Source organism: Uloborus diversus, unplaced genomic scaffold (assembly GCF_026930045.1).
Source record: "Uloborus diversus isolate 005 unplaced genomic scaffold, Udiv.v.3.1 scaffold_720, whole genome shotgun sequence".
NCBI classification, from domain to species: domain Eukaryota; kingdom Metazoa; phylum Arthropoda; class Arachnida; order Araneae; family Uloboridae; genus Uloborus; species Uloborus diversus.
Window position 1 is genome coordinate 1 of NW_026558924.1, and position 103,980 is coordinate 103,980.

General features: G+C 38.5%; 1 protein-coding gene across 1 annotated transcript; it reads left to right on the forward strand.

The window, feature by feature from the left end:
* Positions 1–4,909: 4,909 nt before the first annotated feature.
* On the forward strand, positions 4,910–93,306 carry LOC129233786 (natural resistance-associated macrophage protein 2-like; the record flags this gene model as incomplete). The annotated part of the gene is given in 14 exon segments (XM_054867761.1): positions 4,910–5,010; positions 9,922–9,976; positions 13,611–13,726; positions 23,268–23,617; positions 34,155–34,293; positions 42,100–42,255; positions 43,861–44,019; positions 46,028–46,075; positions 46,192–46,230; positions 63,577–63,696; positions 68,157–68,380; positions 69,198–69,357; positions 85,603–85,653; positions 93,168–93,306. Coding segments are annotated over 13 exon segments (1,728 nt in total). The 3' UTR covers positions 93,291–93,306.
* Between the last annotated feature and the right edge of the window lie 10,674 nt (positions 93,307–103,980).

Here is a 103,980-nt window from a genome sequence, read left to right on the forward strand (position 1 = left end):
CGTTCTGGTTGAAATTTGGAATATATGTGAATCCATATGTAAACTGGCTTTGGTTCAATTTTGGCGCCAATCGCGCCAAGAGGTGCTGATTTATTTTTATTATCATTATTTTTTTGCGAATAAAAATATTTTTATTAATGCAACAATAAGAAAGATAAATCGTAATAGATTGTCGTCTGCGTATTTCTCGTGATTTTAATTGTATGAAAATGATAGGAAATATTATCTCAATGATTTAAAATTTTTAACTGTTGCCATCTTATGTTTGTTAACAAATAAAATATTTGTAATTAATTCAAGCAAGGCTTTTAAAATAACTTTCAATTTTCGCTCTTTGCTTTGCTTTTGCAATAATTCAGACATTGGGATGGTCGTCAAGTTTTTGCATGTGTAATTTCGTTTTTGTTGGGAATATTGCTTCCTCGTCAAGCATGGGGAGGGATCAGAAAAAAAAAGAAAAATATAGAAGAAAATTTCGTGATGGCCACAACATACTAGTTTTATTTGTTTTACAAAGAATTAACAGTGTAAAATTTAATAAAAGATTCTCACTATGTATGGCATGTTTTATGTTTAATTAGTATCGTATCAAAAACAAAAAAAATGTCGAAAAAACATTCATTCTACATTCCAACTTTTTAGTAAATAGTTCGTCACACAAAAGGGTTCCATTTAATTGATAGTGAATTTATTAACGATTCCAATGATATAAGATTCGTTATTTCGTTATTTTAAAAAATGAAATTTAATCTTACGTAATAATAAAGAGGAGAGGTTTGAAAAATCTTACGTACCCTTACATGGGGGAGGAAGGGGTCCAAATTGCCAAAATCATCCTTACGTAATTAATGAATGACCCCTAAGCGCGGCAGTTTTCTATGTTTGAACATTTCAGTTGACAAATCTGATGCGTGCAAAAAAGAGAGAGAAAGAGAGAGAGAGCGAGGGAGAAAGAACCCCTTTGGAACCGCCGGCTCAAGGAGTTCTCGTTAACGAATAATAACCGTTTTTATAACTTTTTTTTAAATCTATTTCTATAATGTTGTTACATTACCTTTTAAGATACAGTGGACTCTTTCTATTCTGAGCACTCATGGTGTTTGGTACTTTCTCCAAAAAATGTTTCCTCGTAAAAAGTTTAATTTTTTTAAATTGTTTTCTATGGCAACAGTTTTGATAAGTGTTGTGTTCCTTCTTCTTTCTTGCAAAAAAGTGTTGTTGCATCTAATGAAGTAGTGGCTTCATGCGTTGTTTATTTTGAAGTAGTGTCTTCATATGTATCATTAGAAGTTAACTAGGAGTAGTGGCTCCGACTAATAAAGTGTGTTGATTTAACTTTTATACAGTCCACATTGTGTTTTGTAAGTATGTTCATTTCGAACCAGAACGTACCACATGGGACCGTGTTCAGATTATGGGGGTGTTCATTAGGGATGCCCCCCTTTGAGCAAGGGCACACACCCCCTAAAATCGCGAGCCCCCCAAGTAAGAACCCCCTCCCTAATAAGAGAAAAATACCCCTCGAAACACTCCCCCCCCCCCCTAAAACTTTCAATGGCGCAGTCTGCGCCATAACCACTTCTAGGTGGGCACCCCTGTGTTCATTATAGAACATGGGCGCCCATATGCAAAATTTTAAGGGGGGTCCCAGATATTTTCCCCATAGAAATCGATTTTAGTACAGACTAGCTGCGTTGCCCGGCTTTGTCCGGTCCACCTTGAAAATACAAATTGTGCCAAGTGACGAATATTCAACAATCAGACTTAAATAAATGAATAAAAAAAACATCATGCAAAATTTCCCTCCCAAACAATGACGACAGATATTAAAATACTTTTAAGAAATTAAATCGAGAAAGATGGATTTAAAAAGCGTAACCATGGAAACGCAAAATAAAATCAGTTTAAGGAATTAAAATGCGAAAGAAAATGGTTAAAGTTTTAATGGAAATGCAATTTTTTAATCATAATTTAAAAAGGCTTGTAACTTTTTTTCTTTTGGAGATAGAAGCTTAATTTTTCGACCAAAAGTCGAGATAGATCTGGAGTAAAAAATGTCACTTTTTCCAATGGTATCAAAAAGAAAACTGTGGGACTATTCCTTGAGTTTAAGCTTTTAGCTGAAAGTAGTGCCTAAAAATTTGAGCTAAAAAAGCAAATAACTCCCGCCGTAAGTAGGTTAGAGCATTGAAACAAATTCCGTAGAAAGCAGACAATCCTACTCTTTCCAACGATATATAATTTTAATATTCGCAAGCAATTTTTCACTCCCATATTCGGGAATTTGCGTGAAAATTGGGCCTAAATTGGAATAAAAAAAGAACTAGTCATCGATTTTTTTTTTTTTCGAACTGGTCTGCAAACCTTCTCAGAGCTTAAAGGAACAAACTGTGAAAATTTCAGCGAAATCGGCCGTGTAATTCTCGAGTTTTGCGAGTTCAAACACACAGACGCTTTTTGGAGACTTCATTTTATACTATGTAGAGATTAGAGTTATTAAAATTTGACGTTTTAAACGTTTGACGTTTCTACGACATTTTACTACATAATACTGTGATGTTCTGTTTTCTTCAAGAATGGACTTTTCCACAAGATTGCCTTTTTTTCTATAAATCGTTTTTGCAACAGACTTAAACAAATTTCTATGACGCATACCATAAAAAACCATTTAATACACATATCCTCCAAATTTTTTGTTTCTACATTCATTCATTTGCAAATTAGACGCAAAAAAACCGGTTGTACCTTAAGCCTTTCAGACGTGGCGTCCGGTATACAGGACATGAACTTTAAACAGCTGCTAATCATTTATTAATTGAATAAATTACTCGATTTTTTTCGTAGTTGGCTCTTGACAGTCTGCTTATTATTATCTGCACAAGAATTTTCCATTTTGGGATTCACATCATCAAGAAATAGCGGTTGGGAGAGAGAGAATGGGACTGGCTCATTTTCCCAACCACGGATTCTCGTCGTAAAAGCGAGGTTTTTTTTTTTTTTTTGTTTTTTTTTTTAAATATATAATCTTATATTAATCATTTCAAATGCTTATATTATGCTTTATTATTGTTTAGCGAATATTTTACAAAGAAGTTTGTTTGAAGTTTCATCGTTTTACTATCTGAAATATGTATTTCAATAACATATGTCCGGATTATTGGACGTGTCATAACTCTTTTAATTTCTCACCTATAAATATCTATAAGATACTGTTTACCATGGTACACTGTCTACCAAATAAAAACACTTTTGGTTAAGTATTTCTAAATTCCGTCTGAAAGGGTTGACTTTTTGAGGTCAGTGTGGTTAGAACGCAGCCCCCATTAGAAAAACAAAAAAGAAACCATTCTTTACCAAGTGGCAAGGTGCACTGAAATGTTTTGGATGCCAAAGGTTTGTCTTTTGATATCAAACACTTGTGAATAGCTAGAAGCAGGCCGAACGTAAGGGAGGTAACTTACTGCTAATTACACAAGCTTTGCCTCCAATTCCCGAGTCGAACCGTACCATGTTGCGGGCACTCGCTGGTGAGATGAATTTAATTTATCAACCAGTTTGTTGGCGCTCTCAGCTTCAATGAAATGACATCTGGCTCCAGCTCGGTTATTCACTATTCCAGACTGACGAGTTCTAATAAGAACGAAACTGCAGTCTCTGGATACGATAACCGGGCTGTCTGGTATTTTTATGTTCCTTTGAATAGGACGTTTCATAGCTTTGTTGAAGTTTTCAACGTTTTCCTGAGCCATTTAAAAAAAAACTGTTCTTATCTTGGATCAAAGGTATCTGGCAGGTGTGCCACCTCCCGCCCTTCGAGCAAAAACGCACCCGCCCCCCCTAAAAACCGCAAAAAACCCCTTAAGAGAAGATCCTCCCCAAAAAAGAAAAATACCCCTTAAAACAATCCCCCCACCTAAAAGCTTCAATGGCGCAGTCTGCGCCATGATCGCCCCCCCCCCCTCAGGTGGGTACTCTTGTCTTTGGGCACCCTAATCAGTAGCGTAACCAGGGGTTGGCAGGAGTGGCTCTCGCCAGGGGCGCAGCAGCCAGGGGACGGCATTTCGACTGATTTAAAAAAAATGTAATTTTTTTTAATTATTTTTTTTAAATTTTTTATTTATTTTTATTTTTATTTTATTTATTTATTTAATTTTTTTTTTTTGATCATAGAATTTGAAAAATGCTTTAAATTGTTTTTAAAAAACTCGTAAGAAAAAGAACAAGGGTATATATATGTGTATATATGTGTATATATATATATATATATATATATATATATATGTGTGTGTGTATATATATATATATATATATATATATATATATATATATATATATATATATATATATATATATGCATAACATCTACCGAGAAGGAACATTGGGCATCATTGAAAACAATTCTAAAAAAGAAAGTAAGAAAAGAAATTACACTGCTGCCTTCTGTTTGTCAAATCAATTAATCAAAATTTCCAAAAAAAAAAAAATTTGGAGGTCACAATACTTCTGGTGACTTCCCATGTGGGCGACCCTGGGGGGGGGGGCGCAATTTCTTTCGATGGCCAGGGGCGCTAGACCCCATAGTTACGCTACTGACCCTAATCAATGATAATGAATACAAAAAAAGATCTCGTTTTATGAAGCAGCTCTAACAGGCAACAGAAAAAATATGGGTTTTATTCCTCACTGCTGCATAAATAACTACCGGTCATAAATAACTACTTCCATGCATTGTAAAGCCGCGAAGAATTTCGCAACATCTTCGCAAAATGTCATTCTTGTTCTTCAACCAAGAATTTGCAATCGATATTAACGAAAAATAAAAGTGTATTGTTTTTCCAAAATGATTCAATTTTCTAAGTTAGGCCTCAATGTCAAAAATATGATGAAATTGACTTCCGTTAGGAAATCGGGAAAATTTGAATGCGTCACACTGCAAGACTGAATCAAAGGTAGTTCAAAACAGAAGAAGAAAACTGGCTGAAGTTCTTTGGGAGCCTGTGGTCGGCGCAAGTAAGTTTATTAATTATTTATTTTAATTTTCCCAGTTGCCATTTTGATGCATTTTCTTAACTAGTATGTTGTGGCCATCACGAAACTTTCTTCTATATTTTTCCTTTTTCTGATCCCTCCCCATGCGTGACGAGGAAGCAATATTCCTAACAAGAACAAAATTACACATGCAAAAACTTGACGACCATCCCAATGTCTGAATTATTGTAAAAACAAAACAAAGAGCGAAAATTGAAAGTTATTTTAAAAGCCTTGCTTGAATGAATTACAAATATTTTATTTATTAACAAACATAAGATGGCAACAGTTAAAAATTTTAAATCATTGAGATAATATTTCCGATCATTTCCATACAATTAAAATCACGAGAAATACGCAGACGACAATCTATTACGATTTATCTTTCTTATTGTTGCATTAATAAAACGATTTTTATTCGCAAAAAAAAAAAAAAAAATCAACACCTCTTGGAGCGATTGGAGTCGAAATTGAACCAAAGCCTGTTTACATATGGATTCACATATATTCCAAATTTCAACCAGAACGTAGCATTACTTCTTGAGATAGGTCACTCACAATGGAAAAAAAGAACGGGCGATTGCGCTACCCCCTTTTTAGCTGTTGACTCCAAAATAAAATCAGCTCTTATACCCACTAACGGCTACTTGTCAAAAAATTTTTGTTTGATTCCGTTCGTTATTTCTTGAGATACAGCAGTCACAATTGACGACAGAAAACGTTCTTTAACTCAACCCCCGTTTGAGCTATTGACACCAAAATTGAATCAGCACCTGCTCCTGTTAGGGGCAACATATGGACCAAATTTTGTTTGATTCCGCCAGTTACTTCCTGAGGAATAGCAAGCACGCGTAACTCAAAAAAGTCCCATTGCTCCACCCCCCTTGGAGGAATTCGCGCCAAAAACCAATGGGCACAAGTTCACATAGGGGCACATATGTGTACTAAATTTCGTTCAATTTCATGCGGTAGTTTTTGCTGTAGAGCGGCCACAAAAAACTGGTCACACACAGACGTGACACACACACACACACACACACACACACACACACATGCACATACACACACACACACACACACACACAGACAGACATTTTCCAAAAATAGTCAAAATGGACTCAGCACACCTCAAAACGTTCGAATCCGTCAAAATTCGAAATTCGAAAATTTGCACGAATCCAATACTTTCTTCTATATATTAGATATAGAAGAAAGTAAAAATGTGATCAATTTTGTCAAAAATTGACAGTGTATATTTTTTCTGCACCATTACAGTTTGGTTAATTTTAAATATTTGGTTTTGCATGAAAATAGAGACTAATTATTTTAGAGTTTAAACTTGCAAGCAGGCCCTTCATTTAGGCGGGGGGGGGGGGCAAGCAAGCACGGATTTAAAAATGCTTTAAAGGGAGGGTTGAATTTTTAATTTTCTATTTACTAAATATCTGGGGGGGGGGGGGGTTGTTACAGCATTTTTATTTAAAACTACTAAAATATTGAGATTTTGCGAAGGAGGTGAACCTCAAACCTCTTCCTTTCTCTTTTCCGTTGAAAGAGAAATTCCAAAGTTGTGTTTTAGATCTTCAATTCCAAATAGTTCCGGGAAAATGTTTCGAATCTCCCTTTCCCTAACATCATCGAAAGTCGTCTAAAATTGCGCTTTTTCAGTTTTCCAGTTTCGAGAAACTTCCGGAGGAAAGTCACTGAGCCTATCCACCCTCCCCCCCCCACCCCCTAAAATCTTCTTGAGATATCTGCTGTTACGTTTTTAAGACTTAAATTTGGAGAAATATCCGAGTGAAGACCCCCAAAAGCCTCCTTCTAACATTGCGAAAGATAGTCTAGCATTGCGTTTTTGAAACTTTAATTCCGGAAAGTTCCCCAGGAGAGAGATTTGAAATCTATTCCTTTCCTTAACATCATCAAAAAAGGTCCTTGCGTTTTAGAGCTTCCAATTCGGAAACGTTGCCTTCGCAGGGTACCTCAAAGGAAGAACCATTGCTCCCATTTCCCCTCCCTTGTATCCGTCCTTGGGGTGATTAATTACCTCCCCCCCCCCTTCGGCTTTCAAAAATCAATATACAGTACAACCACCCTGGGATCAAAAAAATTTCGAATAAGCGAAAATCGTGCAATCCGGATCCGTGTAAAAAGCAAGACAAATCCTTAAATAAGTAGGCTTATCGAAAAGTTGGATTAAAAGATAAAAAAATTTAAAAAAAAAGAAAAAAAAAACATCTTTTTAATTTCTTTTCACAACATTTCTTGAAAATAATTAGTCCTTTGTTTCCTTTTAATAAGAATAGTATTTTAATGAATCAAAGTCATCCAAATGCTTTACCATTAACAGATCGAAATAAAAAGCGAATGTTAGGAATACTTTCTTGCAATTATAATTTAAAATTATTAAATATGTGATCGCAAATATAAAGCTAACGAAGGTTGCAAATATGTGATCCGTGAAATTCAGAGAGCGAGACGACTGCATTTGCATTTAAATGGGTGTTGCTTTTGTTGTCTTATGACAAAATTTGCATTGGCTATTATGCTCCCTTCCTATGGAAAAATTCGAAATGACAGGTCTGCTCAAGAATTTAACATTAAAGAAAAATTATCCCCTTGAGAAGCGAAATTTCTGGTAGGAAATCCTACGTGAGATGGTTCTTAAACAAATTTCTTGAAAAGCCAAAATCAGATGTAATTAAGCTAAACAGAAATATAATTTTCAATGCATAAGCTGAAATGTATTTTAAAAAGGGGATTAACCCTAGAGAAGTCGCGCTTCGGTCGATTCCCCGCCCGTTGTCAGATATTTCGCACAATCTCACCATCCCTTATTCTAATAATGGGGCCCATCATTGAAGCTGAAGCTCAGACTCTCCCCAGCCCACACACTAAGTTCTGAGAATTTTCTTCGGTATTTCAAGGTTGCATAGCTTTTGGAAATGTATGTTGGTCATTTAGACCAACAGCGCGCCATCATAGTCAGGTGTCATTTTATCCCCGGCACTTCCTTTCTTCTGCTTTCGTCTCACGGATCGCTACGGCGGGGAAAAGACCGAAGCGCGAGCACTAGCGTAACAAAAGGAAACGCGACTTCTCTAGAGTTAATTTTCAGAAACAAGTAGGGTAACCAGGGGTGCCCACCCCCTTGAGAGCAAGGGGGTATACTTAATATCGTAACCCACTTAAATATCGTAAAGAACCCCCCCCCCCTCAAAAAAAGCAAGAGCCCCCTCCCCACAAAAAAGTAAAAAATACTCCTTAAAACATCCCCTAAAAATTTTAATGGCGCAGTTTGCGCTATGACCCCAACCCCCCAGGTGGGCACCCCTGACGGTAACGGCAGCAGTAACAGACATGCTTAAGACACCTCTTCCAGGTTAACTCAATTTTCTAATCCTTTTAATGTATTCAGACTTTTTAAGCTATTTTTCTCTCATAAAATGACATCTCATCTAACGTTTGGCTGCTTCAAGATCCTCCAAATGAGTTAATTCTATTTTCATTTGCTCCATTTCGAAAAAAAGTCCGATCCCCCAGTAACAGACACCGAAAAATATGATGCGACACAGAAAAAGATAGGGATGAGGAAAGGATGAGCATTGGACAGAATTTCCCTTTTCTCTTCAAAATATGCAAAAGTTCTTTATTTTTTAGATCTAAAACCTTATTAAATTGAAATGAACATGAAACACCGGCAGACCACGTGGTAGCTGTTCATAACCTTCCTCCACTGCCTTGTGAACACCAACTGGCTCATGAAATTCCCTCTGATAACACTAGATGGTTGCACCGTAGTCATCTGTCGCAGCAACACCGGTTTTACCCGTCTAAAATTCTTATTATTTAAATCCAAACTGACGACTGTCTGTTATTAGACCCTTGCCTCTTACTGGTACCGTTACTTTATTATGTCAATTACGGTGCTGGCCAAATTATTAGACTAACACTGTTTTAAAAGCAAATTCTTTATTGATTACATAACTATAGACACATTAACGAACAGTGAAATAATTATCTAATATTTAGTATGCATTCCCTAGTTCTTGATGAGCTTTTTAAGTCTTTTTGGCATACTTTCACAAGGTTTACACCTTTTCTTATCTTTTTAAAAAAGGAGGTAAAAAATTGTTTATACTCACTATTATATATACTCACATGGACATACTCACTAATTAACTAAAACTAACTTTAAATATAACAGAACACACTAATAAAAAAAACTAGTGAACTGTTTAAGCTGATTGAGGTTATGTTCCTGGTAGATAGATAAACAAAGAACATAAACAAAGCACAGAGTGCTGCCACCTGCAAACATTACATTATGATAAAATAACGTAATAATTATTGTAAAGTATGTACTTTACTTTAACAGTAAAATAAATAGTATTTTAGTACAAATAGTGTACGAAAAACAAAAACAAAAAAACTCTTTCGTCTAATAATTTGGCCAGCACTGTATTCTTTTTCAAGTATTCATTTCTGGTCTTTCCTGCTATAAGCGCGAAGATAAAAGAGAGCAACCGACTTTTTTTTTAATAAACGCGCAGTTGCATTAAATTGTTGAACATCCACTTCACGAGAAATAAAATGAATGGTCACCTTTACGGTCATGTAAGAGGTGCGACAAGACAAAAGATGCATGCTGGCAAGCGAATGCAGACCTAACAGGCCCGATTTTTCCAGGGGTTTGGGAAAGGGTAAATTTACTCAAAAAGGATTAGCAAATTACTCGATGTAATTTTTTTTTTTTTTAAAGGGGAAAAACTACCAGACAATTGTTTTCCTGACTCCAACCCCCTGAATAACGAATCTAAGACTAATTAAATTATTAAAATGGTATAAAAATATTACATAATAACACATATTATTGTTGCTTTTTCTTTGCAGGTGATACCTGAAATGGTCTTCGAAGAAGCAAAAGATGATAGCCATTCAGGAACAGGTGAAAAATAATATTTTACAGTAACTGAATACTTCCCTCGTTCATCTTGAATTTATTTTATTTTCTTTTTTTTCGGGGGGAGGGGACAAAAACACCATGCCAGATGAATAGCAGAATTTATTGTACACCCAAACCTCTTTTTATGCAGTGGATAGGGTCCGCATTAAAGAAATCGCACAAGAAAAAAGTTGATTTAAACTTCACGAGTAGATTTAAAAAGTTGTTTTCGCAACAGTTTTTTTTTTTTTTTTTTTTTTTTGAGCAATCACGATTGCTTATTGTTCTCATTTGACTGTTTTTGGTGTTAAGCTGATTTTATTTTCCCGCCAGCACCATCGTCGCGTCGACCGGCCTCACGATGCTGCTCCTCTTGCGAAAACCGTCTCCAGGTTGCGTCCATATCCTACACACACACACGCATACATACACACACCTACACACACACACCTAGATACACACCTACACATACACACACAAACACACATGCCTACATACACACACACACGAATGCCTACACACACACACGAACGCCAACACACACAGCACTATATACACAACACTCACACACATGCATACAAACACTCACACGCACACACGCACCCACACACATGCGCCTACACAAACATATACACATAGCCTACACAAACACACACGTGCCTACACAAACACACACGCTCGTGATTGCGAAAAACATAATTTGAATTCAAGATGCCAAAAATTCATTTTTTTTTTTTTTTTTTTTTTTTGTGCGGTGGATAGGAGCCGCATAAAAAAGTCTCACGTAGAAAATAATCCAAAATGTTAATTTTGAACGAAATGAAAATAAACCAAGTGATGATCATTTTGCCGACTCCCGAAAAATTTCCCGAATAAAGAAATTTTTGATAGGCCACAATGACGTCCCATCGGGATGCCCCTGTTGTCACTTGAAAATACTACCTCGCACTCGTTTTATAAATAATTTTCATAAACCGCACACAAAAAAATTTCGCACAAAAAAATCGCACAAAAAAAGGTTTGAATGTGCATTGAAACCAGCATCGGTTAAGAAATACTTTCCTAGTGTGTAATTCTTCTTACTATAGTAACTATGCGATTTTCAACTGTCTTTTAAATTTTTCTATTTGATACATTTTAGAGCCGATTTGGAAAATGACTTTATTTTCTTTTCCCTATGTCAAGATTTTCTTTAAAAAATGCAAATTTCTACAGCTGTAAAAAATCCCAAATTGCCAGCTTCAAATATCGTTGGCCCCATATTAAACTAATGAATGTGAAAATTGGAACTTTTCAGGAGAGCCAAAACACTGAAAATATTTTTTTTCACCTGACTCGTTTAGCTATTTTCAATACTTTAATTTTTATTTTAAAAAAACATAATACTATCGTTTGAATTGGGGGAAAAAAACAGTAACCGTTTTTAAGTGCTACGGTAAGCATTGAATTAGAAAAACGCGATTTTCAAATTCGTTAGTTTAACATGGTGCCGACGATACATTTAAAACTAGCGAAAATACCCGGCGTTGCCTGGGTCAGTAATGATTGTGAAAAACAGTCGCTACTTTCTTTCGTTTTATGTTTTAACTGAAAGAACTCAAAACACACCGTTCTGACGTGATTAAAAATCGAGCTTCTTCCTCGCCCATTAAAGTAAAATAGCAATAAGTATGAAGAACGAACGAATATTCATTTAGAAACGAAAGTACGTATTGAAGCGTATAAAAAATTGAAGAATTTCCAAAATATGAACTAACAAAAACAAAGATCACTAAAAAAACTGTGTGCTTTATTTAATTAAATAGTACACACGCACAAAAGAAAAAGAAAAAAAGCTCTCTACTATGTTTCCCTAAGTGTGCAAAAAGTAGAGTTTCCAAATGTTTAAATGACTTTAAACTCATGTTTGCTCCGGAGAAGCCTTGATTCAAAACTTTCATTATGATTACTTTTAATATTGCTGTTGTTAGGCAGCGAGTTTTTGTAACAATGGGTTTTATATTTAATCACTTAATGGAGTAATTGCATGAAATTTACTGTTTTCCAACATAGCTTTTCTAGTAATAAATTATAGCCTAAGTTGCATCCTGGTAATGTAGCTATCTATGGTGAAAAAGTGATTAAAATCCGTCCAGTAGTTTTGAAGTTTACCCCGGACATACATACAGAAGTAGCCATTTATGTAATTCAAAGAGCAGAAATTCAGGAGCTGAGCTCCTGTGAGCTCCCATAAAAATGTAGCCGTGGGTATAAGAATGAAATAGTGTACTTTGATTTCAAAATTTAAGTTTTTAAATGTAAGATCTCAAATTATTAAAAACTAGCAAACATACACAGTGTTGCCTGGGTCAGTAATAACATATTGATAAATAATTTATACTTTCTTTTATTTATTTTTAGCTGTGCCCCGCAGTTTCACCCGCTTTAATAAGACAACAATGTTTTTAAAAACTATTTTAAGTACATCACGCTATGATATATATATATATATATATATATATATATATATATATATATATATATATATATATATATATATATATATATATATATATAGTATGAACAGAGTAAGAAATTACATACCCTTATCCACATCGATGTTTTCTGTTTAATAAGAAAATCGAAAAAAAAATCAATAAAAAATAATTGAAAACCCTTGATTTTTCATGTAATATAATTTTTACATGAGCCGGGTAATAGATGCTGAAAATCTTCCCGCCCTGCAGCCGGGTTCGAACCCGCGACCCTAGGATTGCTGGCCCAGAGCTTTACCGACTAAGCTATTTGGGCAACAAAAGTTCGAGCTATTGATGCATCAAAAAATGCATACTGATTAATATAGATTTAATTTCAATTTATTGTTGCTCCACTCCTATTAGTCATAGCGTGATGTTATATAGCCTTCCACAATAAATGGACTATTTCCAACAAAAGAATTCCCCTCCCCCCCAATTCGAACCAGTAATTCCTGAGATTAGAGCGTTCAAACAAACTCTTCAGCTTTATATTATTAGTATCGATAATAGTAGGAAAAAATCGTAACCTTTCTACTGAATGTCAATAAATATTGTAACGGATTCGGTGCGACTTTCACTTTCTTGAAATGAAGACACAGTTCTTGATAAAAACACAGGAAATTTATTTACACTATGTACAGGAGAAATCGTTAACAACTGCTAAATTAATCATCAGCAATTAAGCAAATATCACTCAACACCGTAAACTTAACGGTTACACACGTATTTACTTCCAAATACGAAAACAACCCAGCGAAATGCCTCGCTATAAACAGAGCAAATACGCTCTCCGTTCGAAATCTCAATCGAAACTCACTCTTTATCCAGCGTAACGGTTTATATACACACCGAAAGAAATCTCTCTAATATTCCAAAAGCTTCTGGAAAATAGTAGACCGTTATCAAATTTTATCAATGAACAAAAAAAAGAAATAGGGAGTCGTATACTTTAGCCATATGTTAAGGGGTTGTATATTCATTACGGGAAACTATTTACAGGTTACGTTACTACAATAATTACTATTTACAGGATTTGTAACAATATAAAAATTACTCTTGAAAGTTTTCCCAAAGATTTATCTTACAGTGGAATTCCTTCTTTTTTTTTTTCTCTTGTCAAGTAAATGGTGTCAACCATGCAACATCTTCAGCTGTTCCTGTATTAGCTTTTGAAACCAAGAGAGAAGTTCTCAATGAAGACTTTTCGGACCGAATCGAAGTTCCAGAAATTCAGGATGTAAGTAGTAGAATATTTTATGGTTTGAGAAATGTTGTTCTCCTTCTGATGGGGATTTTTAGGGACTGTTTTTCTCACCTTAATGAGGGTTTTAGAGGCTGTTGTTCTTACTAAAAAGTATAATTGAACAGTGTTCCGGCCAACTCTTTCGGGTTTTGCAGGTTTTCACAATTTTCCTGCTAAAGCCAAGTATCTTCGCGAAAAAGTTTTCTGAGTCGCCACGAGTTGCATGACTGAAAATTTCTCATTGTTGTAAAAAATATTTCTAACTAACAGTGTCAAAATATACTCAACCGTTTTTACAAAGTGATTCGCCTTCAGCTTTATTATGGTTCGTCCAGATTGACTGAGCCCCAAATGAGGGCAAAATGCAGTCTCTGGAAATGACACAGTATACTTGCAACCCTGAATTATCTTTGGCCACACTTGCTAAAATGCTTGTAGAACGTTCCTGGTAGACAAGGACGGATCCTGAAAATATTCAAGGAGGGGGTGATTGTTTTCAGGATACTTACCCTTTTATAAATTTCAAAAACTCCGCCTCCCTAACATCATGGAAGATCGTCTCAAATTAAGGGTTTTTTTTTTTTTTTTTTAAAGTTTCGAACGTCCATTTCTAAAAAATAAATCATCAAAGATGTCCTATAATTGCTCTTTTTGGACCCCAAATTAAAAAAACTCCCTAGGGGAGAGCCCCCAAAACCCATCATCTAAGATAATCAAAAATTGGGGTTTTGGAACTTCAAAAAAACTTCCTGCTCAAAGTTCCGATCCCTGTCACTAAAGTGTTAAGAGTACTGATGTTCCGGATATCCGTATCTGTATCCGCGGATATCCGAGGGAAAGTAAAGATCTGTATCCGTATCCGCTGCATTTTTGACGGAGCTCAAACGGATCTTTTCTATTCTAAATTTTTTTAAATATTTGAATAAAAAAGTCTTAAATTCCGTTTAAATTAGGTTTTATTCCCTATTTAAATTATAAGGTATCATTTCAGAAACCAATTTGTACCTCCCGTTCCAAAAAGAAACGGGTAATAAATTTTAAAAGTGTATCTGTGTTTTTTTTTTTTTTTTTTTGTGGCATCGTAGCTCCTAAACAAATGAACCGATTTTGATAGTTCTTTTTTCGTTCAAAGGGTGACTTGATCGAAAGTGTTCTTAGCTTGGTCTCGTTTTTGCAGAACTTGAACTACTGGAAATATTAATAAAAGCCAACTTAACGTATTTCAGAATTACGGCAGTAAAAACTTACCAGTACGTTAAAAATACTGGTCCCAAATTGAAAGAACTAAGTTTTCTACGTTTGATATTTGTTTGGAACTTCCAAGTTATATACGGTAAAAGCTATAATCGTATTAAGGAAATTTTAAATGCAATTCAAAGCCTTTATACGCGTGATCGGTAGCTATTTCATAGTCGGATAAGGAAAAAACCTCATTGATTTAAAATTTCTATCCGCTGTCAGTTCATATTTGTTAACAATGTGTGTTCTGACCCGCGAAATCCATCTCAATATCAGGTCGGTATGTTTTTTTTTTAGTTTAATATTAGTTTCTGTTATTGATTTGGGGTTTCTGTTATTCTTCACTTTGGTTTTTCTCGGCATTCTTCAAAAAAAGTGAGTCTAAATTCTCCATTTACTGTTTGTAAACGTGTTCCCGGCACTATTTCTTTGGTCGGAATAAGTTGGGTAGAATGGGTCAGCGCTGCATTTATGCTGTAATAAAATGTGAAAAATGATTTCTTGCCTGTCCAGTAGCAGCTTTAGATTCTTGCTCCTGTATCCTAGATCTACCGAGCAAGCTAGAAATAATGTTTCACATTCTATTTAAGCATTAATGCAGCGCTGACCCATTCCTTCCAACTCTCCCTCAATTTTAACGGAGATTTCTTTAAAGAGTAAATCATAGTCTTGATTATATTTTCGCAGCAGATGACATTTTTTGAAGAAGCAGTATTATTATTCTGACGGAAATGCCTTCCGTAACAAATTAAACACTTGGATAGTTGAATTGGGTAAAAAAAATTTTGAGATCCGTATCCGTATCCGTGGATCTTGACACTAATGATCCGGATCCGCGGATCTACTTTTTTTGACGATCCGACCCATCACTAGTTAAGAGATGTGCCACAATTAAGTTTTCAAGACTACAATTTTGTGTCCAAATTATTTCTTGTCACCCTGTGAATATAAGAGCCCAAAACTCCCCATTAGAAAAAGAAAACTCTTCCCAAAGCATCCATAATAGAAAAAGGCCACTCCGGCTCTTTAAAAACTAGAGGTAGAATAAAGGTTAATCGTTCTCAAATAACGTCAACCGTCCGTACTAAAAACTTCCATTTGGATGAGGACAATAGTTCCAAAAACACATTTTCAGAGTAAAAGAAACTTTCAAAAAATATATATTAAGTCGCTCTTAAAACCCCATTAGAAAAGGTAAATCTGTCCTAACGAAATCCCCTTTTGCATAAAGAAAATATTCCTCTATATACTCCCTATAAGGTCATCAGTCCTTCCCTCTAAAAATCGTCACATCCGGAAAAGGAAAATAATTCCGAAAAACTGCTTTCAGAAAAAGTTACTTTCAAAATAGCATCTACAGTCCCCCTTAAAGCGGTTTCGAGCCGTCTGACTTTCATCCAAACGCGATCTTAGTTAAACACAGCGTTCTTTATTTACAACACGGTGTCAAGATAATGATGCCACATGGTGTTTTTTAAGGGGAGGGGGGGCTTAAAAAGAATACCACCGTTCCATCATGTTCACAGTTAACTTATTGTTTTGCGGAAAATGGAGAGCGTATTCAAGTGATGTATAACCTCTATCATTGGAATAGGCAAAACAGCCCACTAAAGTTCCCTTTTAATTAAGGACAGACGTCACAAGTGCCCATCTTTTTATATTAATAGGCAAGCCGTTTTCTTTCGGTATCGATTTCTCCTCTGTTTGAGAACCGACTTCCTTAATTCTTTTTTTTTTCAGTAGCCATTGCCGAGTTTTACTGTCATAAATAAAAATTATTGAAATTGAACGCTAATTAACGGAGATATTAATTAAAAACGCATTTTCGTCCTAAATGGCTTTTTCTACGCGAACGGATGGTCCACTTTTTTTGAATTAGGTATGGTTGGAAAGATCTTTAAAAAATACTCCTAGCGAAGAAATTGTCAGAGCGCCCAAAGTCCAATAACCTAAATCCGCTGGAAAAAAAGTTATATGCGTTTTTAGTTAGCGAAACTCAAAATTTTTATTTTTATCTCTTTTCCATTGTTGAAATTCATTGTTGGAAGCGTGAAACATCAAGTTTTAATTAATTTTTAAGTCGCTTTTTCTACACGAAAAATGCGTTTTAATGATTCGAGCTTGGTATGGTTGGAAAGTTCGCGAAATATACTTTGAAACACGTTCTACCCGGTTTTACCGTGCGAAAATGGAAACCTGCTAAGATACAAATACAAATGTGACAACCAGCAACAGGCTCTTAGCCCAGCTAGGCTGGTCCTAGTTAGAATTAAGCCATCAGTCCTTTAAAATCCACATCAGCATTGACAATAAATAATGGTAACTATATCGCAAGAAGTCCTAATTAGATTCGAGCAAAATTCTCCATTGACATTATCGGTCGTCTATCTTCTTGCACTGAGAAACAGGTCCCGATTAAGATATCGAGGGGCTCTAGGCCAAATACTTTTTTGGAACCCCTTGTATTCAAACTTTATAACTTTAGCCGAAGACTAAAGAAATTTCAACCATTTGGAGGTCCCCTAAATATTAGGGCACTAGGTCACGGCCTAGTTGGCCTATTCAGTAATCAGGCCCCGCTGAGAAATAAATATCATTTCGCGTTTTTCGTAATCAAAAGGGGATGATTTTAAATCCCGTCATTATTGGAGAAGACTCAATGCAAAAACAGCTTTTATCTTTTAACATGCTAGAAAATATGGCAACAGATGAGGGAATTATGTAACGTGGCAAAAAATATAATGAAATCTCATTCATGGCCCCACTAGATCGCGCTGACGCTTTCGGGCCTTTACAGTTTATGACTTTTTTGTGTTAAACCGATACAAGGATCTGCTCTTGAAATAGAACGGAAACCTGTGCATCCGCCATTGAATGACAAGTTTCAAAGTTGGTTTATTTTTGATTGGACGTCGCCTATTTTGACCGCAAGAGGCGCTGAACGGAGCCCTGTCATCCACCAATCAATGGCAACGTAATGGAAAACAGGGATTCCCAGCAGCGCCCTCTTTGTTGCCATGAGTTTCAGTGATTGTCACGACCTATAAGCGTAAGTGAAATTTAGGGGGCCATGTCTCATTGCTTAAATAGCTGTTGCCATTTTTGCTCCCCATACATTATTTTAACGTTCTGACGGAAATTTTCACGATAGTTTATGGCGTTATGTTTTTGGAAGAATATTTTATTTTTAATGACTTGAAGTGTTTTTTTTTAAATCATTTTAGTGTAATATTACGTTTTGTTCATGGCTTGTTTTTGTAAGTTCCGCAACATCGACTTTGGCAACAGTTGGTAAGCAGATCAGCGCTTTGTTTTGATTAGTTTGGCGAAACATTTTGAAACCTCGCCATGTGTTCCACGCTATGGTAGTTTCCCTCAACAGCCAATATTTCGGATTTTGATGGAGACAGACACATTAGTCGACATTCCGAGCTAACTGCATTTTTCACTGCCCAATGTCTAACACGAGTGCTCCTTCTGGAGCCAACGATACTTCTATATCTGGAGTCCCGTTAGCTAATGTTGATAGTGGAAGCTCGGTGAGTACGAATATCCCTACTATTTTATGTATCTGGGAGAGAGAAAACAACCCATACTAAACTTGCTGAATGTCAGAACAACAAAACCTAAATGAATTAATGTTTTCTGAATTTTAATTCAATATTAGCCAATCAAATTGAAGATCTTAATAATTTTAATAAACACTTGAAAAGCCAGAGTTAATGAACTTGGAAAAGCAAGTGGCGGAACTACTTTGATATGCCCCCCCCCCCCCCCAAATCGGAAATTTGGAGACTTTTATTTCTCGCCAAGCAAAATACCTGTTTTTGACGTTGGCGCAAAATACCTGGTTTTCAACAACACTATATACAGTAGGCATATTGAAAGCTAAAAGATAAAAATATGTAATAGAAAAAAATATATAATTGGAAAATACAACCAGATTTGCGGTAAAACACAGCAAGTCAGAATCTGCTTGATCACTTCACAAAGAAATGGCGAATGAATGAAATGGCGCTAAAACATATATGAAATCCAAAAATTGTTGGCACAAAACTTTCAAAAAAAAAAAAAAAACTCAAAAAATGTTACAAAATACAAGAAAATACTAAATTTGGCAACAGCAAAAACCTAAAAGCTGAAAAAACCTAAATTGGCAACACCAAAATAAGAAACAGCAACCCTAAAAAGTCCGTAGGGAATGCCAGATTTGGCGCGTAATTTTGGGGGGTTATATCAAAGTTATACCCAAGTGGCGTTGATTTCATCCCAATTCCAAGAGCTGTTGCTCTTAATGGTTTACAAAAATATTAATGATCCCATTACTAAACTCATTACCTCAGTGTACCTAAAGGTAATAACTGTAGAAAATGAAAGGGTAACTGAAAATACGGTACTTACGTCTTAACGCCACCGCAGATAAATTGTGCTAATGCGCCAATAAAGAGCAATCATTTGGCGCGTTTGTTGTTCGTCCGCGCAAGCAATTATCTTTTGGATTCCTTCTTGAAGTGGCGGATTTACTAGGGGGCGGTGGGGGCGACCGCCCCCTCCGTGACCGTCATTTTCTAAAACCAATAATATAGAATTGAAGGAATTACCAGCAATCGCTATAAGTTTCAATCTATTACATTCCACAAATTTACTTTAAATTAAGTTTAGGCAGTTAATGTAGTCGAGGATGGACAACGTTACCCACTTTTTAATTTGAACCTAAGCTCGCCCCTCCCCCCCCTTTTTTGAACTTTAATAATTCTTTTATTTATATACGTGTCTTCCAACCTTTTTCTTCCATGGTCTACACTAAGCTAGTATTATAATACATTGCTATGACTTATAGAACAGTGGTTCCAACCGTAGGGGGGATAGCCCCCAAAGGTGAGATTTAACACTTCAAGGGGGCGATAAGTTTATGACAGGTGGTAGGGGACAATTAGTATTTAAAATACAGGATAGGGGGGATATTGACTCCATGCCCCCCTACATGACAGGTTTGCGGGGAGGAATGGCTTTTACGGTTTTCAACCGCCACCCCCTTGAATAGACTGTAAATCCACCCCGGCCTTCTTGTCTTGTTTTGGCAGCAATGGAAAACGGCCAAATATTATAAATAGTAGTACCTGCACGGCTTTGCCCGTAATAGAAAAATTAAAAGGTCTTTTGGTTCGCCTGTATATTTACAAATAATGTATGGTGAATTTTCTCGCCAGCTGGCTTGTACCCATGTTACGGTATCACGTTATGATAATTTCGTATCTCGCCAATCGGCTTATGCCTATGTTACGGTTCCACGTTATGATAATTTCCGTCCATCTTATGATATTTTTGTTCTTAAAATTGGAGTAGAAAAAGAAACACATCGAATTTTCAAAAAATCGCTTCGAGGTGCACACCCCCATGCTACATACTAACTTTTTGCCAAATTTCATGAAAATCGGTCTAGGAGCTATGCGCGTCACAGAGATCCAGACATCCAGAAATCCTCCGGACAAAGAGACTTTCAGCTTTAATATTAGTAAAGAAGTTGTATTAGTAACTCTACTGATAAAGACAAAAGACCAAAAGTGAGCAAAACTAAAATTCCTACTGTAAATGCAGTAGAATCGTGAAAACTCAGTCCTCGACAACCCGGCAGAATCCAGAAAACTCGGAAACGTTCTAGCAGGCTCAAAATATCTCGTTGTTCGCGCATTACCAATAATCTGGCATTTTCACAAACTCGGCCACTTTTCAGTCCATATTAGACAGAATTTTCGTGACTTTACTATCTATATATACGTCATTAACATTAGTACTACTGCGTAAATAGTCGTACTAATGTCAATGATGGTGAACCAGCTGCAAATAATAATGTTAATGATAATTCTAACTTAGATAATACCATTGATAATAAGTCTGTCAACGTTAATCGCAGCAGCATGGACTGCGAATGGCATTTCTCTGATTATTCAAATGTTGAACTGAATATTGACATTATTCCCCCATTATTTTGGCTGACTTGCCAAGAGATAACTTGAGAACTTTACTCAGGTCAATTATTAATGGGAGTGAAAAGTACTAAGGCTAATGTGGGAGGGCGGGACTAATGTAATGCTGGGAGTAGAAGTAAATGGGAATCCCCCCCCCCCGTATTTGAGTAGATGTTGTCTTAATGTAACAGATAAAGTCAACAGATTAAAGCACTATAGATTGTGGGTAAGAATGTCACCTCCAAACTTCTTCTAAACGGAAAACTCGTGAGCAAAGTGATATTCATAAATGCTCATAGTTTTAATGCTTTTTAAATGTGCCAAAAAAGTTCAAGAAAAATTTTCGTCATTGGCGTTTACAACATCAAGAAGGAACAATATTGAAATCGTTCGGAAAAATGAGATTAAAATTTTCATTTTCATTAACGATAATTTAAAACTAATTTTATGATTCTAAAATCTTGTTGAAATAAATTGTAAAGATGAATGGAAGAGAAAGTGTAATTTAAAAATTGTTCACATTCAAAATTTACACTTCCACAAAATAGCACCATTTGCATGATCATCCCAAATAAAAACAAATGCCACATAACCCCTTCTTCCACCAATATCCCATAAAATATTACAACTTTCGCGAGCTCATTGTAGTTGCGAAAATTTAAGCCTCCCGAAAATTTCTTCGCACCAGATTTTTCAACTTTCGTTTCTGTTCATATACACTACTGGCCATTAAAATTGCTACACCAGGAAGAAATGCAGATAACCAAATGATACTTACTGGACACGTATATTATATTAGAAACAACAAATGATTAAATTTTCAAGCAATTTGGGTGAATAGATCCCGAGAAATTAGTACCGAGAACTACCACCTCTGGCAGCAATAACAGCGCTTATACGCCTGGGCATCGAGTCATACATAGATTGGATGGCATGTACAGGTACAGACACCCATGCAGCTTCAACACGATGCCACGGTTCATCGACCGTAGTAGTTGGCGTTAGCTGACGAGACAGTTGTTCAGCAACGATGGACCAGACGTTTTCTATTGGTGAGAGATCTGGAGAACGTGCTGGCCAGGGCATCAGTCGAACATTTTCCGTAACAAGGAAAGTCTGCATAATACCGACCACATGCGGTCGTGCATTATCCTGCTGAAACATGAAGTTTCGCAGGGCTCGAATAAAGGGTAGTGCCACTATTCGTAGCACATCAGAAATGTAACAACGACTGTTCATAGTGCCGTCAATGTGAACAGGAGGTGACCGAGATGTGTATCCAATGGCACCCCATACCATCACGCCAAGGGATGGGCCAGTATGACGATGGCGAATGCACGCTGCCAGTGTGCGTTCACCACGATGTCGTTAAACACGGATGCGACCATCAATGTGTTGTAAGCAAAACCTAGATTCATCAGAAAAAATTACGTCTCGCCATTAGTACATTTAAGTTCGTCGCTGATCACACCATCGAAGGCGCTCCCGTCTGTGATGCAGCGTCAATGGTAGCCGCAGCCATGCTCTCCAGGCTGACAGTCCATGCTGCTGTTAACGTCGTTGAACTGTTTGTGCAGATACTTGTTGTCTTGAAAATGACCCCATTTCTTGACTCAGGGCTCGATACGTGGCTGTACGATCCATTAAGGTCATGCGGATAACATGCCAGTCATCTCCGCTGCTAGTGATTACTGGCCGTTGAGAATCAGCACGGCGATCTGTATTACCATCCTGAACCTATCGAATCCATATTCTGCTGACTGTCATTGAATTTCAACCGACGGCGAGCAGAAATACTGCGATAGAATAAACCGTAATCCCTGTAGACTACAATTCGACCTCTATCAAAGGCAGAAACGTGCTGGTACGCATTTTTTTTTCTTGCACGAGGCATCACAGCAATTCTCCACCACGCAACAACGTTCAAGTTGAATTTGCACGTGGAAAAATTGGCTGCACAAATGCCTCATTTCAACACATTGTAAGTGTCGCTGCGAGTGCCTGCGTTGTCTGAATGCGCTGAAAAGCTAATCATTTGCATATCACATCATCTTCTTCCTGTCGTTTAAATTTCCTATCTGCATTATGTCGCCTTCTTGGTGTAGCAATTTTAATGGCCAGTAGTGTAAATTCGCGAAATTTTCTGCTCACGAAATCACCAACCATAACTTTTGCGAAAATTATGGCTCACGAAAATAAGTGCTTTTATAGTAGCTAGCTCCCTACTTGATCTCTTTGTTCTTTCGAACATCACATTCTACTTTCTCCTTCAATTACGAGTACTTTTCAAAAGAAAACCCTAATGAGCTTGTTCCATCCCTCTTCAGCACAAGTTCAGCTTCAGGAAACTATGGGCCTTCAGTGGACCAGGCTTCTTGATGAGCATCGCCTACCTGGATCCGGGCAACATCGAAGCGGATCTGAAGAACGGAATCGAGGGCAAGTACTCTCTCCTCTGGATCCTGCTGTGGGCCACCATCGCCGGACTGTTCATCCAGAGGCTCGCAGCCAGACTGGGGTCCGTGACAGGCCTGGATCTGGCTGAGACCTGCAGGAAGAGGTTCGCGCCTTTTCCGAGGTACGTGCTGTGGATCATGTTGGAGATTACCATCATCGGGGCTGACATGCAGGAAGTGATTGGGACGGCCATTGCCTTCTACCTGCTCTCTGACAGGAGGTGAGTTGGGTTTCAATCCTTTGACATGCCTCGATCTGGAGATAACCTCTTACAGTTACCGCAATTTTGCAATAACTGTAAGCTCTTGATACCAAGGGCGCCCATATAGGGAGGCAAAGGGGGGGGGGGCTCCTGCTCCCTTTGAGATTAGAACTTCCTTGCTTTTGGTACTTGTTTTCTTTGAAAATATATAAAAACATTTCTTTTCTAGCCATTAATAACTAAGTTATTAAAAATGTTAAATTTTAATAACTGTAATTTGTGCTGAAATCGGTTTCCATGGGGAAAATATCCTGCTAAACCATGGGGAAAATATCTGAGCACCCCCCCTTAAATGGGGGGAGGCAAGGGGGGGCTCCTGCTCCCTTTGAGATTAGAACTTCCTTGCTTTTAGTACTTGTTTTCTTTGAAAATATATAAAAACATTTCTTTTCTAGCCATTAATAACTAAGTTATTAAAAAATGTTAAATTTTAATAACTCTAATTTGTGCTGAAATCGGTTTCCATGGGGAAAATATCCTGCTAAACCATGGGGAAAATATCTGAGCCTCCCCTTAAAATTTTGCATATGGGCGCCCATGCTTGATACACAATGATGTTTCGGAGATGTTGTTTACTTCATTTAACATTGTTGTCTTCGAGGCATCACTCATTTCAACTGCTGTTGTGGACTGGTGTCTCCAACACGTGATTCATTTGAAAGTTCCAAGTGCTGTCAAGGGCGCCCATATGCAAAATTGTCAGGGGGGCTCAGATACTTTCCCCATAGTTTAGCTGGATATTTTCCCCATGGAAACCGATTTCAGGACAGATTAGAGTCATTAAAAATTGAAATTTTTAATAACTGAAACATTAATGACTGGAGAAGAAATGTTTTTACATTTTAAAAATGAAAAAAAGTACTAAAAGCAAGGAAGTTCTAATTTCTAAGGGGGAGGGGGCTTGGGCCCCCTTACCCCCCTATATGGGCGCCCTTGACTGCTGTTGCAGCTGAGACATGTTTCCGAGACATCGCTCAGTTCATCTGCCATGACGTTGACATCTTTAACAAGTCATTCATTATATTATTCAGTGAGAAGCAAAGGGATGTAAGTGGCAAAATTAAAAATTTGGAGATAACCAGCACACATGGTTGGTGAACCTCTCCTGTGTCTAGGGGCAAGAGATGGTACTAGTAGCCCTGGTAGTTGATGCTATACAGCATGATTTAGAAAAACATTTCAATGAGAGCCTACCTAGGATGTTATCCTTAAACGCGTTTTACTGAAAATATCCACTTACATCCCTTTGCTTCTCACGGCCTCCAGTCTTTTTGACCTCTAGGAAACTTTATTCTTTTCATCAAAGACGGATTTACCCTGTTGCAAATGTCGCAACTGCTATGAGTCCTCGAGATATAGGGGCCCAGAAGAGGATCCAAAAAAGCAGATGAAAAATATTTTACGCAGCTCTGTTTGTCTCTAAGGGGCTCCTAGAAATACATTGCGTTATGCCCCTAATTTAAATATCTCCCACAGCATTTCACGTGTCACTGAAGACTGATGTCTCCGAGTCGTCACTCATTTCAAACGCAAACGTAAACTGATGTCTCCGAAACGTCATTCATGCGTCACTGGCTCTTTGACGTCTTCTGGAGGTCGTTTATTTTACGCACCATTTACAGAATGTTTGACGTCACCAAAACGTCACTCATTTCATCCGCCATTCAAGACTCTTTGAGGTCTCCAAGACTTCATTTCGTGTGATGTTGCAAATTTTTTGCCTTCTACGGGACGTAGTTCATTGCATATGACATCACAGGCTCTTTGATGCCTGCACGACATCATTCATGAGCCGCTACACACTCTTTCACGTCTCCGAGATGACATTTATTTCATTTGCCAATACACTGATATCTTTGAGTACTTTTCGTATGTCAATGTCAGTAAGGTATGTCCGTTGAAAAGTTTCTTTCTTTGACAACTGGACGATTAAAAAAAAACTTTTTCCCTGGTATCAGTTTTGATTTACATGTATGTTTGCTTTAACCTTCCAGCATGCCAGAGTTGGGCAAATTTTAATTGCATTGACAATTAAAGATTAACAATTGATTAATTGGTAAAAGTAACCACAACAACAATTGATCAATTGTAATTGTGGAAAATTACAATTAACAATTAATTGTTAGTTCTAGTTTGCCACAGTTAACAATTAATTAATTGTTAATTGTAAATTACTACAAGATGCAACAAATGCTACGAAGTAATTGAATCCTAAATACAAAATCGGGAATCTCCCCCCCCCCCTTCCAAAGAAGGAGAAAATATCCTTTAAAACATCCCCCTTGAATTTCAATGGCGCAGTTTGTGCCATGACATACCCTTTGGTGGGCATTCCTGCAGTAAACAAAAAATTACCATGGAAAAACAACGCTGGCTGTAAAAATATTTGTGTTTCACAAAAGTGGTCCCAAAGTAACTTAATAACATTCCGAATTGATCTTTTAAGCTATATTATAACAAAATTTTGAACAATTGAGAAGATTATTGTCTCGCGCGCTATTGGAAAGGTACAAAAAGTTTTGAATTAATTTTCATTTACTTTTCGTATATTTCAGTGAACCAAAGTTTAGTTTAGCTGTTTTTGCAATACGCTAACCATAAAAATATTCATACATCCCATTGTTAAATGTGATTACTGTTACTCAAATCTAGGGCACTACGATCCATTGGTAGTTAGAATTTGGCACAAAGTTAGTTTGTACCATGGGGGTGTGCACCTCGAAGCGATTTTTCGAAAATTCGATGTGGTTCTTTTTCCAATCCAATTTTAAGAACAAAACTATCATACGATGGACGAGTAAATTACGAAATTATCACAACGTGGAACCGTAACATGGGTACAGTGCCCGCCACTAATAAAATCACTGGATTATAAAATCAGCCGCTTTATAGAATCAAATCGGGAAGAACAGAATCATTTCTATATCAAAACATGTTAGGTTTATCCTTTAATAAAATCATCCTCGCCGTTTTATAAAATCAAACTTTTGGAGAGCATATGTTAATTCTTCTTTGCATAGAACCAGGATTTTATTTTTTCTTTCAAGGATTTAAAACATTGCAGCTCTAATAAAATAACAAATTTCACATAAACAAAAACAAAAAAAATAAGGTGAAGGTTGTACGTTTTCTTCTTTCTTGGGGAATTGAAAAAAAAAAAAAGAAGAATGAAGCAGTCTCAAGAGAATTGTTTCAGAGCCATATATTTAGTTGGTGCTGCCTGTTTCCACTTCGCAGAACTGTTTCGACATGCAGCCCTGCTCACTCACCAATGAGTCAATCAGTTCGTGCTCATTCAGCTATCTACAGGAGTTGACAGTTCATTTTTACAACTGAGTTAAAATTGTTAGCTAGCAAGTCGTGACGACTTGAGGGTGAAAGATTAATTCGAAATTTTGAATTAGTACGACAAGCTTCCTAAATGTAGTTAGTGTGATGCTGCAATTAAATTAGGAATTTCTCAATCTTTACTTTCAAATTCTCTTACTTAAACAACAATAAGTCAATATTTAAGATTTTATTTAAAATGTACCTTATGTAAGTTAAAATGTCAACTGTATTTTGCAACTGAACTAAAATAATACAATACAACTAGACTAAAAATAAAATACAACAAATCCTAATTTATTTCTTTTTTAGAGTATTTATACTTAAAAACCTTTTTTTTTTTAAGTGTAGGTATGCCGGTTTATAAAATCAGCCGCTTTATAAAATCAAATGTCCTCCGAACGAATGTGATTTTAATAAGCGTCGGGCCTGTACAAGCCAATTGCGAGAAAATTCACCATACATTATTTGTAAATATACAGGCGAACCAAAAGCCCTTTTAATTTTCTATTACGGGCAAAGCCGTGCGGTTACCACTAGTTACTAATAATAAAGCTGGAAGTCTCTCTGTCTGGATCTCTCGCTGTCCGGATCTCTGTCTGTCTGTCAGGATCTCTGTGACGCGCATAGCGCCTAGACCATTCGGCCACTTTTCATGAAATTTGGCACAGAATTAGTTTGTAGCATGGGGGTGTGCACCTCGAAGCTATTTTTCAAAAATTGTATTTTGTTCTTGTTCTATTCCAATTTGAAGAACATTTTCCCGAGAAAAATTATCATAAGATGGACGAGTAAATGACCAAGTTATCACAACATGGAACCGTAACATGGGCAAGCCAATTGGCGAAAAATTCATCATACATTATTTGCAAATATACAGACGAACCAAAAGACCTTTTAATTTTCTACTACGGGCAAAGCTGTGTGGGTGCCACTAGTAGTTGAATAAAATTACTTTTGTTTCTACAAACAAAGAAACTGGATTATCTAGCATCTGATGCCACAGGCCTTACGTTGAAATCAGAAGTCAGTCGGATGTCAGTAGTAAACATGGGCGCCCATATGCAAAATTGTAAGGGGGGTGGGCTCAGATATTTTAACCATGGTTTAGAAGGATATTTTCCCCATGTAAGCAGATTTCAGGACAGATTAGAGTCATTAAAATTTGACATTTTTAATAGCTTATTCATTAATGGCTGGAGAAGAAATGTTTTTACATTTTTGCAAAGAAAAAAGTACTAAAAGCAAGGAAGTTCTCATTTCTAAGGGGGGCTCGATCCCCCCTTCACCCCCCTTTATGGGCGCCCTTAGAGTAAAGAAATACATACCTAAATAAAACACGAATGTACTATGAGTTTCTTAATTACATAATGTTTTATAATCTACTAAATCCGAGATAACACCCAAAGCGAAGAGAAAGGGATAGTAACTCTTTCCTAAATGGGAAAATATTGACAAATTTATGAAACCTTAACATAAAGTTATGGGTATGTTTATTGTTATAATCATCATGAGTATTTCTCTAGTCAATACCGCAGATTTTAATAACATTTTGCAGAAAGTGCAGCTTAGTGCTTAATTGATTTAAAGTATTGTAAAATAAAATAATAGTTTAAAAAACTAAAAAAACACGCTTTCGTAGCAAATGAACTAAAAAGTTAAAAAATAATCTTTGGATGATAGTAATTGACCAATCACTTAATTTTAATGTAATACAAAAAAGCGTGGGGTGCTGTCTATTTACATTTTTGCTTGGACAACAAATGGAAGAAATTCAAGACAACTGATAAGAAGACCCCCCCCGCTTTTTTGTATTACATTAAAATTAAGTGATTGGTCAACTACTATCATCCGAAGATTATTTTTCACTTTTTAGTTCATTTTGCTACGAAAGCGTGTTTTTTTTTTTTGTTTTGTTTTTTAAACTATTATTTTATATTTCTGTTTTTTAGTCTTATGTTGGAGAATTATCAAGCGACGAAATTATTTATAAAACGAGTGCGAGGTAATATCTTCAAGTTAAGACAAGGGCACCCCGATGGGAAGCTACTGTGAGTCATCGATGTATGTTTGCGGAAATCATATCTACATTACTTTGAAAATTTGAGATGCATTTGAATAAAAGTTCTGTTAACAATGGTCTGATCAGCAATGAATTTCCAATTAAAGGCTCACCTTAATTTTGGCATGAAATTAGTCAAAAACAATTATATTTCATGCTCTAATTACCTTGGAACAAATTTTGTTTGATGCAGAAAAATTAAAGGTTTTTGTGGATATTTTTAAATAATTTTTGAGAGCATTTTTTAATGTATTTTTTAAATTTTTTTCCTTTATCACACTGTTGGATTTATGCCAAAATATTGATTAAAATTGGAGGAAACTAACAAGTAAAAGAGTTAATCAATTAATTTGAGTATAGAATATTGCATTGTCATCGGGTCTGAGGTCGCGTGCCAAATTTCAAAAGAATCCGATCGCAGGAAGTGGGCGAAGTTTGAGCTGCAAGATTCCGTTACAAAATACATACATACATACATACAGGTGAAGCTAATAAAAGCGTGTTAATAAAAAATAAAAAGATATTTTACTTTCTGATCAGAAGTAAATTTACACAGTAGACCCTCTTTACTTTAAACTAATTAGGACCGGAGGGGGAGGAGAGAGTCCGACTGGTCAAATCGCTCGAATAACAGAACATCTCATACTTTTCACATATCATACTTTTCCCATGTTCTGTACATAACACAACAGCTAGAATAACGTTGCTACGACGGATCATACGTGTTACAGAAAAGAGAGAACTGCATTGCAATGTATATTTATTTAATAATTAACACAATGTAAGCATTATTACCGCAAAAAATTGTTTAAAAAAAAAACTTTATTTACGTCACCTTGGTGGTGTCGGGTTAATGGACGTTCGGATTACCGAGATTCGGGTTAAAGAGGTCTACCGCTTTCCTGCACTTTACAATAGACTAATTGGCATAAACTGATGAAAAAACAATTTAAAAAAAATTAAAACTTCCTTATAGAACAATTTGCCAGAGAAAACCAGGTTTGACTCCTCCGGTGCCCCCCCCCCCCTCTAAAAACTATTTAAGTATCTTCCCTGTTCCATGGCACAGATTTATTATTGAAAATAAACAAAAAAGCTGAAATGAAAATTTCAAATAAAGAAAACAACTTGGAATACTTGACTTACCTCTATGTGCAGTTCAAATTAGATGCGGACGACTTGGAAAAAAGAAACTCTTTGTTTAACGGACAAAGTTTACACGCAATTCAAAAAATGTACCGACCAGGGCAGATCAAAGCTACCCTCATGAAATTTTAAAGTAGCTCCAATATTTATGAAAATAGGATCACGCATCTCGGGGAAATCTACTTGCACGTGTAAATTATTCATTTATTTTTTATTTATTTATTGACAACATATATTTCGAGTTCGTGCACTTGGTCGCTCAGGACCCGTATACGTGTAATTTCGACTACGAGATTCCCAGAAAAAAACAATAACACTAACATGTGCTGCCAAATCTTAATGAAAAAACTTGCAGCTCTGGAGCACCAGCAGATGTATTAACATTTTTAAAACGTTCGATTGGAGGGACATTCGGGTTGCGTTCGCGGAAGATAGGCAATAACCAGATTTGAAAAACTAGATCATTTGAAACTTGCTTCTTTACTAAACTAGCGTTAAAAGCAAGTTCTAGAAATCTATTCAGATTTCTTTTTGTTTTATTATACTACTTCGATTTCGATTCCGAGTCACAACTGACTTCAACTGTATTTATGTCGAGGACTGCATACTAAGTGCCTTGCCTCCATTATTTTATATACCGATAGAGGCAGCACCATCACCGGATCGAACAGTTAAGGACAATTTAGAACTAGTCCAGGAGCTAATAGCTACCTAGTGCTTGCACCCCCAGAGGTATCGTTTCACTTGGAGGACATTGAGACCACGAGCCTATTTAACGTCGCCCAGTCCCCTTTAATGACGACAGTGGGTCTTCGACCATCGAGGTTCGAACTCGGGACCCTCCGGCCCCGAATCCGACACTCTACCGATCGGGCTACCACGGCCCCAGCAGATGTATTAATTAACATTTTTAAAACATTCGATTGGAGGGAAATTCAGGTTGCGTTCGCAGAAGATGGGTAACAATCAGATTTGAAAAACTAGATGCATTTGAAACTTGCTTCTTTACTAAACTAGCGTTAAAAGCAAGTTCCAGAAATCTATTCAGATTTCTTTTTGTTTCATTATACTACTTGCTACATTACTTTTTAAATAGAAATAGGAGGAATAATAGGATATAATAGGATATAATTTTAGTAAGAAAAAGGTAAGAAAGAAACGCGCGCGCGTATTACACGACAAACTACAAGAAAAAAAGTGCCAACTACTAGACAAGATGCTAAACAGCTTTATATATTACATCAGAGAGTTGCGAAATCGCAAAGAGAAGGAAATAACATCGACAGCATCGGTGGGAACAGAACCCACGACCTCCTTTACTGTACTCAGTCAGCTGTCAGAGCAAGCGCATTCCGCCGCTCCGCCAAAGAGCCCCCCCATTGCAACTACAATTGCGTTGCTTGTAATGCGCTAGTTCCAGCTTCTTCACTCCACACTCAAGGCCTACCACTAAACGTGGTTTTACCACTGAAAAGAGATAAAATGGAGGGAAAGAAGACTTTCTTACGTGAAACCAAGAGCCCAAGTCACGTGATAGATTTCAAAGCAAAGCATTGGAAGAAATCAGGTTTCTTTCGCTAGTTTCACGCAAAACGTCTCAACCATTCGTCGTTGTTGAATCACGTGACTGAGAGTCGTAGCCTCAGCTTTTACTCAGCCAATGATTGGACTAGTTCCCTCTATTTCTATTCCTGCTCTAAGGGTTTTACCGGTTGGACAAGGTACTGTAGACATCTCCTTTCTCTCTCTATTTCTGTCCGGACAGTAGCAACCATTGATCCAGCAACTTTTAAGATATTGATTTGAAATGGGAATTTGAAGGATTTTGTGTTCACGGCAGCTGGATCTTGCACCAGTCGCCATTAGTGCACACTAGAGTCTTCGACAGACTGGTATCAAGTCCACGACTTTTCAGCCATGAACTCGGAGCTTTACCGACCGAGCTATCTCAGCCCTAACCGACCACTATCATTACCTGTACAGGATGTAAAATATTACGGTGGTCATCAGTGAGGCGTTGGACTAGTAACTGCACAGTAAGGTGGGCTAAAAAACAACTTTTTATTTCGATGATGGGTAGTACAGAAAATGTGTCATTGGTGAAGCAAAGTGCACATAAAAAATTTGAATATTTTCTGACAATTTCTTGATCTGCCGCAATTGGGTTGAAGTTTCGAAAAAATGCTGTTTTTTCATGTTTTTAGCCAAATCTAATAACAATAGTATGTTTCTGTTTTCGATGATGAATTGCGCTGAAAAGGTGCCATTGGGGGCCGTGGTAGCCCGATCGGTAGAGTGTCGGATTCGGGGCCGGAGGGTCCTGGGTTCGAACCTCGATGGTCGAAAATCCACCTTCGTCATTAAAGGGGACTGGGCGACGTTAAATATGCTCGTGGTCTCAATGTCCTCCAAGTGAAACGATACCTCTGGGGGTGCTAGCACCAGGTAGCTATTAGCTCCTGGTCTAGTTCTAAATTCTCATTAACTGTTCGATCCGGTGATGGTGCTGCCATCTATCGGTATATAAAATAATGGAGGCAAGGCACTTAGTATGCAGTCCTCGACATAAATACAGGTGTAGTCAGTTGTGAATCGGAATCGGAAGGTGCCATTGGTGGAACTAAACTCCCATAAAAATGTTAGAGTGTGTGGTACAGTTCTTTTCTTTGCCACAAATGAGTAGGAATTATAGCAATTTTCAGTTCTTTTAACGTTTTCAATAAATTTCCTCAATTAGTAAAAATTTTGTTTTTGCCATATTTCTCCGCCATAATTATAGTTTTATCACATGAGGTGCATTTTTAGATGCTTGGTGCGTCATAAATTAAGTACTTATTGCGTATAAAATTCTAAATGTGCCGTCCTACTGGACAGCCGCGGGTTCCCCGCTCGCCGGTCGAAGGCCCTCGGGTGTGATGATGGTGGCTGATGCACGTTAATTCTGTCGCGTTACAATGTCCTCCTAGTTTCCATTCCAAATCGATGGATCAGGGAGGTTCTGGTCTGGATCCAAAAACAGAGCGGTCTTCAGTTCTCCATCCAAACGGGTTGAACCGCGTAATCGTTTAATTGAAATATTTTATTTATTAAACTTAAATCTAGAATATCTATACTCGTCTTTAAAAAGGAACTGATTTTGAATCAGCTCCACTCCTCACTGGTTATAATAATAATCGATGTGTTTTTTTGAGCAATCACGATTGTTTATTCTTCTCACTTGACCGTTTTTTTTTTGATGTCCTATGATTTTATTCCCCCCCCCCCGCCAGCACCGCCGTCGGCCGGCCGCCTCACGATGCTCCTCCTCTAGCCAAAACCTTCTCCAGGTTGCGTCACTTACTTGCCTACACTTACACATACACATACGCTTACACATAAACCTACACAAACACATACACCTACACACACAAACGCATCCACACACGCATACATGCAGACACACCTACACATACACACAACTACCCACACATACACATAGCCCCACACAAACACATACACACAACTACACGCACACGCTACACACATACACATACGCCCCACACACAAGCAAGCATATCCCACACACGCAAACACACACAGACGCCCCACACACAAACAAGCATACCCCCCACACACACACACAAACACACACACCTACACACACAAACACATCCACACACGCATACATGCAGACACACCTACACATACACACAACTACCCACACATACACATAGCCCCACACAAACATATACACACAACTACCACGCACACGCTACACACATACACATACGCCCCACACACAAGCAAGCATATCCCACACACACAAACACACACAGACGCCCCACACACAAACAAGCTTACCCCCCCCCCCCACACACACACACACTCGTGATTGCGAAAAACATAATTTGAATTCAAGATGTCAAAGTTCAATTTATTTTATTTTTTATTTTATTTATTTATTTATTTATTTTTTTGCAGGATTCCGTTATACGGAGGTGTCCTGCTCACCATCTTCGACACTTTCACGTTCCTCTTCCTCGACAGATACGGCCTGCGCAAACTGGAAGCTTTCTTCGCGTTCTTGATACTCATGATGGCTGTCACTTTCGGGTACGAAGTAAGCATCATTCATGTAAATACCCTGTTTCGCGTGAAGTTATGGTGGAAGTGAACGTAAAGGGTTGCTGTTTGATCGCCGTTATTTGCCACATTTGTTGATTCCTCGCTGAACGGGCGATTCTATTTTTAAGGAGCAAAATTAGTCGGTGGATCATTTTGATTATTTAAAATTTGATTGTGCAGTAGTGAAAGCTATCGCACTCGTAACACTTTTACAAATGAAAGCTCACTATTATTTTCCTTAAGGGGAAACTCTTTAATTATTTATTTATCACTGGAATTTTGCCTTTTAGGATATGACGGGTGGAAATTGCTTCTACATTTGAACGAATCAATTGCCTGTTTGATGATATTTTGGTCTTTGAAATTTTAACCCTAACTCTCGTGGATAAACCCTGAACTCCAGTAGATAGTGTCCATTGCTAACCACATTTCCGTTTCTTCATTCATGGCTTCACTAAATTTCGCTTACACTTACTGGCCGTGACATCCGCTGAAACTCATGGCAACACAGAGGGCGCTACAGGGAACCCCTGTTTCCATTACGTTGCCATTGATTTGTGGATGCAGGGGTTCCGTGCAGCGCCTCTTGCGGTCAAAATGAGCTACGTCCAATCAAAAATAAATAAACTTTGAAACGTTGACATTGATTGGTAGATGCATATGAGCGGATCATAATTGCATCTGTTTAACACAGAAAAGTCAAAAATTGAAACCCCCGTTAAACGTCAGCGCTATCTAGTGGGCCATGTTTCAGTCTCCTAAAATTACAGTCTTATCAGCCTTACGAGTACAGCCTTGCCAAAGTAAAGCATTTTCCTTCATGTCAAACATTGCCAAAAAATATTATCAAATTATCATGGCACGCTATGGTGCGAGTTTCATTGTTGATGACGTCACAGAGCGTTACTCGATCAGCGAATTGGCTATGAGGATTATTTATTTATTGTGATTTTTTTTTTCTTTTTGAGCAAAGAAGGTTACTTATTGATCTTTCTTGGACGTAGCTTAACGTTTCATATTCTATTGTTTTTGTGATTGATTGATGGTGAGACACGTAATGCTTTACGTGTCTATTTATTGCTGAAAACAAATCTTTTCATATCTTATTGCTGCTTCTTTCCCTTTTTTTCTATCTCGAAAACACTTTTTATAGACGTTTTGTTGGAGTATACAGTTTAGAAAGTTGAAATGAAATTTTTAGCCTGTTTCAAGCAAATGAAGGCTGTGAAATGAAGTAATGAAGGTTTTGTCTTTTCCAAACATAATTTTTAATAGGATGTTTGAGGACTGTCTTCCTTTTTCTCTCATTCTACTTTAATTACTCGTATTCTTGAAACGTCATTTACGTCCTTTTTCTGTATTGATGCAAGTGCTATACAGTTTGAGTTGAAGTAAAATCAAATAGGTATTTCTTATAATTCTTCAAAAATATTTTTTTTTCAATACATTTCTTTGAAAGGTTCCTGTCACAATCTAAATCGGGAAAAACGTGATTTGTATGAGACAACAACAAAATATTTTTCTGCTTTTTTTAATACGATTGATTTTTTTTTTTTTTTGAGAGAGAGAGAGAAATTGACAAAATAAAAAAAAAGTCAATGCTTCGAAAAGTCTCAAAAAGTGGCGCTGTTTCCCTTTTCTTTTTTTTTTTTTTTTCAACGTCAAACAAACAACGCTATCACCAAGCGTCACGTGAGGATTGTTGTGGATGTCACGTGGCTTTGCTTGCTTCCACAACTACTTCTCGTAGAATAGACTATGGTTCGCGAAAATATTTTATTTCAAAAAAACACAGTCGGGCTCCTTCGTCATTGTACGGAATTTAAAAAAAAAAATCCTTTTTTTTTTTGTTGACAAACAAACTAACCTAAACTCTCCAGTATGCAGGGGCGGATACCGACTACCATTTTAGGGGGTATCATGCTGAAGTATGACTCCCTCCCCCAACTAGCTTGAGTTTCAACCAAAAGCACCAATTCGGCCAAGAATGAGGCACTTAATGGGGCACAAAAATTTAAAGTAATTTTCATAAGCAATGAAAAGAATTTTAAAGATCATTAGTGATGTGTGGAACCAGGAACAGATGCCCATTGAATGGGAAGAGGGTTCAATTTTCACCATCCACAAAAAAGGAGACAGGCTGGACTGTCGCAACCATCGTGGTATCACACTTTTGAATGTGACTTTTAAGATTTTTTTCCAAGATCCTATTTCGTAGACTTCTTCGGTATGTCTGAAAAGTTGTAGGAAACTATCAATGTAGCTTCCTGGAGGGGAAATCTACCATAGACCAAATTCACTATATAAGACAAATCCTGGAAAAGACCAAAGAGTAATTGATACCTACCATTCTGTTCATTGACTTCAAAGCAGCATATGATTGCATCAACAGGAATAAATTGTTCGAAGCGATGTACGAATTCGGAATCCCTCCTAAGCTTATCAATCTTGTCAAAATGACTTTGCGAAGCGTAAAATGCAGGATTAAGACCATGTCTGAAGTATCGAAGATCTTCTATACAGAGAGAGGCCTTAGACAAGGAGACTCTCTGTCTTGCATTTTGTTCAATTTAGCCCTTGAAAAGGTTATACGAGACTCAGGTATCAACACTAGAGGCACAATCCTGCAGAGAACTATACAGATATTGGCACACGCGAACGATATCGATATCGTTGGGCGAAGAAAACAGGATGTGGTTGAGGCATTTGTTGCCCTTGAGAGCGCTGCCAGGGAGTTGGGCTTGGCTGTAAACGAGGAAAATACTAAGTTTTTGATTGCAAGCACTAGAATACATGATGTGCAGTCGCTTAATATTGGAAACTATACTTTTGAAGGAGTCACCCAGTTTAAATACTTGGGTACGCTTATTACCAGTAAGAATGAGTTTAAAGTTGAAATTGGAAATCGAATTTTGATGGCAAATAGATGCTACTTTGGCTTAAAGAGCCAATTAAATTCTAAGCTCCTTTCCATTAATACAAAAATAAACCTATACAAAACCCTCATAAGACCGATCATTTTCTACGATAGTGAGACATGGGCAATTAACAAAACAGAGGAGAACAGACTTCTCATTTTTGAAAGAAAGATCCTTCGGTCAATTTTTGGAGCAGTAAAGGAAAACGATGCTTGGAGAAGTTTATATAACTTTGAAGTATACCATAAATACAGACAACCCAACATCTTAAGAGTAATTAAAGCCAACAGAATCAGATGGCTGGGGCACGTATTTAGGCGTGCAGATCTGGACCCGGTTAAAAAGCTAACTTTTTCGAAGAGATTGAGGGTACAAGGAGAAGAGGAAGACCAGTAACAAGGTGGCTGGATAGTTTTGAGAAGGACCTAGAAATTTTGGGGATGAACAGGTGGAGAAACCTGGCAATGTGTCGTACCGCCTGCAGGAAGCAGATGGAGAAAGCCTTGGCCTGCACCAGGTTGTTGTGCTGATGAAGCAGAAGAATGAAAAGATGTAGTATTTCGAATATTTACTTTCAAAAATAATTAATGGTTTGAAAAGACTACGGAAATCGTTTACATTTCATTCATAAAGTGTTTGAGCACAATGTTGATGGATACTATTCTTGACGGTTTAGGGAGGGGAGGGGTTCACGACCCCCATGATCCTTCCCTTGTATCCGCCACTGCCAGTATGCAGGACGTCTTATACAGTGGTGGTAAAAAAAATAATTGCATCACCCGCGCCTTATAGGAGAGGAGTATCATCCCGACTGCATTCAACACACAGTCAAGCATCCCGTATCCCAGATGATTTGGGGATGTACACTACTGGCCATTAAAATTGCTACACCAGGAGGAAATGCAGATAACAAAATGATATTTATTGGACACATATATTATGTTAGAAATAAAAAATGATTAAATTTTCAAGAAATTTGGGTGGATAGATCCTGAGAAATCAGTACCCAGAACAACCACCTCTGGCAGTAATAACAGCAGTTATACGCCTGGGCATTGATTCAAACAGAGATTGGATTGCATGTACAGGTACAGATGCCCATGCAGCTTCAACACGATGCCACAGTTCATCAACCGCAGTGACTGGCGTTTGGTGACGAGCCAGTCGCTCGGCAACCATTGACCAGACGTTTTCGATTGGTGAAAGATCTGGAGAACGTGCTGGCCAGGGCAACAGCCGAACATGTTCCGTATCAAGGAAGGTCCGTACAATACGGGCAACATGCGGTCGGGCATTATCCTGCTGAAACGTAGGGTTTCGCAGGGCTCGAATAAAGGGTAGAGCCACGGGTCGTAAAACATCAAAAATGTAACGTGCACTGTTCAAAGTGCCGTCAATGCGAACAAGAGGTGACCGAGACGTGTATCCAATGGCGCCCCATACCATCACGCCAGGTGATGGGCCAGTATGACGATGACGAATGCACGCTGCCAGTGTGCGTTCACCACGATGCCGCCAAACACGGATGCGACCATCATGATGCTGTACACAGAACCTGGATTCATCTGAAAAGATGACGTCTCGCCATTCGTGCGCCCAGGCTCGTCGTTGATCACACCATTGAAGGCGCTCCTGTCTATGACGCAGCGTCAAGGGAAGCCGCAGCCATGGTCTCCGAGCTGAGAGTCCATGCTGCTGCAAACGTCTTCGAACTGTTCGTGCAGACACTTGTTGTCTTCCAAACGAGCCCGTTTCTTGACTCACGGCTCGTGACGTGGTTGCACGATCCATTAAAGCCATGCGGATAATATGCCTGTCTTCTCGGCTGCTAGTGATAGGTGGCCTTTGAGATCCCGCACGGCGTTCCGTATTACCGTCCTGAACCCATCGATTCCATATTCTGCTAACAGTCATTGGATCTCGACCGACGCGAGCAGCAATACTGCGATAAGATAAACCGCAATCCCGGTAGGCTACAATTCGACCTTTATCAAAGTCAGAAACGTGCTGGTACGCATTTCTCCTTCTTACACGAGGCATCACAACAATTTTCCAACACGCAGCAACGTTCAAACTGAATTAGCACGTGGGAAAATGTCTGTACAATTTCCTTATTTAAACACATTGTAGGTGTCGCTGCGGGCGCGTGCGCTGTCTAAATGCGCTGAAAAGCTAATCATTTGCATATCACATCATCTTCTTCCTGTCGTTTAAATTTCATGTCTGTACTATGTCGCCTCCTTGGTGTAGCAATTTTAATGGCCAGTAGTGTATTTCTGATCAAGGAGTTGTTGGGCTTCACTTTGTGAAAGGAACAGTAAACGCTCAGGTGTATATTGGCATTTTGGAGGAGAAATTGCTTCCTACTGTCCGGGATCACTTTACTCCAGTTCCAAACGTCATTTTCCAAGATGATTCTGCTCCTTGCCATAGGGCAAAGCTGGTAAGTAACAATTTAAAAACCTTTATCCTGCCATTAGACTTAAATTGACATGGGGTTAAGTAATTTTTTTTTCTCTAAACTCACACGCAGGCTCAGAAATGGAAAAATGAGCATGGGGTCAGCAGTTTACCTTGGCCCGGAAACAGCCCCGATCTACGTAAACAATTACCAGATTCCTGCTGGTTAATGTTTATTTCATAAGTTTTGCAGAATTTCACATATATTCATCGTTAATCGGTCGACCAAAACTTCTCACATAATTCCATTATTGTGAAAATGCGAGGGTGATGCAATTTTTTATACCAGCACTGTAAACGTAGCGACAAGGGAAGCACATTACAGCTAGGAATGATAACTGCATTGGAACTTATATACGGAAACGCCAGAAGAAAGTTATATCAAAGGTCTGAAAGAACACAAGAGAGTAATTACTAATAGAAACGATTAATTCTGTGGATTTAGTAAAAGTAGCGTACTGGAATGCTAGTGCTGGGGGAGTCCAGTAGTGTAACTATTGGGTCTAGCGCCCCTGGCGAACTAAAGAAATTGCGACCCTCCCCCCAGGGTAACCTACATGGGAAGTCACCGGAGGTCATTGTGACCTCCGATTTTTTTGAGGGGGGGACATTTTGATTAATTGATTTGACAAATAGGAGGCAGCATTGTAATTTTTTTTTTCTTATTATTCTTTTTAGAATTGTTCTCAATGATACCTAACGTTCCTTCTCAGTAGATGTTATGCATGTGTCTCTAGCTCTTTTTCTTGCGAGTTTTTCTTTTCTTTTCTTTTTTTAAGCATGTTTCAAGTTCTATGATCAAAAAAATAAACATCTTATTATAATTTTTTTTTTTTAAATCAGTTGAAATGCCGCCTCCCTGGTTGATGCGCCCCTGGCGAGAGTCATTCCTGGCAACCCCTAGTTACTGAAGGAGTCATCCAGCTCATAAAATTACGAGAGAGGCTCAAAGTTTATAATCAATAGGCTTCTACAATCAAATCAAGTTAATGTTTTTCTACTGACTAATGACTTTCTTGTGTTTATCAAAAACATCTCCCTCTGCTACTACTTTCTCCTGGCATTTCCGCTTATTAGTTCCTAATTGCGATACAATTATCACTGGTTTATATGTTATCGGCATACCTGAAAATTTGTAGCAATATTTATTAACCTCTTTCGTCCTTGTATTAGCTCAGTTTTTTTATCGCGCCTCATCTTAAAAGTCAAAACACTATGCTTCTTTTATTAAACGCATCTGTTTTTCCGATCCCAATTCTTGAATATTGGGTTCCAAATCTGTAACATCATCATTAATAGTTAGGTTTACCAGATTTCCCAAATGCTCAACCGGGACACCGAATTGCACCATCCCCCCCTCCTCAGCGTAAGGAGTGTTCAAATGGTACACAGTACACACCTCTGGCTGGTGGCTGATGTTAAGTGTTTTAGAGGGTGGTTCATTTTTAATGCTATGAATAAATGGTTACTAATTATTAACCTAAACCAGACACTATAACTAAATATTATATAAGCAGATAAATTTAAAAAATTTTATTTCTTGTATGTTAATATTTATATGGAGGATGAGGAATAAAAATTTGAAAAATATTTACGAATACTTTTAATCCGCTAGGACTTTTTTTAGAAAGTCTTTTTCGGTTTTAATCTCGTTGTGAAAATCTTCACAAGTCAATCCGATAGTAATTTTACGTGTCAAAGCTACAAATTATTCTAAGTAATCCGTCACAGTGAATTATTTTTAGACTTTTTTAGTCATCTGAAAACAAATTTATCTTTTACCGGCCGGGACACCGAGATTTTGTCTGAAAACGACACAGTCGGTCAATCCGGGACGTCTGGTAAAGGCTATTAATGGTGCTTTTCGGTTTGTAACTCAAACAACAATGATCCACACTGGCTGTCTTCGCGGGCCGAATGTGGTTCACAGGTCGTAGGTGGGGAAGCATATAAACAACTTTTACTCAGCTAGGGACCTTATAACAGTTTTGGGACTTTTGATTGGACAGCCAACGCAAACGCGTCAGCCATGTTTTTTTTTTCAATCATCCAACGCATGCAAAAAAATTTCCTCCTCAGAAGTTTTGAATTCACGTTTGAATGTTTTCAATTCTTCCTCTCCTTCGAATAATGTCGAGAAGATCTTTTTTAGAAATGAAACAATAATTGGAGCATGCAAAACAAGTTATAAACGAGATGGATGACGTTTTTACTTGGTAGCCAATAAGCAGTCTCCAAATTTGTACATGGTCTCTAGCAGAGTAAAGGTTTTTTACATACGGTAAGCAACCACTGCATTAGGTGTGTGTGTGTGTGTGTGTGTGTGTGTGTGTGTGTGTGTGTGTGTGGTACCTATAACTATTTCACTGTGTATTTAAATCAATGACATTTCTAATTTTAATAACACGGCTGTTCGTTTTCAGTATGGCGTCGTGGAAGCCGACCAGGTGGAGGTCGTCAAAGGTTTATTCGTGCCCGGATGTGCGGCCTGCACCAGCAGGATTCTGCTGCAGGCAGTGGGAACGGTCGGTGCGATGATAACACCTCACAACCTATACCTGCATTCTTCACTGGTGAAAGTAAGTTTTTTGCAAAAACGTCTCTAAAAACTGCAGGAGTCCCAATTTAATGACTTTAACTGAAGAATTGTGAATAGATTTTTTAAATATTAGTTTCTAAACAGTACCTTTTATTTGTAATATTACAATTGCGTATATTTCTTGCTGCATAAATCAGGCACTCCCAAACTTTTGCAAGTCATGGAACGAATGAGTGCGAGAATTTGAAGAATGATAATTTTCTCATGTTAGTTTAGTCATTTCTCTCAATGATATGCGTTTATAAACGTGAGCTTGTTCGCCTTTTTTTATTAATACGCTTTTATTAACTTCACCTGTATGTATGTATGTATGTATGTATCTTGTAACGGAATCTTGCAGCTCAAATTTCGCCCACTTCCTGCGATCGTATTCTTTTGAAATTTGGCACGCAGCCTCAGACCCGATGACAATGCAATATTCTATAATCAAATTAATTAGTTAACTCTTTTAATTGTTAGTTTCCTCCAATTTTAATCAATAATTTGGCATAAATCCAACAATGTGAAAAAGGAAAAATTTAAAAAAATACATTAAAAATTATTTAAAAATATCTACTGAAACCTTTAATTTTTCTGCATCAGACAAAATGTGTTCCAACGTTCCAAGGTAATTAGAACATGAAATATAATTGTTTTTAACTCATTTCATGCCAAAATTTAGGTGAGTCTTCAGTTGGAAATTCATTGCTGATCAGACCATTGTTGAACAAAACTTTTATTCAAATGCATCTTAAATTTTCAAAGTAATATAAATATGATTTCCGCAAACATACATCGATGACTCACAGTAGCTTCGCATCGGGGTGCCCTTGTCTTAACTTTAAGATATTACCTCGCACTCGTTTTACAAATAATTTCGTCGCCTGATAATTCTCCAACATAAGACTAAAAAACAGAAAAATAAAATAATAGTTTAAAAAACTAAAAAAACACGCTTTCGTATCAAAATGAACTAAAAAGTGAAAAATAATCTTTGGATAATAGTAGTTGACCAATCACTTAATTTTAATGTACTACAAAAAAGCGTGGGGGCTTCTTATTAGTTGTCTTGAATTTCTTCCATTTGTTGTCCTAGCAAAAATGTAAATGGACAGCGCCCCACGCTTTTTTGTATTACATTAAAATTAAGTGATTGGTCAACTACTATCATCCAAAGATTATTTTTCACTTTTAGTTCATTTTGATACGAAAGCGTGTTTTTTTAGTTTTTTAAACTATTATACATACACAAGTACACACACACAAACACATACACCTGCACACACACAATTACATATACACACGCATACATACAGACACCTACACACACACACATACAACTACACACATATTCATGCCTACACACATACACATACCCCACCCCCACGCACACACATTCATACACACAACTACCCACATACTTATGCCAGCACACAGACACAAACACACATGCCTACACACACATACACATACTCTCTACACACAAACACACATACCCCCCACACACAAACACACACGCCTACATACACACTCGTGATTGCGAAAAACATAATTTGAATTCAAGATGTCAAAATTCAAATTAATTTTTTTTTCTTCTTCTTTCCAGTCTCGGAAAATCGACCGCAAATGCAAGGAGGATGTGAAAGATGCCAACCGCTACTACTTCATCGAATCCGCCATCGCTCTCTTTATCTCCCTCATCATCAACATCTTCGTCGTCTCAGTCTTCGCGGCGGGCATGAGTGGGAAAACGAACAGAGAAGTGGTAAGGCTACTTATGCTTTTTTTACTCGCAAACAGTGTTGATGTTATTGTTTTATTAAATTCTATATCTATATATATAAAAATGAATGTTTGTCTGTATGTCATCCATGAACTCAAAAACTACCCGGCAGATTTGGCTGAAACTTTCACCGTTTGTTATTTTTGGTACTGGGAATGTTTATAGACCAGTTCGAAAAAAATGCGATCGATAGTTCCTTTCTTATTCCAATTTAAGTAACAATCTATTGGATAAATACGAATAAAATGATCGGCTGCAGAAATGAATTCGCGTGAAAGATCTCATTGATAAGAAGTTAGCTGTTGCCATTTTTCTTGAGTTTGAACAAATAAATTCTTTCTTTATTGTTTTATGGCTTTTCATGCAACGGGGGGATTTAAAACTTTTTCTATTTGATATTTTTAGCGATGGATTGATCTTGCAAACTGCGTGAGTACAAAATTTGAGTATAGTCACGGCTTCACTGGATACCTGGACCGATTATTATGAAAATAGCTATATATATGTATTTTTGCACGGAGAAGGTGCATAATATGCTCATTGAAGCCACTCGCCACCAGGTGGCACTGCAGAGTAGCAACTTCTGCCCCGTTCAACCGATTGTCATGAAAATCAGTATAATGATGTATTTTTTTGTTGGCGTAGCAACGCGCGTCGGGTACAGCTAGTCATTTATATTTTTGAGGTTTTCCCGAGCCCTTCTTCCACTACAAAGTTGAAGGAAGCCTTTAGAAAGGAGAAGAACCATGAGCGTGGGAATTTACAAAAATTGCTTTTAAGCAGACTATAATTTGTTTGTCGTATTAAAAGCGGGTATATTTAATTTCTCTCGTGTCCAACGATAGTAATAGAACGAAAAAAAATGAGTAATCAAATCATGAAACCGAAAATCGGTTTCGATCAGCACCGAAAACTTTTGAATTCAAGGTTATTTTTTTCAAAACACTCTGCAAAAAAAAATGTCCTCTTATGCCCTCTTAGAAATTAATATTAATGAGTCATAAATGGTCTGTAGAAAGACCCTGAAAAGGAATTAGCTGCGCAAACCTGCGAACTTTGGATCCTGAGACCAAACAAATCGAAAAAAATCCATTGTAACATGCCTGTGTAAGCGAACAAGTGAGAGAGATTTAAAAACATTTTAAAGCGCTTTTTGGTGTTTTCGCCCCACTGTGCGGCGTTTCAAAGTGCCTTCTCGTGAAAAACGGACAATACTTTGCATCATAATTATTCTTCACTCGACGTTAAATCCCGGTTATCACAAATTTGCCGTTTCAACTGCGCTTGCGCGTGGACTTAGCTGATTTCAAAACTCTTGCTAAATTAATTAAACATTTTAAATTTGGTAATAAATATGAGATGGCAAAAGATAAAAATTAGAAATCACAAAGTTTTTTCCGATTTAGTTTTTAGGCCTCGGTAAAGATTGAATTTTGCGTCTTAATTATTAATGGATTCGGTGTCTGAATCGTCTGTCCTTTTTCAGGACCAAATTTTTAACCTCAGAAGAGCGTACTAGAATTTCAGCGTCACTTCTAATACAAAGCCGAACCCTCAACTTAAATAAAAATGTATAATACTAAGTTGTTTAAGCCTAACGTAAAATATCCGTAAAAGACGGATTTCTGTACTAATATTCCAATCATTTTTGCAGTACACAACGCGTTTTACATTTATGTTAAATAAATATTTCCAAACTAATAAATATTGAAGTGTCATTTTTCTCTTAAGATTATCAGTTATTCATACCCGTAGTTTCATATAATATATCACGAAGTCGCTGTGAAAATATTCTAATCGCATTCATTAATTTGCTGGGACTCTCGCTCAGCTTAAATATAAACAAGCAACACGAAATCTTGAAACAGAAAGCCGAAAAAGCTAAGTCCGCGCAAGCGCAGTTGAAATGGCAAATTTGGTGATAACCGGGATTTAACGTTAAGTATTAGTCTTCAGTCATGAAGTAAAAATCCTCAATCTTTCATTTCAGATGGAAAAGTGTCGTCAAGCAGATATAAACGTTACAGACATATTCAAAGTAAGTAATGTCTTGTGGTTGTAAATTCTGCATGAGAAAAACGCATCTGAAATGAGTGTGTATCTGTTGTATCATGCACATACCTTACTCTTAAAGACTATCTCTTTATATTTTAGGATAACAACGACACAGTGGATGGTGACATTTACAGAGGGGTAAGTAGCGCCAAGTAGTTGAAGTTCATCCGGGGTAGACCGACCAGCGAATGAACCCTAAAGCGAAATTCGATTTTCAAAAATGTCCAGCATCGTTCAAAACTAGCAATTTGGTATGTGGCAGTAAAAGCATTTTAATTGATGTATGTCATGATTTCTTAAATATGATGAATAAAAATAAGAAATGAAGCACAGAATTCACAAAAAAATATGGCTTTGTTCGAAGTTCACAAAAACTCGATTTAATAGTGGACTGTAATGAATGAATGAATTCAAGAGAATTCGCACAAAGACACTCAAAACACAACTCAAGAATAGTTTCACACTCGGACAAGAACAAAGCACCACTGAACTGGCATAAAGAATACGACACAATTAATTAGAATGTTGATCAAGGTCAAAGTATTTTTAAGCTGTCACATAAAGAAAAATCAGTGAATTTACAGTAGTTATATTCAGATAAAATGATAAATCAGGCGTGGGGGGGGGAATAGAACAGCGTCATTTTCTTTATTCTTCCCTTATTTGGGTGGGGGGTTAACAACCCTCAGTCACTGGGGGGATACTCTGTGGGAAACCCATAAATTCATCAGATCGGTTCATGCAAAAGGAGAAATCCCAATTGCGCAACTATGGAAACACCAATTGCGCAACCACTTGAACTCCCACAAGGCTAACTGTGAAACAGCACTGACAGTCAGAGGAAGAAGAGTGAACGTGTAAATATGTGTATTAAATCAGTGATTTACTAAAACCGAGTTATGCAGTGAATATACCACCTCTGACATCACTACAAATCCCCTGATTTTTACTTTCTTCTATATCTTCTTTACTAATAATAAAGCAGAAAGTCTCTCTGTCCGGAGGATGTCTGTGACGCGCATAGCGCCTAAACCGTTCGGCCGATTTCCATGAAATTTGGCACAACGTTAGTTTGCAGCATGGGGGTGTGCACCTCGAAGCGATTTTTCGAAAATTCGATGTGGTTCTTTTTCTATTCCAATTTTAAGAACAAAACTATCATAAATTACGAAATTATCATAACGTGGAACCGTAACATGGGCACAAGCCAATTGGCGAGATACGAAATTATCATAACGTGGAACCGTAACATGGGTACAAGCCAATTGGCGAGAAATTTCACCATACATTATTTGTAAATATACAGGCGAACCAAAAGATCTTTAATTTTTCTATTACGGGCGAAGCCGTGCGGGTGCCACTAGTCTAATATATAGAAGAAAGTATTGGATTCGTGCAAATTTTCGAATTTCGAATTTTGACGGATTCGAACGTTTTGAGGTGTGCTGAGCCCATTTCGACTATTTTTCTTTATGTAACAGATTAAAAATACAGTCGGACCTCCATATATCGAAGTACTAAATTGTCGGAAAAAAATTTCGATATATAGAAACAATTTGTTTTTATCACAAAAATCTCCTAAAACATTAAAATTGAAACTAATTTACGTGTATGAAATCCAATTTCAAATTAATACGAGCATCGGATTAAACGAAAGTTAAGAATTAAAAAAAAATAAAAGAAATTACATTTTTACGCCTTCACACATACATCTTCATTCTTCAATTCAACTTGATCCGCAACATTAGGGGATTTTCGTTTTGACAATGTAATCGAAAGAAAAGTAAAAAATCAATCTACCTTATTTTTGAATGATTTTTACTGCAGCTAAAATGACTAGGAATGCTAATCAACAGACAAAAGGGAGAACTTGAAACTGATTTTACAATGTTTCTCGTTACAACTAAGATTTGAAATAAACTCGAGGGAATTTAAGAACTCCAGAACGAAACAACGACCTTTCTACACACCCCTTAACCCCAGATTCCTTATGAGTTTCGTAGCAACCTTTAGTGAACGTAATTTTCTCCCCTAACCTTCATTTTTCATGAGACAAAGTCTAAATTGGAAAAAAAATATCTACGAATGTCTCGAAAAAAATTCGATATATAGAGATTTTTTCGATATATAGAAAAAGGTTTTCTATATAATGAACATAGAAATTTGCTGAGATTTCAATGTATAGAAAATTTCGATATGTAGAAGTTCGATATATGGAGGTTCGACTGTACTTTGACCTTGATCAACATTCTAATTAACTGTGTTGTATTCTTTATGCCAGTTCAGTGGTGCTTTGTTCTTGTCCGAGTATGAAACTATTCTTGAGTTGTGTTTTGAGTTTCTTTGTGCGAATTCTCCTGAATTCATTCATTACAGTCCACTATTAAATCGAATTTTTGTGAACTTTGAACAATGTCATATTTTTTTGTGAATCCTGTGCTTCATTTCTTATTCTTATTCATCATATTTAAGAAATCATGACATAGATCAATTAAAATGCTTTTACTGCCACATACCAAATGCTAGTTTTGAACGATGTTGGACATTTTTCAAAATCGAATTTCGCTTCAGACTCAATTAAAAAAAAATCATGACATACATCAATTAAACTTTTTTTACTGCCATATACCAATGCATATTTATTTTCAGTGTCGTACCATCAGGCCACATAATAACTAATTACAATGGCATAACTTTAATTGCATAACATAGTGTTAACTATAACGGGCAATAAAATATTCCATTTTGGATGGGAATGCTTTCTGACAAGTTTAAATTGTTATTCACACTCTCAGTAACACTGTCACTCATCTGTTACTTATTAACTAAGAACAAAGGGAAAAAAAAACAGATTCGGTATCCAGCCCTTGACATTCATTTGTACTTTCACGTCTTGAATTCAAATTATAAGTTTTACGCAACCACGACTAGCGATAAGACACTACTCGCTAAGTTTCTTGTTTCTACAAATGGAATGTAGGGGAAAAGTAGAAAAATTCGAACCCGTCTATTATATAATCTGTGATTATTTCTAGATTAGGGGCCGTGGTAGCCCGATCGGTAGAGTGTCAGATTCAGGGCCGGAGGGTCCTGGGTTCGAACCTCGATGGTCGAATACCCACCGTCGTCATTAAAGGGGACTGGGCGAAGTTAAATATGCTCGTGGTCTCAATGTCTTCCAAGTGAAACGATACCTCTGGGGGTGCTAGCACCAGGTAGCTATTAGCTCCTGGACTAGTTCTAAATTCTCATTAACTGTTCGATCCGGTGATGGTGCTGCCATCTATCGGTATATAAAAATAATGGAGGCAAGGCACTTAGTATGCAGTCCTCGACATCAGGGGCGCCGACTTGCAAAAATTATTGGGGGGGCTGGACATCACCGGGGGTTTAGGGTGTTATGTGATCCCTCGGAGGTCCCCCACCCCAAATAAAGGTCAGATTTTTGAACCTTGAAAATGCCATATTTTCTAGTGTGTATAATTCTAACAAATAAACAGTATGTGACACGGCGTTTTCGAAGTAAAAGAATCTAAAAATTGGTTTACAAATTTTCTGATTCAACTTTTAAATCATATCACTTGTCTTAGTAAGAGATTTTTTTTGTTCTATTTTATGGGGAACCGTGCAGTGCCGTAGCTAAGCATTGATATTATAAGGTAGGAAGGACACTTGACTTGAATGGAAAAGCACTCCCAGAGACGCCGACTTTTTTTTAAAAATGGGGGGGGGGGGGGACCGGGGGAAATTTTCTAAATTTGAGATGAAAAATAGTGAGTTTTAAAGTTTTTTTTAAGTATTGTAAAGTCATGTAATCAACATTAGAACCCCAAAAACTCGACAAGCCTGACACATATTTTTTGGCTTTGAAAAAAGGAAAAAATAAATACAAACACACACAGTATTTTCGTAAAAAGGTAATTTAATTTACTCATGTTTTTTTAAAGACCATTTGTTTTTTCATTAGTTATACCGGCTAACATATTCAAGTGTAAACGCAGTCTCTTAATGTCTAGGTTATTTTTGAAAATTCAATTTTTTAAAATTTGTTTCACCTCTGTTAAATAAAAGCAAAGCACTTTTGTTCAACTGCAATGATCTGTGTGAGTCCAGTTGATGCAAACAGCCCAATAATGCAAGATTGCACCATTTCACAAACCTCAATGTAAATTGCCTTTGGGATTTTGAAAGCGTGCGGTGAACTGGCTTCGTTGTTTTCATACTTTGGTATACGTCGATTCCGAGGAAGCGAAGGATCATCATTTTGTGAAGGTTTTTCTTTTAAACACAATTTCCAAAAGTATTCAAAACTATCACGCATCCCATTTAATATACAAATCAAACCCTCATATATTTTTTCCAGATCAGCAACACTTAGATTTGCTCGCCGCAGCGCTGCCCACCGGCAACAGATTTGACCCGTATGTTCGCGCACTGTGACAAATTCTAAGTGTGCTTGCAGCACCGTAACACCATCATTATTCACACTACTCGTTTTCAGTTAACCTGCTTACTACCGTAATAATTATTTGTTTTAACTCATTACTGAATGTATTTTACAAGGTAAACTATCTTCAAACAAGGAAAATAAAAGAAACTTATGAGTTTAGAAAACATAATATAGCTAATACTTTTCTTGATTTATTGAGGGGGCTCGGGCCCCCTCAGGCCCCATGGAGTCGGCGCCACTGCTCGACATAAATGCAGTTGTAGTCAGTTGTGACTCTGAATAGGAATAGGAATTTCTAGATTAGGTAATGCGAGGTAAATTATTACCATCAAAAAGGAAGTGGTAGTTAAGAGGTGGTAATAGAGGTGTGGATATTATGATCAATTTGGGCCCGTACACTCATCATAAAGAGTATGTTTACAGCGTGTACCGTCATGGTATTGTTATTACTTAGCAATCTTAAATGATAGGAAATTAGTAATCTGGAAATTTTGCATTTCGATGAAGTTTTGCTTCTTAAGTTCATCGGTATAGGTGTTTCTCCTCCAAAAAAACGTAATTTTACGCAAAAAGAATCCGTTTTTTAATGAAGAATCTGCTTGAGTTAAGCCTTGAAAAAAAATGAATGAACGCAAACCGCAGACGATTTGCAACCATGACGTCAGAAATTAGTCTCTCTAAATAAATATTAAAAGCAACGAGCTAGGCTTATTCTCGTCGTGATGGTAATCTGAAAAATCAAAGGAACATCAACTATGGTCAATGAGGATTAAAAGAGATCCGTGATTGCTCAAAAAAATCACCTTAAAGAAATTAAATTAAAAAAAAATAATTTGAATTTTGTCATCTTGAATTCAAATTATGTTTTTCGCAATCACGAGTGTGTGTGTGTGTGTGTGTGTGTGTGTGTATGTAGGCGTGTGTGTTTGTGTGGGGGGTATGTGTGTTTGTGTGCGTGGGGGCGAGGTATGTGTATCTGTGTGTATGCATATGTGTTTGTGTCTGTGTGCAGGCATGAATGTGTGGGTAGTTGTGTGTGTATGTAGGCGTGTATGTTTGTGTGGGGGGTATGTGTGTTTGTGTGCGTGGGGGCGAGGTATGTGTATCTGTGTGTATGCATATGTGTTTGTGTCTGTGTGCAGGCATGAATGTGTGGGTAGTTGTGTGTGTATGTAGGCGTGTGTGTTTGTGTGGGGGGTATGTGTGTTTGTGTGCGTGGGGGCGAGGTATGTGTATCTGTGTGTATGCATATGTGTTTGTGTCTGTGTGCAGGCATGAATGTGTGGGTAGTTGTGTGTGTATGTAGGCGTGTGTGTTTGTGTGGGGGGTATGTGTGTTTGTGTGCGTGGGGGCGAGGTATGTGTATCTGTGTGTATGCATATGTGTTTGTGTCTGTGTGCAGGCATGAATGTGTGGGTAGTTGTGTGTGTATGTAGGCGTGTGTGTTTGTGTGGGGGGTATGTGTGTTTGTGTGCGTGGGGGCGAGGTATGTGTATCTGTGTGTATGCATATGTGTTTGTGTCTGTGTGCAGGCATGAATGTGTGGGTAGTTGTGTGTGTATGTAGGCGTGTGTGTTTGTGTGGGGGGTATGTGTGTTTGTGTGCGTGGGGGCGAGGTATGTGTATCTGTGTGTATGCATATGTGTTTGTGTCTGTGTGCAGGCATGAATGTGTGGGTAGTTGTGTGTGTATGTAGGCGTGTGTGTTTGTGTGGGGGGTATGTGTGTTTGTGTGCGTGGGGGCGAGGTATGTGTATCTGTGTGTATGCATATGTGTTTGTGTCTGTGTGCAGGCATGAATGTGTGGGTAGTTGTGTGTGTATGTAGGCGTGTGTGTTTGTGTGGGGGGTATGTGTGTTTGTGTGCGTGGGGGCGAGGTATGTGTATCTGTGTGTATGCATATGTGTTTGTGTCTGTGTGCAGGCATGAATGTGTGGGTAGTTGTGTGTGTATGTAGGCGTGTGTGTTTGTGTGGGGGGTATGTGTGTTTGTGTGCGTGGGGGCGAGGTATGTGTATCTGTGTGTATGCATATGTGTTTGTGTCTGTGTGCAGGCATGAATGTGTGGGTAGTTGTGTGTGTATGTAGGCGTGTGTGTTTGTGTGGGGGGTATGTGTGTTTGTGTGCGTGGGGGCGAGGTATGTGTATCTGTGTGTATGCATATGTGTTTGTGTCTGTGTGCAGGCATGAATGTGTGGGTAGTTGTGTGTGTATGTAGGCGTGTGTGTTTGTGTGGGGGGTATGTGTGTTTGTGTGCGTGGGGGCGAGGTATGTGTATCTGTGTGTATGCATATGTGTTTGTGTCTGTGTGCAGGCATGAATGTGTGGGTAGTTGTGTGTGTATGTAGGCGTGTGTGTTTGTGTGGGGGGTATGTGTGTTTGTGTGCGTGGGGGCGAGGTATGTGTATCTGTGTGTATGCATATGTGTTTGTGTCTGTGTGCAGGCATGAATGTGTGGGTAGTTGTGTGTGTATGTAGGCGTGTGTGTTTGTGTGGGGGGTATGTGTGTTTGTGTGCGTGGGGGCGAGGTATGTGTATCTGTGTGTATGCATATGTGTTTGTGTCTGTGTGCAGGCATGAATGTGTGGGTAGTTGTGTGTGTATGTAGGCGTGTGTGTTTGTGTGGGGGGTATGTGTGTTTGTGTGCGTGGGGGCGAGGTATGTGTATCTGTGTGTATGCATATGTGTTTGTGTCTGTGTGCAGGCATGAATGTGTGGGTAGTTGTGTGTGTATGTAGGCGTGTGTGTTTGTGTGGGGGGTATGTGTGTTTGTGTGCGTGGGGGCGAGGTATGTGTATCTGTGTGTATGCATATGTGTTTGTGTCTGTGTGCAGGCATGAATGTGTGGGTAGTTGTGTGTGTATGTAGGCGTGTGTGTTTGTGTGGGGGGTATGTGTGTTTGTGTGCGTGGGGGCGAGGTATGTGTATCTGTGTGTATGCATATGTGTTTGTGTCTGTGTGCAGGCATGAATGTGTGGGTAGTTGTGTGTGTATGTAGGCGTGTGTGTTTGTGTGGGGGGTATGTGTGTTTGTGTGCGTGGGGGCGAGGTATGTGTATCTGTGTGTATGCATATGTGTTTGTGTCTGTGTGCAGGCATGAATGTGTGGGTAGTTGTGTGTGTATGTAGGCGTGTGTGTTTGTGTGGGGGGTATGTGTGTTTGTGTGCGTGGGGGCGAGGTATGTGTATCTGTGTGTATGCATATGTGTTTGTGTCTGTGTGCAGGCATGAATGTGTGGGTAGTTGTGTGTGTATGTAGGCGTGTGTGTTTGTGTGGGGGGTATGTGTGTTTGTGTGCGTGGGGGCGAGGTATGTGTATCTGTGTGTATGCATATGTGTTTGTGTCTGTGTGCAGGCATGAATGTGTGGGTAGTTGTGTGTGTATGTAGGCGTGTGTGTTTGTGTGGGGGGTATGTGTGTTTGTGTGCGTGGGGGCGAGGTATGTGTATCTGTGTGTATGCATATGTGTTTGTGTCTGTGTGCAGGCATGAATGTGTGGGTAGTTGTGTGTGTATGTAGGCGTGTGTGTTTGTGTGGGGGGTATGTGTGTTTGTGTGCGTGGGGGCGAGGTATGTGTATCTGTGTGTATGCATATGTGTTTGTGTCTGTGTGCAGGCATGAATGTGTGGGTAGTTGTGTGTGTATGTAGGCGTGTGTGTTTGTGTGGGGGGTATGTGTGTTTGTGTGCGTGGGGGCGAGGTATGTGTATCTGTGTGTATGCATATGTGTTTGTGTCTGTGTGCAGGCATGAATGTGTGGGTAGTTGTGTGTGTATGTAGGCGTGTGTGTTTGTGTGGGGGGTATGTGTGTTTGTGTGCGTGGGGGCGAGGTATGTGTATCTGTGTGTATGCATATGTGTTTGTGTCTGTGTGCAGGCATGAATGTGTGGGTAGTTGTGTGTGTATGTAGGCGTGTGTGTTTGTGTGGGGGGTATGTGTGTTTGTGTGCGTGGGGGCGAGGTATGTGTATCTGTGTGTATGCATATGTGTTTGTGTCTGTGTGCAGGCATGAATGTGTGGGTAGTTGTGTGTGTATGTAGGCGTGTGTGTTTGTGTGGGGGGTATGTGTGTTTGTGTGCGTGGGGGCGAGGTATGTGTATCTGTGTGTATGCATATGTGTTTGTGTCTGTGTGCAGGCATGAATGTGTGGGTAGTTGTGTGTGTATGTAGGCGTGTGTGTTTGTGTGGGGGGTATGTGTGTTTGTGTGCGTGGGGGCGAGGTATGTGTATCTGTGTGTATGCATATGTGTTTGTGTCTGTGTGCAGGCATGAATGTGTGGGTAGTTGTGTGTGTATGTAGGCGTGTGTGTTTGTGTGGGGGGTATGTGTGTTTGTGTGCGTGGGGGCGAGGTATGTGTATCTGTGTGTATGCATATGTGTTTGTGTCTGTGTGCAGGCATGAATGTGTGGGTAGTTGTGTGTGTATGTAGGCGTGTGTGTTTGTGTGGGGGGTATGTGTGTTTGTGTGCGTGGGGGCGAGGTATGTGTATCTGTGTGTATGCATATGTGTTTGTGTCTGTGTGCAGGCATGAATGTGTGGGTAGTTGTGTGTGTATGTAGGCGTGTGTGTTTGTGTGGGGGGTATGTGTGTTTGTGTGCGTGGGGGCGAGGTATGTGTATCTGTGTGTATGCATATGTGTTTGTGTCTGTGTGCAGGCATGAATGTGTGGGTAGTTGTGTGTGTATGTAGGCGTGTGTGTTTGTGTGGGGGGTATGTGTGTTTGTGTGCGTGGGGGCGAGGTATGTGTATCTGTGTGTATGCATATGTGTTTGTGTCTGTGTGCAGGCATGAATGTGTGGGTAGTTGTGTGTGTATGTAGGCGTGTGTGTTTGTGTGGGGGGTATGTGTGTTTGTGTGCGTGGGGGCGAGGTATGTGTATCTGTGTGTATGCATATGTGTTTGTGTCTGTGTGCAGGCATGAATGTGTGGGTAGTTGTGTGTGTATGTAGGCGTGTGTGTTTGTGTGGGGGGTATGTGTGTTTGTGTGCGTGGGGGCGAGGTATGTGTATCTGTGTGTATGCATATGTGTTTGTGTCTGTGTGCAGGCATGAATGTGTGGGTAGTTGTGTGTGTATGTAGGCGTGTGTGTTTGTGTGGGGGGTATGTGTGTTTGTGTGCGTGGGGGCGAGGTATGTGTATCTGTGTGTATGCATATGTGTTTGTGTCTGTGTGCAGGCATGAATGTGTGGGTAGTTGTGTGTGTATGTAGGCGTGTGTGTTTGTGTGGGGGGTATGTGTGTTTGTGTGCGTGGGGGCGAGGTATGTGTATCTGTGTGTATGCATATGTGTTTGTGTCTGTGTGCAGGCATGAATGTGTGGGTAGTTGTGTGTGTATGTAGGCGTGTGTGTTTGTGTGGGGGGTATGTGTGTTTGTGTGCGTGGGGGCGAGGTATGTGTATCTGTGTGTATGCATATGTGTTTGTGTCTGTGTGCAGGCATGAATGTGTGGGTAGTTGTGTGTGTATGTAGGCGTGTGTGTTTGTGTGGGGGGTATGTGTGTTTGTGTGCGTGGGGGCGAGGTATGTGTATCTGTGTGTATGCATATGTGTTTGTGTCTGTGTGCAGGCATGAATGTGTGGGTAGTTGTGTGTGTATGTAGGCGTGTGTGTTTGTGTGGGGGGTATGTGTGTTTGTGTGCGTGGGGGCGAGGTATGTGTATCTGTGTGTATGCATATGTGTTTGTGTCTGTGTGCAGGCATGAATGTGTGGGTAGTTGTGTGTGTATGTAGGCGTGTGTGTTTGTGTGGGGGGTATGTGTGTTTGTGTGCGTGGGGGCGAGGTATGTGTATCTGTGTGTATGCATATGTGTTTGTGTCTGTGTGCAGGCATGAATGTGTGGGTAGTTGTGTGTGTATGTAGGCGTGTGTGTTTGTGTGGGGGGTATGTGTGTTTGTGTGCGTGGGGGCGAGGTATGTGTATCTGTGTGTATGCATATGTGTTTGTGTCTGTGTGCAGGCATGAATGTGTGGGTAGTTGTGTGTGTATGTAGGCGTGTGTGTTTGTGTGGGGGGTATGTGTGTTTGTGTGCGTGGGGGCGAGGTATGTGTATCTGTGTGTATGCATATGTGTGTTGTGTCTGTGTGTATGTGTGCAGGCATGAATGTGTGGGTAGTTGTGTGTGTATGTAGGCGTGTGTGTTTGTGTGGGGGGTATGTGTGTTTGTGTGCGTGGGGGCGAGGTATGTGTATCTGTGTGTATGCATATGTGTTTGTGTCTGTGTGCAGGCATGAATGTGTGGGTAGTTGTGTGTGTATGTAGGCGTGTGTGTTTGTGTGGGGGGTATGTGTGTTTGTGTGCGTGGGGGCGAGGTATGTGTATCTGTGTGTATGCATATGTGTTTGTGTCTGTGTGCAGGCATGAATGTGTGGGTAGTTGTGTGTGTATGTAGGCGTGTGTGTTTGTGTGGGGGGTATGTGTGTTTGTGTGCGTGGGGGCGAGGTATGTGTATCTGTGTGTATGCATATGTGTTTGTGTCTGTGTGCAGGCATGAATGTGTGGGTAGTTGTGTGTGTATGTAGGCGTGTGTGTTTGTGTGGGGGGTATGTGTGTTTGTGTGCGTGGGGGCGAGGTATGTGTATCTGTGTGTATGCATATGTGTTTGTGTCTGTGTGCAGGCATGAATGTGTGGGTAGTTGTGTGTGTATGTAGGCGTGTGTGTTTGTGTGGGGGGTATGTGTGTTTGTGTGCGTGGGGGCGAGGTATGTGTATCTGTGTGTATGCATATGTGTTTGTGTCTGTGTGCAGGCATGAATGTGTGGGTAGTTGTGTGTGTATGTAGGCGTGTGTGTTTGTGTGGGGGGTATGTGTGTTTGTGTGCGTGGGGGCGAGGTATGTGTATCTGTGTGTATGCATATGTGTTTGTGTCTGTGTGCAGGCATGAATGTGTGGGTAGTTGTGTGTGTATGTAGGCGTGTGTGTTTGTGTGGGGGGTATGTGTGTTTGTGTGCGTGGGGGCGAGGTATGTGTATCTGTGTGTATGCATATGTGTTTGTGTCTGTGTGCAGGCATGAATGTGTGGGTAGTTGTGTGTGTATGTAGGCGTGTGTGTTTGTGTGGGGGGTATGTGTGTTTGTGTGCGTGGGGGCGAGGTATGTGTATCTGTGTGTATGCATATGTGTTTGTGTCTGTGTGCAGGCATGAATGTGTGGGTAGTTGTGTGTGTATGTAGGCGTGTGTGTTTGTGTGGGGGGTATGTGTGTTTGTGTGCGTGGGGGCGAGGTATGTGTATCTGTGTGTATGCATATGTGTTTGTGTCTGTGTGCAGGCATGAATGTGTGGGTAGTTGTGTGTGTATGTAGGCGTGTGTGTTTGTGTGGGGGGTATGTGTGTTTGTGTGCGTGGGGGCGAGGTATGTGTATCTGTGTGTATGCATATGTGTTTGTGTCTGTGTGCAGGCATGAATGTGTGGGTAGTTGTGTGTGTATGTAGGCGTGTGTGTTTGTGTGGGGGGTATGTGTGTTTGTGTGCGTGGGGGCGAGGTATGTGTATCTGTGTGTATGCATATGTGTTTGTGTCTGTGTGCAGGCATGAATGTGTGGGTAGTTGTGTGTGTATGTAGGCGTGTGTGTTTGTGTGGGGGGTATGTGTGTTTGTGTGCGTGGGGGCGAGGTATGTGTATCTGTGTGTATGCATATGTGTTTGTGTCTGTGTGCAGGCATGAATGTGTGGGTAGTTGTGTGTGTATGTAGGCGTGTGTGTTTGTGTGGGGGGTATGTGTGTTTGTGTGCGTGGGGGCGAGGTATGTGTATCTGTGTGTATGCATATGTGTTTGTGTCTGTGTGCAGGCATGAATGTGTGGGTAGTTGTGTGTGTATGTAGGCGTGTGTGTTTGTGTGGGGGGTATGTGTGTTTGTGTGCGTGGGGGCGAGGTATGTGTATCTGTGTGTATGCATATGTGTTTGTGTCTGTGTGCAGGCATGAATGTGTGGGTAGTTGTGTGTGTATGTAGGCGTGTGTGTTTGTGTGGGGGGTATGTGTGTTTGTGTGCGTGGGGGCGAGGTATGTGTATCTGTGTGTATGCATATGTGTTTGTGTCTGTGTGCAGGCATGAATGTGTGGGTAGTTGTGTGTGTATGTAGGCGTGTGTGTTTGTGTGGGGGGTATGTGTGTTTGTGTGCGTGGGGGCGAGGTATGTGTATCTGTGTGTATGCATATGTGTTTGTGTCTGTGTGCAGGCATGAATGTGTGGGTAGTTGTGTGTGTATGTAGGCGTGTGTGTTTGTGTGGGGGGTATGTGTGTTTGTGTGCGTGGGGGCGAGGTATGTGTATCTGTGTGTATGCATATGTGTTTGTGTCTGTGTGCAGGCATGAATGTGTGGGTAGTTGTGTGTGTATGTAGGCGTGTGTGTTTGTGTGGGGGGTATGTGTGTTTGTGTGCGTGGGGGCGAGGTATGTGTATCTGTGTGTATGCATATGTGTTTGTGTCTGTGTGCAGGCATGAATGTGTGGGTAGTTGTGTGTGTATGTAGGCGTGTGTGTTTGTGTGGGGGGTATGTGTGTTTGTGTGCGTGGGGGCGAGGTATGTGTATCTGTGTGTATGCATATGTGTTTGTGTCTGTGTGCAGGCATGAATGTGTGGGTAGTTGTGTGTGTATGTAGGCGTGTGTGTTTGTGTGGGGGGTATGTGTGTTTGTGTGCGTGGGGGCGAGGTATGTGTATCTGTGTGTATGCATATGTGTTTGTGTCTGTGTGCAGGCATGAATGTGTGGGTAGTTGTGTGTGTATGTAGGCGTGTGTGTTTGTGTGGGGGGTATGTGTGTTTGTGTGCGTGGGGGCGAGGTATGTGTATCTGTGTGTATGCATATGTGTTTGTGTCTGTGTGCAGGCATGAATGTGTGGGTAGTTGTGTGTGTATGTAGGCGTGTGTGTTTGTGTGGGGGGTATGTGTGTTTGTGTGCGTGGGGGCGAGGTATGTGTATCTGTGTGTATGCATATGTGTTTGTGTCTGTGTGCAGGCATGAATGTGTGGGTAGTTGTGTGTGTATGTAGGCGTGTGTGTTTGTGTGGGGGGTATGTGTGTTTGTGTGCGTGGGGGCGAGGTATGTGTATCTGTGTGTATGCATATGTGTTTGTGTCTGTGTGCAGGCATGAATGTGTGGGTAGTTGTGTGTGTATGTAGGCGTGTGTGTTTGTGTGGGGGGTATGTGTGTTTGTGTGCGTGGGGGCGAGGTATGTGTATCTGTGTGTATGCATATGTGTTTGTGTCTGTGTGCAGGCATGAATGTGTGGGTAGTTGTGTGTGTATGTAGGCGTGTGTGTTTGTGTGGGGGGTATGTGTGTTTGTGTGCGTGGGGGCGAGGTATGTGTATCTGTGTGTATGCATATGTGTTTGTGTCTGTGTGCAGGCATGAATGTGTGGGTAGTTGTGTGTGTATGTAGGCGTGTGTGTTTGTGTGGGGGGTATGTGTGTTTGTGTGCGTGGGGGCGAGGTATGTGTATCTGTGTGTATGCATATGTGTTTGTGTCTGTGTGCAGGCATGAATGTGTGGGTAGTTGTGTGTGTATGTAGGCGTGTGTGTTTGTGTGGGGGGTATGTGTGTTTGTGTGCGTGGGGGCGAGGTATGTGTATCTGTGTGTATGCATATGTGTTTGTGTCTGTGTGCAGGCATGAATGTGTGGGTAGTTGTGTGTGTATGTAGGCGTGTGTGTTTGTGTGGGGGGTATGTGTGTTTGTGTGCGTGGGGGCGAGGTATGTGTATCTGTGTGTATGCATATGTGTTTGTGTCTGTGTGCAGGCATGAATGTGTGGGTAGTTGTGTGTGTATGTAGGCGTGTGTGTTTGTGTGGGGGGTATGTGTGTTTGTGTGCGTGGGGGCGAGGTATGTGTATCTGTGTGTATGCATATGTGTTTGTGTCTGTGTGCAGGCATGAATGTGTGGGTAGTTGTGTGTGTATGTAGGCGTGTGTGTTTGTGTGGGGGGTATGTGTGTTTGTGTGCGTGGGGGCGAGGTATGTGTATCTGTGTGTATGCATATGTGTTTGTGTCTGTGTGCAGGCATGAATGTGTGGGTAGTTGTGTGTGTATGTAGGCGTGTGTGTTTGTGTGGGGGGTATGTGTGTTTGTGTGCGTGGGGGCGAGGTATGTGTATCTGTGTGTATGCATATGTGTTTGTGTCTGTGTGCAGGCATGAATGTGTGGGTAGTTGTGTGTGTATGTAGGCGTGTGTGTTTGTGTGGGGGGTATGTGTGTTTGTGTGCGTGGGGGCGAGGTATGTGTATCTGTGTGTATGCATATGTGTTTGTGTCTGTGTGCAGGCATGAATGTGTGGGTAGTTGTGTGTGTATGTAGGCGTGTGTGTTTGTGTGGGGGGTATGTGTGTTTGTGTGCGTGGGGGCGAGGTATGTGTATCTGTGTGTATGCATATGTGTTTGTGTCTGTGTGCAGGCATGAATGTGTGGGTAGTTGTGTGTGTATGTAGGCGTGTGTGTTTGTGTGGGGGGTATGTGTGTTTGTGTGCGTGGGGGCGAGGTATGTGTATCTGTGTGTATGCATATGTGTTTGTGTCTGTGTGCAGGCATGAATGTGTGGGTAGTTGTGTGTGTATGTAGGCGTGTGTGTTTGTGTGGGGGGTATGTGTGTTTGTGTGCGTGGGGGCGAGGTATGTGTATCTGTGTGTATGCATATGTGTTTGTGTCTGTGTGCAGGCATGAATGTGTGGGTAGTTGTGTGTGTATGTAGGCGTGTGTGTTTGTGTGGGGGGTATGTGTGTTTGTGTGCGTGGGGGCGAGGTATGTGTATCTGTGTGTATGCATATGTGTTTGTGTCTGTGTGCAGGCATGAATGTGTGGGTAGTTGTGTGTGTATGTAGGCGTGTGTGTTTGTGTGGGGGGTATGTGTGTTTGTGTGCGTGGGGGCGAGGTATGTGTATCTGTGTGTATGCATATGTGTTTGTGTCTGTGTGCAGGCATGAATGTGTGGGTAGTTGTGTGTGTATGTAGGCGTGTGTGTTTGTGTGGGGGGTATGTGTGTTTGTGTGCGTGGGGGCGAGGTATGTGTATCTGTGTGTATGCATATGTGTTTGTGTCTGTGTGCAGGCATGAATGTGTGGGTAGTTGTGTGTGTATGTAGGCGTGTGTGTTTGTGTGGGGGGTATGTGTGTTTGTGTGCGTGGGGGCGAGGTATGTGTATCTGTGTGTATGCATATGTGTTTGTGTCTGTGTGCAGGCATGAATGTGTGGGTAGTTGTGTGTGTATGTAGGCGTGTGTGTTTGTGTGGGGGGTATGTGTGTTTGTGTGCGTGGGGGCGAGGTATGTGTATCTGTGTGTATGCATATGTGTTTGTGTCTGTGTGCAGGCATGAATGTGTGGGTAGTTGTGTGTGTATGTAGGCGTGTGTGTTTGTGTGGGGGGTATGTGTGTTTGTGTGCGTGGGGGCGAGGTATGTGTATCTGTGTGTATGCATATGTGTTTGTGTCTGTGTGCAGGCATGAATGTGTGGGTAGTTGTGTGTGTATGTAGGCGTGTGTGTTTGTGTGGGGGGTATGTGTGTTTGTGTGCGTGGGGGCGAGGTATGTGTATCTGTGTGTATGCATATGTGTTTGTGTCTGTGTGCAGGCATGAATGTGTGGGTAGTTGTGTGTGTATGTAGGCGTGTGTGTTTGTGTGGGGGGTATGTGTGTTTGTGTGCGTGGGGGCGAGGTATGTGTATCTGTGTGTATGCATATGTGTTTGTGTCTGTGTGCAGGCATGAATGTGTGGGTAGTTGTGTGTGTATGTAGGCGTGTGTGTTTGTGTGGGGGGTATGTGTGTTTGTGTGTGGGGGCGAGGTGTGTATGTATGCATATGTGTTTGTGCTGTGTGCAGGCATGAATGTGTGGGTAGTTGTGTGTGTATGTAGGCGTGTGTGTTTGTGTGGGGGGTATGTGTGTTTGTGTGCGTGGGGGCGAGGTATGTGTATCTGTGTGTATGCATATGTGTTTGTGTCTGTGTGCAGGCATGAATGTGTGGGTAGTTGTGTGTGTATGTAGGCGTGTGTGTTTGTGTGGGGGGTATGTGTGTTTGTGTGCGTGGGGGCGAGGTATGTGTATCTGTGTGTATGCATATGTGTTTGTGTCTGTGTGCAGGCATGAATGTGTGGGTAGTTGTGTGTGTATGTAGGCGTGTGTGTTTGTGTGGGGGGTATGTGTGTTTGTGTGCGTGGGGGCGAGGTATGTGTATCTGTGTGTATGCATATGTGTTTGTGTCTGTGTGCAGGCATGAATGTGTGGGTAGTTGTGTGTGTATGTAGGCGTGTGTGTTTGTGTGGGGGGTATGTGTGTTTGTGTGCGTGGGGGCGAGGTATGTGTATCTGTGTGTATGCATATGTGTTTGTGTCTGTGTGCAGGCATGAATGTGTGGGTAGTTGTGTGTGTATGTAGGCGTGTGTGTTTGTGTGGGGGGTATGTGTGTTTGTGTGCGTGGGGGCGAGGTATGTGTATCTGTGTGTATGCATATGTGTTTGTGTCTGTGTGCAGGCATGAATGTGTGGGTAGTTGTGTGTGTATGTAGGCGTGTGTGTTTGTGTGGGGGGTATGTGTGTTTGTGTGCGTGGGGGCGAGGTATGTGTATCTGTGTGTATGCATATGTGTTTGTGTCTGTGTGCAGGCATGAATGTGTGGGTAGTTGTGTGTGTATGTAGGCGTGTGTGTTTGTGTGGGGGGTATGTGTGTTTGTGTGCGTGGGGGCGAGGTATGTGTATCTGTGTGTATGCATATGTGTTTGTGTCTGTGTGCAGGCATGAATGTGTGGGTAGTTGTGTGTGTATGTAGGCGTGTGTGTTTGTGTGTGGGGGTATGTGTGTTTGTGTGCGTGGGGGCGAGGTATGTGTATCTGTGTGTATGCATATGTGTTTGTGTCTGTGTGCAGGCATGAATGTGTGGGTAGTTGTGTGTGTATGTAGGTGGCGGGGGGAAAATAAAATCATAGGAACGCCAAAAACAGTCAAATGAAAGCAATAAGCAATCGAGATTGTTCAAAAAAAATAGTGCAAATGTTATTAATCCTGGTTTTTAGAACAAAAATTTCACGCGTCGTTCTTTATCGTGGTTGTTTTCTGCAGGGTATCTACCTCGGTTGTCAGTTCGGACCAGCGTGCATGTACATATGGGCAATCGGGCTTTTAGCAGCCGGACAGAGCTCGACGATGTCCGGGACGTACACCGGACAATTCGTCATGGAGGTAAGGACTCTTTTTCCTTTTTTTTCCCCTGCAATAATCATAACGTATATGTTAATGCTCTTCCCCAGCACTTAGCACATTGCTTAACGCATGAAAATCCCCAACTGCCTTATTCCCCATCCGATTCGAACCTCTGTCATACAGTGTTGCCAGATTGGGGGAAATTTCCCCATTTTGGGGAAATCTGGTGCTCTCTGGGGAAATTTTGGGGAAATGGGTTTTGAGGGGAATTCTTTGGGGAAAAATTTTTTTCTTTGGGAAAACCTGGGGGAAAAATTGTGATTTGCGAAGCAGAGTAGTAAATGCGAGTAGAAAATAAATATTTGGCTATTTCCTATTTCTCGGTCAGGCGCTTGTATTTATGACTAGTGGCACCCGCACGGCTTTGCCCGTAGTAGAAAATTAAAAGTTATTTTGGAAACCCTGTATATTTACAAATAATACATGATGAATTTCTCGCCAATTCTTGCCCACGTTACGGTTCCACATTATGATAACTTGGTAGTTTAGTCGTCCATCTTATGATAATTTTGCTCGGGAAAATGTTCTTAAAATTGGAATAGAAAAAGAACAAAATCGAATTTTTGAAAAATCGCTTAAAGGTGCACACCCCCGTGCTACAAACTGATTCTTTGCCAAATTTCATGAAAATCAGTCGAACTGTCTAGGTGCTATGCGCGTCACAGAGATCCTGACAGAGAGAGAGAGACTTTCAGCTTTATTATTAGTAAAGATAAGAAATATAAAGATAAAGACAAAAAAAAAAAGTAAAAATGGGAAAAAAAAAGTTGGGGGATTTTATTAAAAAATTTGGCTATATGGGGGAAAAAAAAATTTTAAGAGGCAAAAATATCAGAGAAAGTCGATTCATTTGATAAAAATATTAGTGGAAAAATAATTTTTGTATTTGGGGAATTTTGATAGAAAACATCGCTTTTTGGGGAAAAGTTGAGAGGAAATTGGGGAAATCTGGATTTGACCATCTGGCAACACTGCTGTCATACACCCGAACCCTCCGATAGAAGCCTTCTGCAACCAATAAGAAGGTTTCATTCGGAGGTCTTTTTTTGTCATTTTTCCGATTTTTCAGGGCTGCAATCTATAAAGGGTAAACAAATACGCAGCAACAATTGCATATTCTTATTAGCTTGGTTCCTGTGATTAGTTTTTACCATATTTAATTTTGTGGTTCCGTTCCCTATGCGAGTTATTCCCCTTTGAAATGAGTAAAGTTTTTACATTTGACCTTGAACTTTAACCTGTAGCCATTATTTTTAATTATTAAATTACAGCACGTAAGACTATCCTCTTATGCACTTTAACCTCAAAGCGTAAAATTAACTGCAAGATAAATGTAATTTAAATAAATTTTGACCAAAATGCAAAATTCTAAAAATTCCAGTTTTTACTTCGAAAACCACTTTTGATGACCTCTAAAAAATCAAAGGTCTCGTTTGGAGAAAAAATATAAAAGTGGTTTTAAACATTCTTCATATGTAGCTTTTAGGGATATGAGTTCAAAAAAAAAAAAAAAAAAAATTAACCGTTTAACCGCCGAACTATTGACGGATGATCAAATTTGAGTAATTTTTTGAAATTATGTCTATTTATGTCTAGTAAATACAGAAATAAAATAAAATTTCCAGAAAAAAAATTTTTACTATGTTTTTCAGTGTGTTCCATTTTTGGAACATTGGCGCTTTGCATGAATTTTTTTTTTTTCAGAGAATTTTTTTAAACTGAGAGGTTTTGAATGCGGTTTTTATCTTAGCTTACTTTATTGCGGAAAAAATAATATTTTAAATTGCATTTATGTACATATCAGAATTCAGAAAATCCAATACAAAAATAACTAATGCCCATGATATGAAAGGAAGAATTGCATTCCTTCATTGTATATCTTGATAAGATGAGGTTGTGGCACATCTATCTTGCATTTCTGCGCATTTGAGTAACATTTTACAGATGCAAGTGGTTCATGTGTATAAAAATTAGATGCTAATGTAACCACTGCATTATCATTCCAGCTGCACAGGTACACTGATTCATCAGATCGATAGTCAAAATTTCCTCGATCTTCTTTAGAAAATGCTTTTTTAGATTTCAGTGGACAATGGCCAGTTCGGTTTTTACGAAATGTTTCCTGTTGCTCGTACACCTTTTTTGATAGCTGAGAAATTAAGTCATATGATGTAAAAAAGTTATCAAAGTATACTTCATGCTTAGACGTGTCAGTCAAAACTGGTAATAGATCATTTACAACTCTGGATCCTAATTGCACATCAGGAAATCCTTCTTTTTTGCCTGAATAAATCTCCATGGAATATGGGTATCCACTTGAAGAGCACAGCATCCAAATTTTGAAGCCGAATCTTATTGGTTTTCATCTAATAAACATTTTACATGAATGCTGACCGTAGTAGGGAACCATAGATTCATCTATGCTCAATTTTTCATGAACTACACCAAATTGTTGAAGGTTTTTACACAATTCTTCGTAAATAGGGTATACTTTTCTTAGTTTGTCATTTTGTTTTAATTCATGGTTGTCCATCAAATGAAAGTTGTTTTTTATTTATCGAAAACGATTTTGAGGCATAACTGTTGGTACAATTGGTACAGATGTATCTTCTGCACTGCTCCAATACATATCTTCAGAAGGAACAGAATGGTACCCACTCAATTGCTGTAAACCAAAAAATTGTAGGATTTCATCTCTGTCAACATCTATTCTTCCTCAGTGATATTGCCTGGTTCATCAGGGGGTAATTGGCATATATCTACATCTGACAAATCCGAATCTGACAATGTCTCTAAATAAGCCACAGCTTGTTCTACAGTAAGAAATCTTGTAGACATTTTTTTACATTTATGAACAGTTGGTATACATCAAACAGAATTTCGTTTTGCTCGAAAACAAAGCAAGCGAATTATTGAACTGCATTTAAAATATGAAGAATAAAACGCTAACTAATATTATTTTTATTATCACGTGACAATGCAGCTGTCCGAGCAGGTGTGGATTCGTCGCCATATAGTCCGTCAAACAGAAGACTGTTATTATTTTCTTTACTAACGAAACGTCATATCCTTTCAAAATATAAACTTTCTTGGTTTTGCCAACATCTACATCTGAGTACATTCAAAATTAGAAAAAAAAAAAGAAACATATATTACGAAAAATGAAATTTCCCCCTTGAAGTCGAAAGATTTACTTCTTGGAAATTTGACTCCCTAAAAGCGCCAATGTTCCAAAATTGGAACATGCTATTTTGAATCTGTACACCTTTCGGAAATATCATTGTACATTTCTACAAGCATTTTAAAATCATACATTGAAGTATTTTTCACAACTATAATAAATATCATCACGTTTTCTGAAAAAGCCAATTTTTGGTAAATTTTATAAGAAAAAGTTGCAAAAAGCTAAAAAAACACTCATCTTTGAAAAATCGCAATAAATAATTGAAAACATATAAACAATCAAGCAGGAAATCAAAAAATACTTTGAAATAAGACTAAACTGTGTTAAAAAAAACTTGTTTATTTTAACGTTATTTCTTGGGAAAATTTTCACTTAAATATGATGTTCCATTTTTGGAACATTGGCGGGTAAACGGTTAAAAATGATCGAGCGCACGCATCCGTCGAAGCTGTTTGGATTGACTCATACATCGCTTTAGTTTGCGGGATATTACTTGGTTTTATATATATTATTATATATATATTAAAAATTTTCCTAATAATTAATCCTAAATATTAGAGTTCTTAATGTCCATGGGGAATCTTGATCTTTTCTTTATTATTATTATTATTACTAATAATAAAGTTGAAAGTTTATCTGTCTGTCAGGATCTCTGTGACGCGCATAGCGCCTAGACCGTTCGGCCGATTTTCATGAAATTTGGCACAAAGTTAGTTTGTAGCATGGCGGTGTGCACCTCGAAGCGATTTTTCGAAAATTCGATGTGGTTCTTTTTCTATTCCAATTTTAAGAACAAAACTATCATAAGATGGACGAGTAAATTACGAAATCATCATAACGTGGAACCGTAACGTGGGCACAAGCCAATTGGCGAGATACGAAATTATCATAACGCGGAACCGTAACATGGGTACAAGCCAATTGGCCAGAAAATTCACCATGCATTATTTGTAAATATACAGGCGAATCAAAAGATCTTTTAATTTTTCTATTACGGGCAAAGCCGTGCGGGAACCACTAGTGTCCCATAAAACTCCACTATATGCGAGCGTATTACATAGTGCATATGCTCCAGGCTGTAACCACAATAAAAATTTCACAACTAGCTAAAGTAAGAGTTCCTTAACATCTGCAAAAGCCTTCCTTCATTTAAAAAAAATCATCAGTCCGTAAATACATTTTCGCAAACTTTTACCCGTCCGCGGGTCATGAAGGGTTAAGAAACGCTACAAGAGGCTCTCTTTCTACCCCGCAGGGATTCCTCCACATCAAGTGGGTGCGCTGGAAGCGAGTCCTTCTGACGAGGACCATGGCCATCCTGCCCACCATCTCCATGGCGCTCTACCAGGACGTGAACCACGTGAGCGGGATGAACGACTTCCTGAACGCCCTCATGTCCATGCAGCTCCCCTTCGCCCTCCTCACCACCTACCTGTTCACGTCATCCAGGACGGTCATGGGCGACTTCGCCAATGGCGTGTAAGTTGCTTCCACCCTCCTGTTGCTCGTATTCTTCTTTCGTCAAATCAGTTTTTTCCATAGACTAATAATAAGAGTAGATCGAGCTTTCCCAGACTTGCTGATGGAAAAATTGGTTCATGGATACATCATGTGACTGGTGGAAGGCTTGGCGAAAACTTTGGGGGCATGGTTGCTAGATGGCATCATTATCTATAGTTTGGCACTCGACATGTATTTTAAGACGTAATGTATTTTCATTATATTTTTTTTCCAGGGGCAAAGATTGAACTGTTTTTCTTTTAGTTATGCATTATTTTGGCATTAGTTTTTGATCACAGTTTTCAGTAACTTTTATTTCATTTGGAACTGCTACGTCAGCGTTGGCGTGAATGTAATGGCGTAAACGTTTTGCGTTAACGCAAAAATGTACTAATCGGAATCATAAATTGAAATTGTAGGTAAAAATCTTACCGTTTGCCGATTCTATTTGGGCGCTTGCATCTTTAATTGCTTAGAGAGTTATTGAAATTGACTAAAGAAAATGCACAATACTATCTAAACGAAAAACTCACTCTATTAACAAAATATTTACAACTTAGAATAACAAATTTACAAATCCGACTCCATAAATATTCCGCGTTCCATCAATTCCATTTATTTTATTTCTCGCGGGCGTTGATCGTCTGCTACGATCAACGCCCGCTGTTGCTAGGATATCCACTAGTCACATGGTTTGGTTCATGAGCATTAAAGGGTTGCCATAGCTCGGTCTACTCTTATTATTAGTCTACGGTTTTTTCACCTGCACTGCTCAAGTGCACATTTTTCTTCTCAGGAAGAGCAAACTCTTCATGGGCGTGGTGACGACGTTCCTGATCGGCCTCAACCTCTATTTTGTGAATGATTTCGTGGGCAGCAACTTCCCCCAGAGTGTTACCGTCTACTTCTTCTTCTGCATCTACCTCATCTTCTACGTCGCAGTCGTCACTTACCTCGTAAGTCTTACATAATGTTACCAATTTTGTAATTCATATTACAGTAAAACCTGTAAAATTGACCACCCTTGTAAGAAATACAGCCGCTAAACTCACCTCCTAGAGAAAAGCCTTGGATAAGTCTGATAATAGTTAGGCTGATAGGCGCAGCAATTCCGATAGTATTATAACCCGGCAATAACCCTATTACGGCAGTCGGTACTGCCATAGTTATAATACCTACTACTAAAGCAATGCATCTACCAAATTTATCGCCGATATTACCGAAAAGTATACCTCCAAGCGGACGTTGACCACCTGTCTAAGTTAACCGCTATTTTCAGGAACAGAATTAGATCTAATTCATATAATTGAACCTCTATAAGTTGACCACCTTCTTAAATTAACCACTCAAGTAGTGCACTGCAAGTGGTCAATTCACACAGGTTCACTGTATTTTCATTTTTTTCCTAGGCTCAATTTATTGTAATTTCTCTAAATTAAGCATTTATTCGACTAATTTTCACTGAAAACGGCCTTTCTTTTTGAAGTTTAACTCATACGTTGTTTTTCCTGCTTTGCATCAGTTAAAAAATAGAGCTCCGTGGATTTGCGAGTGGACGGTATGAACTGTTGACGAAAGATAAAATGGAGGAAGCAAAGACCCCAAGTCAGGTGATAGATTTTAAAGCAAAGCATTGAAAGAAATCAGGGTTCTTTTGCTAGTTTTACGCAAAACGTGTCAAACATTCGTCATTGTTGAGTCACTTGACTTGGGGTCTTTGCCCCAGCTTTTGCCAAGCCAATGATTGGACTTGCTCCTTCCATTTATTAATTCCTGCTCTAAGGTATGAACTGCTTTTTCTAGAAAAAAGTTGAAACACGTTTGTTTATACATATATATCTCAAGGAAGCGGAATCCGACATTGGGCGTCTAATTTTTTTTCCGTTTTCGAGGTATAGGTGTTTGATATATAGTATGTTTCAACGACGTTATTCTCGGTGTATCGGATCCTTGCTGAAAAAAGAAAATGACCATAGATCGTGACACGTTGCAGCGAGTGAAACAAGAATTAGACTTAATACTTGACATTTGTCGCATCGGATCCTTGCTGAAAAAAGAAAATGACCATAGATCGTGACACGTTGCAGCGAGTGAAACAAGAATTAGACTTAATACTTGACATTTGTCGCATCGGATCCTTGCTGAAAAAAGAAAATGACCATAGATCGTGACACGTTGCAGCGAGTGAAACAAGAATTAGACTTAATACTTGACATTTGTCGCATCGGATCCTTGCTGAAAAAAGAAAGTGACCATAGATCGTGACACGTTGCAGCGAGTGAAACAAGAATTAGACTTAATACTTGACATTTGTCGCATCGGATCCTTGCTGAAAAAAGAAAGTGACCATAGATCGTGACACGTTGCAGCGAGTGAAACAAGAATTAGACTTAATACTTGACATTTGTCGCATCGGATCCTTGCTGAAAAAAGAAAATGACCATAGATCGTGACACGTTGCAGCGAGTGAAACAAGAATTAGACTTAATACTTGACATTTGTCGCATCGGATCCTTGCTGAAAAAAGAAAATGACCATAGATCGTGACACGTTGCAGCGAGTGAAACAAGAATTAGACTTAATACTTGACATTTGTCGCATCGGATCCTTGCTGAAAAAAGAAAATGACCATAGATCGTGACACGTTGCAGCGAGTGAAACAAGAATTAGACTTAATACTTGACATTTGTCGCATCGGATCCTTGCTGAAAAAAGAAAGTGACCATAGATCGTGACACGTTGCAGCGAGTGAAACAAGAATTAGACTTAATACTTGACATTTGTCGCATCGGATCCTTGCTGAAAAAAGAAAGTGACCATAGATCGTGACACGTTGCAGCGAGTGAAACAAGAATTAGACTTAATACTTGACATTTGTCGCATCGGATCCTTGCTGAAAAAAGAAAATGACCATAGAACGTGACACGTTGCAGCGAGTGAAACAAGAATTAGACTTAATACTTGACATTTGTCGCATCGGATCCTTGCTGAAAAAAGAAAATGACCATAGATCGTGACACGTTGCAGCGAGTGAAACAAGAATTAGACTTAATACTTGACATTTGTCGCATCGGATCCTTGCTGAAAAAAGAAAATGACCATAGATCGTGACACGTTGCAGCGAGTGAAACAAGAATTAGACTTAATACTTGACATTTGTCGCATCGGATCCTTGCTGAAAAAAGAAAGTGACCATAGATCGTGACACGTTGCAGCGAGTGAAACAAGAATTAGACTTAATACTTGACATTTTTCGCATCGGATCCTTGCTGAAAAAAGAAAGTGACCATAGATCGTGACACGTTGCAGCGAGTGAAACAAGAATTATACTTAATACTTGACATTTGTCGCATCGGATCCTTGCTGAAAAAAGAAAATGACCATAGATCGTGACACGTTGCAGCGAGTGAAACAACAATTAGACTTAATACTTGACATTTGTCGCATCGGATCCTTGCTGAAAAAAGAAAGTGACCATAGATCGTGACACGTTGCAGCGAGTGAAACAAGAATTAGACTTAATACTTGACATTTGTCGCATCGGATCCTTGCTGAAAAAAGAAAATGACCATAGATCGTGACACGTTGCAGCGAGTGAAACAAGAATTAGACTTAATACTTGACATTTGTCGCATCGGATCCTTGCTGAAAAAAGAAAATGACCATAGATCGTGACACGTTGCAGCGAGTGAAACAAGAATTAGACTTAATACTTGACATTTGTCGCATCGGATCCTTGCTGAAAAAAGAAAGTGACCATAGATCGTGACACGTTGCAGCGAGTGAAACAAGAATTATACTTAATACTTGACATTTGTCGCATCGGATCCTTGCTGAAAAAAGAAAATGACCATAGATCGTGACACGTTGCAGCGAGTGAAACAAGAATTAGACTTAATACTTGACATTTGTCGCATCGGATCCTTGCTGAAAAAAGAAAATGACCATAGATCGTGACACGTTGCAGCGAGTGAAACAAGAATTAGACTTAATACTTGACATTTGTCGCATCGGATCCTTGCTGAAAAAAGAAAATGACCATAGATCGTGACACGTTGCAGCGAGTGAAACAAGAATTAGACTTAATACTTGACATTTGTCGCATCGGATCCTTGCTGAAAAAAGAAAATGACCATAGATCGTGACACGTTGCAGCGAGTGAAACAAGAATTAGACTTAATACTTGACATTTGTCGCATCGGATCCTTGCTGAAAAAAGAAAATGACCATAGATCGTGACACGTTGCAGCGAGTGAAACAAGAATTAGACTTAATACTTGACATTTGTCGCATCGGATCCTTGCTGAAAAAAGAAAGTGACCATAGATCGTGACACGTTGCAGCGAGTGAAACAAGAATTAGACTTAATACTTGACATTTGTCGCATCGGATCCTTGCTGAAAAAAGAAAGTGACCATAGATCGTGACACGTTGCAGCGAGTGAAACAAGAATTAGACTTAATACTTGACATTTGTCGCATCGGATCCTTGCTGAAAAAAGAAAATGACCATAGATCGTGACACGTTGCAGCGAGTGAAACAAGAATTAGACTTAATACTTGACATTTGTCGCATCGGATCCTTGCTGAAAAAAGAAAATGACCATAGATCGTGACACGTTGCAGCGAGTGAAACAAGAATTAGACTTAATACTTGACATTTGTCGCATCGGATCCTTGCTGAAAAAAGAAAATGACCATAGATCGTGACACGTTGCAGCGAGTGAAACAAGAATTAGACTTAATACTTGACATTTGTCGCATCGGATCCTTGCTGAAAAAAGAAAATGACCATAGATCGTGACACGTTGCAGCGAGTGAAACAAGAATTAGACTTAATACTTGACATTTGTCGCATCGGATCCTTGCTGAAAAAAGAAAATGACCATAGATCGTGACACGTTGCAGCGAGTGAAACAAGAATTAGACTTAATACTTGACATTTGTCGCATCGGATCCTTGCTGAAAAAAGAAAGTGACCATAGATCGTGACACGTTGCAGCGAGTGAAACAAGAATTAGACTTAATACTTGACATTTGTCGCATCGGATCCTTGCTGAAAAAAGAAAGTGACCATAGATCGTGACACGTTGCAGCGAGTGAAACAAGAATTAGACTTAATACTTGACATTTGTCGCATCGGATCCTTGCTGAAAAAAGAAAATGACCATAGATCGTGACACGTTGCAGCGAGTGAAACAAGAATTAGACTTAATACTTGACATTTGTCGCATCGGATCCTTGCTGAAAAAAGAAAGTGACCATAGATCGTGACACGTTGCAGCGAGTGAAACAAGAATTAGACTTAATACTTGACATTTGTCGCATCGGATCCTTGCTGAAAAAAGAAAATGACCATAGATCGTGACACGTTGCAGCGAGTGAAACAAGAATTAGACTTAATACTTGACATTTGTCGCATCGGATCCTTGCTGAAAAAAGAAAGTGACCATAGATCGTGACACGTTGCAGCGAGTGAAACAAGAATTAGACTTAATACTTGACATTTTTCGCATCGGATCCTTGCTGAAAAAAGAAAGTGACCATAGATCGTGACACGTTGCAGCGAGTGAAACAAGAATTATACTTAATACTTGACATTTGTCGCATCGGATCCTTGCTGAAAAAAGAAAATGACCATAGATCGTGACACGTTGCAGCGAGTGAAACAAGAATTAGACTTAATACTTGACATTTGTCGCATCGGATCCTTGCTGAAAAAAGAAAGTGACCATAGATCGTGACACGTTGCAGCGAGTGAAACAAGAATTAGACTTAATACTTGACATTTGTCGCATCGGATCCTTGCTGAAAAAAGAAAGTGACCATAGATCGTGACACGTTGCAGCGAGTGAAACAAGAATTAGACTTAATACTTGACATTTGTCGCATCGGATCCTTGATGAAAAAAGAAAGTGACCATAGATCGTGACACGTTGCAGCGAGTGAAACAAGAATTAGACTTAATACTTGACATTTGTCGCATCGGATCCTTGCTGAAAAAAGAAAGTGACCATAGATCGTGACACGTTGCAGCGAGTGAAACAAGAATTAGACTTAATACTTGACATTTGTCGCATCGGATCCTTGCTGAAAAAAGAAAGTGACCATAGATCGTGACACGTTGCAGCGAGTGAAACAAGAATTAGACTTAATACTTGACATTTGTCGCATCGGATCCTTGCTGAAAAAAGAAAGTGACCATAGATCGTGACACGTTGCAGCGAGTGAAACAAGAATTAGACTTAATACTTGACATTTGTCGCATCGGATCCTTGCTGAAAAAAGAAAGTGACCATAGATCGTGACACGTTGCAGCGAGTGAAACAAGAATTAGACTTAATACTTGACATTTGTCGCATCGGATCCTTGCTGAAAAAAGAAAGTGACCATAGATCGTGACACGTTGCAGCGAGTGAAACAAGAATTAGACTTAATACTTGACATTTGTCGCATCGGATCCTTGCTGAAAAAAGAAAATGACCATAGATCGTGACACGTTGCAGCGAGTGAAACAAGAATTAGACTTAATACTTGACATTTGTCGCATCGGATCCTTGCTGAAAAAAGAAAATGACCATAGATCGTGACACGTTGCAGCGAGTGAAACAAGAATTAGACTTAATACTTGACATTTGTCGCATCGGATCCTTGATGAAAAAAGAAAATGACCATAGATCGTGACACGTTGCAGCGAGTGAAACAAGAATTAGACTTAATACTTGACATTTGTCGCATCGGATCCTTGCTGAAAAAAGAAAATGACCATAGATCGTGACACGTTGCAGCGAGTGAAACAAGAATTAGACTTAATACTTGACATTTGTCGCATCGGATCCTTGCTGAAAAAAGAAAATGACCATAGATCGTGACACGTTGCAGCGAGTGAAACAAGAATTAGACTTAATACTTGACATTTGTCGCATCGGATCCTTGCTGAAAAAAGAAAATGACCATAGATCGTGACACGTTGCAGCGAGTGAAACAAGAATTATACTTAATACTTGACATTTGTCGCATCGGATCCTTGCTGAAAAAAGAAAGTGACCATAGATCGTGACACGTTGCAGCGAGTGAAACAAGAATTAGACTTAATACTTGACATTTGTCGCATCGGATCCTTGCTGAAAAAAGAAAGTGACCATAGATCGTGACACGTTGCAGCGAGTGAAACAAGAATTAGACTTAATACTTGACATTTGTCGCATCGGATCCTTGCTGAAAAAAGAAAATGACCATAGATCGTGACACGTTGCAGCGAGTGAAACAAGAATTATACTTAATACTTGACATTTGTCGCATCGGATCCTTGCTGAAAAAAGAAAGTGACCATAGATCGTGACACGTTGCAGCGAGTGAAACAAGAATTAGACTTAATACTTGACATTTGTCGCATCGGATCCTTGCTGAAAAAAGAAAGTGACCATAGATCGTGACACGTTGCAGCGATCGTGACACGTTGCAGCGAGTGTGAAACATAATCGTGAACGTTTAGACTTAATACTTGACATTTGTCGCATCGGATCCTTGCTGAAAAAAGAAAGTGACCATAGATCGTTGACACAAGAATTAGACTTAATACTTGACATTTGTCGCATCGGATCCTTGTGAAACAAGAATTAGACTTAATACTTGACATCGGATCCTTGCTGAAAAAAGAAAAAAGTGACCATAGATCGTGACACGTTGCAGCGAGTGAAACAAGAATTAGACTTAATACTTGACATTTGTCGCATCGGATCCTTGCTGAAAAAAGAAAATGACCATAGATCGTGACACGTTGCAGCGAGTGAAACAAGAATTAGACTTAATACTTGACATTTGTCGCATCGGATCCTTGCTGAAAAAAGAAAGTGACCATAGATCGTGACACGTTGCAGCGAGTGAAACAAGAATTAGACTTAATACTTGACATTTGTCGCATCGGATCCTTGCTGAAAAAAGAAAATGACCATAGATCGTGACACGTTGCAGCGAGTGAAACAAGAATTAGACTTAATACTTGACATTTGTCGCATCGGATCCTTGCTGAAAAAAGAAAGTGACCATAGATCGTGACACGTTGCAGCGAGTGAAACAAGAATTAGACTTAATACTTGACATTTTTCGCATCGGATCCTTGCTGAAAAAAGAAAGTGACCATAGATCGTGACACGTTGCAGCGAGTGAAACAAGAATTATACTTAATACTTGACATTTGTCGCATCGGATCCTTGCTGAAAAAAGAAAATGACCATAGATCGTGACACGTTGCAGCGAGTGAAACAAGAATTAGACTTAATACTTGACATTTGTCGCATCGGATCCTTGCTGAAAAAAGAAAGTGACCATAGATCGTGACACGTTGCAGCGAGTGAAACAAGAATTAGACTTAATACTTGACATTTGTCGCATCGGATCCTTGCTGAAAAAAGAAAATGACCATAGATCGTGACACGTTGCAGCGAGTGAAACAAGAATTAGACTTAATACTTGACATTTGTCGCATCGGATCCTTGCTGAAAAAAGAAAATGACCATAGATCGTGACACGTTGCAGCGAGTGAAACAAGAATTAGACTTAATACTTGACATTTGTCGCATCGGATCCTTGCTGAAAAAAGAAAATGACCATAGATCGTGACACGTTGCAGCGAGTGAAACAAGAATTAGACTTAATACTTGACATTTGTCGCATCGGATCCTTGCTGAAAAAAGAAAATGACCATAGATCGTGACACGTTGCAGCGAGTGAAACAAGAATTAGACTTAATACTTGACATTTGTCGCATCGGATCCTTGCTGAAAAAAGAAAATGACCATAGATCGTGACACGTTGCAGCGAGTGAAACAAGAATTAGACTTAATACTTGACATTTGTCGCATCGGATCCTTGCTGAAAAAAGAAAGTGACCATAGATCGTGACACGTTGCAGCGAGTGAAACAAGAATTAGACTTAATACTTGACATTTGTCGCATCGGATCCTTGCTGAAAAAAGAAAGTGACCATAGATCGTGACACGTTGCAGCGAGTGAAACAAGAATTAGACTTAATACTTGACATTTGTCGCATCGGATCCTTGCTGAAAAAAGAAAATGACCATAGATCGTGACACGTTGCAGCGAGTGAAACAAGAATTAGACTTAATACTTGACATTTGTCGCATCGGATCCTTGCTGAAAAAAGAAAATGACCATAGATCGTGACACGTTGCAGCGAGTGAAACAAGAATTAGACTTAATACTTGACATTTGTCGCATCGGATCCTTGCTGAAAAAAGAAAATGACCATAGATCGTGACACGTTGCAGCGAGTGAAACAAGAATTAGACTTAATACTTGACATTTGTCGCATCGGATCCTTGCTGAAAAAAGAAAGTGACCATAGATAGTGACACGTTGCAGCGAGTGAAACAAGAATTAGACTTAATACTTGACATTTTTCGCATCGGATCCTTGCTGAAAAAAGAAAGTGACCATAGATCGTGACACGTTGCAGCGAGTGAAACAAGAATTATACTTAATACTTGACATTTGTCGCATCGGATCCTTGCTGAAAAAAGAAAGTGACCATAGATCGTGACACGTTGCAGCGAGTGAAACAAGAATTAGACTTAATACTTGACATTTGTCGCATCGGATCCTTGCTGAAAAAAGAAAATGACCATAGATCGTGACACGTTGCAGCGAGTGAAACAAGAATTAGACTTAATACTTGACATTTTTCGCATCGGATCCTTGCTTAAAAAAGAAAGTGACCATAGATCGTGACACGTTGCAGCGAGTGAAACAAGAATTAGACTTAATACTTGACATTTGTCGCATCGGATCCTTGCTGAAAAAAGAAAATGACCATAGATCGTGACACGTTGCAGCGAGTGAAACAAGAATTAGACTTAATACTTGACATTTGTCGCATCGGATCCTTGCTGAAAAAAGAAAATGACCATAGATCGTGACACGTTGCAGCGAGTGAAACAAGAATTAGACTTAATACTTGACATTTGTCGCATCGGATCCTTGCTGAAAAAAGAAAGTGACCATAGATCGTGACACGTTGCAGCGAGTGAAACAAGAATTAGACTTAATACTTGACATTTTTCGCATCGGATCCTTGCTGAAAAAAGAAAGTGACCATAGATAGTGACACGTTGCAGCGAGTGAAACAAGAATTAGACTTAATACTTGACATTTGTCGCATCGGATCCTTGCTGAAAAAAGAAAATGACCATAGATCGTGACACGTTGCAGCGAGTGAAACAAGAATTAGACTTAATACTTGACATTTGTCGCATCGGATCCTTGCTGAAAAAAGAAAGTGACCATAGATCGTGACACGTTGCAGCGAGTGAAACAAGAATTAGACTTAATACTTGACATTTTTCGCATCGGATCCTTGCTGAAAAAAGAAAATGACCATAGATCGTGACACGTTGCAGCGAGTGAAACAAGAATTAGACTTAATACTTGACATTTGTCGCATCGGATCCTTGCTGAAAAAAGAAAGTGACCATAGATCGTGACACGTTGCAGCGAGTGAAACAAGAATTAGACTTAATACTTGACATTTGTCGCATCGGATCCTTGCTGAAAAAAGAAAATGACCATAGATCGTGACACGTTGCAGCGAGTGAAACAAGAATTAGACTTAATACTTGACATTTGTCGCATCGGATCCTTGCTGAAAAAAGAAAATGACCATAGATCGTGACACGTTGCAGCGAGTGAAACAAGAATTTGACTTAATACTTGACATTTGTCGCATCGGATCCTTGCTGAAAAAAGAAAGTGACCATAGATCGTGACACGTTGCAGCGAGTGAAACAAGAATTAGACTTAATACTTGACATTTGTCGCTTCGGATCCTTGCTGAAAAAAGAAAATGACCATAGATCGTGACACGTTGCAGCGAGTGAAACAAGAATTAGACTTAATACTTGACATTTGTCGCATCGGATCCTTGCTGAAAAAAGAAAATGACCATAGATCGTGACACGTTGCAGCGAGTGAAACAAGAATTAGACTTAATACTTGACATTTTTCGCATCGGATCCTTGCTGAAAAAAGAAAATGACCATAGATCGTGACACGTTGCAGCGAGTGAAACAAGAATTAGACTTAATACTTGACATTTGTCGCATCGGATCCTTGCTGAAAAAAGAAAGTGACCATAGATCGTGACACGTTGCAGCGAGTGAAACAAGAATTATACTTAATACTTGACATTTGTCGCATCGGATCCTTGCTGAAAAAAGAAAATGACCATAGATCGTGACACGTTGCAGCGAGTGAAACAAGAATTAGACTTAATACTTGACATTTGTCGCATCGGATCCTTGCTGAAAAAAGAAAATGACCATAGATCGTGACACGTTGCAGCGAGTGAAACAAGAATTAGACTTAATACTTGACATTTGTCGCATCGGATCCTTGCTGAAAAAAGAAAGTGACCATAGATCGTGACACGTTGCAGCGAGTGAAACAAGAATTAGACTTAATACTTGACATTTGTCGCATCGGATCCTTGCTGAAAAAAGAAAATGACCATAGATCGTGACACGTTGCAGCGAGTGAAACAAGAATTAGACTTAATACTTGACATTTGTCGCATCGGATCCTTGCTGGAAAAAGAAAGTGACCATAGATCGTGACACGTTGCAGCGAGTGAAACAAGAATTAGACTTAATACTTGACATTTGTCGCATCGGATCCTTGCTGAAAAAAGAAAGTGACCATAGATCGTGACACGTTGCAGCGAGTGAAACAAGAATTAGACTTAATACTTGACATTTGTCGCATCGGATCCTTGCTGAAAAAAGAAAATGACCATAGATCGTGACACGTTGCAGCGAGTGAAACAAGAATTAGACTTAATACTTGACATTTGTCGCATCGGATCCTTGCTGAAAAAAGAAAATGACCATAGATCGTGACACGTTGCAGCGAGTGAAACAAGAATTAGACTTAATACTTGACATTTGTCGCATCGGATCCTTGCTGAAAAAAGAAAATGACCATAGATCGTGACACGTTGCAGCGAGTGAAACAAGAATTAGACTTAATACTTGACATTTGTCGCATCGGATCCTTGCTGAAAAAAGAAAGTGACCATAGATAGTGACACGTTGCAGCGAGTGAAACAAGAATTAGACTTAATACTTGACATTTGTCGCATCGGATCCTTGCTGAAAAAAGAAAATGACCATAGATCGTGACACGTTGCAGCGAGTGAAACAAGAATTAGACTTAATACTTGACATTTGTCGCATCGGATCCTTGCTGAAAAAAGAAAATGACCATAGATCGTGACACGTTGCAGCGAGTGAAACAAGAATTAGACTTAATACTTGACATTTGTCGCATCGGATCCTTGCTGAAAAAAGAAAGTGACCATAGATCGTGACACGTTGCAGCGAGTGAAACAAGAATTAGACTTAATACTTGACATTTTTCGCATCGGATCCTTGCTGAAAAAAGAAAGTGACCATAGATAGTGACACGTTGCAGCGAGTGAAACAAGAATTATACTTAATACTTGACATTTGTCGCATCGGATCCTTGCTGAAAAAAGAAAATGACCATAGATCGTGACACGTTGCAGCGAGTGAAACAAGAATTAGACTTAATACTTGACATTTGTCGCATCGGATCCTTGCTGAAAAAAGAAAATGACCATAGATCGTGACACGTTGCAGCGAGTGAAACAAGAATTAGACTTAATACTTGACATTTTTCGCATCGGATCCTTGCTGAAAAAAGAAAATGACCATAGATCGTGACACGTTGCAGCGAGTGAAACAAGAATTAGACTTAATACTTGACATTTTTCGCATCGGATCCTTGCTGAAAAAAGAAAGTGACCATAGATAGTGACACGTTGCAGCGAGTGAAACAAGAATTAGACTTAATACTTGACATTTTTCGCATCGGATCCTTGCTGAAAAAAGAAAGTGACCATAGATCGTGACACGTTGCAGCGAGTGAAACAAGAATTATACTTAATACTTGACATTTGTCGCATCGGACCCTTGCTGAAAAAAGAAAGTGACCATAGATCGTGACACGTTGCAGCGAGTGAAACAAGAATTAGACTTAATACTTGACATTTTTCGCATCGGATCCTTGCTGAAAAAAGAAAGTGACCATAGATCGTGACACGTTGCAGCGAGTGAAACAAGAATTAGACTTAATACTTGACATTTGTCGCATCGGATCCTTGCTGAAAAAAGAAAGTGACCATAGATCGTGACACGTTGCAGCGAGTGAAACAAGAATTAGACTTAATACTTGACATTTTTCGCATCGGATCCTTGCTGAAAAAAGAAAGTGACCATAGATCGTGACACGTTGCAGCGAGTGAAACAAGAATTAGACTTAATACTTGACATTTTTCGCATCGGATCCTTGCTGAAAAAAGAAAGTGACCATAGATCGTGACACGTTGCAGCGAGTGAAACAAGAATTAGACTTAATACTTGACATTTTTCGCATCGGATCCTTGCTGAAAAAAGAAAGTGACCATAGATCGTGACACGTTGCAGCGAGTGAAACAAGAATTAGACTTAATACTTGACATTTGCCGCATCGGATCCTTGCTGAAAAAAGAAAGTGACCATAGATCGTGACACGTTGCAGCGAGTGAAACAAGAATTAGACTTAATACTTGACATTTGTCGTATCGGATCCTTGCTGAAAAAAGAAAGTGACCATAGATCGTGACACGTTGCAGCGAGTGAAACAAGAATTAGACTTAATACTTGACATTTTTCGCATCGGATCCTTGTTGAAAAAAGAAAGTGACCATAGATCGTGACACGTTGCAGCGAGTGAAACAAGAATTAGACTTAATACTTGACATTTTTCGCATCGGACCCTTGCTGAAAAATGAACGATCATTGATCGTGACACGTTGCAGCGAGTGAAACCGAGGATTATTTGACATTTGTCGCATCAAACCCTTGCTGAAAGAACGACCATTGATTGTGACAAGTTGCAGCGAGTGAAACAAGAATTAGACTTAATACTTGACATTTGTCGCATCGGACACTTGCTTAAAAATGATTGACCATTGATCGTGACACATTGCAGTGAGTGAAACGAGAATTATACTTTATATTCTTGACATTTGTCGCATCGGGCCCTTGCTGAAAAATGAACGACCATTGATCGTGACAAGTTGCAGCGAGTGAAATGAGAATTATACTTTATACTTGACATTTGTCACATTAAAAATGGTAATCATATTGAAAATTTGTGTGACAAAACTTGTAGAGTTTCTTTCTCCGGAAAAGTTCAAGTTGTTGCTGTATTGATGACATGTTTGTTTTAATAAGCCATCCAAAGGAGATTGTGACACCCTCTGTATATGAAGTGAAACCCTGATTTTACGTTTCTCAAGGAACTGGGTTTTAAAAAACGCAAAATACGAGAAATATATAGAAAGCAAAAATCAAATAGAAAAAAAATCTAAAGATTGTAATGATGACTCTTTCAAAAAGTATAATTATCTATGTTTTACAAAAAGAACATTATTATACATACCATATTAGATTAGTTTTCACATTTAGTTGCCAATCTGGTGGTTTAGGTTGAAAATAGTCCGTACTAGTGGATTGTTTTTTAGTCATTGAGTTCTAAGTTAATGCAGCATCTTCCAGCATTGAATTGCTTTACAAGTTTTTTTTCCTTGTTTTTATAAGAAAGAATATTCTTTCACTGTTTGAAAGCTCTTCAATGCAATATTGGAAGAAGGGAAGGGCTGTGCTTCTGGTTGTTCTTTTTGTTCATCTTCATTGGCGGACGATAAGTCTTATAAGGAGGGCTACGCATAAAGCAGTAGCATTTCTGTTTTCAGAGATTAACTTTCAACAATGTTGATTATCTTTTAAAAACCACAAGTGAAACATATTGCTTACTTTAGAATATTTTTCCCCTCAGGAAAACGTAAAGTGCGGGAAAATCATAAATTACAAACTTACAATCCTGGTTAAATTAACATAATTAGTACAGTCGGACCCCGATTTAACGAACCCCTATTTAACGAATTTCGCGATTCAGCTAGTATTTATTTTTCCCCGACTAAAATGAAAGCTGAAACCCCTATTTAACGAATAATAAACCCCGAATTATCGAATCATTTGACCAATTTTTTTTTAGCAATCACGATTGCTTATTGTTCTCACTTGACTGTTTTTGGCGTCCTATCATTTTATTTTCCCACCGCCACCCTCCGCAGCATCACCGTCGACCGGGTCCTCACGATGCTACACCTCTAGCGAAAACCGTCTCCAGGTTTCGTCAATATCCTACACTTACACGCATACATACACGCACCTACACACATATACACATATACACCTACACACACATACATACACCTACACACTCACATACACACAACTACCCACACATTCATGCCTGCACACAGACACAAACACATATGCCTACACACACATACACATACTCCCATCACACAAACACACATGCCTACACACACATACACATACTCCCATCACACAAACACACATACCCCCCAGACACAAACACACACGCCTACATGCACACACTCGTGATTGCGAAAAACATAATTTGAATTCAAGATGTCAAAATTCAAATTAATTTTTCTTTTTTTATTTATTTATTTATTTATTTATTTTTTATTTTATTTTATTTTTTTTTATTTATTTATTTTTTTTTGTCAATTTGAGTTAGGAAATTTTGAATTGTTTTCTAAATGACATATCCATATTGTCCGAAGCAGAATAACACTTTTATTGGAACCTGCAATTTTTGACGGATGAAGGGGCAACCAATGAATAGTGATTCTGATGCAGAACGCAATGATGAAACACCCATTAAAACTTACTTTCTCAAATGCCTTACATGGCCTGGAAACTAAAAACGTATCTCATGCTTCATGCAGCAGGCTGTAAATAACACAGTTTTTTACAGTTCTCTCCATATAGTCGAAAAAGAACTATTTCGAGTCAAGTATCAAGGATATTGTCAAACATCTCAGTACTTTAGAATTTCAAATTAATTAGTGTGTAACAATTTGTGAAATGATGAACAAAAAGTATACACTTTCTCCATTTGGATATTTATGCGCACTTGCATGTAGATACTTATAGATAAAGTAAGTGATTTTTTTTCACACCGCGATATTACGAATAACCTCGATTTAACGTATAAAAGTTTCGGTCTCGATGAATTCGTTAAACCGGGGTCCGACTGTATACGGAAAAATTGGAACCCGATGAATGAAAACGTGAAATGGGGGAAAACGTGGATTCGGGGGACGTTAAATCGGGGTTTCACTGCATACTGCCGTGGGAAGATGAAGGGCAATACAGTCGAGTCTCGACTTACGCGAGAGATGCGTTCCAAGACTCCTCGCGTAAGTTGCAATTTCGCGTTGTGGAAAAATATATGCATACAAATTTTTTAAAGCATACCAAATACTTTTAGGCACTTATAAAGGCCCCTCAAACTGCTCTAAAGCATTCCTTAACCATTACAGTTTTCACTCTGCTAAACTGCTCTGCAACCTTCAATATTGAAACTAAGTTCTAAACTTTTACGGACATCTTTTTGTTTTGACTTTTAACTGTACATATGGAAGATTCACTCGTACTTGTTGTCCCGCTACCTTCGACGTTTTGTAATTGTTCAAGCATATCGAGAATCTTAGCCTTTTTAAATTTTTTATCAGAAACTTTCTTTTTCTTCACATTTTCAAACTTTGGATGAAGGTGACACTAAGGTGCCATAATGGTTATTTGATGCACTAGACAAGTTTGGCGTGGGAACTTTGGCTGTCAGTGATGCTCAAAGGGACGTAATAACATTCACGAAATCAATATTTAGTAGCCAATAACGAAGCTGCTACTTCCTTCTAAAAAAATTCATGTTGTGGGCGAAAAATTCACGTTAGCTCTAAAATTCGTTACTCGTGAAAAATTCGCGTTATAGCCATTTCGCGTAAGTCGGATCGCGCTGTAGCGGGAGTCGATTGTAACTGTTTTTTTTTTTTTTTTTTGCAATCTGTAGTACGTTAGCTTTATTGTACAAGCATGCTTATTGGTTTCCGATGAAAATCACGCAAGAAAAATAAAAAAGACAAATTCCAACATTTCTTTTGTATATGTTCCAAAATCCATTAAAAATAAGCAATGCATTTCTTTAATGTACGAAAGTTTCTGAACTTTTTTTCTTCCTTTTTAGATTTTGTGCTTGTTGGTTGTGCTGGGGGCAGAAGAACTTACAAAAATACCAGTAAGTTGTTTTTGTTCCCCTAATAACTCTCATCATCTTCTTCAAGTATCATTTGAACAAAAAAAAAAAAAAACTTTACATAGTTCGAATTTCTGATTTTTTTCTTTCTTGATAAAATATTTACATGCTTCACAAACAAGCGGTGCACAAGCTTTTCTTGGAAGAAGCAAATGAAGTGTTTTTTTCTTCTTCTTCTTCTTCTTCATTTAGTAGTACATTTCATAGACTACAGAGTTTTGTAGAAATTTGGTGCAGTCTCAGAAAAGATGTACTAAAAGTAGTGCAACAGGTCGTTCGAAAAATCCTTGACACATTTTTAAAATTCATTTAAAAAAACAACGTAAATTGTATGAATATGCGATTTGCGGCCCTTCACATGTTCAAAATTTTTTATAACAGTCGTAAAAACAGGGAAAAACAGAAAAATAAAAAAGTGTAATAAAAGTAATTTACATTAGACGGTTCTGCATCGTTACAATAGGGAAAAAAAACAATGTGAGGTGTTTAAACATTTTATCAAACAGAAAAGAATACGAAGCAATACCTTTCATTACTAGAGTTTGATGTGTGTAACGTTTGTGGACATGGGATGAACCACGTAAGTGCAGATCGTGATACACTTTTAGAAACTGAACGTTGGAAAAGAAAAAGGACTATAAACTCTTTTGGACTATAGCCCTGAACTGTAGAATCAAGTAGCGACTTGATCAGCCATCTTGAAGCCAAACGATGCTTTCTTCCTATGTCTGCTATCCTGCACGTGGGTTGAAGGTTCACCTGTTGACTCGCGCCCGAGCCTGAAGGGGGCCCAATACTTTTAAAACTAGGGGTGAAATATAAGGGCAAACAATATGGATAGGGGCCCGGAAAAGCCATTTGCGACGGGCCCCAAAATTTCTGTGCACGCCCCTGCTGCTATGCTGAGGTAGCCTTTTTACCTTCTTTCACAAAAAAGGAAGTATTGTATTCGCAAAAAAAAGAATTTCACTCAAAATTCGGCCTTAATTTCCATTTTGCTCACCCCCGAATTAACGTTAAGTTTATTCGGGGATATTAAGTACACGCGGATAAGTACCTCAGAACGTACAGACACCCGAAATATCCATTTTGACATTCCCCGAGTTAATTACAACGACTTTTCTCGTGACGTCCGTATGTGCGTATGTATGTCGCATAACTCAAGAACGGTATGTCCCAGAAAGTTGAAATTTGGTACGTAGACTCCTAGTTGGGTCTAGTTGTGCACCTCCCTTTTTGGTTACATTCGGATGTTCCAAAGGGGTTCTTTTGGGGGAAATCAATGTTAATTTCAATGCAAACTCAAGTGGTGTTATAATTGATGCAAACACTTGGCAATAAATCACCAAGCTTTTGGTCGCCAAGTTTTGTGGCCAACTTGGCGACAAATTTGGAGGATTTTTTTTTTTTTTTTTGAGCAATCACGATTGCTTATTGCTTTCATTTGACTGTTTTTGACGTTCCTTTGATTTTTCCCACCAGCACCCTCCGCAGCATCTCCGTCGACCGGGTCCTCACGATGCTGCACCTCTAGCGAAAACCGTCTCCAGGTTGCATCCATATCCTACACACACACGCATGCATACATACACACACACACTTACAAAGACATACACACACATACATACACACACACACTTACAAAGACATACACACACATACATACACCTACACATACATAAACACATACACACACACACCTACACACTCACATACACACAACTACCCACACACTCATGCCTGCACACAGACACAAACACATATGCCTACACACACATAAACACATACACACACACACCTACACACTCACATACACACAACTACCCACACACTCATGCCTGCACACAGACACAAACACACATGCCTACACACACATACCCTCCACACTCACATACAAACAACTACCCACACACTCATGCCTGCACACAGACACAAACACATATGCCTACACACACATACCCTCCACACTCACATACACACAACTACCCACACACTCATGCCTGCACACAGACACAAACACATATGCCTACACACACATAAACACATACACACACACACCTACACACTCACATACACACAACTACCCACACACTCATGCCTGCACACAGACACAAACACACATGCCTACACACACATACCCTCCACACTCACATACACACAACTACCCACACACTCATGCCTGCACACAGACACAAACACATATGCCTACACACACATAAACACATACACACACACACCTACACACTCACATACACACAACTACCCACACACTCATGCCTGCACACAGACACAAACACACATGCCTACACACACATACCCTCCACACTCACATACACACAACTACCCACACACTCATGCCTGCACACAGACACAAACACATATGCCTACACACACATAAACACATACACACACACACCTACACACTCACATACACACAACTACCCACACACTCATGCCTGCACACAGACACAAACACACATGCCTACACACACATACCCTCCACACTCACATACAAACAACTACCCACACACTCATGCCTGCACACAGACACAAACACATATGCCTACACACACATACACCCTCCACACACACCTACACACAACTACCCACACACTCATACTTGCACACAGACACAAACACACACACCTACACACAACTACCCACACACTCATGCCTGCACGCAGACACAAACACACATGCCTACACACACATACCCTCCACACTCACATACACACAACTACCCACACAATCATTCCTGCACACAGACACAAACACATATGCCTACACACACATACCCTCCACACTCACATACACACAACTACCCACACACTCATGCCTGCACACAGACACAAACACATATGCCTACACACACATACACACACCTACACACAACTACCCACACACTCATGCCTGCACACAGACACAAACACACATGCCTACACACACATACCCCCCCCCCTCCACACACACAAACACACACGCTTACATATACACACACACTCGTGATTGCGAAAAAACATAATTTGTATTCAAGATGACAAAATTCAAATAATTTTTTTTTTTAATCTGGTTTCAATTTGGCCATTGTTGATGATATTTAGAAAGTTAACTATTGAAGCACATTAAAATTGCCAATAATGGGGAAATAACTTTAAATTGGCGTAAAAGGAAGTCATGTGATGCACACCGTTTGCTTCTTGATTGTGATATTTTATTAACTCCTCGTTAATCCACAATCAAGAGGCAAAACACCTTACTTCGTGAAAGCAGACATAGGAAGAAAGCGGCTTTTAGCAACAAGATGACGGATGTGTCGTTACCATAGACTAATAATAAGAGTAGACCGAGCTTTCCCCGACTTGTTGATGAAAAAATTGGTTCATGGATACATCATGTGATTGATGGGAGGCTTGGCGAAAACTTTGGCGGCATGGTTGCCAGATGGCAACATTATCTATAGTTTGGCACTCGACATGTATCTTAAGACGTAATGTGTTTTCATTATAATTTTTTTTCCAGGTGCAGAGATTGAACTGTTTTTCTTTTAGTTATGCATTATTTTGACATTAGTAATTAGTTTTTGATCACAGTTTTCAGTAACTTTTATTTCATTCGGAACTGCTACGTCAGTGTTGGCGTGAACGCAAAAATGTACTAATCGGTATCTTAAATTGAAATTGTAGGTAAAAATCTTACTGTTTGACGATTCTTTTTGGGTGCTTGCATCTTTAATTGCTCAGGGAGTTATTGAAATTGAATAAAGAAAATGCACAGTACTATCCAAACGAAAAACTCACTATATTAACAAAATATTTACAACTTAGAATAACAAATTTACAAATCGGACTCCATAAAAGATCATTCTTCCGCGTTCCATCAAGTCTATTTATTTCATTTCTCGCGGGCGTTGATCGTCTGCTACGATCAACGCCCGCTGTTGCTAGGATATCCACCAGTCACATGGTTTGGTTTATGAGCAGCAAAAGGGTTGCCATAGCTCGGTGATCTAGAGCAGCTTTCTTAATTTGATTGATAAAAGTGGATTCTTTTTCAATGTCCACTTTTTTCACGGAACCCCTGGTATTTCTTCAGTATTATAGCTTGATTGTAACATTCTGAAAATGGGTTTCTTGTAACAAAAAACAAAATTATTCAAACAATATTTATCGTCTCCACATATTAACTTCGAAAATTAACCCCAAATGTCTCAAATCGTTTTAAAAGGTCGTAGAATGAGAGTAAATGATTTTTAATCTGTAACTCATTTTGATACTTTCTCTCTGATACTCTTTATGAAAATACATGATCTTTATGAAAATACTCATTACAAGCCTTCTCGGTTTTTAAGTGACTTTTGAATTAAAAGGATGAGTTCAGGCTTTGCGGAACCCTGGAGTTCCGCGGAACACAATTTAAGAAACGCTGATCTAGGACTTTAATTTGGAAAGGAACAGCGCCAACTTGTCTTTTTGTCGCCTCTTGACTCTTTTTTGATGCACATCGGTGCCTTTTTTTTCCTGCTTCTTCTAACATATCAGTTCATAATTACGAAATCCACACATGCACAAAAAAAAAACAGAATGTCCTACGGCAATTCCAAACATCTCGTTTAAAGGTGAAACTGCCTGCATTCAGAGACTGCAGTTTCACCAATATTTGGGCTCGTCAGTCTGGAATGGCTACAACAGAGCTGAATTGAAAACACCGCATAAAGAAACTTGGGTGCAACTTTATGCTTGTAGCAAAAATATTTCAGTGCAACAGCGGGAGCTTCGTTAACATAATACCACTCCACCTTCAAAGGATGAAAGGCAGAATGGGGTTGTTTCCTTCTGTCAAAAGTACTACTTTTAGTCACTGAAACTGATAGAATAAGCAAAAAAAAAAATTAATTTGAATTTTGACCTCTTGAATTCAAATTGTTTTTCGCAATCACGAGTGTGTGTGTGTATGTGTGGGGGGTATGTGTTTGTGTGTAGGGGGTATGTGTATGAGTGTGTAGGCATGTGTGTTTATGTCTGTGTGCAGGTATGAGTGTGTGGGTAGTTGTGAGTATGAGTGTTTGTGCGTGGGGGGGGGGATGTGTGTGTAGGCATGTGTGTTTATGTCTGTGTGCAGGCATGAGTGTGTGGGTAGTTGTGTGTGTATGTGTAGGTGTCTGTATGTATGCGTGTGTGTGTGTATGTGTTTGAGTGTGTGTATGTGTTTGTTTGTGTGTGTATGTGTGTGTAGGTGTATGTATGTATGTGTTTGTGTGTGTGTGTACGTGCATGTGTGTATGCGTGTAAGTGTAGGATATTGACGCAACCTGGAGACGGTTTTCGCTATGGGAGCAGCATCGTGAGGCGGCCGGTCGACGGTGGTGCTGCAAAGGCTGCTGGCGGGAAAATAAAATCATAGGACCTCAAAACAGTCAAATGAAAGCAATAAGCAATCGTGATTGCTCAATAATAATAATAAGAAGAAGAAGAATAACATTGAGCGAGAAAAAAACTTTCCTTTTTCCAACGCTTGATTTTCAATTATTTTTTTCAAATGTCTGATTTTATAAATAAGGCATGGTCTTTATGATGTACTTTAGCTTACTTTAAACTTTTGGCACTTTAAATATTGCGCTCTAAGCTTGCTATCAACCCTATCGTTGCCAATACACGTGAGTAAAGATGCAAATTAAATATTGCGCTCTACGAATGGCAACAGTGAACGGCATTTCATCATTTGTGATGTCATTGGCAGAAGCGTAAACAATGAAAGCGCACCGATTAAAGTAAGTTTTTAAACAAAATTAAACTTAGTCAAATTATTTTAAAAATGGTGATTTCCTATGTTTTTAAGCATGCTCTTTCAGAAAAAAAATACTTTTAAAATTTTGGAATTAACCCCATTGAAACGAATACTGAACAGCTCGCTACAGCATCCAGAGACTGCAGTTTCCTCCTAATATGTCATGTTTCTCAGCCGTTAATACTCAAGTATTTTAGTTTTCAATGAAATCTAATAGTTATTCAGTAAGTTACCGCCCTATAGTCAGGGCTAAGGCAGAAATACATGAAATACACCGCCAGCTCAGTCAATTCCAGTCGAGGACTGCAGTTTCGTGCTTATTAGCACTCATCAGCCCGGCATAGAAGTGACTGAGCTGGAGGTGGGAAAACCTCTTAAGGAAGCTTAGAGTGCCAAACAAACTGGTAGCTAATACAGAATTAGCACTGACCAGACGAGTGACCGAAACAATGGTTCGGTTCAACTCGAAGATTGAAGGCAAGGCAGGTATATTCAGTAGGAAGTACTTCCTTAAGAAGTTTTTCCACCTCCAGCTCGGTTAGTCCTATGCTGGGCTGATGAGTGCTAATAAGCACGAAACTGCAGTCCTCGGCTGGAATTGACTGAGCTGGCGGTGTATTTCATGTATTTCTGCCTTAGCCCTGGCTAATGGGCGGTAATTTACTGAATATACTTTGCCTTCAATATTCGAGTTGAACCGAAACATTGTTTCTGTCACTCGTCTGGTCCAGTGGCGCACACAAGGGAGGGGTCAAGGGGGTCCGGACCCCTCCCATAGCTCTTGCATTTTTCTTATTTCAACTGATTATGATTCTATGTACTTTATACACAAAATATTTCCAAACAAAGAAAACAAGAATTTCAGTTCTAATAATAGGGAAAAAAATCCTTTTTTTAAAAGATTTTTTAGAAAATGTCTACATTTCTTGTAACGAATTGCACAAGCGAGAGATCTTTCTCGACTTTGAGAAGGCTAAAAACATATTTAAATAGTACTATGTATAATGAACGTTTAATGTGTTCTTGTACTGCTGAATTCAAGCAATGTCACCATCACACACTGAGCAAGTTATAAATAAAATCGAAAAAACTAGAAAACTAAATTTTATTCTACGATGTTTTGTAAACCTATAGAGGCAGACTATGGGTGACTGTAAATGAAAACAGAGTAATAATAATGTTTTTAGTTTTGTAATTACAGGTTAAAATGAGATTTTTCTTGTTCTTCAGACTTGATGCTTCTTATACTTGAATTTGGGCATCTGTTTTCATTTATGAACAATGATAAAAGTAAATACATTGCATAAAGTCGTTTGCTTTCAGGTAATTTAAGTATCTGTTATTAATGTTTTTTTATTAATTAGTGCTAATTATTTATTCAATAATTTATTTTTCACTGTTTTTGTTCTCAAGAATCAATAAAATCAAGTCAATATGTTTGACGGCATATTGGGGTATGATATGAAAATGGGACTTTTAATTATGGACCCTCCCCTTGCAAATTTTCTGTGTGCGCCACTGGTCTGGTCAGTGCTATTTCTACATTAGCTACCAGTTTGTTTGGCACTCTTGGCTTCCTTAAGAGGTTTTCCACCTCCAGCTCAGTCACTCCTCAGTCAACGAAACTGCAGTCCTCGGCTGGAATTGACTGAGCTGGCGGTGTATTTCAAATCTAATAGTTGTTCATAAAAATAATGACTTTTTTTTTTCAGTACATAGGCAGCTATCTTGTCGACGACTACAAGTACAGCAACGAAGAGGAAGAAACTGCACTCAACAAGCAAAAATGTTTCAGACAGATATACGACAGCACGCAACACGTGACAAGCACATGATGTACAACATATCATAAGCAAGGTGTCAGAAAGTACTTGCAGAAATAAAGGCAATGCATTTATCCTGAGTAGTCTTACTTACTTTTAAACTGTACAACTTCTAAATCTGTTCTAAAAACAGTACATCCCATGGGAGGAGGGGGGATCGGCTCTGATTTTTCCCCCCAAAAAGGAAACGAGATCCACCAGGGCGGGCATGGAAATTCGAATTGTGTGATATCCTTCTGTTAACTGGAGTTTAAACTGTCACATTATAATTTTTCTTCTTGCACTATCAGCGCAAAGTCGATGTCACTAAAAAAGTGAAGAGAAAAAAAGCAATTCAAAAAAATACATCTGCATTTTTCTTTAAAGCAAAATGAAAGAAAAATTGGCATAGCAAATACTGCTTGTCGTCTTGATGGTTGAAGAAACAGACTGATTGACACCAAACTTAATGAAGAATTGTTTATTGCAACAGTTCAAAAAGTTACATATTATAAAACACTGATGAAATGCTACAAGTAAAAAATATATGATGTAGGGAAATTTTTAATTGATGGCTCGAATAGAGGAAGAGTCACGAAAAACTGGATTGTTTGCAAAGTTTCATAAATCCATATTTACAATTCTGTCATTGCTTAGGTTCAGCCATGAAATCAATTTTATACTTATTCATTTTTGTTTTTGGCAACAAGTAGAAAACTTCTCCCAACCAACTAAACTGACGTTAGAACACAGTAGCTGCTTTTCATTAGAGACCAAGGGCACCCATATGAAAAATTTTAAGGGGGGGCTTTAAAAATTTTCCCCATGGTTTAGCAGAATATTTTCCCCATGGAAACCGATTTCAGTACTGATTAGAGACATTAAAATTTGATATTTTTAATAACTTATTCATTAATGGATGGAAAAGAAATTTTTATACCTTTTTGCAACGAAAAAAGCGCTAAAAGCAAGGAAGTTCTCATTTCAAAGGGGGGCTTGAGCCCCCCCCTATATGGGGGCCCTTGCTAGAGACTTTTTTACCTACTTACGCAAATCCCCACTCCAGCTCCAAAAAAAAAAAACGGTTGGAAAATTCACTATTCATCTATAAAAGGAGGTTGGTACGTTATACCCGAGAAAGCGGCGGTTTTTACCCAGCATCCTTAGTGTCTATACTCGGTAAAAACTATAGACTAATAATAAGAGTAGACCGAGCTATGGCAACCCTTTTGCTGCTCATAAACCAAACCATGTGACTGGTGGATATCCTAGCAACAGCGGGCGTTAATCGTAGCAGACGATCAACGCCAACGCGTAATAAAATAAATAGAATTGATGGAACACGGAATCTTTTATGGAGTCGGATTTGTAAATTTGTTATTCTAAGTTGTAAATATTTTGTTAATATAGTGAGTTTTTCGTTTAGATAGTATTGTGCATTTTCTTTAGTCAATTTCAATAACTCCCTAAGCAATAAAAGATGCAAGCGACCAAGAAGAATCAGCAAACGGTAAGATTTTTACCTACAGTTTCAATTTAAGATACCGATTAGTACATTTTTGCGTTAACGCAGAACATTTACGCCATTTCGTTCACGCCAACGCTGACAGCTCCAAATGAAATAAAAGTTACCGAAAACTGATCAAAAACTATTATTAATGTCAAAATAATGCATAACTAAAAGAAAAACAGTTCAATCTCTGCACCTAGAAGTTTTTTTTTAATGAAAACACATTGTCGTAAAATGCATGTCGAGTGCCAAACTGTAGATAATGCTGCCATCTAGCAACCATGCTGCCAAAGTCATCGCCAAGCCCTTCCACTAGTCACATGATACATCTATGAACCAATTTTCTTCATCAGCAAGAATGAGAAAGCTCGGTCTACTCTTATTATTAGTCTATGGTAAAAACTCCGCATTTACTCCAGAAGGATGCAAGAGAAAAAAAACTCCACATTTACCCGGGAGATAACCAGAACGTCGTTAAAAGCAGGTTATTTCCGGGGTCGAAAGAGTCCATGTAAACGCGGCTAGTTGGTATTAAAAAAATTGAAAACAGTAGAAAGCCTCATGAATTAGAACAAATTGTAATTATTCAAAAATTTACAAATGTAATATTTCTACACATTATAGACTTCTGGTGAGCAAAAATGATCGTGGGCGGCTGCATTTGAGGCATCCAATGGAGATCGCAGTGGGTTTGGCTCTGCAAACCTGTGGCATGCGAACCCAGTGCTTTACCACTAAGCCAAGAGGACCTCAAGGCTCGGGGAAAAGTTGTATCAATACTCTTTCAACCTACGCAACAGATTGAAGAATTTTCCTTTCTAATACGTTGAAAAATCTTCATTTCTCTCCAATACTGAATAGGTTGCACCAGCGTCATCTTCAGATCTGGAACAAAAAAAGAAGAAAAAACGTTTGATATTTTAATCACAATTTTTGTTTGCCTCAAACAATCATTGCGAAATATACTGGCGTTTGTTTAAAACAGGGGTGATTGTGAGTTCGTCAAAAAATACCTGAAAGTTTCAACGGGGGGGGGGGGGGAATCTTTGGCCCCTATTACTTAAGTGCACCTTTGCCATAGTTTTAAATAGTTCTGAGTCAAAATATTGCGTGCACATTTAATTAAATTTTTAATGGATTACAAAGTTACTTTTGAGCTGGTGTTATACAAATTATCTTGACATTTGTCCATCTTAAGGGATAGTTGTCCATCTTAAGGTTCTTTCAGGTATATTTGATGAGTATTATATAATTTAAAATAAATTGCGGAGGTAGGGAGATAAAAGCATAACGAAAAAAGATCATAATTCCGGTATTTTCAGACATGAAAATACCGGAAATACGTCCGAAAATACCGGAAATTCGGTAAAATACCGGACCACAATCACCCCTGGTTTAAAACTAGAAAATCGCCCGTCAAAGTAGGATGGGTGAAAATTGCTTCTATATTTGAACGAAGCAATTGCCTGTTTGGTGACATTTTGATTTAACCCTAACTCCAGTAGATGGAGTTCATTGCTGACCACTTTTTCGTTTCTTCATTCTCCTAAAATTAGTTTTACCAGTAAAATAGTTAAGCTACCGGATCCAGTTCAGCCTTGTCAAAATAAAGCATTTCCCTGCATGCCAAACATTACCAAAAAATATTATCTAATTATCATGCTATGGTGCGACTTTCATTGTTGGTGACCTCAGGAACGTTATACTCGATCAGAGAATTAGCTATTATATACATATATATATATATAGGTATATATATATATCTTAATATATATAAAAATCAATGTCCTAAGATAACATATATATATATACATGTATATATACATGTGTATATATATATATATATATATATATATATATATATATATATATATATATACATGTATATATATATATATATATATATATATATATATATATATATATATATATATATATATATATATATATATATATATATATATATATATATATATCAACGCACAGCCAATACCGCTGAAGTCTCAGACTTGAAATTTGGCAGGCATGTCCACATGATTACGAAAGTATCCACTAAGAAAGGATTTTTCGAAATATCAATTAGTTCAGGAGAAATTAATTAAAAATCCTTAATTTCTCTGAAATTAAAACCTGTCATTGAAATTTAAATTCCTTATTTTTGGAGGCTTTCCTCCATTCAAATCATTATTCAGTGTCTTCTTCTCAACTTTTGCTCGATAGCGAATTTTAAATTTGATATTGTATTTGCTTCTCACGTGATTCTTCGAGTCTTTTCTCAAGTCAAATAATAATCTTTCTGTCTTTTGCTTTCATTTTTTCAAAACTAGAAACGAAGTTTTTAAAAACATCATCACAGGTGGACTATCCTTTTGAATTTATAAGAGTGCAGTTTCCTGTAAAAGTTTGCTTTGCAATAACCGTTAATAAGTCACAAGGACAAGACATTAAAAGTAGCAGGGATCGATTTAAGAGAGGACTTTTTTTCAACACGACCAATTTTATGTAGCTTGCTCGAAAGTCAGTTCATCAAGCAGCTTAATAATTTTAGCACCAGAAAAAAAAACTAAATATGTTGTATACAAAGAAGTTCTTGCTTAAACATAGGTATAACAATAAAATGTGGATGGCCTGTGTTTGCAAAGATAATCAATACTTTAAAAGGATCGTTAATAACAGTTAAAGATCGGTTAAGGAGAAGGGCATATATATATATAAGGAGTCCAGGGGCCCTGGGATCCTCCCAAAATTAGAAAAAATTATAGGTAATAAGTAATTATTATAGGGGATTTTCGAAACTATTAGGTGCACCAAGCACTGTTAACCCTACTAATTCCATTACCCGAGCAATGCCGGTTACGGGAATGCTAGTATAGTTATATATATATGAGGATTTAGCATTCGAGTTTGCTTATTGTTTTCACTTTGCCGTAGCTTGGCGTTAGTTTTTTTTTGCTTTATTATTGGTAGAAAGCGAGTTACGAAATCCAGTCTTGATGCTGGCGAATTAGGTGAGGCAAAGTCGTGTCGCTTAACTAAAGATATGGTAGCACAAATGCAGTAGCGTAGCTAGGGTGGGAGGGGGGGGGGTTCTACCCCAAGCGGCAAATTGATGCTTTTGATGTGGATCAAATATTTCCAAATAAGGAAATTATGGTTTTAATCTGTTCCTGCAAGCAAAAAGAAAATCTGTATGAAATCTAAGGCTTTTGTATCACTACCAGATTTAAATTACTTTAGTACAGAACAAGTCCTTTTTTTGATAGCATATCCATAAAATTCCATCTTTTTCTCTGAGGAGGCCACAGTGGAACATCATGGGACTAATGTTTTTTTTTTAGACTGTAGAGGTTAACTCTAGGAGGAAGAAAACAATGAAATTTTCTTATTTATATTATAAGAAAAAGTTAATACTGAATTTTAAGAGAGTTTCTTGAAAACCTTCTCATGAAACAAAAACTTCATTTTTTTTTTTTTTACTTCAGGAAAATGGTGACAAGGGCAAAAAAGAGAGGTGGAGGTGTAAAATGGAACACGAAACAATTTATTGCTCATCACAGGGGTGGCTTTATATGTTTCAGAATTTGTTTTGATTTCTCACTCATTACAAGAGTTCTCTACTTCAAAAGAAGTAACAAGGATTTCTGTTTTCTCACTTTGAGAGTAGAAAATCTATCCGTAAACTTTGGATCACATGTTGCGTTCCCTGTAACGCCGAAACACGTGTCTGCTGTAATTTACAAATTTGTGCTTCTACTTACGTTGTTTTGTTTTGACTTTATGATCAAAGATAGCCTAAAATACGTTTTTCGGTCTTCAATTTCAAAATTTTTCACGAGAGAAATACCATAATCGCTCTCCCCCTCTCATCAATGTCTCCAAAGATTAAAACTGTATTTTGAAAACTTCAATTTTGAAAATTTTCCGAGGGAGGAAAGCCGAACTCCTTGCCCCTTTTCTTAACGTCCCCAAAGATAGCCCAAAATTTCGTTCTTAGAAATTTGCCTGGTTGGGAGAGTTCGCCAACCTTTCCTTCTGAAAAATAGCCTAAAACGAACTTCAGCTTTTGAAGAAAAATTTGGAGAGGGAAACCTCTTTCTGCCCCCTCTTCCTCCTAACATTACCAAACCAAATCTTAAGTCGGCCGTCAATTACGGAAATTTTCCAGAAGAGAGCCGACTGGCTTCACATTTTTGTTGCCATTAGGCGTTAGAAACTCGTTAACGTCACCATAGATAGCCTAAATTTGCGTGTTTGAGACTTTGGTGCCGTAAAATTTCAAGAGAAAAAATCCGAAGCCTCCCCATTCCACCAAACCATCAAAGATGGCCTTAAACTTGATTTCAGTTTAAAAAATATTTCAGTAAGAAATCTCCCCACTCTTCTCTTCCCTAACGCCTACAACTGCATTAGGATACTCATGCAATTGGGTTGCCAAATATAGCCTAAAATTGCATATTTCCGGGCTTAAAATTTTTGAATTGAGTATCCGACCATTCCCGATTTTCTGAACATCTCCAAAGTAGCCTAAGCAGCATTTCAAAACTTTGATTTCGGAAAATTTCCTTTCGGTGCCCACCGATCCCCTAACGTCAACAAAGAAACACTAAAAGAGGCTAACTTTGGGGAAAATCGAAAGCAAACCCAAACTTCCCGTTCTCCTAATTTTACTAAAAATTGCCTAAAACTGCAATTTTTGACTTGAATTTAGCAATTTTCCCATTTGTAGGAATTTTTTTTTCTTTTGCAACTACCGCTTTTTTTTCTTTTGCAAGTACACAGAAATTAATTATGTCTTATTTTCCTTTAATTAAATTTCTAGTTTTAATTTTAGCACCTTTGACGGTTTAAGGTATTAGCTATTTCACAGCTAAAGGGCGGCTAACATTGCAGCTATGCCACACAATGGTTCAAAACGGCAGAAAAGTGGAAAAAATCCATTAACTTTGAATATTCTCAAAAAAATTATGCAAAATTTATAACATATGTTCGAAATTGTTGTATGATAATAGAATTGGTAAAATAAAACAAAGAAATGAACATTAATATGCCTCAAAATCACAATTCCTTAAGAAACAGTGTTTGAAATGGGCGGAAATTTGTAATAAGTTGATTTTATTGAATTCGCTCAGTCGATTCAAATTTTTTCAAGTTTCTTTGCTCATACAAGTCAATATTTCATTTCTGGATAATCAATATTTTATTTCTGCATAACGTAAGGTACTAAAAAAATTAGTTCAACGAAACATCACATAATGAGATAACAGCATTTTCTGGCAATGTGAAGGAGCCGAGTTCAGCTTTATACTAATTATGATTTCAAAAAAAGAACTCCTTTAAAATTAAAAGTTTAATAAGTTGCTAATTTCATAGTTTATGAACAGAATGGTTATTTAACTTTTCATGTGGAACTCTGTTTTAGTTTTAAGCATTTCTCTCAAAATTATCTACTTTACAGCAAGAACGTGTCCAAAAATTGTTATTTTCTGGTTATTAATGCATTGCATGTAGAATAATCATCTACATCAAGTCATAACAATAATATTATGCTTTAAAAAAATCTTAAAATTTATTTATCAATCTTTTAAGAGCACGAGTCCCAACCTTCTTATACAGTAAACAAACGCACTCCTGCAAAGTAGTGAACATGCTTACGTTCGTTTGGTTTTAAGGTACAGATATTTTTTGGAACACGTCAAATTTGACGGTCAATCTCTTTGTTAAAAAATTAATTTTCCCCCCATCATACGATGACGAGTTATTTTTCAGTTTACTAGATTCATGTTTCTAAACAGCGAAAATAAAACTAAAATACCTAAAACGACAACAGTCGTAGGTGATCACAGCTAAAATGTTTTTGCTCATTTACAGGAAGGTTTAAACTATTATATGTAAATTTTAGCCCACCGGAAGCCGCCGATAAAAATATATTCAACAATATTTTTCATTATATTTTTTTCGCAAAAAATGTTTTTATATTCCAGGTAGGTTTCAATTTTGTTGATTTTTAAAATTTTTAATTACGATGTAATATGCATCCTATAAGTTTGATAAACCAATCAGAAAGGACTTTTATTAAATTTTAGTTCTTCTTATTGTACGTATGAATTAAAACTGAAGTATAAGGCGCAGCTTCAAAAAAAGTAAAAACATAATTGTTCAACAATCTTGGCTTATTTTTGTAAAAACATTTTTTTTTTCAAAAAACTCTTATGGAGTAAGTTACTACAACTAAAGGGGTAAGTGATTATGACATGAACCATTTTCTATCTTGAAACTTAAAAATGGCTATTTTTTCCACCCTTGAACCACTGTGCGCCATTGCACAAAACGTTGGGGAAATGTTGACAAATGGTGGAGGCCCATGGTTGGTCAAGGTCCACTTAGTTTGGCAACTGTTCCCCAAGATGGTTGTAACATTTAAAGCTGTCTGGCAAAACGAGCGCAACTAGTATTTTCCAAAAAGCAAATCATTTACCACATTAGCTCTAAAAACCTAAAGTTTGTCAAGTAAAACAAACACTTTTGTATTGTCCATAAAGAACGCAAGGGCGGATACAGAAATTTCTCAAGGAAGGGGCGATTGATTTTTATTACTTACTTTTTACCATGTATAGCGATTAAAAATACTGATCACAGATTTTGGACCCAAAGGTTTGGAACTGTATCTTAATTTCGAAATAGTTCCGGGATATGGTCCCAAACCTAAATCTCTCTTCTCCTAACATCAATGAAACTCGTCTAAATGTGCATTTTTTGAACTTCATTTTCGAAAAATTATCGGTGGAGGACCCCTTCAAGGGAGGGGCGATCGCCCCCATCGCCCCTCCCTTGTATCCGTCCCTGAAAGGACGTTATTTCTAACATTGGTTTGGTAGAAGTTTGCCTGGTAATTTTGTACTGTTCAAAAGAGATGCAATTTCCAACATTTAAAGTAATACCTAAAGCTTGGTTAAACAGAACATGTTTTCTTTTTTGGGTCATTCCATGGAAAATGGTCATTTTGTCCCTGACATGACACTTCACATAAAAATAATTTAAAAGGGTAATGAACAAAATTTTGTAGTTTAGCAAACTACAAACGTATGTGGGATTACTTAACCCCTTCAGTCGGAATTATGAAATATTTGACCAAAAATGTTGATATTTGGTACACAGCGTACTATGGTAAAGGGCATCTTACAGACAAAATTTTGAGTTTGTAGGAGAAAAATTAAAAGAGTTATGGCACGTCCAATATTCCGGACTTATATTTTTGAAATCAATATTTCATTTACAAAAACGATAAAATACCGAACAAACTTCGTTATGAAATGTTCTACAAACAATTATAAAACATGATATAAGCGTTTGAAACGATTAATGAAAGATTATATATTTTTAAAAAAATCAGGTAAAAAACCTCGCTTTCCAGATGAAAATCCATGGTTGGAAAAATGAGCCACTCTCTATCTCTCAATCCTTATATGTCAGTGTTGTCAATCCCAAAACGAAAAATTATTTCACATATTATAATAAGCAGAATGTAAAGAGTCAACTACAAAAAAAATCAACCAATTAAATCAATTATTAAATGACTAGCTGCGTTGCCCGGACTACCTTGAAAAAAACCACAGCGTCAAGTGAAGTATCTTCAATAACCAGGATTAAATGAAAGAAAAAAAACCATCATGAAAAATTTTCTCGCCAAACAATGACGACATATTCTAAAATACTTTTAAGGAATTAAAATAAAATGAGAAAGATGGATTTAAAAGGCCTAACCATGGAAACACAAAATAAAATAAGTTTAAGAATTGAAAATAAGATGAAAATAAACAATGGATTCAAAAAGCGTTACCGTGGAAACGCAAAATAAAATCGTGAAAAACTTGAATAGAGAACAGATTTTTGAAGTTCATTTAATTCGCTTGTAACTCTTTTTCTAATGGAGATAGAGGCTTAAACATTCGACCTTAGGTCGAGTTAGATCTGGAGTAAAAAAAACCGCTCTATTCAGTGGTGTCAAAAAGAAAACTGTGGGACAATTCCTTCACTTTTTATTAATAGATTTAATGAAGAAAGTAGTGCCTAAATTTCAGCTAAGCCTAAACAAATTCGAGCTAAAAAAGCAAATAACTCCCGCTGTAATGAGGTTAGAGTATTGAAATAAATTGCGTAGAACGCGAGAAATTCTACTCTTTTCAACAATATGTAATGTTAATATGTGCAAGTAATTTTTCACCCCCATATTCGGGAATTTATGTGAAAATTGGGTCCAAATTGGAATAAAAAAAGAACTATTCATCGAATTATTTTCGAACTGGTCTGCAAACCTTCTCAGGACTTAAAGGAACAAACTGTGAAAATTTCAGCGAAATCGGCCGGGTTGTTCTCTAGTTTTGCGAGTTCAAACACACAGACGCTTTTTGGGTACTTCATTTTATACTATGTAGAGATTAGAAGCTGTTTAAAGTGGTTGTTTGGTATACCAGACACCAGGTCTGAAGGGGTTAAGCAAAAAATTTTGTTACTACCTTTTAAAATTATTACTTTTTAATGAAATATTTGAACTGTCACATGAAGAACAAAGTGGCTCTTTTTTCCTGGAATATCCCGAAACATTTTTTTTTAAACAAGTGCGATGTGTTTCCTTTACAATGGAATCTTAGCTTTCAAAACCTACAACTGTTTCCCTCATTGCTATATTAATGGAGCAAAAATATTAACCAATTCATACAGCAAATTACAAGAGGTTGACTGTCAGGTCCCACACAACACGCATGCAAATAAAATTAATTTTATATAACAATATTATTTAACAAAATAAAGCAACTAACCAAAACATTCCACAGTAAAATGAAATAATGAATGATATTTATTTAAGTACAGAAAATATAAGCTATTCAGAATTTTCAATTCATTAGATGCAAATAAATAATATTTTTAAGATATATAATGGAATAACTTTAACACAAAATTCATTTGAGTACACTTTTTTTTTTAAATAAAGAACGACTTGTGCATTTGTTTTCATAAAATACTGCAATAAATATTTTTAAAACACTGTATAAAATTCAGATAAGTACAACAAACAATGAAAACCATATTTAATTTAATATTTACAAAAATACCTAAATCCTATTTACAAATTTTAAAAAAACTTGCATATAAAAATGCTTGTTCAAAAATATGTTCGAAGCTCATAAGTTACAATTAATAATCACTATTGATTTA